The sequence below is a fragment of the Macaca mulatta genome, chromosome 12 (genome assembly GCF_049350105.2).
Source record: "Macaca mulatta isolate MMU2019108-1 chromosome 12, T2T-MMU8v2.0, whole genome shotgun sequence".
Taxonomy (NCBI): domain Eukaryota; kingdom Metazoa; phylum Chordata; class Mammalia; order Primates; family Cercopithecidae; genus Macaca; species Macaca mulatta.
The window spans coordinates 44905999-45050177 of NC_133417.1; the positions used below are offsets into that span (position 1 = coordinate 44905999).

A 144179-nucleotide genomic window follows, 5' to 3' on the forward strand; every position below is an offset into this window, starting at 1 on the left:
CCACGCCCAGCTGATTTTTGTAGTTTTAGTAGAGACGGGGTATCACCACGTTGGCCAGACTGGTCTCAAACTCCTGACCTCAGGTAATTCGCCAGCCTTGGCCTCCCAAAATGCTGGGATTGCAGGCATGAGCTACCATGCTTGGCCAACGAATATATATATATATATATATATATATATATATATATATATATATATATATTTTTAGATGGAGTCTCATGCTGTCACCCAGGCTGGAGTGCAGTGGTGGGATCTTGGTTCACTGCAAGCTCTGCCTCCCAGGTTCACGCCATTCTCCTGCCTCAGCCTCCCGAACAGCTGGGACTACAGGAGCCCGCCACCACGCCTGGCTAATTTTTTGTATTTTTAGTAGAGACAAGGTTTCACGGTGTTAGCCAGGATGGTCTCGATCTCCTGACCTCATGATTCGCCAACTAATATTCTTATCTACTATTTCAATTGCACTTTGATTCAAGAGGAAAATAATAGATAATCTTAAACTCATAAATGGTTATTTCTATCATGGATTCATTAGATAGAAATACATTTGTGGCCCATTGTAGAATTTCAATTATCATTTTGCTCAAAATATAATGTTTAAGTTCATGAGCTTTAGCAAATGATGGATCTGGTTTAAATTCCAAAGCCACTATTCCTCAGGTGAGGACAACTGTGGCTACTGCCCTGTAAGCCACATGAGAACAAGGGCCACATCTGTATTCTTTAGCATTGATTACCAAGGACTAGCATAATATTTATATAGTTGAAGCTCAACAAAAGAAAAAATATTGAATAAATGAATTTAACTCTCTAAACCAAAATGAGATAAATAATACCTACTTCATAAGATTGTTGAAAGAATAGTATTAGATAATAGGGGTAAAGGGCTTTATAAGGTGCCTGATGGTAAGAACTAAATAAATCGAAACTATGTGCATTATAGTTATCTAGATCATCATAATTATTTATTTGAATATTCAGAATTGTTAGACAAACCAGAGAAAAGAATTCTTTGAAAACTGTTAGGAGAATGGTCTACACTCATCCTATATTAAGTAAATGCATGGTGTCTAAATTATTGATATATTTTTCTTCTTTCATTTCTGAGCATCAGGATCATAAATATGTTCATATACACTGTTAGCATATATATCTCAGATCAGGGTCCCCAAGCCCTGGGTCATGGACTGGTAACAGTCTGTGGCCTGTTAGAAAATGGACTGCCCAGTAGGAGGTGAGCAGTAATGAACAAGCATTACTGCCTGAGTACTGCCTCCTATCCAATCAGCAGCAACATTAGATTCTCATAGGAGCACAAACCCTATTGTGAACTATGCACGTGAAGGATCTATGCTGTACACTCCTTATGCAAATTACGAGTCAAATGCCTGATGATCTGTCACCGTCTACCATCACCCCCAGATGGAATCGTCTAGTTGCAGGAAAAAAGTTCAGGGCTCCCACTGATTCTACATTATGGTGAAAATGTAGTAATAATAGAAATAAAGCGGACAATAAATGTAATGCCCTTGAAGCCCATGAATCATCTTGAAAACATCACCACCACCCCCCACTGACCCCCGTGGAAAAATTTTCTTCCATGAAACCAATCCCTGGTGCCAAAAATATTGGAACCCACTGCCTCAGATGGCTAAATATCACCACTCACTTCTAAGAAGCTGCTGTCATGTATGCAGTTCAACTACAATCTGACTTTATGTTTCCACATTTCATTTAGAGGGTAACTGTATGAGTGCACACACCTACTGTGCCTTTGTGTTCTTGTCAATTGACACTTTCTCAGATAGTAAATTGTTACAGTTCTCTTCTTTAAAGAAACAAAAACATCACAACTCAAAACAACAGAAAACAAAAAAGCTACCCACATACGCTCATCATTATTTTCTTTCTTCCTCATAAGCGGTATGTGAAAACTACATAGAAAATCTGTTTTCCTTCAACCTCAGATAATTTAGCACCAACCTTGGGTAATTACAAACCAATTTCTTTCTCCTCTAATTTCAAAAGAATCCAAATAAAGGTTTCATATAAACAGACACCCTACCAAAACAGCATGCCCTTTGAAATTTTATGAATATTATAGTAAGTACGAGCGCAATTGCAGCTTCATCTGTATGACATAGAAATCAAGTTGATTAGAAGGTGTTGCTGTCACTGCTCTTTGTTCACTAGCAATGAATAGAGCATACTAATATGTTCTGTCTTATGTACACTTACATTTGGAATTATAAAATATTAAAGAAGAAGGGGACCACAGCCCAGCATCTTATTTTATAAGTGCCTTAGGTTGGGTTCTCTAGAAAAAAAAATAATAACGTAGATGAGAATTTGCAGCAAGGGCTGTGTGAAGCAAGCGCTCTCAGGGAAAATTGGTAAGGAAATGGGGGAGACAGAACCAAGAAGAAGCCAAGAAAGGTTGTGCTCTCAGGCAAAATTCCAAGCCTCAACTTGATCATGAATTGGGGGTCTGGAGCGTAAATAACACCTTGGAGTCTATTTCACCTAGAATGAGGAGGCTGAATCTTTACTTTTCTGCATGGAGTAGTCTTTGGCTGAGGGCCACATCAGGGTTGCATAAATTACCATGCACTTTTTGGGTGTTCATATTTTTACAAATTGTATCGTATCTCATAAAGATAGGCATAGATGCAGGTTGTTAGAAATTAAAGAACACTGAGGGCAGAAAAGAGCACACAAAAGTGGGAAAGGATCAAAGACAATCTGGGTAGAACACTGACAGTGTCCAATCCAACAGGTGAGACTAGGTCTCTAGGTGCTTAAGTAAAAGGACCAAAGACACAAATATACACAGGATTGGGATCTAAGTTTCCTGTTCACAATCTAGAACCTGCTTATGTTGGTTTAAAGAAAGCACCAGGACATCCATGATAATTCCAGTTATTTTAAAGAAAAGCAGATTTGTTAATGACTTGCATTGTGATTCCACCAAATGACAAGATTGTTTTAACATGATTTCTGTAGAGTTTCTGTTTCCAAAGATATTTACAGTTCTAACTATATTTGACTTTTAATAAATCAGTTGAGCAAACATTACAACCTCTGTTTTGGGGGAATTTTTATTTTTTCAATAAAACTCTGTTAGTGGTAACAATAAAAATTACATGAGTTTTCTAACAAACAAGTTTCCTATGTCCATAAAAAGGACTTAAAATTATAGCTCTTTGTAAGTTTTCTTTAATATGATAACCCACTATTTTCCTAATAAAAAATGCTTCTAGCTCATTTTCATTCAATAGCCCCAAAATTTAAAACAAAACAAAACAAAACAAAACAAAAAACAAGTTACACATATTTTTCCCAGTCAAGATGGTGGTGAAAGAGACTAGATAGTTATTTAGTCTTGTACATAATCTTCATCTTTGGACTTCTGTTAGATATCATTTAATGAGTATCATTTCCATATGCTTGGTTTACAGGGAATGATAGTGAAATTTGTAGTGATGCAATCATTATATCAGCTTTTCTTAAAAACTTGAAGTAATAAAAATGACAAATTGGGCCAGGCGCAGTGGCTCATGTCTGTAATCCCGGCACTTTGGAAGACTAAGACGGGTGGATCACAAGGTCAAGAGATTGCGATCATACTCTCTAACACGGTGAAACCTCGTCTCTACTAATAATACAAAAAAACAAAACAAAACAAAACAAAACTGGGCATGGTGGTGAGTGCCTCTAATCCCACCTTCTCCGGAGGCTAAGGCAGGAGAATTGCTTGAACCCAGGAGGTAGAGTTTGCAGTGAACTGAGATCATACCACTGCACTCAAGCCTGGCCACAGAGAGAGACTCCGTCTCAAAAAAAAAAAAAAAAAAAAGAAAAAAAAAATGTTTCCAGATTAAACAACTGGGAGAAAATAGTGGAGAGAATTTCAAAGCATACTGATTCCAAAGTCTACTGAAGAATGCTTGGTAGGCTGTTGTTATTTCCTCCTCATAAGCACAAAGTAGATAGAAACCTTGGTTTCTAACTCTTTACTCTTTTATATGAGAGAGAGAGAACAACTCTGTTACAAGGCTACAAGGACAGATATTATGCAACATTGTGGTTCTCTTCAATGGAAAGTGGAAGTTTGTTCGGCAATTGCTAGTTTAATTTATTTTAATAGCATAAAAGAGCACAAGAAGTCTTTCCAAGTTCACCCTGCTATGTTGTGCCTGAGAGTTAGCAAAGCCTTTGAAATGAAATGTGAAAAATATAACGATTATGGTTAAGACCTGGCACAGTGCTTTTGCACAGTAGGCACTTAATTATATTGAATATGCAATTTTAAAAATACAAATACAACATCAATCCTTGATAATACATAATAGATATTGCTTTCAAATTCTTTAATATGATGTCTGATATGGTTTGGCTCTGTGTCCCCACCCAAATCTCATCTTGAATTGTACTCCCGTAACTCTCATGTGCTGTGGGAGAGATCTGGTGGGAGATAATTTAAATCGTGGGGGTGGTTTCCCCTATACTGTTCTCATGGTAGTAAATAAGTCTCACGAGATCTGATGGGTATATCAGGGGTTTCCGCTTTTGCACCTTCATTGTTTTCCCTTGCCTTCACCATGTGAGAAGTGCCTTTCACTTCCCACCATGATTCTGAGGTCTTCCCAGCCATATAGAACTGTAAAGCCAATTGAACCTCTTTTTCTTCCCAGTCTCAGGTATGTCTTTACCAGCATCCTGAAAATGGATTAATACAGTAAATTGGTACCAATAGAGTGGGGTGCTTCTGAAAAGATACCCAAAAATGTGGAAGTGACTTTGGAGTTGGGTAACAGGCAGAGGTTGAAACAGTTTGGAGGGCTCAGAAGACATGAAAATGTGGGAGAGTTTAGAAATTCCTGGGGACTTGTTAAATGGCTTTGACAAAAATACTGATAATGATGTGGACAATGAAATTCAAACTGAGGTTGTCTCAGATGGAGATGAGGAACTTGTTGGGAACTAGAACAAAGGTGATTCTTGTTATGTTTTAACAAAGACACTGGTAGCATTTTGCCCCTGACCTAAAGATCTGTGGAACTTTGAACTTAAAAGAGGTGATTTAGGGTATCTGGTAAGATAAATTTTTAATCAGCAAAGAATTCAAGAGGTGACTTGGGTGCTGTTAAAGGCTTTTAGTTTTTTGTTTTTGTTTTTGTTTTTGTTTTTTTGAGACAAAGTCCCACTCTGTCACCCCGGCTGGAGTGCAATAGCGCAATCTCGGCTCACTGCAACGTCTGCCTCCTGGGTTCAAGCGATTCTCCTGTCTCAGCCTCCCAAGTAGCTGGAATTACAGGCACACACCGCCATGCCCAGCTAATTGTTTTATTTTTATTTTTAGTTGAGAAGGGGTTTCCATGTGCCCAGGTTGGTCTCGAACTCCTGAGCTCAGGCAGTTCACCTGCCTCGGCCTCCCAAAGTGCTGGGATTACAAGCGTGAGCCACTGCACCCGGCCAGGCTTTCAGTTTTAAAAGGGAGGCAGAGCATAAAAGTTCAAAAAATTTGCAGTCTGAAAATGTGATAGAAAATCCCGTTTTCTGAGGAGATATTCAAGCCATCTGCGGATATTTGCATAAGTAATGAGGAGAATGTTAATCCCCAAGAAAATGGGGCAAATGTCTCCATGGCATGTCAGAGACCTTCCATCAAATAAATCTTTTTCTTCCCAGTCTTGGGTTTGTCTTTATCAGAAGCATGAAAATGACTAATACATTGTCCATTAATTTCTCAGAGTCTTATGTAACTTCATATTTTTCCCCCCATCTTATGCTTTTTGTCTGTCAGTGGACCTTAGAAACCCAAATAATTAATTAGCAATCTCTTAATTCTTTCTAGCTTATAAATGCACGAGGATGATGTTGTAATTTTAGAGAGAAGGCGTTCAGCATTTCTTTCTTTCTTCCTTCCTCTCTCCATTCCTTTCTCTAGTCCTTTATTTCTTTTTCTTAGGTCATATTTTGTTTTATTTTTACTGTTTTATGGAAAGCCAGCCTACCTATGTCCTTTATGGAAATTAAAAACAACTAGTCCTCATTATACTTTGTCTTGTTACCTCTGTCTATTTATCACAATACTTTAATTTAAAATAAGATGATCCTCCAGTATTTTAGACACACAGGTATTTGGCATGCAAATTCAAAGCCTTTTTCTAAGGCTATATACAAATAATATTTTTATTTATAAGTTTTTGAGATATTTCATACTATCCCTTTCCTGATTAGCACTGATAATAATGGAGATTTGATTATATTTACATGTATTATGTAGAGAGTTTCTTTCAGCAAAATAAAATACACTATCAAGAAGATATTATATATGTAGAAAATTAATTTTTGGTATACTTTAATTAATATTTTGGAAATAGATGACAAATAGTCTTTTATTTGGGCATATACTACTGATTAACAAGTGAGTTTGATAGTCTCCAAGAAAGCATATTCAAGATATTAGCCTCTTTTATGAGTTGCTACTTTGAGATAATTACATTTTATTGTGTCAAAACTTTGAATGTTTCCCAAGGTGGAAATAAGCAAAACAAAAAAACAAAAATGAGTTATTTGGAAGATGCAACACCAATTCTAAAGCCAATAGGTAACAACTAAGTTTGAAATCCATTCATGTCAGTGCAAGGAAGTGCATCTATCTTAAATCAGGTGTCTTTTTTTATATACACCAGCATTATTCGAGCTCCATCCTCTGGATATTGTCCCATTTTATTCCATTAAATAGCAATACCAAAGAAAATCCCTCTTCTTCTTCCACTAGAAGAAAGGGAGTCAGTTAAAGATTGTTAAGAAATTCTACTCTTTTGAAAAGCACTTTCAAGGATAAGAAGTGACAAAATAAGACCATTATAATAAAAGAAAAACAGATAACAGAGAGCTTAGAAAAGTGGTAAGAGCTGAAAAGGAGTTACTCTACTGAGCTGTGCAACAGAAATATTTTGCTTCACTCTATAATATTTGCAGAACCTCCCCTAAACCCACAGCAATTTCAATCCTCCATGTGAGAAAGCTACAAGACCACAGCATTTGCATTCTTCTATTAAAATGATCATCATGACTGTATAGTCTCAGATGATTCTAGACAAACCTGTCTCCATTTCCATAGAGGAGCTATTTTTGTTTCTGCTTTAATTTCATATTGCTTTAATTTTATACTTTATGGCTTAAAGCTCTTCAGCTAATAGATTATTTCAACTGCATATGTTCATTTTGCACTTAAATATATCCTGGGATTCATAAAGCTTATGCCTTTTAGAGACAATTTTTATATTACCTAAAAATCATTCCATGTTGTGATAATGATCGTAATTATCACTCACCACCTAATAATATAGAGTTCTTCTGCAGTTACTCTCATCTTGAAATTCTAAGTCCCTTCTAACAGCCACTGAAGTCTGTCACAGCACAGTCATTAACACTCAGTGAATTTTTTGCAAGTATTCCCCAGAACAACTCCAACCTAACACTGATTTGGTGATAGAGAGTCCATGTAGTTCATATGCCAATTAAAGAAAAGCCCAACAATCCCACAGAGAATGGAGAGAGGGAGACAGACCATCAGAGTATAGACACTTGTACCCTCACAATGAACTCAAGAAATGTAAACTTGGAAAATAAATACATAAATCCCAAGAAGAAGAATATTTAAAAGATTCAGCTCTAAGGCATGCTGTGGTAAAGACTGCTGTTCTGTGCTAGAACTACAGAAGCAATGCCTGAGAGGAGAAGCAAATAAGAGAAAAGAAATAAAAGAGAGAGAGATAAAGAACCAAAACCAGGATTTGTGTTTGTATCTGCCTCCATACTATGAATAACTTCCAATTCATTCTTCATGCAAAAATCAAGAAGGAAAGAAATAAGCTATGGTGTTTGAACACCTACTGAATGCCAGTAATGCATGTATACTTTATTTAGTGTTTTTTCCTCCTGTTCCTTTTACTGTAGTTAATTTTATTTTAATTATGACTGAAATATGAAAAAGTTGTACATATTTAATGGATACATCTTGATGAGTTTGAAGAGAAGTATGTACCCTTGAAATTATTACTGTATACAATGCCCTAAACTTAAGCATCATCTATAAAAGTTTTCTTCCTGTTTTTGCTTTTTGGATAACAACATTTAATATAAAATCTTTCTTAATATATCTTTAAGTATACAATACAGTATTGTTAATTATAAGTATATGCACTGTGATGCACATTAGATCTCTAGGACTTATTCATCTTGCATAACTGAAACTTCGTACTCTTTGATAAACACCTTCCTGATTTCATCTTCCCCCACCTCCTAGTAAACCTCATTCTCCTTTTCCCTTCTCTTGGTTTGACTCCTTTTCTTTTTTTTTTTTTTTTAATTTAACTTTCATTTTAAGTCCAGGGGTACATGTACAGGTATGTTACATAGGTAAATTTGTGTCATGGGGTTTGTTATACAGATTATTTCATCACCCATGTATTAAGCCTAGTACCCATTAGTTATTTGTGCTGATCCTCTCCTTCCTCCCACCCTCACCCTCTGAAAGGTCCCAGTGTGTGTTGTTCCCCTATATGTGTCCATGTGTTCTAATCATTTAGCTCCCACTTATAAGTGAGAACATGCAGTATTTGTCTCAGTTTGCTAAAGAAAATGACCTCCAGCTCCATCCATGTTCCTGCAAAGGACATGATCTCATTCTTTTTTATGGCTGCATATTATTCCATTGTGTATATGTACCACACTTTCTTCATGCAGTCTATCACTGATAGGAATATAGGTTGATTCCATGTCTTTGCTATTTTAAATAGTGTTACAAGAAAACAAACAAACAAACAAACAAACAAAAAACTCCATACCAAAGTGGGCAAAGGACATAAATTGACACTTTTCAAAAGCATACCTACATGCACCCAACAATCATATTAAAAAAGCTCAACATTACTGATGATTAGAAAAATGAAAATAAAAACCACAATGAGATACCATCTCACAGCAGTCTGAATGGATATGACTAAAAATCAAAAAATAACAGATGCTGGCAAAGTTGTGGAGTAAAAGTAATGCTTATACAGTGTTGTGGGAGTATAAATTAGTTCAACAATTGCAGAAGACAGTATGGAGATTCCTCAAAGTCCTAAAGCCAGAAATATCACTCAACTCAGCAATCCCATTACTAGGCATATACCCAAAGGAAAACTTTAGATTCTTAATATAAATGGAATTATGTAGTATTTAGTCTTCTCTATCTAGCTGATTTCATTTAGCATAATGTCTTCCATGTTCATCTATGTTATAGTCAATGACACAATTTCCTTCTTTTCTAAGTCTGAATAATATTACTTTATGTATATATACTACATTTTCTTTATCCATTTATCTGTTTATGGACATTTTGGTTGTTTCTATGCTTTGGCTACTGTGAATAATGCTACAGTGAACATGGGAGCGCAGACATCTCTTTGAGATTTTATTTCAGTTCTTCTAGGTACCTACTCAGTGTGGGATTGCTACATCATATGGTAGTTGGTTCTAATCTTTGAGGAGTCTCCATGTTGTCTTTCATATGACTGCATAAACATTCTTTAGTGTCTCACCTTTACACAAATCTTTGTGATAAGTAATATAAACATTGAGATGAAAAAATAAACTAGTAACAGCTAGCATATACTACAACTAGGACGTATTTTAAGTCAAGGTACGTTCCATCAGGTCACGTTGCCTCTCAGTGATAGAGCAAGGTATTTCTGTGACCTGCTGACACTCAAAAGTCTCAGTATGAAGACTTTCAGTTTCCAGGCTGATATTTAAAGAACTTGGAAGTTATCACACCTATCCTTACAACAATAAAAAAGTTGAATGCCTAACCCCCCCCCCTCAAAATCTTCTATTATTTAAAGAATTGTGGGCAAAGAGAACACTGCTACCCGAAAAACTGGAGAGACAGACAAGCAGATACAGAAAATTACAGCTTACTGGAGACAGATGCCCCACACAGAATCCTGCAGCTAGAGCTAGCACCAGAGGAAATATTTAAGGTATAATTCTACTGTCTAGAGGCTCAGTGTGGAGCAGCTAGAGAGTTAACAATTGGGCAATCAGTTTTAGGGAACCCCATATTTTTGTAAATTTTACCTCAAGGAGTCCCATGAGGTTCTCACTGTGAAGACTGAAGAGAAATCTTAGTTTGCTTTTCCCAGGGAGAGGGAAAAATAACTATTTAAAAATATTCCCAGAGTACGGTGATCTCCTTAATAAGGACAGGAAGACTGTTTTACCAAGACCTAACACACCTAGGTTTTACCAAAACCTAATCAACCTGGAGGAGGGAACTACAATTTCAGCTCCCTCCGATCATCCTATCTCACCTATGTGAGGAGGGGAATTGAGAAGCACCTGGGAGGATCAGCCTAAGGACAGTACTCACTAAAAGACTGAGGTCTAATAGGAATATAGAAGAGTTCTTCTCCTTCTGCACCTTATCACTACATCAGTAGGGCTTCTGTATAATTACATATTATAGCTGACAAAGAACTGGAATCCTCACACCCTATTTAATAAGGAGTCTCTAGGGAAACCCAAAAGTCAATAGGACAGACAAAAGCAAGGACACCAGAGGAAATTTTAGCCTCTGACACCACAGTTACAAGAAACAGTAAATGCCACTTAATTCTGAGCTAGATAAACAAAAAAAACCTCACACTAGAGGCCTATTTACCACAGTTCTTCTTACCCAGTACATCACATATAGCTTTCAAAAAAAAATCACAAGACATACTATGGTCTGGAGAGACAAAGCAAGCCACAGATACGGCAGAAAGTTTGAAATGATCTATATATTTATCCATCCATCTCTATAGATAGATATAGATATGTATAATTAATTGTTAAGTTCTCTAATGGAAAATGTGGACAACATAAAACATCAGATGGGTAATGAAAACAGAGATGAAAATTCTAAGAGGAATCAAAAGGAAATGCTGAGCATCAAAAATAATGTAACTAAATTGAAGAATGCTTTGATGGGCTTATCAGTAAAATGAAAAGGAAAGTCAAGGAAAGAATTACTGAGCTTAAGGAGAGTTAACAGAAACTTCTCAAACTGAAGCACAAAGAAGACAAAATATTTTTAAAAACTAGAACAGATTATCCAAGAAACATGGGACAATAACAAGAAGTTTATTATATGTATGATGCATACCAGAAGGGGAAGAAAGAGAAAAGAATACAAAATAAGTACTTGAAGTAAAAATGGCTGAGAATTTTTGAAAATCAATAACAGACGCAAAAGCACAGATCCAGGAAGCTCAGAGAACACCAAGCAGGTATAAATAAATTTACCTCTAGGAATATATATTAGTAGCATATATATTCTTATGCTACTAATAAAGACATACCCAAAACTGGGTAATGTATAAAGGAAAGAGGTTTAATAGACTCATAGTTCCACATGGCTGGGTAGGCCTCACAATCATGATGGAAGATGAAGGATGACCAAAGGGATGTCATACAAGGTAGCAGGCAAGAGAGCTTGTGCAGGGGAACTCCCATTTACAAAACCATCAGATCTCATGAGATCTATTCACTATCATGAGATCAGTATGGGAGAAACTGCCCCCATGATTCAATTATCTCCACCTGACCCCACCATTGACACATGGGGATTATTAAAACTCAAGGTGAGATCTGGGTGGGGACACAGCCAAACCATATCATTCCAGCCCTGGCTACTCCCAAATCTCATCTTCTCATATTTCAAAACAAATTATACCTTCCCAACAATCCCCCAAAGTCCTAAATCATTTTGGCATTAACTCAAAAGTCCAGTAGTCCAAAGTTTCATCTGAGACAAAGCAAGTCTGTTTCACCTACAAGTCTATAAAATCAAAATCAAGTTAGTTACTTCCTAGATACAATGGGGTATAGGCATTGGGTAAATACAGCCATTCCAAATGAGAGAAACTGGCCAAAATGAAGGGGCTACAGGCCCCATGCAAGTCTGAAATCCAGACAGGCAGTCAAATCTTAAAGCACCAAAATAATCTCCTTTGACTCCATGTCTGACATCCATGTCACGCTGATGCAACAGGTGGGTTCTCATGGTCTTGTGCACCTCTGCCCCTGTGGCTTTGCAGGGTATAGCTCCCATGGCTGCTTTCACAGGCTGGTGTTGAGTGCCTGTGGCTTTTCTAGGTGCACAGTACAAGCTGTTGGTTGATCTATCATTCTGGAGTCTTGAGGATGGTGGCCTTTTCCTCACAGCTCAACCAGGCACTGCCCCAGTGGAGACTCTGTGTGGGGGCTCCAACCCCACATTTCCTTTCCACACAGCCCTAGATCTGGACTCTGTCTTGATCTCACCTTGAATTTTAATAATCCCCATGTGTCCAGGGCTAGGCCAGGTGTAGATAATTGTTCTCCATGAGGGCTCTGTCTCTGTAGCACACCTCTGCCTGGACATGCAAGCATTTCCATACATCTTCTGAAATCTAGGCGGGAATTCCTAACCCTCAGTTCTTGACTTCTGTGCACCCACAGACTCAACACCACGTGAAAGCTGCCAAGGTCTGGGGATTACATCCTCTGAATGATGGCTTGAGTTGTACCTTGACTTCTTTTAGCCATGGGTGGAATGTAGGACAACAAGTCCCAAGACTGCACAAAGCAACAAAGGCCCTGGGTCCAGCCTAGAAACCCACTTTTTTCTCCTCCTAATCCTCCAGGCCTGTGATGGGAGGGGCTGTCATGAAGACCTCTGACATACTCTGGAGAGATTTTCTTCCTTGTCTTGGTAATTAACATTTGACTCTGTTGCTTATGCAAATTTCTGCAGCTGGCTTGAATTACTCCCTAGAAAATGGGGTTCTTTCTATCACTTTGTCAGCTGCAAATTTCCCAAACTTTTATGCTCTGCTTCCTCTTGAATGCTTTGCTGTTTAGAAATTTCATTGGCCAGATACCCTAAATCCTCTCTCTCAATTTCAAAGTTCCACAGATCTCTAGGGAAGGGAAAAAATTGCTGTCTGTCTCTTTGTTAAAACATAATAATAGTCACCTTTGCTCCAGTTCCCAATAAGTTTCTCATATCCATCTGAGATCACCTCAACCTGGACTTTATTGTTCATATCATTATTAGCATATTGTTACACATTCAACAAGTATCTAGGAAGTTCCAAACTTTTTCACGTCTTCCTGTCTTCTGAGTTGTCCAAGTCTCTAGGAAGTTCAAAATTTTCCCACATTTTCCTGTCTTCTTCCGTGGCCTCCAAACTGTTCCAACCTCTGCCTGATACCCAGTTCCAAAGTTGCTTCCACATTTTTGGGCATCCTTACAGCAGCACCCTACTCTACCAGTAACAATTTACAGTATTAGTCTCTTCTCGTATTGCTAATAAAGACATACCTGAGACTGGGTAATTTATAAGGGAAAGAGGTTTGATGAACTCACAGTTTCACATGACTGGGGAGGCCTCACAATCATGGCAGAAGGTGAAAGAAGGGCAAATGGACATTTTACATGGGCAGCCAAGAGAGCTTGTGCAGGGGAACTCCCCTTTATAAAACCATTAGATCTCATGAGACTCACTCACCACCAGGAGAACAGTATGGGGGAAACTGCCCCCATGATTCAATTATCTCCACCTGGCCCTGCCCTTGACATGTGAGGATTATTACAACTCAAGGTGAGATTTGGGTGGGGACACAATCAAACCATATAAGCATATTATATTTAAACTGAAGAAAAATCAAAGACAAAAAGAAAAACCTTAAAAAGAAGCCAGATTGAGGGTGGAAGGTACGTTACCTACAGGTAACAAGGATAAGAGGACTTTTCTTCAGATACCATGCAAGTAAGAGGAGAATGGAGTGAAATATTAAAGTGTTGGGAAAAAAAATGAACAGACAAATAAAAACAACCTAGAATTCTGAATCCAGTAAAATTATCCTTCTAAAGTGAACAGTCAGACATGGTGATATGTGACAGTAGTCCCAGGTGTTCGAGAGATTAAGGCAGGAAAATCAATTCTTTGGGCTCAGGAGGGCAAGCCTGGGCAGTATTATGAGGCCCCATCTCAAATAAATTACAGATAGATGACAAGTAGATTAGATAGATACATACATACATACAAACATACATACATACATACATATATGAAGAGATATATAGATACATAGATACATACATAGACAAAATAGCTAGCTAGCTAGCTAAATAGAAAGTTAGACAGTCAGATGTAAAAATAAGCGAAGGAGAAATCAAAACTTTGCCAAATAAAAATAGAGCCAATTTTTCACCAGTAGATCTGACTTGCAAGAGACATTAAAAGTTCTTCTTAATTGAGAAGAAAAATGTCATAGGTCAGGAACTGAGATCTGTGTACAAAATAGAAAAGTATTAGAAAAAGAGTAAGTGAAGATTAAATAAAAATTTTTATTTTTCTTACTCTTGATTGAATAGATGTTTGTTTAAAATAATAATGAATGTATTAGGTGATTATAGCTATGGATAAATGAAATGCAAGGCAGCAATATAATAAGGGATAGGAATGAGGAATTAGGAATACTGTTACGAGGTGCCTGCACTAGTAGGGATGCAGTACAGTATTATCTGCTAGTCCCACAGATTAGTTGTAAACTTGTATTGCAACTTTAGGCCACCACTAAAAAAACTGAAAGCCCCAGGTAAAGAGTGAGAACATCTTCCTCTTTCTTCCTCCAGCAACTTTGTCTGACTTACTTTTCTGTATCCAGACTCAGTCACCAGATCTCCCAGACTTGGTTTCGGCACATTGGCAGGAAAGACTTACATTGTAATTTTCAATAACTACAAAAGAATGAGAAGAAAGCTGAACCATGAAATTTCAAAGATGCAATATGCTCTTTATTTTGGTTTAATCAGAGTGGGAAAAAAACAGAAATATAAAAAATATATCCTACAGAGCAGAGCAGGACGTTTGGGTTTTGTACATCACATTGTTCAAAAAAGTCCTTGACTTAGAACAGACTATTCTGAAATGTGAATATGCAACCTAGAGGTTTTTGATCTCAGATGAATCTTGCTAATTAATCATAAGTCCATGCCTGCCTACCATTTCCAATAATAGCTACCTACAAGATACTCAGTGTGGTTAAAAGTATGGATGCTCTGGCAGATGAAGAAATCAGCAATTATTGCACACAATATTTTTTTTGTCATTGTATGCACATTCTTTCATCATTTAAGTCATGTCTCTATGAGCTTTTTTTTTTTTTTTTTTTTTTTTTTTGAGTCGGAGTCTCGCTCTGTCGCCCAGGCTGGAGTGCAGTGGCCGGATCTCAGCTCACTGCAATCTCCGCCTCCCGGATTCATGCCATTCTCCTGCCTCAGCCTCCCAAGTAGATGGGACTACAGGCGCCCACCACCTCGCCCCGCTAGTTTTTTGTATTTTTTAGTAGAGACGGGGTTTCACCGTGCACTATGTTAGCCAGGATGGTCTCGACTGACCTCGTGATCCGCCCGTCTCGGCCTACCAAAGTGCTGGGATTACAGGCTTAAGCCACCACGCCTGGCCTCTATGAGCTTTAAAGCAAAATTCTGAAAAACTAAAATGGAAGATTTAAACTGTAAATTGGTTTAAATCAACAACAATAAAATCTATCCATTTCAGATTAATGCGGCTACAAAGTGGAGAAAAATAAATAGTTATAGACTTAAAGAAATTGTGTGATCATAATTTATTTCTTTTTCTAGTCAAACCAAATATGAGTTGGACTTTCACACGTTTTATGCTATTGGTATTGAAATGAGTATTTCAATTATAATTTCCTGAAATCTCTAATCAGAAATCCAATCTGTTCTTTTAGAAAAAGCTCCTAGCTTAAAAAATTTTAATCTCTGCAAAACTGTTTTACAATCACATTGTTTTCTTTAATAGCCCCATTCTCCTAACTGCTAAAGTTTTATGTGTATTTATGTAAGGCATGGAGTGTATTATGTATTATGCATCCTGCTGTTAGCTTCAGGGGAACGGGGCAGTGCTCTGTGAATGCAAGGGCATCTATTAAAAGTTTATGGATGACTCTGCATCTTTTCTCCAAATTAGTAATGATTTTTCAAGCTGAAAAAAAATAGATCCTGATGTGAGAAAACATGAAAGGACAAAAATAAAAATATTTCTGTTCCAAAATATATCACCATTTATTTTATCTTGAATTTGAGATTTTATTTCAGTCAGGATCCAAGTATCATTTCCCAGGACCCACAAAGTAAACTTCATAAAGTGCATCACCCCTCTCTTCCCACCCCTCTGGTGTGAGGTATTATCATATCTCCTGCACAGACCTTCTACTTTATTTTCCTGCTTCTGCCCTTCCTTGTAGTCTACCCTAAACACTGTGGCCAGAGTAGTTATTTTTAACATGCAAGTGAGACCATGGGATCTCTGCTCAGCATCCTCCGTTCCTCCCTAAATTCTCAAAAATCTCCCTAAACCTTCTCAAACCTTCCCAAGAGTTTCCAAAGGTCTTCAAGGCCCTCTGCATCCTGCACACCTCTTTCTTCTCTCTCTGACTTTTGTGTTATTTGTTTCCTCTCTCACACTGCTCCTGCCACTATAGCTACTGCTTTCTCTAGAAGACACTAGGCACACTCCTGCCTCAAGGTATTTGTGCTGCTCATTCCTTCTGCTGAGAAAGCTCCTTATGCCAAACCCAGCATGGCGAACTTCTTCACCTCTTTTAGATATTTGCACAGGCATCACCATCCCTAGGATGCTACCTTGAATGCTTAAAGTAGTGATATAGTTTGGATGTTTTTTCTCCTGTAAATCTCATATTCAAATGTAATCCCCAATGTTGGAAGTGGACCTGGTGGGAGGTGTTTACATCATGGGGGCCAATCCTTCATAAACGGCCTGGTGCCATTATCACAGTAATGAGTTATTTCTCCCTCTATGAGTTCAGCTGGCATCTGGTTGTTTAAAAGAGCCTAGGACTTCCTCACCCCCTCTTGCTCCTGTTGTCACCATGTAGCCACCTGCACCCCCTTCACCTTCTGCCATGATTGTAAGCTCTCTGAGGCCTCACCAGAAACGGATGCCAGTACCAGACTTTCTGCACAGCTTGTATAACAGTGAGTCAAAATAAACACCTCTTTGTAAATTACCCAGCCTCTGGTATATCTCTATAGCAATGCAAGAACTAACAGAAGACACTCAACCCATATACTTACATTTTGGGTCCTCCTACTCCGTTTAAATTGTCTTTGTATATTCCTTTTTGCTGTCGTTGTTGCTTTTTCCCCAGCTACAATTTAAGAACCACAAGATTAGGAAGCTTGGATCTTTGTTACCTGATATTCCCAGCACCTAGAATACAACCCAACAAATTTTAGTCACGGAAAATATTTGTTGAATCAAATTGCTGAATTTCTTGACACCTTCTCCACTAGTCTGCTCCCCAGCACTCAATTATTTGCTGTACATTTGATCCTTTACCATGCACACAGCCTTACAGGTAATAAAAAAGAAATCCTTTTAATTCCTATTGCTATATTTTTAATAAATTATAACTTTCTGGTTGAAGGCCACAATAATAGATGATGCAAGCAGTGTATTTAAAACTTTTTCCAAATGAGCAACAAAACAGTAAACTAATATGAAAACTCATATTTTATATTTCTACCCACTCCATTTCTTCTGATAAGGACCAGAGATCAACAACATTTTTAAATAGCAAAATCTATCATCAGTTGAGGCTAAGAAACTGGGCCTTTGTAAAACATGAATCAAATAGAATGGTATTGGCACAATTTTCCCTACAAAATATTTAACATTTCTATTTATACTAAAATATTGACATTTCTTTGATTCTGAAAGAATTGTGACATTGAGTCATTTTGTCCTGCACAAGGTATCAGTCTTTCTTCACTGAAATCAATTGTCGGACACTGACAGTTTTGGAACACTGGAAGACAGACTGCTATCCTTTTGCTTCCTTTTGGTATGTCAGTTTTATTTTCATATATAGCTGCTTGCCTGATTTTCATTTATATGCACATTGAAGATGTTGTCATTGGTATGATGTGCAGAAAATTAAAATCTTACACATTACTCATTTGAAGATCTAAAAATATTGAAATAAATCTTCCTTGAATGTCCGGGTGATGTTGCATGGCCGATTCACCCTCTATGTCACATGTAGTTGAAATAACATTTCACATTAAGAAGTATAAATCTTACCTACTCTTCACCTATCAATCCTAGATTTCACCTCCTGATAAAAAGCACCCTACCTTTATTCTCTAGAAAGCAGAGAGTCATTTTTTGTCTAATTCTGACTGGCAGTAGACTTACAGCATGAAAAGTTGCTCTCCAAACCTCCTCAAACAAATAATAAGGCATTGTTGGACTGCAAAGTAGAGTTTGCCACGTCTTCCTTTAGTTGTCAATTTAAGCATTAATCATACCTTACATGCATTCTACGGCTTCAAAGGATTTCCCACTTTTTATCTTTATGTAACTGTATAATTGTCCTGTTGAAAACATGATGCATGTTATTCCCCAAATGTTACATAGAAAGAAACTAAAACCCAAAATGGTCAAATGATTTCTGTAAGGTCAAACTTTGAAGTAATTGTATGTTAGGGAATACACCTGGATACCTTGACTTTCAGCCCTGTATTTTTTATGTCAGTATGCTGCATGGTATACATACGGAGTCATCCCTATGATGAAACATAAATTAAATTAGAAATTCAAAGCACGTGTTAATTCTCATCTCTTAAACATCTCCACTATTACTTACGGTTGTCCCCAGAAAGTCTTCAGGATGTGCTTACAGACAAACCTGTAATTGCCTTTCCTAGGAGCTCCTCTGCCAGGCTGTACTGGCTTGTCCCAGGTTCACTGAGTCAAACACCACCTCACGTGTGTGTTCAGCTAATTCTTCTTTAAAAAATAATTGTTTAACTTAGCCTGCTCTCTCCCAAAGCCCAACCAACATCCTGCTACTTCCTGTTGATCCTAACGGAAAATGATCTCTGCAGAAATGGGGAGAATGGCCTCTTCTCCATGAGATTCTTTCCTGATTCATGGTATTGGACTGGGAACAGAAGCTTCACTATTTTCCTCCTTTTCCCAGTCTCTATTTTCTCCTAATCATAGCAGATGAAAAGATGTACAACAACACTAATTACTAGGACAATGCAAGTTAACACCACAATGAAATGTCTCCTCACATACATTAGGGTATGTATTCTACAACATTTGGACTTTCGTACTCTGACTAGAAAAGCAACTTTTCTGTGCTTTGAAGATTTACAATATCTATATAATATTATTAAATATATACAGTTGATCCTTGAGCTACATGGGAGTTAGCAGTGTCAATCTCCTACACAGTTGAAAATCCATATATATTTTGACTTCCCAATAATTTAATAACTTATAGTATATTGTTACTGGAGGAAGGCTTAACCTAAAAAAGTCAGTTAACACATATTTTGAATAATATATGTATTATATACCATATTCTTACAATAATCTGCAGAAAAGAAAACGTTATTAAGAAAATCATAAGGAAGAGAAAATGCATGTACTATTTGTTAAGCAGAAGTGTATCATGATAGAACTCATCATCCTCAGCATCTTCACATTGAGTATGCTGAGGAGGAGGTGAAAAAAGAAGGGTTAGTCTTGGTGTCTCAGGAGTGGGCGAAATAGAAGGAAATTCAAGTGTAAGTGGACCTAGGCAGCTCAGTGGGTTTGTTCAAGGGTGAACTGTATTTGAAATTTGTTTTTCATACTATATGCCTTATGGTTTTCATGTTTGTCCATGTTTGAGATATCTCATTTATTGCATATTAGAATATGAGATACAAGCATCTTCAATATTATTGTTTTGCCAAATTGTGTTTCGTAGTAGTTATAACTTAGTAATTACTACAAAGTTGCAAGTACAATTACTGCAAATTATAACTACTACCAGTAGTCATAAATACCACTACTATCATATAATGGTTACAACTCACAATCTCATGTTGCACATGAGTAATATGTAAATATGCTTATTTCCCTGCACCCTTACCAGCAACTGACATTATTGAATTAATTTTTTGTCCAGTCTGATAGGTGAGAAATTGTATATCATGGTTTTAATTTACATTTCATTGATGAAGAGTGAGATGGAGAATCTTTTAATATGCATATTTACCATTTGGTGTCTTCCCATGTAAATTGCTTTAATAAATTTTCAAAATCAAATCATCCTTGTAGTGTGAGATAAATACTTTTTAGATTTTTAATACATTTCTAAATTGAATTTTCTACTATTTTATTTAGTATTACTATTTTATTTAGTATTCATGTTTATACCTGAAACTGGGACATAATTTTGGTTACCTGGATTTTTGTTTCTGGTTTTGAATTAGAATTATATTCGCATTTTGAAGGTGTCTAGGAAGTGTTCTACTATAGAAAAAGATTATATGTTTCTTGAAGGTTTCATATAATTTCCTGCATCTGGTGGCTATTTTTGAGGATGAAGGAGTGGGGAAATTGTGAAGCACTTCCTCCATTTTTTGATAATTTTACATTCTTCTAGTTTTTGTTACATTTAAAAGTATTGTTTCCATTAAATTTTGAATCGATACACAATGTATTCATAACATGCATAATTAAGAAGCATAACGTCTTCATCTTTATCTTTCCTGTCCTTTCAGCAGTATATGATACAATTCATAAGTTCCTCTCCCAGACTACAGGCTCCTCTGTGCTGTTTGCCCTGAGACTTCTTCATTCTGTGTAGCTTCCACTCAGGTCCTCCTCATTCATCTCACTTTTATTTACCTGGAGTTACCCTGTAGTCAACCCTGGTGTCTCTTCAGTCCGCATTCATTTTTTTTTTTTTACACTCATTAACTGGTGGTATCATCCAGCCTCATGTTTTCATATCTGCAGCTCTGACCTCTTCCTTATATCCCAGACTCATATATCCAAGTGGCTACTTCATGTGTCTACCTAAATATTCAATAGGCATCACAGATTTAAAATGTCCAAACTTGTGTGCTAGTTTTACCCACTCAATTACTGTTATTCTAGTCCTCTCTCATAATTAACGGCAACTCTTCCTTGATTGCAGTCTTGGGAGAAACGTTGAGCCAAAGAACTCAGCTAAACCTTGCCTAAATTCCTGACCCACAGACACCACGGGATGATTAATGTTGATGTTTCATGCTTCTAAATTCTGGTATGTTTTCTACACCAATAAATACTACAGTCATGTACGACATAGCAGTATCTGCTTAGTGATGGACTGCGTATACAATGATGGTTCCATAAGATTATAATGGAGTTGAAAAATTCATATTGCCTACAAAGTTATAGTATTTTAGCGCAATGCACTACTTACGTGATTGTGGTGATGCTGGCGTAAACACATCCACTGCACTGCCAGTTGTAGAAAAGTTTTTAGACATAAAATTATACTTGATGATAATAATAATTGATGAAGTTACAGGTATAGGCATTTACTCTACTATACTTTTTGTTTTTATTTTAAAGTGTACTCCTTCTACTTTAGAATGTACCCCTCCTACTTATAAAAAAAAAAAAGTTGGTCTGGCATGGTGGCTCATGCTTGTAATCCCAGCACTTTGGGAGGCTGAGGTGGGCACATCACTAATGATAGTGATATTGAAAATAGTGATATTGATGATTCTGACTCTGTGTAGGCCTGGGCTAATGTGTGTTTGCATCTTAGTTTTTAATAAAGATGATTAAATGGTAAAAATGAAAAAGTGGGAAATTTTAAAAACAGAAAAAAGCTTATAGAAAAGGGACATAAGAAAATAGTTTTGTACAGCTGTAAAATGTGTTTGTGTTTTAAGATGTTATTAAAAATAGTCCACAGGTTTTAAAAAATTAATAGTTTATAAAGTAAAAGAGTTACAGTAGCTTAAGTAATTTACAATTAAGAAAATTTTTATAAATCTGTGTAGCCTATGTGTACAGTGTTTGTAAAGTCTATAGTCGTGTCCTGTAATGGTCTAGGCCATCACATTCACATACCATTCACTCACTGACTCACCCAGAAATACTTTCAGTCCTCTGAGCTACATTCATGGTAAGTGTACAGGTGTATCCTTTTTTTTTTTTTATCTTTTAACCCACACTTTTACTGTACCTGTTCTGTATTTAGATATGTTGCAATACAAATGCTTACCATTGTATTACAATTACCTGCAGCATTCAGTACTGCAACATACTATATAGATTTGTAGCCTAGGAGCATTAAGCTGTAACATATAGCTTAGGTGTATAATAGGCTGTACCATCAAGTTTGTGTAAGGACACCCTATGATGTTCATGCAATGATGAAATCACTTCATAAGGCATTTCTCAGAACATATGCCCAACCTTAAAGGACACATGACTGTGATACAAAGTATATTCCATGTTTTTTAAATTATTTGAAAAAAACTTGTGCAAGATTGATACTATTTCTTCTTTCAACAGAGTTCACATACATAAAACATTTGTCCTAGAGCTTTCTTTGTGGAAAGGTTTACAATTACAGTTTTAAAATTTCTTTCATGGTCATATTAACTATTTCTTCTACTGTATTTTATTTGCCAAATAACTTATGTGATTAGAAACTGTAGTTTTAAGATGAATGCAGAAAATGATTTAAATGATGATAATGGTGAATAATTATTACTTTCTTAGGGTCATCATGTCATAGATGGAAGAAGGTCAAGACTGATGAATATCGTGCTTCTTCAAACTTTCTTAACAGTAAGGATTTTATCTCCTTCTAACCACAGATCATTATAATATCCATTTCAGCTCCATGGGTCTTACAGTTAAAAAAAAATCCTCCAGGTTTCTGAAATGAATATTTTGCTTTAATTGTATTACAGTAGTTCCTCTTTATCTTTGGGGGATATGTTCAGTGATCCTCAGTGGATGCCTGAAACCAGAGATAGGACTGAACCCTATATACATTATTTTTTTCTATACATATTTACCTATGATAAAGTTTAATTTATAAATTAGACACAGTAAGAGATTAAAACAATCAATAATAAAATACAACAAGTTTAACAATACACTATTCAAATTTTCACTAATAGAAGATTTGTTCTTACCATAGTTCTTAGCAACTTCAGCATATGATTATTTATCTTTTCTGGTTAAATTAAGAACTTTCACCTTTTCTCTTAAGGGAAGCATTTTACAGCTTCTGTTTGGCATATCTGAACTGCCAGTGTCACTACTCTTCGGGTTTGGAGACATTGTTAAGTAATATATGGGTTACTGGAACACAAGCATCATGGTAATTCCAGGACAGTCTCTCTGATCACCAAGAAGGCTATTAAATGACCAACAGGTGGGGAGCATCTACATCATGGATCCAGTGGGATGGAGTAGGATGATGTGAGATTTCATCATGCTACTCAAAAACTTATGAATTTTATATTTCTAGAATTTTCCACTTAAAATTTCAGACCACAATTGATTTTAGGTAACTGGCACCACAGATATCAAAACTCCTGATAAGGGGGGAATTACTATATTGTTGTAATATTTCATCATCTCAAAGCTGCCCCAAATATATTAATATAAATACGGGCTATAAAATACTGCTTGATTCCAAATTCAACCAGAAGCCCAAGTAGGCTTTTAACAAATATTGTTAATATTTTAATTTACATTATATTTGTTTTTAAAAGTTAAATGTTGGATATAAACATTTATAATATAGATTTTGTTAATGGTATATCTACTACATTGAATCAGTCTTTATGTTGCATGTCATTTTTCCAAAAGGTCAAAAATAACAAAAAAATTGTTTAAAGTATACAATTATTTGAATAAGCAGCATTCTATTAAAGGACATTGAAGAGTATATTTTTGAGCATCTTCTAATTTGGAATTTTGAGCACTTCTCTAATTTGTACAACAGCAGTTTCATTTAGTTTAAATCAGAATCAGTTTATTTGTAAGTATTTTGACACACAAAAAAACTGTAAGCAGCTAGTGTGTACACCTAAAATATTAGTTCTAGGAAATGGCTTTCAAACAAGTGTTTTGCTGTAATTCAGAGAAACTTTGATACTCTAAATAGACATTTGGTAAACATTTAGCTACCCAAAAAGTTTGTGAAACAGACCAGCACCTTTTTCTCTTAGTCCCCTAAGTTCAGTATATTCACTCTTTTTCAGTAAATGAAAATTTCAGGATAAAATTACCTTGGTAAACAGGGTGACACAACAGCTATGGGAATTGACTGTTTCAGTTGTCTTCCTCAATATATTTTTTTCTCTGGTCAGAACAAATTCTCATTCCTACTCTCTGTTATACCTGCTGAGTTTGGTGCTCCATGGCATAGCAAAAATGTCCACCTCTCCTCTGCACACGCATATCCTACTCTAAACTTCAGCCTGTCTCATTTGCCATTCATGACACATATGATTTCCATTTGATTTAAAAAATTACTAATTTGTTTGCTGCTATTGAATTATTACTTTTTGTTAGCCTCTAAACATTTATTTCAGTGAGGTGTGAGGTATAAAGAGGGCAGAGAAATAAACGTGTTCTCTATTTGCTACGCTGATTTTTTTTAAATAGTTTTAATAGTCATTTTGTTAAATTTACTAGGCAGAAATTTATTTCTATTTTGTAATATTTTTTCTTGTAAAAGTCAAGCTGCATTAAAAATCAAGTTTCTAATAGGTGTCAGGCCCTGTGGATTGTAGATTCTGATGTATTACAGATCTGGTGCATAAGGCAAACAATTTAATTTTTAGAATAAAGTAAAGGAAACATCGTTGTGACATTGAAATGGTTAAATATTTCTTAATCCAAAACTAAAAGTGTCAATCATAAAAAAGATAATTTAACCTATATAGACTCTGTAAATGTTGTTAATCATAACACTGTTAAGAGAGTTGAAAGACAACCCACATCATGGAAATAAATACTTAGAGTGCATACAGATTAAAGAAATACAAATCATGACAAAAAGAAAAGTGGGCTAAAATATTTGAACAAATTCTTACAAAATATGCCATCCATATAGGAGGAGGAGGAGGAGGAGAAGGAGAAGGAGAAGGAGAAGAAGGAGAAGAAGGAGAAGAAGAAGAAGGAGAAGAAGAAGAGAGAAGGAAGGAAAGGAGGAAGAGGAGAAAAAGAAAAAGAAAATCAGATTAACTCATTAAACTCTAGAAGGTACAAATTAATACCATAATGAGATACATTGCTCACTAATTCGAATCCAAAATTGAAATACGCAAATTTTGATAAGGACATGGAGAAAAAGGAAATGCACACTCTGCTGGTGGGAGAATAAGCTGTAAACCACTTTGGAAAAGCGTTGGCTATGTCTCTACTAAAGTTAAACATATGCACATTGTAAAACCCAGCAATTCCATTCCCGGGTATATACCTAAAATCATTTTCTTAAAATCAAAAGGTATGTATTGAATGTTCATGGAAGCACCACTCTTAACAGCCCCAACCTGAGATAATTCACTCTACGATAGAATGGATTTTTTTAAGTATGGTATATTCACAGGATACATTAATATGCAGCAATGAAAAGAGATAACCTAAAATTACATGCAAAAATATGAAAGAATCTCACAAATATGACACTGAAAAAAGAACACAAACACAAAAATCTGTGTTTGATGTAATTCTGTGAATATATTGTTCATATAAACTGTAAAAATTATGTTAATAGGCAAAATTCATCTATGCTATTAGATGAAGAACATTCTTGGGTGGAGATAGGGGCTCTTTGGAGGATTTTCTAGTTGTTAATTTGGGTGCTGGTTTCACAAATGTTTTCAACGTATAAAAATTCATGGACATTTTATGTATAATTTTCATTATGTTTATGATACTTTAATAACAAGTTTAAAATATAACGATTTAGCAAGGGTAGAAAGAGGAGGACACAGTTAATGATGAAATAAATTTCATTTTGTATTCATAATTGTTGAAATGTATGTTGGGTAACTAAGAGTTCATTCTACTGTTCTTCCTACTTTTGTGGAACATGAAATCTTTTCATAATAAAAAAGGTAAAACATAAGTAAAAAGTAAAAATGAAAGAACTTCTTACCTGCAGATATATCTCTAGATCTGAGATTAATACCACCATGAAATAACCTCTGAAAAAGTTAAAGTATTTGATCATGATGTTCAACGATATATCTAAAGTGCCTAGAACAGTGCACAGCCTATAGTAGGCACACAATAAGCATTTGCTAAATGAAATAATGATTGAACCTGGGAGGCCGCTCTAGAGTTGAAGAGGGAAAGCTTCATTTTTTTCCCTCCGAAGGTTTCCTAAAAATGAACCGATGAAAGGCAGATTAACAGGAGAAAAAGGCAACCAAAATTTATGCAATGTGTACAGGGGAAAATCACAGGAGAGTGATTATTCTATAACCAATCAGATCTGGATGCTAATATACCTTTCTTCGTAAGGGAAGGGGAGAGGCGAAATGTGGTAACATTGAGAGGTGGAAATAATTCTTAGGAGGAACAAATGGGCCTGGCACTCTTGAGAGGTGACAACGTGCTAGCAGCCCTCGCTAGCTCTTGGCGCCTCCTCTTACTCGGCGTCTGCTCCAGCCGGGCTCCACGAGCCCTTCAGCCCGCCGCTGCGCTGTCGGGGCCCCTCTCCGTGGCTGGCTGAGGCCGCAGCCGGCTCCCTCTGCGGGCGGGGAGGTGTGGACCGGGAGACGCGGGCAGGAGCTGCGGGGGCGGCGCAGAGCTAGCTGTAGGGCGCCGGTTCCGGTTGGGCGCCTGCCCAGCAGGCACGCACTCTGTGCGGCGGGCGACATGCCGGCGCCTGCTGGGCTTGATCAGTGCACCAGCTCCCTCTGGGCTGCCTGAATGCCCGGGCTGGGTGCTGCAAAGTCCCGCGGCGAGTGCTAGTGAGAGGTGAAGCCGGCTGGGCTTCTGGGACCGGTGTAGAGTTGGAGAAATTTTCTATCTGGCTAAAGGCTTGTAAACGCACCAATCAGTGTCTAGCTACTCCGGTGGGGACTTGGAGAACTTTTGTGTCTAGCTAAAGGGTTGTAAACACATCAATCAGATCTTTGTAAAATGGACCAATCAGCTCTCTGTAAAATGGACCAATCAGCAGGACGTGGGTGGGGCCAGAGAAGGGAAAAAAGGGCCACCAGGGCAGGCAATGGCAACTGTCTTGGGTCTCCTTCCACACTGTGGAAGCCTTGTTCTTTTGCTCTTCCCAATAAATCTTGCTGCTGCTCACTCTTTGGGTGTGCATAGCCTTTATGAGCTGTAACATTCACCGCAAAGGTCTGCAGCTTCCCTCCTGAGACCAGCGAGACCACGAACCCACCAGAAGGGAGGAACAACTCCAGGGGAGCCACCTTTAAGAGCTGTAACACTCACTACTAAGGTCTGCAGCTTCACTCCTGAGGTCAGCGAGACCACCAACCCACCAGAAGGAAGAAACCATGGACACATTTGAACGTCTGAAGGAACAAACTCCAGACACACCATCTTTAAGAACTGGAGCACTCACCATGAGGGTCCACGGCTTCATTCTCGAAGTCAGCGAGACCAAGAAATCACCAATTCTGGACACACACATACAGTGGTTAGTAAATGAGTATCTTTGAGAACGGAATGGACCTGGAGGAAATAGACAATGGCTCATGACAAAATCCGTCCAGATGAGGTTACATTCCTCAATCTCCCTTCCTGTGATATGAGTTCTGTTTTGAAATCTCAGGAAAGGGACAAAAGGTAATTGTTTTCTTTATTGGCACTTCTGTCCCTTCTGCAGACAGAGGAAAAGATTCTTCCAGCATCTGTTGGTGTCCAAGGGCATTTTATTCAAAATACTGTGCATACTAGGGTACCATATTTTGCAGTGACAGTTCTTGGATTTCTTCACCATATAGTTGAGGTAATTACGTTGCGGAAGTAAGGCATAATAAAAGTCTCCAACTCTAAATTTGGAGATTGTCGTTGTGTTGTATAAGTGCAAAAAAGATAAAATCTGGCTTTAGTGTATCCTGCCTCTATACTCTTCTTCTCTTGGAAGCCCAAATCACTTCCTTAAGCAAAACAAGATCCTTGGTATGAAAGTAACAATGTTTGTCTTCTCTGTGAAGCAAATGTCTTTGCCTCCTAATCTCATCCATGCCACCCATTTCTTTGTACTTCCTTCTATTATAAACATGAGCCCTTTCCTTCTAGGTAGCTAAGAGTATGTTTTATTTAAACCTAGATGATGGGTTGATGAGTGCAGCAAACCACCATGGCACGTGTATCTCTGTGTAACAAATCTGCACATTCTGCACCTTGTATCTCAGAACTTAAAGCATAATAATAAAAAATAATAATAAAAACAAAAAACCCCAGAGTGGCTTTATGGCACTTCAAAGAGAAAGATGAAGGAAAATGACACAAGGAAGCTAAAATTAAAGGAATGATAAAAACTATAAGATTCCAAAAAAAGGAAAGTGAAGTGGGGAACAACAGGGAGAATGGCTCCTAGGCGTGTCTTCTTTCTCCAAGAAACAATGTATTTAGAAACAATATAGTGCTTGACTTTATCCTCAAAGTAATCTTGAGGAAAAGCATTTAGAAAACAATTCCAGGGAAGACCACACACACACACACACACACACACACACACACACACACAGATATTGCGAGTAGCCAGTTCCAAGGGATGAATGCGGATGAATTTCCATACTACAGTTGATTGTTGAACAATGCAGGAGTTAGACGAACCACCTACTTCCACTCCTGCAGTTGAAAATCCATGTATACCTTTTGGTCCCTCAAAAGCTTGACTACTAATAGCCTACCCTTAACGGGAAGTCTCACTGATAACATAAATAGATCACGAACACATAGTTTGAATGTTGTATGTATTATATACTGCATTCTTACAATAAGCTAGGTGAAAGAAAATGTGAAGAAAATAGGAAGAGAAAATATACCTACAATACCATACAGTATTTAGTGTTACATTAATACATGTAATGTAACATGTATTAATTTCATCTGTTTACAAGATGAACCCTTTGTTTGAAATGGTGGGCAATGACCACTTCAGATCTCAATCTACAGTCCATATCAAACAATTTAATTTGATTTTGTAATGTCATGACTTTACTCTGCTTCTTGGGAGTACTTCCAGCATCACTAGAAGTGCTTTATATGGGTCCCATGGTGTTATTCAAGGTTTATGGTATTGCACTAAACACGACAAAAAATACATAAGAACCGTGAGAGATACTTTTAACTGTGATACCCAATTTACTGGAGAGAGGAGCTGAGTAACACAAAGATGATTAATGTAACAGGACATTTTAAGCGAATACTTGAAGCTTTGGAGCTCACCAGGATAGCAACAATAGGTGGCTATGAAATTATTATAGTAATGTAGTATGCACAATTACAATCAAACTAATAAAAGCAATGTATCATTTCATTATCTAAAATGAAATCCTAAGTTGTAAAATACTTCTACAGTCTTTAAAATAAGAAAAAAAATCAGATTATTAAACATTAAAGACACATTAGTTATTAGTTGTGCTTTAAAATAAATATCTGAAGTTTTCAAATTCATTTCTTAAAAAAGCCTGAGTTCTATTCACACTTATGTAGGACAAAGGAGTTTACTTTAATAAAGATTCCATTGGGTATGTTTTTGAGCAACATTTTGTATTGATGCAGGACAGTTGGCCAACAGTAATTGGTAGCAGCATTTTACCACCCAATTTATTTTACAGTAGAAGCGCTAACTTTAGAGTCTAGATTTTGCCTCCTTTGTAAAATAGGCAATTTGACTTAATGACTTAAGGAAAGGATAAGTTGAAGCTTGGTTTTGATAGACACAAACCTTCTTACACAAACCAGTCTTATCTCCATACAATCCATTCTCCTGATTGAAACAGAGAGTGAGCATTCTAAAATGTAAATTTGCTTAAATTATAATCTGACATTAAAACCCTGCACTGACTCCTTATTTCCATTAGAATACAGTCCCCAGTCATTTCTGAAGGTTTATCCTCCATCCTATGCATATTGATTCAGTATTGTTTTTGAGGACTGCTTTTCTCACATTCTGCTTCAGCTCTCTATATGTGTTATGTTCTCTTTTATCTTCAACACATGCAGTCATCTTTGTCTGATATTTCCACACTCAATTCTACCACAGTGTGGCCTTCCAAATTCTAATTTACTTTTCTCGTAAGATTTCTCTGACTTTTTAAAATTAAGTTGATATCCCCTCCTAAGGTTCCCACAGAATACGTATTTTAGTAATTATCCAGGTTACATCTTTCTGTTGCAACTGCCTATTTGCTTATCTCTCTCCACCTTTTCTCTAAACCCTTCTTATTAAGAAGGTGGGTTATCTTTTTTTTGGTAATCATGTACAAAGTATTTAATACAATGTCTATCTCATAATACATTCTCAATAAATAACTGTTGAAACTGTAATCCCAGCACTTTGGGAGGCAGAGGTGGGTGGATCACAAAGTCAGGAGATTGAGACCATCCTGGCTAACACGGTGAAACCCTGTCTCTACTAAAAATACAAAAAAAAAAAAATTAGCCGGGCATGGTGGTGGGCGCCTGTAGTCCCAGCTACTTGGGAGGCTGAGGCAGAAGAATGGCATGAACCCAGGAGGTGGAGCTTGCAGTGAGCCCTGATCGCGTCACTGCACTCCAGCCTGGGCGACAGAGCAAGACTCAGTCTCAAAAATAAATAAATAAATAAATAAATAAATAAATAACTGTTGAAACAACGTATGAACAAGTTATGAAAAACAAAGTCATCTTTTGTTTAAATCCTGAAAACATATGTTGTAAACAGTACAAAGGTAATTCTATATTATTGTAAATGTTCTCTTTCCTGAAGGACTCAGAATTTCTTTATTTTCACTCCCAACAGAACGTACTTTTCCAAGTTAAACTTGTAATATTCACATCTCCAGTTCTCTTAAAATTTACATACTAACCTTTACTTGTAATTTTTCCTCTATATTGAACTTGCTATTAAATGACTTATATGGCTATTTCTCAAAATTCCATCTTAAAGAGATAGAAACAAGAAATATTTGACCAGCCACAGTTAAGTTTAAGAAAGAGGAATGATTTATCAAATTCTCTGGCTTCTGTTTTCCTATTCAATGTCACAGGAATGTTTTGCCACCTGAGTATTTGTCACTTTATTTTAACTTTTGCAGATGTCAAACCCAACTTGGACCTCTGACCAACAAATAATTTATGGTTGGGGACTCTTTTTAGATGGTAAAATTCCCTCCTGTGTATAGCTAGCAGTGCCAATTATTCTGAACAAAAGCAAACAACCACCTGAAAGTCCCTGAAAGAGATGGTCCAATAAACAGAAGATACCTTACACATCAGTGGAGGCCATTAGAGCATCATTAAATTGAATTTGTTGCAGGGAAAGAATTGTCTGTATAACTGTCATCCAAAAGTGCATCTTTCCTTGACAAAATCCAATTATGTCAGGAAAACTAGCTAAACATGCCCAATTTCAAAACCCAAAGAAAACTGTGAAAGGCTATAGAAATTATCTGGTTGGACTTCTATACAGAATGGAGCTTGTTTGAGAAAGTACTTCAGAACTTTGAGAAAGTACTTCAGAACATCCAAACAACCCTGTCTATGGTCTTCCTGTGACAATACTATTAATGGTTAAAACTGCATTCCCAGTCTTGAGATGAAGTAAAATTTTACTTAGGAAATAAAATTCTATTTTCTTTGAAGTAAGCATAGTAAGAAAAAAAGAAAGAAGGAAAGGAAGAAAGGAAGATGAAAGAAAGGAAAGAAGAGAGAAAAGAATGAAGGTGGAAGGAAGGAAGGAAGGAAGAAGGAAGGAAGGAAGGAAGGAAGGAAGGAAGGAAGGAAGGAAGGAAGGAAGGAAGGAAGGCAGGCAGGCAGGCAGGCGAGGGAGGGAGGGAGGGAAAGGAGGGGACAAAACCAGATTATTTCTCCCAAGGCATATTTGACAAAAGGTACTTTAAATACATGATGACTTCTACACATATTTCTTTACTCATCTAATAGCCTTTGCCTACAATGACATCTATTTTTCCTTTTCTCTTACGTAATAAAGAGTCTGACTCCAATTGTGATGTTTGACTGCTCACAGCTTTCAAGCAGCACCCTGTCTCTCGTCCTGGGCTCCACATCTGGGCAAGGCAATAAGAAAGCCTGGGTGTTCTTTCCCTTGGTGCCAGTGGGAAGTTCAAAATACACAAGCCCCTGCTGATATGGAAGAACCTTCATCTCAACTCCAACTCCTAGCTGCCATAGTAACCCTATGCCAGCCTCTTTTCCCAGTTCTCTCAAACCATTTCAGGCCTGCTTTGAAGGCCTGCCCTACCCTGCCCTAGAAAGCCTCATTATGTGAGTGAAAATCATTTTTATACCCTCTTGGTATACATGTGAATTCATGAATCTTAACAAACCAATGTTTGGGTGAACACAAAATCTCATGTATTATATATGCATAAATGGAAGCCATAGTATTAATGCACCAGAAGACTGTGAATCTGCAGAATGCATTTCAAATACAGGTGAAAAATAACCAGAATGAATTTTTAAAAGTTAAATAACAGACTCTGTTCACTGAAGAAAGAAAATGTGTCACACAGATTCAAGAACAAATATATCAATGTTGCTTTATCATGAAATAAAATAAATAGTAGTGAGAACTGTATAATATTCAGCACTGTCAATAAGTTCAGCTGTTTACAAGGCAAAAGTGGGAGGTATATAAAAAGATCTGAAGTAGACAGAAACTGTATAATGTCCCAGGTTTATTTTACATACTGAAAAGGTATCAAAAGATATATTTTCACAATGGGAAGAACACATTCCTGGAATGTGATTTATAAATTATTATAGCATTGTATTCTAACATATTTTCATTGATTTCTAATATAAAATAGAAGATAAACTCTGTGGGGAAAAAAGTTCACCTTCCAGGCACGGTGGCTCATGCCTGTAATCCCAGCACTTTGGGAGGCCAAGGTGGGCAGATCATCTGAGGTCGGGAGTTTGAGACCAGCCTGACCGACATGGAGAAACATCGACTTTACTAAAAATACAAAATTATCCAGGCATGGTGGTGCATGCCTGCAATCCCAGCTACTCAGGAAGGCTGAGGCAAGAGAATCCCTTGAACCCAGGAGGCAGAGGTTGCGGTGAGCCGAGACCACGCTACTGCACTCCATCCTGAGCAATAAGAGCGAAACTCGGTCTCAAAAAAGACAAAAAAAAGTTCACCCACACACTGATTTAAAAAGTATTCTATTCTATTCTATTCTATTCTATTCTATTCTATTCTATTCTATTCTATTCTATTCTTTTATTTTTTGAAACAGAGTCTCACTCTATTGCCAGGCTAGAGTGATGTGGCATGATCTTGGCTCACTGCAACCTCTGCCTTCCAGATTCAAGCAAGTCTCATGCCTCAGCCTCCCAAGTAGCTGGGATTGCAGGTGTGCACCACCACATCCAACTAAAATTTGTATTTTTAGTAGAGATGGGGTTTCACCATGTTAGCCAGTCTGGTCTTGAACTCCTGACTTCAGTTGATCCACCCTCCTCCGTCTCCCAAAGTGCTAGGATTACAGTCATGAGCCACCAGGGCTGGCCATAAAAAAGTATTTTGAAAGAACTAACTCAAGACGGAGAAAAAGTTAATATTTTTCTCAAGATTGACAACAAATTATACCTCAACAGCAGCTTTTAAAATTTACACATAATAAAGTATAATTTACATATAATAAAATGCACACATTTTAAGTCAACAATTTGATGAGTTTTAACAAATGTTTACACACAGGAAGTCCAGGACCAATCAAGATATAAAATATTTATGTCACCCAGAAGGTATTCTCATGCCACTTTGCAGTCAATCCATATCCTAACTTCTTTCCAGAAAATCAGAACTGACTTTTTTTATCCTAGAATTACTTTTATATTTTACTGACACTCACATACATAAAATTATACTGTATGTAAGCTTTTGTATATGACTCATTTTGTTCATGTTTTTGATACTCATCCAGTTTGTTTCATTACTTTTTATTGCTCTGTAGCATTCCATTGTAATAATGTGCAACAACTTTTTATTCATTCATCTCCAGTGGACATTTGGGTTATATTACTTTTTGGCTCTTATGAATAAATCTGCTATTCATGTGCAAGTTTTTAACTGCAAGGTCAGAAGATGTTTCTCATACCTTTTTCTTCTAAAAGTTTTTGCAATTTTTCCTTTTATATTTAGGTTTACTGTCCAATACAAATTAATTTTCTCTATGGTGTGAGGTAGAGATCAATATTCATTATTTTTCCTTTTAGAAATTCTTCTGTTTGTTATAACAGCATTTATAAAATATAGATCTATTGTCATTGGACTACTTTGGTGTCTTTTTACAAAGAAACAATGAACATATATGTGTTAGTGTATTTATGAGCTTTATTCTATTTCATTGAACTCCTGTTTATTCTCACACAATTATCACACAGTGTTGATCAGTGCAGCTTTCTGAATCCTTGAAATCACATAGTTCTGTGTATTTTTTCAAAACTTTTTGGCTATTCTTCTACGTTTGCATTTCCAGATAAATTTAAAAACTAATTACTTTAAAATTCCATAAAATTACTTTAGATGATTTTGATTGGCATTGTGTTGAATATATATGGATCAGTTTGAAGAGACTAGATATCTTATATATTAAATATTCCAATTTATGAACATGATATAACATCATTTGTTTATATAGTCTTTAATTTTTCTCAGCAATGTTTTGTCATTTAAAGTGTGAAAGTCTTGAATAATTTTCTTTACAGTTATTCCTAAATTATTATATTATATACTTTTGTAAATGAAATTGCTAAATTCACCTAATAGCTCTTGTTGCCTCTTTGTAGATTACTTAGGATTTCCTACATAAACAATCGTACCATTTACAAATAGCAACAATTTTAATTCTTTTCCTCCATTTTTTACGTAGTTCATTCTTATTATTACCTTATTGTACTACCTACTACCAACAGCACAACTTTGAGTAAAGTTAGGGAATGAACATCCTTGACTCTTCCCATTTTATGGGAAAAACATTTAATATTAACCGTTAAGTATAATATCAGCAGTAGGTTTTTTATATAAATCCTTTATCAAGTTGAGGAGATTCCATACTATTCCTAGTTTGCTGACAGTTTTCATCACTGATGAAATTGAGTTTTGTTAAATACTTTTCCTGTTTTCACTGAATTGATCAAATGATTTGTCTCATTTATTATATTTATGGGGTGAACTGCGTTGATTGATGTTTAAATATTGAAACCACTTTTGCCTTCCTGAACCTCCCTCCTCCTCTTGGTAATGACACATTATGTTTTTTTTTTTTTTTTTTTTTTTTTTTTTTTTTTTTTTAGATTGCTGTGCTAAAATCTTAGTGAGGAGTTTTGTTGATAAGGTATCTCAATTGTATCAATAATTTCAAATAGTAAATTGTTGGCTTGGATAATTTTTCTCTTTTAATGTTTGTTTTCTTGTTCATAATTTGTTCTTCTATCTTTAATGTATTAAAGTGTAAACTTACATCATTGACTTTTTTTTCCTCCAAGGACTCTTCTAGATTTATACTGTAAAGTTTCATATGTTGTGTTTGCACTGTCACTTAATTGAAAATACTGTGTTTGCTTGTAATTTCTTCTTTGATCCATGTGCTATTTAGACAAGCACAGTTTAAATGCAAATATTTGAGGATTTTCCAATTATTATTTTTGTTATTGAATTCCTTTAACCCCGATGGCCAGAATCAAACAATATATGATTTCTGTACATATAATATAAAATATATATTCTATTTTATTGAGGAGATCTGTGGCAAGCCCAAGATGTTACCCAATTTCTATGTTGGCAAGACTCCAATCTAAACTCTGTTTCTCCTGTGGATTTTATTGAGGTGTGGTTTTAAATTTTTACAGGGCAGGTCTAAAATAGATGTTCCTCTAGAATATGGTTGTTAACTCCTTAGGCATGTATATTCCATCATCTTAGTTGCATGCTCAGAGTGCTAAAATGTTCTCTTGACTCTGACTAAACCAGAATTCCACCATTCCACGAGTTGCTCCAATTCTAGTGTCTCTTGTGTTTCTGGCCCTATAGCAACCACTTCCTGGTAAACCTGACATCATCTCATTCTTTGCATGCACAACTGTACCTTTGGTAAAGAATTCATGACAGTCCTTCTCCTATGGTTTCACACACACTTCCCATGTAGTTCCCTGCTCTCCAGTGCTTTGCCCATTTGATTCCAACCACTTCAGCCATTACGAACTCTGAGGTCCCCAGTTCAGTGGACCCACCATATTTTATTCTATTCTAGCTCTCTGTCTGCAGCCATGAAATTGTCTCCATGCAAAAAAAAGGAAGGGAGAGCATGGGTTCCATCTCATGAATTCTCCTTCTCTAATTGGTCACAGTTTTGCTTTACCTATTGTCTAACACCAGATAATTGCTGTCTTAAATTCTTTCTCTCAGTTTCATGGCTTTTTTCTTTTGTAAGAAGACTAGTCCAGTGTCAGTTATGTTATTACTTCATTGGGACCAGAAGTGAAAGTCTGCTTAATTGAATTTGTTTTCAATTCTTGGCTCACCATCTTTCATCAATTTCAATTTTCTTTAAAATATATGAAAATTCATATTGTTGCTATGTATTCTTATCTCCTTAAATGACTTTTATATAAATAATTCAAAGTAGGAAATTTATGTTATTTTTCTAATTTAAAATGATTTGCAAGTCTATGTCTTCAATTCTAAAGTTCAGTACTCTATCCTAAACTTCTTTAATATAAAATATGTATATTTTGTCTCCTCTAACTCTCCATAAGTAAACTACAAATCAATAATCTTGAGGGTCCTCAAGGAGAAATGAGAAGGGATTCTATCCTGTGTTGCATATCATTTGTATTACATGAGTATAAATTTATTTCCCTGGTTCCATTAGGCTTATTCATATAAAAATGTTGTACAAAGCTATTTATGTACATTTTGTCACTGAGATTCTAAAATTTTTCATAATATAATAAGCACAAAATTAATTCCCAAATTTCCCTTCTAGCCACGGATTTTGTCTCAATTGAATTTGATATGCTACAGAAGTGTCAGCAGTGCCTAAGTAGAAATGTATCTAAACCTCTCCAGAATACTAGCAGAGTTATTTATTCATAAGTGTTTTTTGTTTTTGTTTTTTTCTTTCAACATCTTCCCTAACTAAGGAAACATGTGAAAGAATTGTGAAAGGAGTCTTATATTGTCAGGGAATCAAATGTTTTTAAAGTATAGCTTTAGTCAAAAGATAGTTTTGCTGTGAAAAAGAACAAAAGAGAAAAAGAGAGACGTTCTGCCTGAAATGTATTAGCAATAGAGACCTGACCTTCCAACAATCTATGAGCAGGAGAGGTTATTATGCAAATTGATGTGTCCAGCTGTTGTTCTTTTCCATGGTGGATAAAATAAAAGGAAATAGGCTCAAATTGCAGCATGGGGCATGTAGGTTTGGCAGCTCTGCAAATGGCCCTTTGCCTATTAGCCTGAGGAAAGTGACAACTGATTGCAGGAGGGAATTAAGGAATACTGATTTCACTATTGATATGTGGTTTCTCCACCCCCAGTTGGAACACAGACCCCTTAATACTCAACTGTCATAATACTGTATTCAACTTAACATGTAATGTAAACCTTTTATATACAGTAAAGAATATAAAGAATATTTTATAGATTTTTTAAACAATTTGGAATTATGTCCTAACAAATAGAAAGTCTTCCCAACCTCCTTGATTTGATGGGAAAAAAGGTACTTTGGTTAAATAATTTTGACTCCTAAATAGGGCAGCAATTGGAGTAGAAATAGTTGATGCATACACAGGAACTTAGGCTTTTCAATAATTTTTGACCTATATTATCTCACGTGTTCTTTTATTCCCATTTTACAGAACAGAGAACTGGGTCCATGAAAGATGGGGCACTTGGCCCAGTGGGTGTTAGTAGATCTTGGAATAATACTATATCGACATGGGCCTCCTCTTGCTCAATCTAATGATCTTCCCCCAGAAGCTTCCTCGTGCTCTCTCACTCATGCGATGACGTTCAGCTCTAAATTTCCTTGGGAGAGTACCAACGGACTTGACTGAAAAAGCCAATCACAGTGCTTGTCATACCCCCAGACCCCTCTAGAAACTCTTCTCAGGAACTTGAGGCTAGAAGTATGAGAAAATAAAACAGCTGCAGATTCTGTTGGAAAGCTTAGGAGACAGGACAACCTAAAGTCAAGAGGAAGGAGAAGCTATGCATATTCAGAATAAGATACGCAACAGATAAAGAATCACTGATTAGAGAGTGAGAAAGCAGATGGTAGTTGAATAGCAAGAAGTAACACTGAGAGTGGGAGAGGGAGAGAGAGAGAGGAAAAAAAAAGAACAGGCAAATTGAATAATGCAGCAGTGCAAGTTAAACATGGAACACTAAGAGGATCAGAGATCTTTTGCTCCTAAGATTCTGCTCATAGCTTCGATTCTGAAAGTCTTCAGGGGAACTCTCCTTGGGGAAGGTTTCTTATGATTCCCATTCTTCCTAAAAGCAGGCTACCCATACTCCCTTGCCTTGTGCTTTTTCCTGAATATGCATGGTTGACATGTTTCCGGCTACTTGGGTGTACGTATCTTGCCAATGCCCCTACCAGCTCTCAATATTTGAGGTTTCTTGAATATTATTGGTGTTTTATCATCAAAAGACTTCAAATAATAAGTGATATCAGAAAGCACTGACATCAGTAGCTGACAGAGTTAGTGCTGACAACTGAGAACAGAAATGTTTGGGGGAAATAATTTAAAATAATACTAAAATTAATGATGTTCAGTTCATCAAGTCATTCAGTTAGTATTTAGATGTATACATGGTTGTGAAATAAACATATGCTTCTAAGATGAGAGAGCAAGCAGATGGATTTTCCTACATATATCTTATTTTTTGATATCCTAGGACAGTTATTTATGATCAGCATTGCGAGATTTAATCTTTATTTTAATTGTTTAAGATACTTCATCTTTGTATTTCTGGCTAGCTAGGACAGAAGTACCTTGATGTAAAAATTCTTTAGTGTGCTTTCCTTAACTTATAGCAGTGTCTTTGGAAAATTCACTGACCAAATTCAACAGGTTTACATTTTACTGAGTACCATCACGTTACAGGCAAAGTACTGGGTGCTTTATACTACTTGGCATTTGGTTTAATGTTCATAAAAACCTTATTAATTTCATATTTTTACACATGAGAGCATGGTGTCTCAGAATGATGAGTGATATGCTGCACCACGATTTGGATGTATTAATAGCACAGCTAGAATTTGAAACCAGCATCTCTGATTTAGCAGCCACTGATATTTTCATCACTCAACACTAGCTCCTGTCAATTCATCCATTCATTCATACAACACAGATGTGCTAAATATGGCTCCATGCCAGGCACTGGCCTAGAAACTAGGGATGCAGTGCTGAACAGCAACAAAAATGAGACTCCCAGCCATTCTGGAACTCCTACTATGAGTCTTGACCTTTATGGTTCAGGGATTGTCCCCAAATCAGTTATCTCTATTCATTTCTTCACCCTCATCTTGAATATGTAAAATCCAATGTGCAAGGTTGCTATGCTGCATATACAATATTAAGTGTCCAGTCTCTTCAGCTTTCCTTATACAGCCATGAGCTTCTGACACATCAAAAAGTTTCCTTCCCAGGGTAAAGAAGTAGACTTTCCCTGAAGTCAGTAAAAGGAAATACACATCCAACAGACCCAGATATGGTAGATAATTTTTTTTCAGAAGATTCAATGGGTTTCAATAACAAATGTTATTATTTCCAGATTACATATTGAAATTAATTTTAATTAGAAAAACCCTCTTTTATGAGTTGAATTATGTCCTACCCAAAAGATATGTTGAAATCCTACCCCCCAGCACCTCAGAAGGTGATCTTAATTGGAAAGAGTTACTGATGCAGATGTAATTAGTTAAGATGAGGTTGTACTATAGTAGGGTGGGCCCCTAAACCTGTAGGATTGGTGTCCTTAAAAGAACAGGAAAAACTTGGACACAGAGATGCACACAAGGGAGATGATGGAAGAACCACAAGGAGAAGAATGTCATGTGGTGATGGAGGCAGAGATTGGAGTGATGCATCTACAAGCTAAGGATTACAAAGGACTTCAAATACAGGAATCTAGAATAGATGAGGAGGGATTCTCTCCTACAAGTTTTAGAGGGAACATAACCCTACTAACATTTGGATCTCTGGCTTCTAGCCTCCAGTATTGTGAGACAATAAATTTCTGTTGTTTTAAGCCACCCAGTTTTAAGTAATTTGTTACTTGGTCTTTGAAAATGAATACACCTTTATACTTCTTTTTCTTTTCCTCACTCTATTTTCTCTTTCTCCTTTTTTTCCTCCTTTCTACTCTTCCTATTCTTCTACTCCTTCCTGTCCTTTTCTGTCATCTCTCACTAACCAGTGGCAATAATTTTAAAAAGAAATCACTTAAGTCACCGTGTCTTCCAACTTAATTGATTTCCCAGGTCTGACATAGTCTTAGCTGTTACCTTGCAAAATCCACTGTCTGAATTATTTGATAAAGATCCCCTTTAATCCATGAATGCCAATGAATGCTTAAAAGGTTCAGAACCTCTCTCCTCAGTCTATGATATTACAAAATACATGAATTGCTGGCAAAGTCTTGGAGCAATGTTGCTGCTCCATTTGGAGATGCTGAAGCATCTGTTTCATTGGTCCTCTGGCATCTTTATGTCTTCAAAGACATGCAATCTTCTTCCTTACGAGAGTTGTTACAGTGCACTGCAAACAATTAGCAGGTCCCAGGACATGTGAACATGTGGATGCTTACCAGTTCCAGGTAGATGGGGCATTTTTCCTTGGTACTCAGTGTCACAACTAATCATATTTTGCCTCTCATAGAAGCACTGGGCCACTTCAGGAAGCAATTTTTCACTCCAGATAATCACACTGCCCTGCTGGCTATGCAAATAATCTAGTGTAGAACATCCTTCTTGAAAACCTTTGTTCAAGGAAATGTTATTTTAAGACCTGACTTTGTGCAACTAAAAAGGAGCACTTGTCATTGACTATTTCCTTCTTTTAACATCTCAGCTTGCAAAGTTTTCTTGGTTACTTTGCCCTTTTATGTCAGGAACAATAATGAACAAGAAAAAGGCACAAAAACATTAGAGAAACCTCACTTCATTTTTCAGGTCAATGCAGTTTTAAATGTATAACACACTTTTCAAAATAGGAATAATGTTTTCAAAAAAATGTATGTACTTTATGTAACAAATAATTATAAAGTGTTTTTATTATTCCTAGGGACCATAAAAGAGACAAACTGGAAATATTATAATCTATTTCCTTAATGCGTTTTCAGTCTAGCAGAAGAAGCACATATACAGATGACTACCGTCCATGCACAGGATATACAGGGCAGGCTGAATGACACATTGGAAACATATTCAGGCTCTGAAGTCACATTATATAGGTTCAAATCCTGGTTCAGCCATTTGCAAACCTCTAATATTGAGCAAATTACTTAAACTTCTAAACTTCAGTATTCTCACTGGTCACTAAGTCCCCAGTCATGAGGCCATTTTGAGGGTCCTACAAGTTAATTTCAACATAAAGCATTAGCATTGTTCCAGGCACATTGGGAGCTCTTAGAAATAGTAAGATTTTTTCTACAAGGGTAAAAAAATTGGACAAAGAGACTGAATAAAAGTTGCCTATTACAATAGGAATGCTGTTGTGGAATATTAACAATCTGGAAGCTATTCAACATTGGCTGTGCTGAGGTACTTCACAAATCTGTTCAACTCTCTCTACAGAGACCAACTAGTGACAGCAACCAAAGAAGAGGGAAAAAAAAAACAGAACTACAGGACATATGAAACAATGACTAAAAAGAGGCAGTGACATTCTCACCACCTGCCCTGGCTTCTCCTGAGGTATCAGCAGCTGCTCCAAGGACAATACTATCTATGTCATACATGGCAATTACTTGGATGATTTTCTATAAAGAGTTGCTACTTTTCTGTTGACAAGGCACGTTGAATTGATCATTTGGCATTATATCATATTCAATTTACTATCTCATAACACTTTATTTATTTTATATAAGGTGGTGGTGTGTGCCAGAGGGCTCTGATGATGTTGAAAATGTATCACTTCAGTCACTCACCTCTACTGCTAATGTTTTTGCTGCCAGCTTTTTAAACTTGAATTAATTTGGCAAGTTAGCTCTGAAGTAAGTGTAGAAAATCTACTTTTGAACATAAGTAAAGCCAGCTGGAAGTTGAGGTGTAAGGTAAAAGAACGTACTTTGTTGGAGTTTGTTATACCAGATTTTTACCATTTGTGATAACAGATTTTTACCATTTGTTAATGCCAGCTTTTTAAAGAATAAGCTTTTTATTTTAGAAAAGTTTTAGATTTATCAAAAAGTTGTGAAGATAGTTCAGAGAGTTCCTATACATCTAACAGTTTCCCCTATTTTAGCATCTTATATTGTGTACGATACATTTACAGCAACTAATGAACTAATATCGATGCATTGCTATTAACTAAAGTCCATACATTTTCAGATTTCCTTAGATTTTTCCTGATGTTCTTTTTCTGTTCTACCCTCTGACCCAGAATACACATTACGTTTAGTGATCATGTCTCTTCATACTCCTTTTGGCTGAGACGGTTTTTTACACTTTCCTTGTTTTTAATGACCTTGGCAGGCTGAAGTACTGGTCAGGCATTTAATAGAATTTTCCTATTTTTAAAGTATTTTTTCTCATGATGAGACTGAAAATTTGGGGATTTGTGAGGAGGACTATAGAGTTAACATTCTATGCTCACCATCATATCATATCAAGTGTGCATGCTGTCAACAAGACTTAGCATGTCAACCCTGATTACCTGGTTAAAAGAGCGTTTGTCAGGTTTCTACATTGTAAAGTTTCTCTTTTCTTCCTCTTTTCCATACTGCATTCTCTGGAAGGAAGTCAGCTAACTGGTATGGATTTCTGCTCCATCTCCTTGAGGGTGGAGTATCTACACAAATTATTTGGAATTCTTTTATGCTTGGTATTTGTCAGCCTCTCCCTATTTACTTATTTATTCAATTATTTACACCAATATGGATTTAAAGGTATTTATTTTATACTTTGTGTTATAATCCAATGATATGCTATTTATTTTACAGCTTAAATTATTTTAGCTTTGGCCACTGGGTTTCATTGAGTTGGCTCTTATACCCCTTTTACAATCTCTCATCATTGTGGGTTGTTTGATTTTCAGAAATTTTTGAAACACTTTCTTACTTTCTGCAAATACAAGATACTCTACAATCATCTTACCCCAGTCCCATAATTGGCCATTTCTCCAAGAGGCACTTGTTCTACTTATGAGAGAATAGTCTTAGATAGTGAGATCTGACTATTGAGAGAATAGCCTTAGATGGTGAGATCTGACTATTGGGTCTGCTCACAGCTCTTGGAGTGTCATTGCTACCGATACTAGTCTTTTTTTATTTTTCATTTTTTATTTAATTTTATTTGTTTTTTTGAGACGGAGTCTTGCTCTGTCTCTCAGGCTGGAGTGCAGTGGCGCGATCTCGGCTCACTGCAAGCTCCGCCTCCCGGGTTCACGCCATTTTCCTGCCTCAGCCTCCTGAGCAGCTGGGACTACAGGCGCCCGCCACCACGCCCGGGGAATTTTTTTTTTTTTTTTTTTTTTTTTTTGTATTTTTAGTAGAGACAGGGTTTCACCCTGTTATCCAGGATGGTCTCGATCTCCTGACCTCGTGATCCGCCCGCCTCGGCCTCCCAAAGCGCTGGGATTACAGACTTGAGCCACCGCGCCTGGCCCAATACCAGACTTTTTATCAACTGCACTTCCTCATAATTCTCTAGGATCCCACGGACCTCAAAATGCCCAGGTCCCCACACTCCAGAAGCTCTGCAAAAGCTAGCCATAGGATAGCAGGACAGAACCATATTTTCCCCTTCCCCACATGAAAAGTTCTCTACCTGTGTCCAGTTACTTCACTGCCCTTGCAATCAGCTTCCTAAGATAATTAGTGATTTAAAACTTGGACAGAATCTTACAGTTGATTTTAAATAAGTGTTTGATACATTGAATTAAATCTGATACTCTAATTCCCATGAAATTGTCAACAACCAATAATGAATGAAAGTGTCACTCTTCACATAGGACAATTGAATTTTTGGTAGAAAATATCTGAAAACACAGCCATGCCTAAAATAAATGACAACAAAAGGTAGCAGATGCTCAGGAAGATATATATGCAAGGAAGTAAACCTCAATGCAATGAGTTCTGATCTAGAATCTTGAAAAATTAAAAGAATATGGAAAATATTATAATACATCAAACAAAATTAGAATAAACATTGTTTTGGGGAATTTGGGCGGGTATATATATGTACCAAGTCATTATGTTCATCACATCACAGTTCACATGTTTACGAGGCTACTTTTTTTCATAATTGTATATAAGCATAAAGAAGATATTAGAAATCTGGAAGATTTCTAGGCCAAATCCTAATTTGGCAAATGAAATAATTTCAGTTCCATTTTTTTCATTTATTTGGAAACATTCAGCATCATTGATAAGGGCAGCGGCATGTTATACTGGCCAGTTTGTCTTTTCTGTGGTCTGCTGTTATGGATATGGAAAGGTACAATCAATTTGTGAGAGGAAACACATTCTTTGCTTCTACTTCCAGGCTTATTATCTTTATTAAGTGACATTCCCATCCATCAGGTAAGTCGTAAGAAAATTAAGCGTGTGGGTTTAGCTTTATACGTAATTCAACTTCTGCCGTTCATAACTGTGATGTTTTAGCCTGGTAACCTCAGTTGACGCATTTGTAAAATGGAACTAATAATACTATGTACTGGTACGGTTGTCGTAATTGCTAGGAACATTCAGTATGGTGTGCGTTCAATAAATACTGTAAGCAAGTCAGTATTTTATAAACTACAGATGACAACTGAGTGAATCATGAAGTCAATTGAATGAGGTGTCCAAAACCTTAAAATAATAACATTATTTTATTAACAGCATGACTAACAGCATACTTAACAGCTCAACAGAGTACACTCAAGTAGTTAAATTTAATATCCAAAACTTTCGTTTTGTTTGCGTGCATGCATGCTTGTGTGTTTCCGTGTGTCTGTGTATGTGTGTGTAACAGTGTTATGTCTGTGTATGAATACTAAGTCATTAGGTAAAATGCATTTCCTACTAATGGTCATGGTAAGAATTCTTTGCAATTCCAGACAGACATTTCTTTACTAGTAATTAAGTTGACCCTTCCCTACCCTTCAATTTAAAGCTCAGGTGTCCCTTTTTTGGTCAACCTCCCTTTACCTCACTCTCTTGATTAAAACATTTCTCACAATGTGAAACCCTAAATTGTACAATTATCAGAGTCACATTGTTTATGTGATTGTTTGATTAATAGCTGCATGTCTTTTTAGCCTGTAAAGTTGCTGAAAGTCATGATTCACCCTTTTGGCTCACACCTGTGTTCCCTGCATCTAACACAGTGCCTGGCCCACAACAGATGCCGATGAAATTTTAAATTAATGAATGTGTCCTCCATTTCATCCCACATCACTTCAAGCATATGCAGCCATTAAGTCCTATAAACTCTTTCTATTTAATATCCCTCAGGTTCACCCACTCCACTGCATTATGTAGGGAACTTAAATCTTCTTGTATGAATTTCAGCAATATTCTTCTAACTGGCTCCTTATCTATGCTCCGCTGATTTTCCTCCAACTGAATCAAATTTATTTTTTCCCTAAGTGATTTTTTACTAAAGCAAAAATCTGATCATGCCACCTCTCAGCTTAGTATCTTTCAATGGCATCTAATTGCCCTTAGGAAGATGTTTAAACTCCTTATTATGTAGGTGGTACACACATTCACGGTCACAAATGCCATTGTACAAGTTTTTAACTTTATTTTCTTACAACTCGATTTGATTTTCAGATTCCAAACTACATCTGTCTGACTCAGAATCAATTTAATCATTTTAATGTAAACTCAGTCCAACTTAGTGATTTATCAGTCAATTAAGATTTGTATTTCAGTCACATCAAGGACTATAACCCTCATATTCTCATTTTTTGCACTGCTTCTCCTATAGGAGTTGAGTCTAATCTTTGGGAGAATAAGGGAGGATGACAGAAGGACCTTATGCAATTGCAAACACAACACTTTAGGAAAAAGGGTTTCAATTTCTTGTGCTCCATCTGCTGCAGGTTCATATTGGCCTTCTAATTCCGGATATGCTCTCTGAATCTCCACTGGAGGTGAGCTAATCTATTTGAGGGGACTTGGACAGTCCAGGGATGCTGATGTAGCTGTATTAGCTTTTCAGTGATGGTGGTCTACAGAGAGGACAGTCATGCACGCCTACAGTTTCCAGAGGTAATTGTCTACATCAAAGCCTTCTGATGAGTGACCTCTGTGTTGCTACATTAATATTCCAAGCCATTACTCCAGCAACCGTGCCCTGTATCTTCTCGGTCTTCCTGTTTCTGTCTGCTCCTCTCTCTTCTATCTGCCTCCCACTTTCCCCCTTAAATACAAAGCCTCATTCGGAACCTATGGGAACGGCCATATGACATACCTTTTAGAAACTGGGGATTACCAATGGGCTGCCACTGTGTCCCTAAAAGCTTTCATCAGGCATTTGACTGTAAGAGCCACACGCAGTTTCATTGAAACACTGATTTTTCCTTTTTTCAAATTCCCCAAAGTTGAAGTCCTCAAGGGGGGAATTCTATTCTGTGAGTTCCCCATATTTCTCAGAACTTGCTAAACACTCTATGCTATAACATGACTGCAATTTTTCTTCAAAGCATATAGGAATTATAGGATCAAGAATGGAAGAAAAAAATGAGCTATGCTCACTTACATCCTGTATTTTATCTTTGGATGATGACTTTGCTAAATTTATAAATGACAAATTTGTCTTTATCCCTTTTATTCTCCCAAGTTGAAAACTTAACTCTGGGATTTACGGTTATGTAGAGACTTTCACAGAAACCTGGCCAGTTGGAGTTAAAGGTCGTGGCAGCATTTATTTTATTTTGCCAAGCATTGTTCTAAGCACTTTATTTCATTATTTCATTTGATTCTTACAACAATATCTGAGGAAGGTATAACTACTAATTTTTATCAATGGGGAAACACAAATATGAAAAAATAAGTAATCTGTTTACAATTGTACAATATATGGTAAGAAAAAATTCTAATCCAGAGACATTTCTATTGTTGTTCTTGCTGTGTATTCTTCTTTTTGACCCACATTTATTTTCTCTCCTAATTTTTATTTTTTAAACAATTTTATTGTTTATATTTGAAGTTTGCAAGATGATGTTATGAGATATACATAGTAAAATGGTTACTACAGTGAAGCAGATTAACCTGTCATCTCACATAGTTACAGTTTTTTGTGACATGAGCAGCTAAAATCCACTTATTTAACAAGAATCCCTAGTATCATATAATTTTATTAACTATGACCCCCATGTCGTACATTAGATATCTAAACTTGTTCATACCACGTATCTGCTATTTTGTTTCCTTTGACCTACATCACTCCTGTTTCTTTCTCCCACTCCCCCAAACTAGAACCACTGGTTTATTCTCTATCTCCATGTATTTGACCTTTCTTTAAAAAAAAATTATTGTGCACATAAGTGTGATCGTGAAATATTTTTCTTTTGAGTCTGGCTTATTTTACTTAGCATGATGTTCTTCAGGCCCATCTGTGTTGTGGTATATATGATGTATATCATATATACCACAATTTCTTTATCTATCCGTCCATCAATGGACACTTCGTTTGTTTCTATATTTTGGCTATTATGAATCGTGATACAGCGAACTTGGAAGTGTAAATATCTTTACAAGGTGGTGGCGATTTCATCTTCTTTGGCTATATACCCAGAAGAGGGATGACTGGGTCACATGGCAATTCTATTTTTAATTTCTTTACAAATTTCCATACTGTGTTCCATAATGGCTGTATCAATCTACATTCCCATCAATAGTGTATTAGAGTTCCCTTTTCTTCACATCCTTGCCAACATGTCTTATGACTTGTCTTTTTTATAATAGTCATCCTAACAATGTGACATCATATCTCATAGTAGTTTTAATTTGCATTTCCCTAATGATGAGTGATGTTGAGCACTGTTTTATATATCTGTTGGGCATTTTTATATCATCTTTGGAGAAACGTCTGCTCAGGTCCTTTGCCCATTATTTTAATCTTACCCAGATACTGTTATGCTCAGACCGTTTATTCCCCGAAGAAGACCACCAGAGTCCAGAGTCAAAGCTAAGCAGCAAGGATCTTTATTACAGGTTCGAACCTGGAACTCTCCCTTGCTCGTGAAACGAGACGGGCAGGAGAGCTCCCCCACTGAGCTCCGAGCAGTGTTATATAGTCTAAGAAAAGTGGGCATAGAGTTATTATACAAATCAGATATATGATTGGCTAGTGTTTGAACAAGGCGATTTGGCTAACTATGATTGGTTCCCGCCATTTCTGATATTTTGGTTCAAACTTTGAGGCCGGAGAGCAGGTTTATGGCAGCAAGAGTTTATCTTACTTAAACACGTCTTGTGACCTTGCCTCAGAACTTACAAAATCTCTGGTATGTGCAAAACAAAATCTCTGGTACATGCAGAAAACCAGGTACTCACAGAACTTACGAAATCTCTGGTATGTGCAAAGATTAGAGAGCAGAACAAGGGTGTAGCGGGTGGGGGGCGGGTACACATCTATCTTTGTGTCCTTTCATTTCCCCCTTCTCATAAGTAACTGGATGTCCAATCTTGGATTTCCAGAGTCTTATAATATAGCCTCACTTTCTGGGTGCAGGAGAGGCTGGTGATGGCTACGGAGGACCATTAGTTGGATGGTATCAAACCTTTCTCTGACAAATTGTAAAATTTTATTTACCACACAGGGGCCTATAGTGAATAGAAGTAGTAAACACATTAGGGAGCCTAAAAGGGGTGCCAGAAGGGAAAACATTGAAGAGCTCCACCAATTGTTAGTGGCTGTAGTGAATTGTTGCTTTTTCATTTCTAAGCTTAGTTCGTGTAGGCGTTGGACTCTTTCCTCAACTAACCCTGACTCATTTATATAGAAACAGCATTCTTCTTTGAGGAACATACAGGTACCTCCTTTCTCAGCCGTGAGTAAGTCTAAGGCTCTGCGGTTTTGAAGGGTGACCTGTGCTAGGGAGGTGAGCTGCCGCTGAAGGGAGGCTAGGGAATAAGCGGAGTCTTCCATAGCAACAGAGAACTGTTGTAACAGCTTGTCGTTTTCTATCATGGAGTTGTAGGGCCCCTCCTGCTAACCCCGCTGCGACAACAGAGGTGGTTAAGGATATTCTGGCAATTAGTGGTAGAAAAACTGCTCGTCTATGTCACACAGTTTCAGTTGGGGCAGTCCCTGCCCAGCCTATGAACTCTGCCGGGGTCAGCAGGGTCAGTCGGGGAACTAGTGTAACAGGGATGCACAACTGTCCGTCAGAGATGCTTTTGGACAGAGTTTTTAACAGAGTCATATTACACCAGAAGAACACACCAAGGGGAGCACGTATGGGGCTATTAGGGTATGTAGCCGTCTGGTTGCAGAGGCTGCTACTAAATGCTGAATAACAGTAGGGGTATTTCTCTTGGTATGGGTCACGGTACAGGGCTACATCAGGTATTGCAACTGTTGATGAATTAGAATCTGGCATATAGTTTGTGGGTGGGGAGGAAAGGGGAACAGCGGTTAATGGTGGTCTTCCTAAGGTTGCACACATAAAGCAAGAGGACAGGTCGCCTAAACCGGTGAGGTTGGGGAATGCTAGCCCTTCTTGTAATAGGGTTAGCCAGGAGAAGGGCTGCAAGTCTTGTGATAGCTTGGTTTCCTGTCTGTGGATTTGTGTATGGATTAAGGGTCGAATCTGGACTAGACTCCGCCACAAGTACAGGTGGCTACTAGGCCAGCTACTACTGGCATCGTAGTAGACTGCCCCATGTTGGGGCGATGTCCACCGGGAGTGCCCTGGATCTGTTATTATCCAAGTGAATATGTTGGGAATCCCTGTCGGGTAGCGAGTCCTGAGGAGGTTAGACTTTCTCGGGTATTCGTCCCATACCCTGGCTGAGTGCATTTTACAATAGTGGTATGGGCAACCTGCATTCTGGTGCCACCAATAATTCTTACAATTATATTCAGTCTGATCATATTCAAAACAAATCATGGGTATCCCCGGTTGGGCAATTTGGAAATTAGTGAAATTGAGGTAAATTGGAGTATTGCACCCGGAGTGGGGGCAGTCTGCACTAGCTAGCAGTTTACCCGCTTGGGGGGTTTCCCCGGGGTGAGTTTTGTTCTCATAGAGCCAGAACCTCCAGACATAGGGATTAGACGGCGCAGCAGTTAGGAGAGTCAGATGTATAAGGCATAAAAGCATAGGCAAGCTAGACATGGTTACGGCTATGTGGGTGACGGCGCAGGGTTAGCTTTAAGGGATTGTTCTTAGCTTTGTCTACAGTCCATGTAACCGGTGCTCCAGACGTCTCGAGAAGGTCGGATGTTGGGTCCACTGGTTTGACGTGTGTGTAGTGGATCCACGAAGCGATGCCTTCTACTTTGAGAGCGGTGGGAGTAGTCAGGAGTACTTGCAGTGGTCCTTTCCACCTGGGTTGAAGAGTTTCTTGCCGGTGGCGCTTGACTAGGACCCAGTCTCCCGGCTGGAACGGATGAGGCGTCGGCGGAGGTCCTGCCTCGTACAGTTCTCGTAGTCTGGGCCAAATTTCCTGGTGAATTTTCTGTAAGGCTTGTAAGGAGAACAGGAGCTCAGAGACATTTTCAGTTTCAGGTTTGAGTAAGTCATCTTTTAGACTGGGGACCAGGGGTGGGGGTCTGCCACACATGATTTCATATGGTGTGAGGCCCAGTCTGTAAGGGGTATTTCGGGCCCGGAACAGAGCGTAGGGGAGAAGTACTACCCAATTAGCGCCAGTCTCCATGGTCAATTTAGTTAAGGTCTCCTTCAGAGTCCGATTCATCCTTTCTACCTGTCCTGAGCTTTGGGGCCTATAAGCACAATGTAATTTCCAATTTGCCCCAAGAATGGAAGCCAAATCCTGACTTACCTTAGCAATGAAGGCTGGTCCATTGTCTGACCCTATTTGGACGGGAAAGCCATACCTGGGGAGGATTTCTTCCAAAATTTTCTTTGCTACAACCTGAGCAGTTTCTCTCTTAGTTGGGAACGCTTCTGTCCATCCTGAAAAAGTATCTACAAAGACAAGTAAGTACTGATACCCATATTTTCCAGGCTTTATCTCAGTAAAGTCTATTTCCCAATAGATACCAGGCCTAGTTCCTCTACACCTAATTCCTGCGGTGGTCTGGGTTTGGGGGCAAGCGTTGTTTAGTTGGCAGGCTTTGCAATTTGTTGTGACATCGCTGGCCAGTTCAGCTATGCGCCTGATTCTAAACTTGGCGTGCCTGATTAAGTCCATCATTCGCCGGGCACCCAGGTGGGTTGTCCGGTGGATGTGTTCCAACACCTGTCGTCCTAATTTTTCTGGTAGGATGGTTTGGTCATTTATATCAGTCCACCACCCATTTTTAACCTGTTTTAGGGGAAGCGTGTTCATCCATTCGCGATCCTGTTCGGTATAGTCAGGAAAACATGGCAAATTTCGCGGGCCAGGATCGGGGAGCTGGAGCGCGAGGAGCTGACTGGGAGCTTTTGCTATGCTCCTTGCGGTTTGGTCGGCTAAGAAGTTGCCTCGAGCAATTGGCGTAGTTGGTTTCTGATGCCCAGGGCAATGTACGATAGCCAATTTCTTTGGTTTCCACAAAGCAGTTAATAGAGCTAGGATCTCTTGCTTGTTTTTTATTTCTTTGCCTTTGGCTGTTAATACTCCCCTTTCTCTGTAGATGGCCCCATGTATGTGCGCAGTAGCGAAAGCATAGCGGCTATCCGTGTATACTGTTAGTTTTTTCTCTGCCCCTAGGGTGAGGGCCTGTGTGAGGGCTATCAGTTCAGCTCTTTGGGCCGATGTCCCTGGAGGCAAGGGTTCCGCCCAGATTACCTCAGTCTCTGACGTTACAGCTGCTCCTGCATACCGCTGGCCTTGGTGGACGTAGCTGCTGCCATCAGTGAACCAGGTGAGTTCTGTGTCAGGGAGCGGACGATCTTGCAGGTCCTCCCGCACCCCATGCACCTGAGCCAGTATCTCAGTGCACTTGTGGAACGGGGCGTCCAAGTCTGGATTTGGCAGCAGTGAAGCAGGGTTTAAAGAGGTTGGGGGCAGAAAAGTTATTCTGAGGGGGTTTAACAGCAGTCCTTGATAGTGGGTGAGCCGGGCGTTACTCATCCATCGGTCCGGCGGCTGCCGGAGGATGCCTTCAATGGCATGCGGGGTTATAACGCGCAACTCTTGCCCCATGATAAGTTTATCAGCGTCTCGGACCATTAGGGCGGTCGCCGCGATTATCCGCAGGCAGGGTGGCCAGCCAGCAGCCACTGAATCTAATTTTTTTGACAAATAGGCAACTGGCCTCCGCCAGGGGCCTAGGTACTGTGTTAACACGGCTTTTGCAACACCCTTACTTTCATCTACGTATAAGTGGAAGGGCTTGGAGACATCAGGGAGCCCCAGCGCAGGGGCTGATAACAAGGCAGTTTTGATTTGTTGAAAGGCCAGCTCAGCCTCTTCCGTCCAATTGAAGGGCTGCCGTTCCTTTGTTGCCTGATATAGGGGCTTGGCTAACTCAGCAAATCTGGGTATCCATAACATACAGAACCCTGCCGACCCCAGGAATTCTCTCACTTGCCGTGTCGACTGGGGTCTAGGGATGCGTAGGACTGTTTCCTTTCGGGCTTTGGTTAGCCAGCGTTGCCCCCCTTTTAATAGGTACCCCAGATAAGTTACCTCCGACTTGCAGATCTGAGCCTTTGTTGCTGAGGCTCGGTAGCCTAGCTCCCCCAGAGTCTTCAAGAGGTCCTCAGTCCCTTGAACACAAGTTTCCGGGGATCTGGCTGCTATTAAGAGATCATCAACATATTGCAAAAGAGTTATTTCAGGGTGTTGCCGCCGGTACTCACCCAGATCTTCATGAAGGGCTTCATCGAACAGGGTTGGCGAGTTCTTGAACCCTTGTGGCAGCCTGGTCCATGTTAGCTGACCGTTGATGCCCCTCTCAGGATCCGTCCATTGAAATGCAAAGAGTCCTTGACTTTTGGGAGCCAGAGGAAGGCTGAAGAAAGCATCTTTTAGATCAAGAACGGTATACCACTGTTTTTCGGGATGTAAAGCACTCAGAAGGGTGTATGGATTGGGCACAGTGGGATGTATGTCCATGACCCTTTTATTAACTTCTCTTAAATCCTGTACTGGCCTGTAGTCCGTACTGTTGGGTTTACGAACAGGTAACAGTGGAGTATTCCAGGATGAGTGGCAAGCCCGTAGGACTCCCTGGTCTAGGAGTCGGCGGATATGGGGCGTAATTCCTTCTCTTGCCTCCAGGGGCATAGGATATTGCCGAACGCGAACCCGGTCCGTCGCTGGCTTAACTTCCACAAATATGGCAGGTCGATATTTAGCTAGCCCTAAGCCCCCAGTTTCTGCCCACGCTTCAGGGAAACGCTGGAGCCAAGAGTCAATTTCCTGATCGGGGGGCTTTTGCTCTTGATGGAGTCTGTACTCATCTTCTAAGGTGACAGTCAGGATAGATATTGGCCTGTTTTGGGAATCAGTTATCTTCGGCCCTTCTGGCTCAAAGTGGATTTGGCCCCCCATTTTTGTCAGCAAGTCCCTCCCTAGTAGAGGGCAGGGGCTCTCTGGGATGACTAGGAAGGAATGGGAGACTTTTCCCGTTCCTAAGTCTACAGTCCTCTGGGTTGTCCAGGGGTATTTTTTGATGCCTGTGGCCCCGTGCACCCAGGATGTTTTCTTAGACATTTTTCCAATTGGTTTGGTTAGGACTGAGCGTTCCACCCCAGTATCGACCAAGAAGCGAACTGGGGACCCCTCCACTTGCAAAGTTACCCTGGGTTCGGGGAAGGGGTCCGAACCCCGTCTTCCCTAGTCAGAGTCCTGGGTAACGAGTACGGAGGTAGGGTTAGCTGGTCTCCGTTTCTTTGGGCAGTCTTTAATCCAGTGACCACGTTCCTTGCAATAAGCACACTGATCCTTTTCTAATCCTTGCCTAGAGCCTTGCTTTGTCTGCTTTCTGCTTTGGCCATTCCCTGCCTGGGGGAAAGCTGCTACTAAAACTTTGGTCATTTCTTTGGTTGCCTTGAACTGTTTTTCTTCTGGAGTATCCCTATTATTATAAACTCGCTGGGCCATCTGAAGGAGGTCCTGAATCTGCTTTCCCTCTAAACCTTCTAATTTCTGGAGTTTTCTTCTAATATCTGATGCTGCCTGGTTTACAAAGGACATTACTACCGCAGCCTGATTTTCCGGTGCTTCCGGGTCCATAGGGGTATACTGTCTGAAAGCTTCCATTAATCTCTCTAAATACACAGCGGGACTTTCTGTCTTACCTTGTAATACAGAATATACTTTAGCCAAATTGGTGGGCTTGCGAGCTGCAGCCCGGAGACCCGCCATTAGAGTCTGGCGATAAATGAGCAGTCGTCCCCTACCTTCTGCCATGTTGTAGTCCCATCTGGGCCGGGTCAAAGGAAAAGCCGCGTTAATGAGGTCAGGATTTGCAGTTGGCTGGCCGTCATCTCCTGGAACCAGCTTTCTGGCCTCAACTTGGATTCTTTCCCGCTCCTCCGTTGTGAACAGGATTCGGAGGAGCTGTTGACAGTCATCCCAGGTTGGCTGGTGAGTAAACATGACAGTGTCTAACAACGAGGTTAGATCTTTGGGATTATCGGAGAACCGAGCATTTTGGGACTTCCAATTGTATAAATCACTAGTGGAAAAAGGCCAATACATGAGACGGGAGAGCCCGGTATCATCGAGCGATCCTATTTCTCTGAGAGGCAGGGCTACGGTGGAGTCAGGGAGTCGGGAAGCTTGGTCCCGCAGTACGCGGCCTCGCATTCGGCCGGCCGGCCCCCCCGGGTTACTTTCGCTCTCGGCTGCTTCCGCTTCTCGGTTTCCCTCTATGGAAGCACCACCCTGGGGGACTGGGTCCTGCGGGATAAGGTGCGGATATGGTGGGGGAAGTGTGGGTTCTAACGTTAGGGGGTCCTGGCTGTCTGGCAGCACAGGGGCCGAGGGAGCAGAGGGAGTCCTTTGTCTTGTAGGTCGCATTACTAGGACCTTGCAAGGCTCAAGGATGAATGGAGTTATCCAGGGCGGTGGGTCTTCCACAAGATTTTGCCACACTAGAATATAAGGAATTTGATCAGGATGTCCTGAGTGCCCTGGCAGGAAAATCTTAGTTTTTACCTTAGTAATAATAGAGAGACAGAAAGTTCCTTCGGAGGGCCACCCTACGCTGAAAGAGGGCCACTCCGAATGGCAGAAAGTAACTAGCTTTCCCTTCTTTAGTTCTACGCTTAAGTTACGCCCACGAGCCTTCACATCCTTAAAATTGGTAACAAGGAGTGAGAGCGGCGTGCTCTGGTTGTTGCCCATCTTTGGACTGCTCCTACAAAGAGAAGGAGGGACGAAAATGAGTGTGAAGCAGAGGGGAGTATCCAACAGGTCCGGTCCTGGAAGGGGAAGAAAAGGTTTTATGTTTCGTTTTGGACTTACACTTAACACTTAACAATAACGGACAGACAGTGAGAAACGATGAGCCTTCGCGAGCGCGTGTCGGACTTCCGACCTGAGTCAGAGGGGGCAACCAAGGATGGAGGCCCCCAGATGGGTACTGGGGGACGTCTCCCACCAGTCCCGAGTGGCTGTCTTTTAGCGCGTCCGCCAAGACCATGCCACTTATAAAACAGACCAATACAGATTACAGATTACGGATTTCGCGAAATTTCAGGGAGACAGACAGAGACAAAGACAGAGACGGTGACAAAGCCGGCTTACCTACAGATTAAGATCCATTGACTTGGGGGTCTGGTGGGCTTGGGGGAAATCCCGGACGAGCCCCCATTTGTTATGCCCAGACCGTTTATTCCCCGAAGAAGACCATCAGAGTCCAGAGTCAAAGCTAAGCAGCAAGGATCTTTATTACAGGTTCGAACCTGGAACTCTCCCTCGCTTGTGAAACGAGACGGGCAAGAGAGCTCCCCCACTGAGCTCCGAGCAGTGTTATATAGTCTAAGAAAAGTGGGCATAGAGTTATTATACAAATCAGATATATGATTGGCTAGTGTTTGAACAAGGCGATTTGGCTAACTATGATTGGTTCCCGCCATTTCTGATATTTTGGTTCAAACTTTGAGGTGGGAGAGCAGGTTTATGGCAGCAAGAGTTTATTTTACTTAAACACGTCTTGTGACCTTGCCTCAGAACTTACAAAATCTCTGGTATGTGCAAAACAAAATCTCTGGTACGTGCAGAAAACCAGGTACTCACAGAACTTACGAAATCTCTGGTATGTGCAAAGATTAGAGAGCAGAACAAGGGTGTAGCGGGTGGGGGGCGGGTACACATCTATCTTTGTGTCCTTTCAATACCTTTAATTTGGAGTTCATGTTTTCAATTATTTGACTACGTTGCAAACATCTCCATGATTCATAGTGCCTCCATATCTTGGTGTCAGATGTTTTCACCTCTGGGTAGAATATTCTTTCTCTGCTTTTCTTTTCCTTGTCATTTAAAATTAAATGCACAAATCCACCTCCTCTAAAAGAAAGATATCTTCTTTATCACCTATCTCCCTTTTCCCCTGTTGCCCAATTTCACATGTTTCTTTTTTTGTGATCTTGCCATGCTCCCTGCTGCTTTCCATCCTTCCAATCACCAGCGTCCTGTGATGGCTGCTTTAACTGTGTGTCAATCAGACCATGAGTTTAGTAAAATTTTGGAAAAAAAAAAAAAAAACATATCTTCTTGATATCTGTACTCCAACACCTAATATAGTGCCTGGCATATTAATAAGTCTTTGAATAATTTGTTGAATGAATTAGTGAGGAATGAAGGCACCCTGCAATGTTGATGCTCAAATAAGAGAAACTTTAAAAATGAGAAATATGGTGGGTTTAAATATGTCTGTTTTATTATAATAGAAAATCTTGTTTTTAGGTCTCTGGGAGATAGGGGTAAAAATACCAGTTCTTCTGAGACTAATGACTCTCACTAAACTTAGATATCCATTTTGTTCCCTCAGCTTTGAAGAAAACATCTGAAATAGTATGTTTTCCCAAAGGTGTCTATTGTTCATGAGTTTTGAAGTTACTAAAATACCAGTAAAGGAATATTCTTTCTGCTGCTTGCAAGGATTACCGTCATTTTTCTGAAGTCAATCTTCAGAATCTCAACAGGGAAAAGACTACCACAGGTTCCTGTAAGAAGTCCTATAGGTCTGGCTTTGAGCAATAACTATGGAAAGAATTATGTGGGCAGCAGCCTGTGGGACCCCAAAATCAGAAGTTGTCACAGCACTGGAGCACAATTAGTTCAAACATATCCGGGAGAAACAGAAAGAGTTTCATGGACTAAGACAACTGGATTCTTGGTAAATTTCCCAACCACTTTACCCACCAGAAAGAGCAGTATTGGGTGGGTATGGGGAAAAGAAAAAGAGATCAGACTGTTACTGTGTCTATATGGAAAGAAGTAGACATAAGAGACTCCATTTTGTTCTGTATTTGAGATGCTGTTCATTTGTGACCCTACCCCCAACCTTGTCCTTGCAAGAGACATGTGCTGTGGTGACTCAGGGTTTAACGGATTTTGGGCTGTGCAGGGTGTGCTTTGTTAAACAAGTGCCTGAAGGCAGTATGCTTGTGAAAAGTCATCACCATTCTCTTAATCTCAAGTACCCAGGGACACGTACACTGCCAGAGGTCGCAGGGACCTCTGCCTAGGAAAGCTAGGTATTGTCCAAGGTTTCTCCCCATGTGATAGTCTGAAATACGGCCTCGTGGGAAGGGAAAGACCTGATCGTCCCCCAGCCTGACACGTGTGAAGGGTCTGTGCTGAGGAAGACTAGTATAAGAGGAAAGAAGGCCCCTTGGCAGTTGAGATAGAGAAAAGCATGTGTCTCCTGCCCGTCCCTGGGCAATGGAACATCTGGGTGTATGTTCTGTTTACTGAGAAAGGAGAAAACCGCCTTAGGGCTGTGCCTTGCTAGCGGCAATGCTGCTCTCTATGCACTAAAAAGGTTTATGGAGATGTTTGCATATGCATATCAAGGCACAGCACTTTTCCTTAAACTTATTCATGTCACAGAGATCTTTATTCATGTGTCTTACTGCTGACCTTCTCCCTACGAGGAGGATCCTATTATCCTGCCACTTTCCTTTTTCTAAGATGGTAAAGATAATGATCAATAAATACTGAGGGAACTCAGAGACCGATGCCGGTGTGAGTCCTCCGTATGCTGAGCGCTGGTCCCCTGGGCCCACTTTTTCTTTCTCTATACTTTGTCTCTGTGTCTCATTTCTTTTCTCAAGTCTCTCATTCCACCTAACGAGAAATGCCCACAGGTGTGGAGGGGCAGGCCACCCCTTCAGGTGGGTAAATGTGGAAATGTGAGTCATGCCTATTAGAGCTAGCAGTCATGTTGTTTGGCCAAATGGCTAACTTTCAAGGATATCCACAGAAAATATTCAAGACTAAAAACCTGGCAGAACTTATGACTAGCCCATTCGGAAAAGACACATTTGTCCTGTTCTCTATATTCTCTAGTACAAGCATCTACTAAAGGTCAGCTGTTGATTTATTAAGGAAAGATAAATTAGAAATTCAAACAAAATGTTTGCAGAATGTCAGAAACGCAAGAGCCTGAACTAATTACTTGAACATAACTGCTTGAGATTTGATCAAGAATCAATTAATTAGCATTCAGCACCATCACTTTTGCATAAAGAAGGAAAATAAAACATGCCAAAAGAATGGACAGTTTTTAGGAGTGAATAAGGGAATAGCCTTTTCAGAGTAAAACTGCATAATCTGCTGTATGTTTTAGGTGCAATTATCAAATGTTGATATGCTATTCAGCTTGCTAATTGCATTTCTGAATTCAGTGTGTGAAATATTGAAAGCATTTAAGAACCACAATAGTGGGGAATGGTTTCCAAGTGTTAATAGCTAATGTCAAGCAATTTAAGTATGACGGATGCTACTGAATTCTTCAGATAGACATATGTACTTCTAAAAATGTAAATAAAGATTCCTAGATTTGAAGACACCTTCCTCCTCTATTTTTATGGTAGCAATTTCTATATACAGACCTTTGATTAACTTTTAAATTAAATTGTGTTTTCTAGCATCATAACGAATTTCTGAACAATCAATTGTACTATCCATGCAGGTGAATTTACAAAACTTTCACTATTTTTGTAATCTAATATTGACATACTGTTTTTTGGCTTTTGGTTCTTCATTTGTTTGAAGGTAGAGAATGAACAAAAGCTTCTAGAGAAAATGTTAGCTACACAATTGAGTTTCCTCAACACCCTACTTAATTGTACACAGCTACACAACAGTAATCTCTTCTCAAATTTTAAACACAGAAAATTTGTGGTCCTCTTTTCCTTATATCTCCAAAAGCACAAAGCAAGTAAAGGGTATACGGGAAGCAGTCAATTCATACTCAGTTGACTAACTCTACTCATATTCTTTCCAAAACACTGCAACATTTTGCCTGTTGTCTCATATAATAATAGTTCTCTGTATTTTTTGTTTGTTTTGTTGATTTTTTATTCCCAAGCGTTCCTCAATTCTAAGTAATCAATCTTTAAACCAATTAAGAGTCATCACTGAATATGATTATTTTTTCCAATAATATTAGCTACTTTCCAAATATTTAATAAGCCTGTTTTCAAGATATACTGCATAGCAAAAAATAATGAGAATTGTTATGTGTTATAATCTGGGTATTAATGACCATCTGGGAAAGCTGATAGCCCAAGGAAATATCCTATGGTGACTTTATGATTTCTATTATAGCTCATTTGTTTCATTTTAATTAGGTAAGAAAAGGAAAGAAATCTCTTCCCCGACTGTGGCTGTCTGAAGGAATAATACTGCCCTGGGCAACAGGTATGCCTGTTTTTATTAAACTGGCAACAAAAATAGGATTCAGTTTCTTAGAACTGATTAACCCTTGGGGAAGGAAGATCTTGAAAGCACTATAGAAACTGTCTTTTTGCAGGCTTTTAATTGATACACACACAACTTCTGTTTATAAAACACCTAAAATCGCATTTTTGAATGTGTTTTAAGATTTTCTGGAGAATCATCGGCAGAATATAGTAAATGTTGCCAGAATAAAATAATGTGATTTGTGACATAATTTTATGCAAGCGACTGTTCTTTGATTATCATATCAAAAATGCTGTCTTCCTGACAATAACCAAAGATGTTTTATCACAATAATAAGTAGATTACATGCATCTGATAGTAAATAGTTATAAAAATGTGCAAGTTTTCAGTGCTGCTATTTGATTGGATAATTTAAAACAAATGAATACTGAACATTCATGTACCTCAAAAATTCTTACTTATTGTTATACATTATAATCAGAGATAGAATATTTAAAAGCATGAAATACAAAGCAAGGTACTTTGCTCCATGAAATATCAAATTCAAATTTAACATAAATAAATTGTTTACTAATGGGAATCGGGAAATGTTTTGCCTTGCTTGTTGGAGCAGAGAGAGGTCATGAGAAAGAAAACAAGACAAAGATAAGAAGGTTTGAGGAAAGGCACTGAACAGAGAGTTTAGTAGAAAAGATATGGGAAAAAAACCCAAAAAAACCTAGGGAGATAATGAAAATAAGACACTAAATGTGAAAGAAAGATAATAGTAAGATACCATTCCCAGCTGGGTGTGGTGGCTCATGCCTGTAATCCTAGCACTCTGGGAGGCCAAGGCGGGTGATTGGTTTGGGCTTAGGAGTTTGAGGCCCACCTGGGCAACATGGAGAAACCCAGTGTGTACAAAAATTACAAAAATTAGCTGGGTGTAGTGGTACACTCCTGCAGTTCTGGCTAATGAGGGACTGAGGCAGGAGGTTAGTTTGAAACTGGGAGGTTGAGGCTGCAAAGGAGCCAAGATCACATCACTGCACTCCAGCCTGGGTAACAAAGTGAGACCTTGTCTTGAAAGAAAAAAAAAAAAAAAGAAAAGAAAGAAATTTCATTCAGCAAATATGTAGTTAAGAAGAAACAAACACAAAATTCAACTTCATTGGAGAGCTCCCTAATTTTATTTTTAAGGGGTCATGAAAATGTATTTTTGAATTTGTTTTTTTCCCAGAGCCTTTTAAATGAATACTTTATGGGCACCATCTCATTAATCTTTTCTTACTGTGCAGAATATAATTACTTCTGTTTTACATTTGAAGAAACATATTTATGGTCTATTTTGATGTAGAGTTTTGCTGTAGTTCAGTGAACATGAATTAGGAATAAAGCTGAGACAATCTGGCTCCATTTACCAAAACATGGACAGGACTGTAAATTTCATTGGCAAAGTGTAAAAGGAGACACAACATGCTTTTGTGTACTTTTTTGGTAAGTGAACTGAAATGATAGATGTCAAATGTGAGCAGTATATTTCTTACTCTGCCCCAGTTTCTGAATACATATAACTTTGTGAAAATACATTGAGCTTTATATGTGTGGGGGGATTTGCATACTTTTTTTAAAAAATTACAAAAGATACTTTTACGAAACAGTTGGTATATAGCAAAGAAAATAAATAGCAATGACTTAAAATTTGTCTTAATGAGAAAACTAACACTTGCTAAGCAATGTTTTACCTTTGGGAAGCTCCACGCACATTTTATTTTTGCTTTCATTGATTAAAACATTTCTGAACTTTGTTGTTTAGGATACATTTTTAGGCAGTGGGGCATTTTGTTGTTGTTGTTGTTATTGTTTTGAGACAGACTTTTGCTCTTGTTGCCCAGGCTGAAGTGTAATGGTTCAATCTCAACTTACCACAACCTCCACCTCCTGGGTTCAAGCAATTCTCCTGCCTCAGCCTCCCAAGTAGCTGTGATTACAGGCATGTGCCACTATGCCCCGGCTGATTTTGTATTTTCAGTACGGATGGGGTTTCTCCATGCTGGTCAGGCTGGTCTCACACTTCCGACTTCAGGTGATCTGCCCCGCTAGGCCTCCCAAAGTTCTGGGATTACAGGTATGAACCACTGTGCCTGGCAGCAGTAGGGCATTCTTATAGCTGTCCCCAGGAGCAATAAAACGTATTCATGTTAGATGAATATTATCTTTGAGAATCATCAAAAGCCACCTGATGCCAAGTCTAGAAATTTGCCACAGCTTTAACAGAGAAAGCATGTACTCTAGAAAGATACAGAAGAATCAGTACATGACACATTGAAAATGGGAAACTATGAAGATATGTATCCAGCAGTTAAAAAAAATGAAAATTATTTATTCCCACATCGTTTGTCAGTGCAAACATCTTAGAATCAATCTTAATTCCCAAACATTGGAGAATAGTTTAGTAAACAATATACACAATGTAAATATAGTTGTAAGGTGAATGAGGAAGAACCCTGTGAACTGATATGGAGTAATTTCCAGGGCATAACCATTAAGTGAAAATAAATAAATAAATAAATAAATAAATAAATAAATAAATAAGAGAGAGAGAGACTCTGCAGTAAGTTATCTGTCATGTAATATCTATCTGTCTTTTTTCATATATATATATTCCATATATATATATATTCCATATATACATATATCCCTTTTGTGAAAAACAAAAAGAACAATAGAAAAAACTAACCGGAATGAATGAGCTTGTTTGCCTGTAGGTGATGAGTGAGAATGGGATGGAAAGAATGAGAAATGGGAGCACAGTAGAAGGGACAATGAGAGAGTGAAACTTCTATAAATTCGCCTTTTGGGGTGTCATTTTTAGAACCAAGCTAATATTTCATATTCTCAAAACATTAAAACAATTAATTTAAATCACCAGGTCATATGAAGGAATAAAAAATGAGGCCAAAAAAGAAATGTTCCTTATTTCAAATAAATATCATAAACACATTGAAGGAGTTGCAGGAGAAAATAACTAACCTAATTAATTTTAGACAACAGTATTTTGACTATGTACTCTAAGTGAATTAAAACTGTACACAACTGGATGAGCATGGTGGCTCATGCCTGTAATCCCAGAACTTTGGGAGGCCAAGGTGGGAAGATCACATGGTCAGGAGATCGAGACCACCCAGGCTAACACAGTGAAACCCTATCTCTACTGAAAAAAAAAAAATAAAAAAAATTAGCTGGGTGTGGTGGTGGGCACCTGTAATCTCAGCTACTCAGGAGGCTGAGGCAGGAGAATCGCTTGAACCCAGGAGGCAGAGGTTGTAGTAAGCCAAGATTGCACCACTGAACTCCAGCCTGGGAGACAGAGTGAGACTCCGTCTCAAAAAAAAAACCAAAAAACCAAAAAACAAACAAACAAACAAAAACAAACAAAAAAACCTGTACACAACTGTTACACTCTCACTAGTAAATTGTTTTTTACATAAATATAAACGACTAATGTTGAGACTATGTGTATTCCAGAATTGAGCAAATACATGAATATAACGTGGATAGTGAGAGCCAGATTTCTTACTATTAAATAAAAGAGTTTTAAATAATCTAAAATGAAACTTGTGGTATAGGATCAGAACTAAAGGTATTAGGATAAACTAATTGTTTTTTAAATAGATAAATATAAAATGTAAATATGCATGTGTTTCCTTACATATGTTTACTAGCTCTTTTTATTGAGAAGACCTAGAAACAATGGCATACCAGTGCAAGGAGAACGCCTGTTATCCAGATAATGATTTCTAAACACCATTATCCAACAGAAAGAAATAATGCTTTTTAGAGCAAGCTATGTTACTGGACTGGTACATTGAATGGATAAGGTAAGACTGGAACATTTTGTGGTCTCAGAAAGTAAGGAAGTCTTAAAAAGTGGTGGAATGTCAAAGAAAATAAAAGTCAACATGAGGAGGCTCCCATGTCCAATTTTAGGACAATCAGAGCAAGAAAATAGAAGATCATAGTAATGCATGATAACCTATACTCTGATTGATTAATTAATTATAACCTAAAATCAAGCATATATCCACGAGTCCATACTAGTAAGTAAACAATTAAACAAAGAAATAAACAGAGGAAGAGAGAAAGCTGTCTCTGAAGATAAAAGTAAAGGGAAAAATAACTTTCTAGGAAAGACCTAAACATCACCCTAAATAGATGATCACATAGTTCGTATTGCCAGAGGTAAAAAATAACTATATATGTAACTTCTGATGTAATACACTGAGTAAGGAAAAAACCCCATTATTTATGTGTTATTTCTGCCAGAAATTTCTAAACTGAATTTAATCATGAGAAAACACGTCAAACACAATTTGAAGGATAGCTTACAAAGCAATTGGCAAGGACTCAAGAAAGATAAAGAAAGATTTGAGGAAGTGTTCCAGATGAAAAGAGATTATACACTTTATAAAGGCTTTACTGAGATAATTAATATAACTTAAACAAGTTAATTCATTTAGGTAGTAGTATTTGTCAATGATAATTTCTGGGTTTGATCATTGGTTGTGGTTATCTAAAATGTCAACATCTGGGAAAGCTGGGTAAAGTTTCCAAGAAAATCCTAAGTATTATCTATGCAACTTTCCAAGCTTAAAATTATTTCAAAATAAAAAATTTAGAAGTATTAATGTTAAACACACACACACAAATACACACACACAGACACATGCAATGGAGCAATTATCTGTAAGACATGAAGACAAACCAGTGGTTCTAATCTCTAGATCACAAAGCATAATGGAGTGATACTAAGACAGCACAGCAGAAGACTGGCCAACCTCGCAGTCCATCATCACAGAGAGAAAAATTCTCAGCATAACATGTTTGAATATAACAAATAGTATCAAACAGCAGACACAGTAATTTTATATTTTAAAAGACCAGCAGACACTGTAATTTTATATTTTAAAAGACTATATTTCCATGTCAGGATTGGATACAGATATAAACCATATTTGTTTCTCTTACACAGATACTTATAAAACTTGACATCACTTAAATGCAAAGGATAATGATAAGTTAGTACCAAAAAGATCCACACTACATAATGTAATAGCTTACACTGAGATAGAGGACCTGATATTTTCACTTGTTACATAACAAGTTGTAAATATGTAGTTACACACACTGTGTCCATTTGTTGGCAACCACTGGACAAGGCAGACTCGGAGAAGTTGGCTACCAGAGCTGAACTAAGTCTGAGAATTTAAACCAAATATTCCAGATCTACATAACTGTAAAAATGTATGAAGTGCATATCAATTCTGAATATCTACATACCAGAGTTCAGAAATCAGGAAGAGATAATGAAGCGAGTTAACAGAGAGAAAGCAAGAAGACAATGAGTGTCCTCAACTTGAGATCAGTAAGACAGAAAGAAGCAACTATGCATCATGAGCCATACAAGCAACTCCAAAGGGAAGGAACGTGCTTCCCAGGACAGAATGTTTTGTGATTTATGGATTAGGCTGTTCCTGCATTGCTACAAGGAAATATTTGACACTGTGTAACTCACAAAGAAAATAAGTTTAATTGGCTCATGGTTCTGCAGGCTATACAAGAAGCATAGCAGCATCTGTTTCTGAAGAGGCCTGAGGAAGCTTACAATCACTTTTGGAGGCAAAGCAGGAGAATAGGTTTCTCATATGGTGAGAACAGGAATGAGAGTTGGGGGTAGGGGAGGTGCCACACAGTTTTAAATGACCAGATCTCACAAGAGAACTCATTATCAGGAAGGCAGCATGAAGCCATGAGGGATCTGCTCCCATGACCCAAACATTTCCCACCAGACCCCACCTCCAGCATTACCGATTAAATTCAACATGTGATTTGGATAGGAACCAATATCCAAACTATATCAGTATAAGAAAAAAATATTGTAGCTTCCTTTTCATTTGCTAGCTTCTCACATTTTTAATTTATATTTTTAAGAATGTTTTATGATGAATATTACACCCAAGTTTCTATATATAATTTATAAAGAAATATGCAAATACGAAAGTTACTAAAACTTTTTCTAGTGATAAGAATGTGATTAAAAAAGAAATGTTGCTGATATTTCTTGTTCTATTTCTATTTGGTAAGCTGTATATATTAATGTTTGCACTTTGACATATGTAGATTACATTTTGATTACAATAAGGGAAAATGTTTTTAGTAATTTGGGTTAGAAGTTTTCCAAATAAGATATAGGTAAAATCAGATGTAAGAACTATTCTGCATGAAATTTTCAAGTAATTGACAAGGTGAGTTTGTCTGCCCCAGCTGGCTTGTCATGTCTACTCTTCTCTCTCTGCCTAGCCACAGAGAACTATATACACTGTTTAAGAATTAGAACAATAAATGCAATATTTGTAAACTGGCCTATGATCTCTGACCTCTGGCCTAGAATTATGTTTATAGCAGGTTGAAAGCAGGATTGAGATCACAGGTGACAATCCTGGCAAAAAAGTAGGTCACAGACTGAGACGTAAACCTTATTGCTTGACAAGGTAGAGTCAGAAACTAAGTTGGCCATAGAAATACTAATCAGAAAATATTTATATCTGTGACTGCAGAAGTTACAGGAAATATGTCCACACATGTACTCTGCTTAGATAAAAATGCATTCTAAATTGGCAACCTGGATAGCTGTGTGTGAAGAATAGCTTCTTCCTGAGATCGTTTGGGTCCAGCAACCTCCATGTCTGGAACATTAATCTTTCGCCATGAGACTATCTCTGCTCAGCAGGAATCCATACAATATAAAAATATATCTTTAAAACTCAACAAGATTTAGCATTCAAAGTCTGTGTCTCTCACCTTAGCTTTTGGCCCACGTATCCATTGCAAATAACTTACAGAAGATAATATTTGTACATTTTTGTGAAATTACCTTTTGAAAGGCTAACTCAATATGCAACTGTGTGAGAGGCCATCTGAAGAGTAAGAGGGAGTCTAGAAGCAGGGCTGGAGAAATGCCCTCCCCTATCAGCAGGAACAGTTCAAACAGCTCTGGGAGGTGGCCTCATGTGTTAGTCAAGAAGCCACAGAGCTCTACAAAAGAAAGAAAGGAAACTCAGGAAGCTGCACCATGGGCTGGCAGAAGATGCCAGTGGCTTATTTTGGACCAGGGGTAGTCCATCTCCGTCAATCAGTCTGGAGAATGCCTTCCCTTCTAAAAATCACATTTCAAAAAAAAAATTGGTCACATCTTTGGCTGAATGTATTTACTGTGGGTAAATCATCTGGTACTAAGAAATGGTAGCCAAAGGTTACTGTTTAGAGTCATTTTTTATAGAAAAAAAATTTGCTCCAAGGTTAACTAAAAGAAAATGAAAGGAAAGAAAGGAAGAAAAGAAGGAAATAAAAAGAATGATATTTCAGAATGAAATAAATTATTTTCAGCTTACCCTGGAAAATCTAATTTCTTCCAGTAATATTCCTCTCCAGTAAAATGAGAGTTAATGATAAATAATTTGGGTGTTTTCATGAAGTATAGCATATCTAATAAGCTTTTGAGTAGTGTCCTGAATTCCTGGAAGCACTGTCAAATACTATGTATCACACATGTTAACAAGAGCTTACTTATTCATGTACATATAAATCAGGATGGTTAGGCAGTCCCTTACAGGATTTTAAGTTTTAAAAATGAAATAAAAAACAACTCAGAACAGCACCGAAAAGGCCTGCTCTGGTTGACCACTGAGTATCACAAACAAACAAACATTTTTCATGTTGTAACCTCACACAACACCTCTGTCCACTCCTCCCACCTCTTGCTTCTAAACAGTTGTTCTAGACAGGAATCCTGGCTATAACTCAGTCTTCCTCAGGCAGGGTCCCGTCTAAGACAGGTAAGGACCACAGCATTACCTGTCTGCACAACCATGCACTTCTCAAAGATAGTTAAAGATACTCTTATCTATTTCATAGTCTAATCATAAATCCCATTTGCCATCATCAAGTGGTGATTGTAGACTCACCAGTAGAGCTCAGGGTTTCTCTAATAACTACCTGGCTAGGGAAAAGTTTTGTGCTCTGATCTCAGCATAGTCAGAAAGAGCAAATATTAAACTCAGTAGCTCAAGTTGAAGAAAAGACATTGCTCTCCTTAATCAATGCTTTTTATTAGTATCAGACTATCATTCTTTCTCACAGACACCCTTCTAATCCTTCCTTTTGCATAGGGTCTCTTTTCATCATATTATGTTTATCCATGAAGTGAACATGTCTCTCTCCCCTACTTATTAACAGACTCTTTCAGTCAAGCAAGTGATTTTATTCTTTCTTATTACCAGTCTACTGCAAAACACACACGTAAACATAAACATAGAACAGTGCAGACAAATGTTGCTTGCTTAAAAGAAAAAAAATACATATATATATATATTTAAAATACTTTTGTGAACCCTGCATTTTGATGTTTAATTTGATTCCATTCCTGCTATTCAGACTTACGAACATTCCTTTTTTCAGGTTCTGCCATTTTCTTGTTGTTAGGAAGTACCTTGGACAAGTTTGAGCAGAGGAAAGAATCAGCCTTTCTGTCTCTATGGTCCTTGTCTCCTTCACATTCTCCGACTGCACATGTGACCCTGACATTTCTCACTGCTCAAAGAGTCCAGATCTCCTACAGAAATGAGTTTTGCTCCTACTAATTCTGTTTCTAGAAAGTATGTCAATACTTTGTTCCAAGCCAGACACTCTCCATAATATACTAATAGCATTCATTTAGACCTTAAACACAAATCTAACCAAGAATTTTGCACAGCATCATCTTGAAATAACAGTTTCTCACCTACCTAGATGTGTTATAATTAGACAGCCCAGATATACATAGCATTAGAGGATAAGGAGAGTAGAGAGAAGACTTCAGATTTAGGTGTGTTGTTTCATTCAGAATTCTTGATATGTTTCTAATAATTTCAATGTGCTTCACATGCATGGAATGACATTAAGGCTATCACTTTACCATCGTCAAATATAAATGATCAAATGGTGATGATTTATCTGCTACTGCTAATCTTTCATTCCATATATCATTTATTTTAAAGGTTTTTAAAATATAAAGTAACAAATATTCTTGCATAAAGCTCACAGTGACATCATAGAAAAAAGTTGGCAAGGAGATATTTATTACATCTCAGTGTAGTATTTGTATTGATGAGTATCCACTTTCAGTCCCGAATATCTGCTGTTATATCCTAACATCACTGGTCAGATTAAATTTCAGACATACAGCTCTGTCAGCCTTCGTAGTCACAATAGAAGTATTCATATTTAAATTCAAGAACTTTCTGGCAACCAGTATGAACAGATTGCTAATTTTTTTTTACCCCCGAGGAATTTGCATCATTCATATGTTATGCTAAAAGTATGATTTTCAGTCATCTATTTTCTGTTCTCATTTGCTAGTGTTAATAGATACAATGTTATTTGTTTATTTTGTGAGTTGATTTTCAACAAGGAACAGCTTTCTCACATTTCTCCATTAAATGGGAATAGCAGAACATACAGTCATATTTCATACTGTGATAGGGGACTTTAATGGTCATCTGCTTTATCTGATCAACATGGTCAGGCACATGTATCTGCCCTGAATAATGCACTATAACTAACAGAGAAAGATCTAATCCTCAAATTCACTTCACTGGGTGATAAACGGAGTTTCTGCTTCTCCAATATTATGCTTTAATCTGAGACCTGGGAACTTCATCAATTTTTTCCAGAGTCATACCATTTTTTTTTCTTACTTTCCAGAAGAGAGTAAATAGGGTTGTGAAATTAGTATTGCTCCAGGTCCCCGTATTTTGTTACTCACCAACAATGTGTCTTCAGGTAATTCGCTTACTTGGTCTCTCTGGGCCCAAATCATCAACACCCAGACTGTGTACGATGATATCTGCTGTATGAATTGATGGTGAAGTCTAAAAAGAAAATATATGAAAGTAATTTATAAAATGCTAAGTGACATATATATATATATATACACACACACACACACATATATATATGCAATTCAAGTAGGTAAAAAAAATACTGTATGAGTATGTCACTTATCTAGAGAGATCTTTAAGATTTTATCTTGGAACACAACAGGAACTGGGAGAATATCCCTTACCTACAGCCAGCAAATTAAAGTAGAGAACATCAAATCTCATGCATTCTGGTCATAAGAACCTGTGCACAAACCTGGGGTGGCTGGGGAGCGTGAAAAATGGATTACAAAGTCAATCTGTGTGAATCAAAATAGAAAGCAAAGTGGACATATGAACCAGTGGTAATTCATGTAGGAAATCAGAAAATGGGTTGAGAAAATAAAGCCAAAGTTTTTAAAATTGGGAAATGAGAACTGGGAGAAATTAATTTCCAGGAGAACAGACAGTTGTAAAATTGCTAGTTCTGTGTCTGCAATACAGAACAACAGATGTTTTAAATTCCCGGACTTCTGTTGTGAAAGCTGGTGGTACCTGCTACCTAACCCAAGATCCACTATGGTCTTGAGATGGCATTCGTAAGCAGCCTTTTCTAAAGCATCTCAGATGCTGACCCTACGAGGTTGAGCAATCAGTCACGCTCTGTACCAAACGGTGGCCTTTGAATATTTTCTTCTGGCATGTGTTCTCCTTTCCTCCCTGCTCCATTCCTCCCTCACTCCTGCTCCCCGGGACTGCATGCACTAAAAAAGTAGCAGCAGATTTTTAAAATGTAACCATATGACTTCACTGGGAAAACTTACCTAAGAGAGTGAATATGAGGGAAAGGATATGGTTCTTCCAGAACAAGGGCTGGTGTACGTCCAGCCTGCCAGGTATTGAGAGGCTGAGGAGTAAGTTAGGGTAGGCGAGGTGAGGCTCTTGGTTCACCTGACTTACTACAGAATTAGGCTGCCAGGGGAGCGCTGAATACTATACAATATCTCTTTCTTGCCCCTACATATTTTCCCCTCTCATTGATTGGAATATGGAGTTTGATGAGAATCTATTGCAAATTTATCCTTCCAACTATACCCACGCAGTACTAGCATCAGCGATTCTTCTGAAAAAGTGCTTCAGATTTTTATTTCAATCTGCATTTGGCAGGATGAGTTTGGGGGCACATCTAGAAAAGGTAGTTTGAAAAATGTCAAATCTATTATCTCTTCCAGTTCTGTAATCTAAAAGTAGTATTTTAAATACCTAAGTGACTTGAAAACCTATTAGCATGAAGGAGAGAAATTAGCTTATTGGCTCTAAAATTGGAGCAAAGCTCAGTATGGAAAATCCCTGCTATCCTAGGTTTTTTTGTCTCCTGAGTGCTGAAGTTGTCATTACTAGAGAATTGTACACCCGTTTTTGAAGGAGCAAATTTCCACAATGATTTAAGTAATAAGGAATAACCATTATGAAGTGTTTACTTCATAACAGTCCCCAAATAATGTACATGGAATGGGGTAGTCTAATATATTTAATGGCCACACCTTTCCTTTTTAAATTTTTTTTTCTCTCATTATCAAGGAAATTGTATAGACAGGCTTGAACCTAAACGTGTTTTAGCTTTAAACCTGTTGAACTTATCTATGCCCAATCAACAAATTCTAAGCTACCCACACATAAAGAGGAGAAACAGGGCATAAATTGTCACATACCCCATTTTCCAAGGTGCTTATGAATGTTGAACATTTCTGTCATTCTGCTCTAAAAGTGAGACCAGATGTCCCTGAAAAGTTCTGCCCAACAATTTTCAGTGGGATAAAAAGCTTTACACACATCCTTATTACTTTTTTGCTTGTCAAGTGAAGAGTATTGAAAATCCAGGGTGGGTGAAAAAGTAAGTGGACATATCTTTTGTGCAGTTACCAGTTCTCTCTCCCTCATTTTCCTCAAGACAGTGGCTTGTCAGCAACCCACTTACCCTCAACTAGTTTCCTAAGTCTGTTAAAAACAGCTGTTGGGATGACATGTAGCGTTTCCTTTGTGCTCATTTCAAATTTTATTCTGTCTCCATTTGTTAATTTGATCACATTACTGAAACTTCGGCACAGACTCTTTCACGATTCTCATTGTCTTTCCATGGTCCTAATAACATATGGTAATATTTTTCTAATTATACTCCCTGCAAAATATCAAAAGCTGTAATCCTCATATGGTCAGTATATGCAATGCAACCTATCCACACGTTGTTCTAACATACAAAGTTTGTTCTAACATACAAAAGTTTTTGTTCTAACATACAAAAACACTTAATATAGGTATAGACTTAACATGCAGTGTGTCTCCACAGACACATTAGTAACTCTACCTGATACTGTACTGTGATTCTCTCTGTATTTCTCTTCTTCACCTGTTTGAAATTATTTATTTTGGCCAGTCGCGGTGGCTCACGCCTGTAATCCCAGCACTTTGGGATGCTGAGGTGGGTGGATCACAAGGTCAGGAGGTTGAGACCATCATGGCAAACACGGTGAAACCCTGTCTCTACTAAAAATACAAAAAATTAGCCAGGCATGGTGGTGGGTGCCTCTGGTCCCAGCTACTTAGGTGGGAATGGTGTGAACCCAGGAGGCAGAGCTTGCAGTGAGTCAAGATTGTGCCACTGCACTCCAGCCTGGGTGACAGAGAGAGACTCCGTCTCAAAAAAAAAAAAAAAAAAATTGTTTATTTTACCTATGCCTTGGTTTTCAACTATGTTGGGATCTTGTTCTGTTCAATAAAGTAAGATTCAATTATATCCAGATATAGTACAATTTCTACTATTTTATGGTACATCTTGAACTGACAGAGTCAAGGAACTTTATTATCTGTGCCAAAACAGTAAATTCTGTAACTATACCTCATTCCCCCCATTTACTCTAGTGTCTTTTAAATACTCACTTAGAGATTTTACTTTATCAGACTGTGGTTATCTCTTTTTTCTTATTCACATTGAACTCTAGTTTTTTGCATTTACTCAAGCACGTCAAGCATTTCTTTGCATTAAAATAAATGATATAAAGTAGGAAGTCAGGGAGCCCCCAACAAGTATCATAATCACCTATGAACAATAGCCTCAATATAGCTGACAGGATCCTTCCACATCTCTCATAGGTGCCAGAGGGTATTTCTATAGATCAACATAAACTACAGCTGACCGTTGAACAACAACATGGGTTTGAACAGCACAGGTCCACTTATGCATGATAAAAGTTATGTTGAGTATGCCTGCCTCTTCTGCTTCTCCTTTTACCTTCTTCACCTCTGCCACCCCTGCGATAGCAAAACCAACCCCTCTTCTTCTTCCTCCTCACCCTACTTAATGTGAAGATGATGAGGATGAAGACCTATATGAAGATCCCATCTCTACTTAAAGAATAGTAGATATATTTTCTCTTCCTTATGGTTTTCTTAAGAACAATTTGTTTTTTCTAGCTTACTTAATTGTAAGAATACAATATATGATGCATATAACACAAAAACACATGTTTTACAACTGTTTATGTTGTCAGTAAGGTTTCTGGTCAATAGCAGGTTATTAGTAGTAAAGCTTTTAGGGAGTCAAAAGTTATACACAGATTTTTACCTATGCACAGTGTTGGCACCTCTAACCCCTGCATTGTTCAAGGGTCAACTGTAGTTGGACATCAGAAAGTGAATATGAGGGGATTATCCTTTTATGTTTTTCAAACCTTGTTGGTAACTGGGCATATGGATCAAATAATTTGTGTGTGTATATATCTATATCTATATCTATATCTATATACACACACACACATATATATGTTTTACATTTAGCTTTGTTAATCACTATCTTGGCTTTATTTCAGCAGAGCTCAAACATAGCCCAATATAGCATAAAAGATCATTCTTTCTAACTTTGTAATAAAATCTGTATCCTAAAGTTATTCATAAAGCAAGAAATTAAAATTTTTCAAAATAAGTAGAAATAAAGGAGATTAAGTGTAACAGATATCAGTTGTGCAGAGACAAAGAAAGTGTATAAATGGATCATTGATAAGTGTCAAGGTGAGAAAGAACATCCAGAAAGTACTTAGAGGGCACAGAACACACACACACACACACACACACACACACACACACACACACACACATATTTTAAGCCACTGCAGGATACCATTGGTTAGAGAGGCTATTGGACCTCATTAATATAATGCACCAATGGGGTTAGTGAACAAAAAACATGTACTAAGGGTATTTTTTTCTGTAAAGATTGATACATTTATTTTCATAGTGTAATAAAATATTACAGTTTTTGTTTTTAGTTATGCTAAAGAATAAATTCATTTCAGTTAGGTGCCATTGTCTGGTTTCAGTTCCTTAATTCATAAGCTGTATCTTACCCTAGAAAAGCTATACAGGCTTTATGACTTTTAGTTTTTTCCTCTATAAAATGAGGAGTTTAGGGCTAAATCTATTATAGCTAAGATTCTTCCCAGCTTTTTTAAAATAAAGTTTTGACTTATGGAAAAATTGTCAAGATAGTACAGAGAAATCTTATATACTTCACACCCATTTCCCCTATTATTAACAACTTACACTGAGATGGCATATTTGTCACAATTAATGAGCCAACACTGATACATTATGATTAGCTGAAGTCTGTACTTTATTCACATTGTCTAACTGTATGCCTAATATCTTTGTGTGCTACCAGATCCCATCCAAGATACCACATTGCCTTGGTTGTCATGTCTCTTTAGACTCCTTTTGCTTGTGAGTTTCTCAAACTTTCATTGTTTTTGATGACCTTGTTAGTTTTGAGGAGTATTGCTCATTTTGTGCAACAATTCTCAACTCATACACCTATGTTTTAAAAATAATTCTTTATAGGCTATCTTTGTAAAATAATGCTTGGCACATAGAAAGTAATTAGTAGTACATGAATGAATGAAAAACTAGATATTTCATTTATTTGTAGGAAATAATATATTCATAATAGGCATAAAGCATTTCTTTGGTCTGGATGCCAATACCGTATTGACACTACGTTATTCCAGTGTTACAAAAACAAAACTGAAATATTTGGTTATTTTTTTTTCTTTCTGAGTCAAATTGAGCAACATCTTAGAAAGAAACTAATTTAGGATTTTAAAGAGAAAAACTATCATTGGGAGGTATCTCATGGTAGTAGAAATGGAAGTGTGGGAAAATAAAGGACATTCTAAAAAATACCGTGATTCCCAAATCATTGCATTTCTATCATCCTATTTGTCCACACAATCAGTGGAAGGAATGCAAATATGGATAAGGGAAAAGATATATATATACACACACACAAAAAAAAACTGAGGATACAGTACTCCATTGGAATCAGAAAAGAAAAGAAATTAGATTATTCTGCCTACAGAGCAACAAAGTGTTGGAAATGGAGTTATGCTAAACATAACCTTTTCCTAACCTTTATTCAAGGTAGTAGTTGAAAATTCTCTTTTCACACATAATTTAATTATGCAATTACCTCAGAGGAAAAAAGATAACGAATACAACCTTGACAATGAAATTTTTTGAAGCAGCCTTTTCTCTTTCTAAAAATCTAGGTCCACTAGATATAATTTTACACTAAAGACAGTGCTAAATTCTCTGACAAGAAAATGGACAATTGCTATGCAGATTAACCATATGTTGATTCATATACTTTTTCCTAATTCAAAAATGTGATAGCTCTTTACAGAGCATTTGGTTGCAATCACTATCATTTCAATTATGAGCTTAGCTGGGTAATAAAACAATAGGCTTTTCTTCAATAGACTACTATTCAGTTTGCGTAATTTACTTTAAATATTAAGTTTAGGCCGGGTGCGGTGGCTCACGCCTGTAATCCCAGCACTTTGGGAGGCCGAGGCGGGCGGATCACGAGGTCAGGAGATCGAGACCATCCTGGCTAACACGGTGAAACCCCGTCTCTACTAAAAATGCAAAAAATTAGCCGGGCGAGGCGGCGGGCGCCTGTAGTCCCAGCTACTCGGGAGGCTGAGGCAGGAGAATGGCGTGAACCCGGGAGGCGGAGCTTGCAGTGAGCCGAGATCGCGCCACTGCACTCCAGCCCGGGCGACAGAGCGAGACTCCGTCTCAAAAAAAAAAAAATAAAAATAAAAAAAAAAATAATAATAATAATAATATATATATATATATATATATATATATATTAAGTTTAAAGGAAAAAGGAATTTGCTCTCTTTTCAGTTCTTTCAGGCTGCAATATTTTACCATAATACAACAAACTAATAATTATCAATCCTTAAATGCCTTTTGTTGCAAATTAGTTTTAGAAAAGCAATTTAAAACTTCCTTCATTTTTCTCAGTAGACCACAAGATAACATTCTTTTAATTGCAGGGATTCAAATGCCTGATACTTTCCATTTTTAGTACAACATATTGACTTTTGCTGTAATTATTCCATTTTGTACTTTGCTAGAGATATTTACTTCATTGCTACTCTATTTCAGATAAACTAAGGAGCACAGATTCTTATTCATCCAACAAAAATTATTGAGTGTTCTCTTTGTGCCATGATTAAAAGTGATTATAAGAGATACACAGAGGTAAAAAGGTCTGTTTTCTAACCCCTCAACTGGACTCTCAGAGGCTAATGCAGCAGAAGAGATAATTTGCATCATTATAGCAGAGTACCTCTTGCTTTATCTGCATATGTGGCTTTTCTCTTAGTGCATGCAGTTAATGCTACTTAATACCCAAGGGAAAGAAAAACAGAATGAAAATCTATATTAATTCTTAACAAGAATAAACTCAGCTGGCTTAATTATAATTCACTACTTATTTTGAACAACTATAAAATAACAGAAAATGCAATAAAAGTAAAGCATAAAGGAATAATTTGGATCTGAAAGTGTTGATTTTCTGGGGAAACTAAATTTTTACCTATTAAACAATATGAAAAAGAGACTAAAAATTCAATTAGGATCCAAGAAAATGCGTAAATTCTTATGATCCCAGGTTTGTGAGGAGTTTTCCTAGAGGCAATGATATGAACTAAGTGATTTCATAATTGGAAATAATTATCATAAAAGTGCAGAAATGTCTTCTCCTCTTCATAAGTGAGTTTCTGGGAAATCAGGTTTTGTAATTCAGTAATGCAATAGGAAGGTACCCCAGGTCAGAGCTAGGCCGAAATAAAGTTTATGATTAAAGAAAATCTGAGAATTGAAAGAAGTGCTTTGGATCAAGAAAGAGTAAGTTGAAATAGCAAGCATCCGAATATAAACAAGGGGAAGTTTTAAAGTCAATAGTCTGAGGTTGATATGAGCATAAAGGTAGGATTCTAATTGAGATCATAATAGGGGTAACAGTGAGTGATGTAAATGAGGCTGTATAGAAGATAAGAAAGTACAATAGTCATTAACAATGATAGGGCCAAAAAGAGCATTTTGTTATTAAGAATTCACAGGGATGGTTGCATGCTCACTCACACACAAATAATCTAAATCTAATCACTTAAGCTGATAAATACAACAATTAGCATAAGATTAATTTTGACACTGTTTTAACCACTGGTCTTTAACCACCGAAAAATCTAACATGTAAGTGACAAAATGAGATTAGCACCTTTAGTCTTGCTAAATATCCATGATCCATGGTGATTCAGAATGGCAGCAACTTATGTCATGCAACTCTGATCTCTAGAAAACTTTGGGATGCTAATTGTAAAGCCAAAACTCTGATTTTCTTTCTCATTGGAAGGAAGTTTTTACATAGTGAAAAGTAGATACAACATAATAAATAGAATACCAAACCAAAATCAAGGGATTAAGCATGAGAGGAAAGCAAATCTGATATCATAAGGAACACAATCTGAGATTTTATTTTACAGGAAAAGCTCAGCAGCTCAGAACCCTCCAGGAAGCAAAGTAACATTATAGTTGGACAACCATAGATTCAAAAAGCCCCAATTTGTCGCTTACAGTCATATGTCCTTAAGGAAGTTATTTACCTCTGTGAGTCTAAGTTTCTTTTATATTAAAAGAGATTAAGACAACAGATCATTTCATTTGGGAATAAAATGGGAAAAATAGACAAGCAAGTGCTTTACACTGATGTCCAAGCATATGATAATTTAATAAATGAATGTGCTCTTCACTGTGTATTCATATTTTCCACATGTTTGTGGTATTACACTGTATTTGCCAATGCAATTTTTTGCATATTTGGGGACAAAATATGTCTTAAGTTTGTGAGTTTTCCTTCCTTCTTATACAGCTTCTTGTGCCTATCTTTTAAGCTTTCCAGTAACTGCACCTTAAATATCAATGTACTTTTACTATAAAACACTTGCGTGTGCGTATTCCTTCACTAAATGGCCCCAATTCCTGTGCTTTTGGTTTCTTTACATTAGTTTGAATTCATTTTTATTAATGAATTAACATGATAATTTGTTTCAAGTGAGATATACCTTGCATAGTATTTACACTTCTAATTGTTCTTATTTCCCAATTAAAATATATTTCCCAATATATCACTCAAGAAAAGAATGCCTAGTGTATTTTGAACAAAACTCTCCATCCTCCAGACTATGGGTCCTCAGAAAAATGTTAATATAAAACCTACTGACTTTTTAAAGAAGCTGATTACATCCATACTATTGCGATCTGATTTTGTCTATAAAGCTTAAGTAAGAGCATTAATATTCACTCTCAAATGTAACCATTTAAAATTAATATCATGATAAAATTCATAGTCAAACCATATTCATAGTAATTTCTACTTAACTCCAAGGACTTATGTTGTAAGGCAGAGAGAGAATGTTGGTAGCTTGGCTGATATGAATAGTCACTCTGAACACAAAATACTCCTTTTACAACTACATATGTTAGGTGTTAAGTCAGGAACACAATTAAAGAGTCATGATATAATTGCTTGGAATCATTGCTGGAAAGAACATATTCAACATTCTCACTAAAAATAATGAATGTAATGCTTAAACTTCCTGGTAAGGCTGATTTAACTTTTTATAATCAGGAAGAAAGACAGGCTCTTTTTAGTTTACCTAGAGTTCAAAATAAAAACTCTTCATTACTTCTTAGGCAGTTGCCTAAAATGACATTTATCTGACATTTTCACCCATATATGAAAGCATCTTATAAAACAATTTTTTTTCAAATAGTGAAGTTAAAATGATAATTATGTCAGCAAAATTCTTCAAGATTACTGTTTTCTTTGAAAAATGTCACTCAGGGGTTATCATATATTAGATGTGAGCTGTATTCTGATATTTGGTAATGTATATACCCAAATGCCATAGCTTTCATTTTGCATCATTGAAAATACAATACAAAACAGAAATATTTTTTTCAAACATCTTAGTTTTGGTTTAAAAATTCTGTAAAAAAATAGTAAATATTCAGATATTATTAGTCCATTAGTTAAGATATTCCACCTGGGTGACCTGATTGTTCATAGTATAAATTATATGAAGAAAACTAAAATATAAAACGAAATGAAATATTTCCAGTTACTTTTATGAAACTAGTATAACCATAAATTGAAGCATGATTTAGATATTGCAGAAGAAAAATACAGTTCTTTCTCACATAACAAAGAAATAAAAAAAGAAAATGCAAATCAAATTGAGCTATATATCAAGTTAATAAGAAAATAAGCATGAGCAAAGATATAATAATAGTGAATATATATTTAAAATTGGGGTGCAAATTAATGTAACATTTCAAATGAAAGGATCAAAGGAGGAGAATAATAGATTATCTTTAGAGAAATGGAGAATGCAAGGTCAAAACCTAATATTGCTGGAGCCTGATTTTGTCAATGCTTTTTAAAAATGTTAACACAATTAATAAAAGCATGAATACTTGTGAATATTTAGAGACTCAAATTAGCTGAGTAAATTGCTTACAATTTGAGGTTTCTAACTCATCTAATTAGTCTTGGTTAGAGGCTTGTTAGTTACAATGTTTTAAAAACCAAAGGAAACCCGTGGTGTAAAAGGTGGCGCCTGCAAGACACAGAAGTGACCTCTAAATCCTGAATCAACTTCCCCTGTGATTGATTTTCCTTCTGCAGTGTTTAAAAAGGAAGATAGTCAAATAGATGAAGCTCTTACCCATTTTTGAAAACAACATACAGAACAAAACTAGAAAAAAACTTAACTCTCAAATGAAATGCTACAGGTCAACCATTTGCAACTGAAAACAAAAAGAAGGCAAAACACACTAAAGGTCCACCTATCATTTAGTTGAATCTATGTGTGTGTTGATTTGTTTATTTTTACTTTTAAAAAGCAGATTAAAAGTCGACAGTTGTCCAAATCTGTTGGCATTTTTTATTTACTAATACGCCATCAGATCTGGCTAAAAGGAATTTAGGCAGTTTTTTTGAAGTCCAGAGTTAAGGGAGTTCATTTGGTATGAATTCACACTGACCTCATTAAAAAAGAATGCATTTTTAAATAATAAATAAATAAATAAAGCCAGTTAAACTTAATGAGAGTCTCAGGTTATCTTTGCCAGCAATCAATTATTGCTTGAGAAAATAGCATTACTATATCCTAGATTTATTTCTTTGAAAGTAGTACTTGAGCACTGCTTTCCTGCCAAAGCAGCATCTTTCAGCGGATTTTTATAGAAAAATCATACCCTCAAGAAAGCTGAACTAGAATGCCTTATTTCTAATTTTTTATTTTTCTGTAACATATCAAAAGATGACAATGCTAAGAATTAGCTTTGGCTAATTTAAGTTACAATGAAAATGACACTTTAGTCCAATAATTCTTAAATCTTTTAAAATAAGGTTTATTCACCTTCTCTTACAAACAAGTGGAAAAAATAAGATGTAATAACAAAGAATTGGGAAGGACCAGACATAAAACATGTACTGATCATTTCATAGGAAATTACATGACTTACGCTAAAAAGCACAATAGATATTTTAATTTTACCAATTTTGATAGAACATCCAAAGCAATTTAAATACTTTTAAAAATGTAGGCCTCATAAGAAAGGATTCCTATAAGTAAATTTTGGGAAATCAAGTTTATAACTGTTTTAGCAAGAGTTGTATAAATCATCTGTGTTTAAAGGGTGGCTTATGTGATGCATATATGTTAAAATTCAGCTACTCAGCAATTATTGGCCAAAACTTTAAACATATACATCTCTAAACATTGAAAAGTTAACCCAAATGCAGGTAAAAGATTCTCCCAGGAAAAAAAGAAGGTAGGAGCCTCAGTCTAATTTCTTTGTAATATGCTAGTGAAAAACCTTCTGGAATTTAAAAAAGAAAGAAAGAAAGAAAGAAAAAAAAAAGCCAACAGTAACAAGTGGAATATTAATCTATTAATCTATGGAATGTTTTTAGCACAACATATCTGGGTTGTTTAGGATTGCTTGTGTTAAAACAATCTAAATCTATGAATTTATCGGGTATGGCTCTCTGGAAAATGCCCCATACTCCAAGACGCAATTAGAGGATAAAATTAAGGTGTTCATGATGTAAGTAGCACATTTCACCTATGCGATAAGGCTACACTTCTCATTTACAAACTTTATCTCTTAAATGCGGGGCCAGAACAAGTCGTGAGAGCAGCAGAAGAGCTGATGAGGTAGGCTGGAATTCCAAAATGGCTCCATGTGCTCTTATTTATTCCTCAAAATTATCCCAAACTTTGAAATTGTTAGTGAAAGTTTAAAATGACTAAGATCTCTCACGTGACTGACTGGACAAACTGATTCTTTGTGTTGTGTTAAATGTTTATAAAGTTGCTAAATATTGTACAGCAATCAGCCTTTTCTATAGGCTACAGAGTTTTAAAAAGCAATTTATAAACACCACAGTATAGAAACAAAAAATTCCACTTGGTAGATTACTAGAAATTAACACAGGCATATAAAAGATTGTGTGGCATTAACACCTAAGAGTTGAAGAAAAGATTTGCCTTTTTAAATTATTTGCTGAGGATAACCTTTATAGCTTGTGCCAGCTGATAGGCCTTAGCAGATCATGCTTTGAAAATAAATTTGAGAGTCCATTTGGAGACTCACATATTTAAGTAATTTTAGTAAATTATTATTATAATTTTGGAACAAAATTAATATGAATAAAATTCTGAACTAAGATTTAAATATCTTACCACAAATATATGAGACAAGGGAGAATTAGATTTTTGACTGAGTATGAGACAGTAAGTAGAACTGCCCCAAAATGACTGATATCACCAGAATAAATCAGAGAAAACCTTAATTACAGGATTTGGAAGTCATGGAAATGAATCAGAACATTATTTTATTTGCTTCACAAGATTTTAGAATTAATTTTTAATCTGTTTAGTGTATTTAATTTAGTTTAAAATTCTAACACCTATATGTTACTTCATTTTTGTTATTGTCCCAAAATTAGTTTATTTGATTTGAAGGATATGGTTTTTTTTTCTCTATTTTTATTGGAATTTTTAAAATGTGCTATTTTTCCTCTGTGTTCACAAAAAAAAACTCTGTATACTTCTGTCATCAGTTGTCACCCTAAGTTTTAAGTTACTTGCCAGTGTACAAGAGATATGAGCCAACGTCTAACACCTAGCACTAAAGCCAGGGAAATAGCTCACAATAAGAACTTGCTATGGTTTGAATATTTGTACCCTCCAAAACTCATGTTGATTCCCAGTATAATCCCCAATGTGATGTTATTGAGAGGTGATATTAATCACGTTTAAGAGGTGATCTGGTCACTAGAGCAGAGCCTGAATTAATCCATTCATGGATTAAGGGATTCATGGGCTAATGGATAAGTGGATTATCATGGGAGTGGGGTAGGTAGCTTTACAAGAAAAGAAAGAGACATCCAAGCTAGCATGCTCAGCCCCTTGCTGTGTGATGTGCTGTGCCATTTCAAAACTCTTCAGAGAGTCTCCACCAGCAAGAAGGCACTCACCAGATATGGCTTCTCAACCTTCTCAGTTTCTAGAACTTAAGAAATAAATCCATTTTCTTATAAATTACCCAGGATCAGAAATTCTGTTACAAGCAACATAAAATAGACTAACACAGCACTCAAAGAACAAAGATAGTGATCCTAATAATGCAACCACACAAACACGCACACAATGTTAATACCACACTTGTCAGAAGAAATCATAAAAGTATGATACTCTCCTCAAATGTATCTTTCAAATTACAAATAAATGTCCCTGGTTGACTGAATTTAAAAAACAAGTGGAACTCTAGCTGTACGGAAATCTGAGATGTTATTATCTTGCAAAATATTGTGTATAACAAATGTAAGTGATGTTATTATTTTTACCTTTTCTGTACAGGAAGACACACTTGAAGGAGTCCCTGATGACACTGAGCAGCAATCCCCCATGTTTGTTACATTGGAGGTAGTTCTATCTACCTTATGCACCTGTCTAATTCCTGGAATCTCACAAGCCTGAAAGACAATTATTATCATTTATACAGGAAGAAACTAGGGCTCATATAGGGGAAATGACTTGCTAAGATCATAAAGCTAGCAAAGCTTACTTAGTCAATTCCTAATGCTCTTCAGAGCATATTATATCTGAACTCTATATTAAATTTGTGGTTCTTGTTTCTAAATAAATCCTGAATTAAACTGTTTTGTATATTGTGGCAGACTAGTAGGACTAGTAGGGTCATTCATAAAAATGTAGTTTTATAATGAGCACCGTCATCAATTAGTATGTGAAATAAATATTCTCATATTTTTACAGGGAGAGGGAGGTAGGGGGAAGGCAGTAACAAACACATGAGAGGTATATATTGTGTATCTAATTCACAAAATTGGTAACAAATAGAAACTTCCCACGCTACCTGACTTCAAACTATACTACAAGGCTACAGTAACCAAAACAGCATGGTACTGGTACCAAAACAGAGATATAGACCAATGGAACAGAACAGAGTCCTCAGAAATAATACCACACATCTACAGCCATCTGATCTTTGACAAACCTGACAAAAACAAGAAATGGGGAAAGGATTCCCTATTTAATAAATGGTGCTGGGAAAATTGGCTAGCCATAAGTAGAAAGCTGAAACTGGATCCTTTCCTTACTCCTTATACGAAAATTAATTCAAGATGGATTAGAGACTTAAATGTTAGACCTAATACCATAAAAATCCTAGAGGAAAACCTAGGTAGTACCATTCAGGACATAGGCATGGGCAAAGACTTCATGTCTAAAACACCAAAAGCAACGGCAGCAAAAGCCAAAATTGACAAATGGGATCTCATTAAACTAAAGAGCTTCTGCACAGCAAAAGAAACTACCATCAGAGTGAACAGGCAACCTACAGAATGGGAGAAAATTTTTGCAATCTACACATCTGACAAAGGGCTAATATCCAGAACCTACAAAGAACTCAAACAAATTTACAAGAAAAAAACAAACAACTCCATCAAAAAGTGGGCAAAGGATATGAACAGACATTTCTCAAAAGAAGACATTCATACAGCCAACAGACACATGAAAAAATGCTCATCATCACTGGCCATCAGAGAAATGCAAATCAAAACCACAATGAGATACCATCTCACACCAGTTAGAATGGCAATCATTAAAAAGTCAGGAAACAACAGGTACTGGAGAGGATGTGGAGAAATAGGAACGCTTTTACACTGTTGGTGGGATTGTAAACTAGTTCAACCATTATGGAAAACAGTATGGCGATTCCTCAAGGATCTAGAACTAGATGTACCATATGACCCAGCCATCCCATTACTGGGTATATACCCAAAGGATTATAAATTATGCTGCTATAAAGACACATGCACACGTATGTTTATTGCAGCACTATTCACAATAGCAAAGACTTGGAATCAACCCAAATGTCCATCAGTGACAGATTGGATTAAGAAAATGTGGCACATATACACCATGGAATACTATGCAGCCATCAAAAAGGATGAGTTTGTGTCCTTTGTAGGGACATGGATGCAGCTGGAAACCATCATTCTTAGCAAACTATCACAAGAACAGAAAACCAAACACTGCATGTTCTCACTCATAGGTGGGAACTGAACAATGAGATCACTTGGACTCAGGAAGGGGAACATCACACACCGGGGCCTATCATGGGGAGGGGGGAGGGGGGAGGGATTGCATTGGGAGTTATACCTGATGTAAATGACGAGTTGATGGGTGCAGCACAGCAACATGGCACAAGTATACATATGTAACAAACCTGCACGTTATGCACATGTACCCTACAACTTAAAGTATAATAATAAATAAATTAAAAAAATAAATAAATAAATAAATAAATAAACTTCACCGGGTGCAGTGGCTCAAACCTGTAATTCCAGCACTTTGGGAGGCCCAGGTGGGTGGATGATCTGAGGTTAGGAGTTCAAGACCAGCCTGATCAACACAGTGAAACCTCATCTCTACTAAAAATACAAAAATTAGCTGGGCCTGGTACGGGCCCCTGTAGTCCCAGCTACTCAGGAGGCTGAGACAGGAGAATCACTTGAACCCAGGAGGCGGAGATTGTAGTAAGCCAAGATCACACCACTGTACTCCAGCCTGGGTGACAGAGCGATGAAGTGAGATTCAGTCTCAAAAAAATAAAAAAAAAAAAATAGAAAACTCAAACTGACAATTAAAAGATTGATGGCCTACTTAGGTTTACTTATTTGTTTTTGTTATTTTTAAATTTTGTTGAGACAGGGTCTCACTCTGTCGCCCAGGCTGGAGTGCAGTAGTACAATCACTGCTCACTACAGTCTTGAATTCCTGGGCTTGAGGGATCCTCCTGCATCAGTGTCCTAAGGTGTTGGGATTACAGGCCCAGAAGTTTATTTATTATTTTGTCCAGTTGCTTTGTATACCATATAAACAGATAAACAGTGGGAGATGTTTAGTTACTTTCCTGAGATCACAGAGCTAGGAATTTGGAGACTTTAGGTATCATCACAAAGCCTATACCCTCATCACAAATTCTATTCCACTCTTACAGAGGGATTCAGAAAATAGGACCTTACAATGCAATTTTATAATTTTTTTCATTATGTGTATATATCCTTCCCATAGAAGATTTTCATTACACAATAATCATGACTAAAGTGTGGAAGAAATGGTTATCATCAGTATTGGATTCGTGTTTCCCAAAATTCCTGTCCCATGTCAGGAACCTGGACCCTCAAAACACGATGTTATTTGTAAATCAGACCTTATTTAGAAAGACATAATCAGGTTAACATGAGTTCTGCTTTAGAATGGAATCTAATCCAATGACTGGTGTCTTTATGAGAGGAGGAAAGCTTGAATACAGAGACAGGCACAGAGGGAAGACAGATATACATGGGAGATGCCACGTCACAGCAGAAGCAGAAATTGGGGTGATGTATCTGCAAGACAAAGAACACCAACGATTGTTGGCATGCACCAGAAGATAGAAAGAGGTCAGGGAGGATGCCCGCTAGAGATTTCAGAGACAGCATAGTCCTGCCAGCACCTGTATTTCAGACTTCTAGGCTGCAGAGCTTTCAGAGAATACATTTCTGTTGTTTTAAGTCATTTAATTGGTGGTACTTTGTTACAGCAACTCCAGAAAACAAATAGACCATCTAATGATAACTTATACATGTAGAGAGATTAATATATGTGTATATATGTATTATTTCTATAATTATATATAAATATATACACATTTGCATAATAATCTAAAAATAAAAATACTGCCTTTTTATGATAGAAAAGTCTGCATTGTTACTGTATTTATTATTTTTCTATAAAATATTTTAAAAATCAGCTTATATAATTAAAAGGTGCAGTAATATAGTCATCATAAATTTCAGTTCATAAGATTTTAACAGTTATTTTAAAATTTCCTGAAAATAGTAAAGTGATTTGTACTTAAAAATATGCATTTAGATTTAATAAGCAGGTCTTAATTTTTGGTACCATTAATTCTCTTTATTTGTGTATAGCTTTTAAAATTGATATATAGTAGTTGTACATATTTTGGGCTACATGTGATATTTTGATACCTGTATACAACGTGTAATATCAAATCAGAATAAGTGGGATAGTCATCACCTCACACATTCATTTTTTTCTTAGTGTTCAGAATACTAGAATTCTTCTCCTGTAGCCATTTTAAAATATACAAGAAATCATTGTTAACTATAGTTCCTCCACAGTACTATCAAATATTAGAAATGATTTCTTCTAACTAGAATTTTGTACCTGTTAACCAAAGCAAGTCTTAACTTTTATGCCATTAATTTTTCCACATATATTTCTCATTGTAAATCGTACTAGTTTTCAATAATTAATTTCTTGAAAATATGGTTTCTGAAATGCAGATTTTAAAATAAAATCTAGAAAGAAGTAGAAAATCTAAACTAGAAACCTGGACTAAAGGAATTTTAACTTGGTTTTTAGCTTGATTCCTGACAACATAAATGTGTCTTTCTGACTTAAAAGTCAAGAACTTTAAAATCTAAGAAACTCAAAAGCCTCTTAACTATGTAAGTGTTGGCATAAAACACTGCCTTCTGTCAGATGAAAAATTTAGTATAGAATTAATCATTCCAATTGTTTTAGGATGGATATTCATTTGTAATGCATAATTTAAATGAAAACTACCAAATTACAGACATAACACAGGAAATATTTGGCTTCTGAGCATTTTGGGAAAACTGAAGGACAGCAATGAACATAAAACTTCCAGAAGAGATCACTTCAAAGGCTTTTCCCTCTCATGTTAGAGAATTTCTTTTTACTCCAATTCTCTTTATTTTTAGCTGGAAAAAAAAATGAGTCTGGGAAAGAAGATGAGAACAAGATTTCAGAAAGCTGTGAGAATATAACCATGATATCATCATGCCTTTTCTGGATTAAGGTGAGAACAGAAAAAATAATTTGCAGTGAATATTGAATACTGCAGAAATGTATAGAAATAATGTGAGACTATCAAAAATCATCAATTTTTAATTTCTTCTATTGCATAATATGTTTTTGTTGGTATTCTTTTAACAAGTATGGTTAAATTTCAAAATACATAATAAATAGTTTCTCTCTCTCTCTCTCTCGTTGGAAATACAGAGCAAATAACACTTTTTGGCACTACCTGATCCATTATTCCCCGATATTTTACTGTGTATTTTCTACAGGCAAGGCTATTCTCCTACATAAACAAGACAACCGTCAAAATCAGAATATTATCTTTGATATATTACCATTATCTAATTAGCAGGGTCTATTCAGGTGTTTCCTGTTGCCCCAATAATGTCTAATCCAATTCAGAATTTCCTGTTACATTTAGCTGTAATGTCTCTCTAATCTCTTTTAATCTGGAACAGTTCCTTAAGTTCCATGAGTTTGACACGTTTTCAGACTACAGGACAGCTTTTTCTTTAGAATATTTGTCTGATGTTGCCTTATGATTAGTTTCAGAGCTGCATTTTTTGCAGAAACATCACAAAAATGATGCTATATTCCTCTTATTACGTCCTATCCAATGGCTTACTCTTTCCAGTTCTCTCATTATTAATGATATTTATCACTTGTTTAAAATGTTGTATTCTAGTCTTCTCTATTATAAGGTAACTCTTTTCCCCATTTAATTATGGGTATTTTGTGAGAAGGTATTTTGAAATGCTGTAAATATCTTATTCTCCATCAGAATTTCAAATTAATTTAATTTTTAATCTCCATTATGCTATGGTTTCCTATTTCACTCATTGGATTATAATGTGTTATTATAATTATTTATTTAATTCTCAAGGTATGTCAGATTTGGCCAGTGGGAGCTCATTTAAACTGGCTTTTGTATTCTTTGTATATTTCCTTTGAGCACTTTCTTATGCTTTTGTGTTCTTTTGTATACATCCTTTGAGCACTTTCTTGCCTAATGTCACAAGAATTCTAGTTTCATTTTATGCTTTACCTTCACAAGCCTTGAAACCAGCCATTTCTGCAATTCCTTTTGATCATTTCTTAATGAAAAAAGAGTATTTAGAAACAATATTCAAATACTGGGTGGGTTCATTGCTATTGGGTAAGCAATTGTTTCCAAAGACCATGAGTGAAGATAACATAGGAATAAATGTATTTATTTACATATATATTAGTTTATTATCTATCTATCTATCTATCTATCTATCTATCTATCATCTATCTATCATCCTTCTATCTTTCTATGTGTCCATTCTATCCAACCATCTGTCTATCTATCCAACCATCCCTCTCTCTACATTAAAAACCATACGTCAACACCAATACTTCAAATCTCAATCCAACACTAAAGGTTTATTCTAATTTTCTTCCTTTTCATATTTATAACTAACAACTTTGGCAGTGAGAAACGTATCTTTAATATTTACCTTATTTACTTTAAGTAACTCCTTTATATGGAAAAGTAATATTTACTTTATTAACTTTAACTTCTTTGTATGTAATGAATGTGCATCTGCCCTGCTATCCTTTTTCTGGGGTAGACACCATATCTCTTTGATCAAGCCCTCATGCCTTGTTTTAAGCCCCTAAACTGTTTGAAAGTCCTTCTCACCCTGCTTGTTTTCTGGAATCTCATGACAATTTGCACCTTTATGTGGTGTGAAGTTTTGGTAAGTGTATAAAATGTTTATGGCCATAATCTGGCATATCTATAAGCATACAGACTGTATCTTCCCTTGGAAATCTTTCTTGTGTTAGGAATTTAGCCTAAATAAATATTCTCACTTGTACACAAGATGTATGTAAAATAATTTTTTTACAGATAAAAAGTACAAACTGCAAAAAGCCCTCAGTATGGAAAGTGGAAAGCTACACATAAAAACACCCCTACACATACATATATATGTAATGCACATATGTAGATAAAAGCATATCTCATTTTCTTGCACCTTCTTCATTGTGCTTTGCAGATATTGCATTTTTTACACTTGATCTTAGTCAAAAGGCTGAGAAGCAACATATTTTTTACGAAGTGAAGGTTTCTGGCCACACTGCATGAAGCAAATCTGTCGATGTAATTTTTCCAACAGTATGTGCTCACTTCAGGTCTCTGTCACATTTTGGTAATTCTCACAATATTGTATCTGTTATGGTGACCTGTGATCAGTGATCTTTGGTGTTACTATTGTAATTGTTTTTGGGTTCCATGAACTGTGCCAATGCATTAACTGGCTGTTTTCCCACTTACCTCCCTCTCCTATAGCCTCTCTGTGTTCTCTGACACAACAATATTGAAATTAGGCCAATTAATAACCTTAAAATGGCCTCTGAATATTCAAGTGAAAGAAAGATTCACATGTCTCTTGTTTTAAATCGAAAGCTAGGAATGATTGAGCTTCATGAGGAAGTTGTGTCTAAAATCATGATAGGCCTCTTGCATCAAACAGATAGCCAAACTGAATGCAAAGGCAAAGTTCTTGAAGGAAATTAAACGTGCTACTCCAGTGCACACAGAATGATAAGAAAACAAAACAGTCTTCTTGCTGATATGGGGAAAGTTTGAGTGGCCTGAATGGAAGATAAAACCAGCTGTAACACTTTCTTGAATCAAAACATAATCCAGACCAAGACACTAACTCTTTTAATGCTGTGAACTCTGAGAAAGGTAAGAAAGCTGCAGAAGGAAAAAATGATAGCTTGCAGAGTTTGGTTCATGAGTTTTAAGGAAAGAAGTCATTTCCATAACATAAAGGTGTAAAGTGAAGCAGCAAGTGCTGATGCAGAAACTGTAGCAAGTTATCCAGAAGATCTAGCTAAGATCATTGAGGAAAGTGGCTACACTCAACAGCAGACTTGCAATATAGACAAACAGCCTTATGTTGGAAGAAGATACCATGTAGAACTTTCATAGCAAGAGAGAAAAAGTCAATACCTGTCTTCAAGGATACAAAAAACAAACAAACAAACAACAACAAAAAAAAACAGACTGACTCTCCTGCTAGAGGCTAATGCATCTGGTGACTTGAAATTGAAGCCAATGCTCCTGTACCATTCCAAAGACTCTAGAGCCCTTAAGAATTAATGTTAAATTTATGCTGCGTGTGTTATATAAATGGAATAACAAATCCTGGATCACAGTACATCACTTTGCAGTAAACCTATTGAGTATTTAAGCCCACTCTTGAGACCTACTTCTCAGAACAATGATGTCTTTCAAAATATTACTGGTCACTGATAATGCATCTAGTCACCCAAGAGATCTGATGAATATGTACAAGGAGATTAATGTTTTCTGCCTGCTAACCCAACATTCATTCTGCAGCTCATGGATCAAGGAATTATTGTAACTTTGAAGTCTCATTATTTAAGAAATACATTTTGTAAGGCTAGAGTTGCCATAGATAGTGAAACTTCTGATAGACCTTGGTTAAGTAAGTTGAAAACCTGGAAAGGACACCATTCTAGATGCCATTAGGAACATTCATGACTCGTGGGAGGAAGTCGAAATACCAACATTAATAGGAATTTGGAAGAGATTGATTCCAACTCTCATAAAGGGTAAAAAACCTCAGTGGAGGAAATAACTGAAGATGTGGTAGAAATAGCAAGAGAACTAGAATTACAAGTGGGACGTGAATATGGGACCGAATTTTTGCAATCTCACGATAACATTTGAAGAGATAAGGAGTTGCTTCTTATGTATGAGCATGGAAAGTGGTTTCACGGCCAGGTGCAGTGGCTCAGGCCTGTAATCCCAGCACTTTGGGAGGCCAAGGTGAGCAGATCACTTGAGGCCAGCAGTTCAAGAGCAGCTTGGTCAACATGGCAAAATCTTGTGTCTACTAAAAATACAAAACTTAGCTGGGCATGGTGGCACACACCTGTAATCCCAGCCACTCGAGAGGCTGAGGCAGGAGCATTGCTTGAACACGAGAGGCGGAGGTTGCAGTGAGCCGAGATTATGCCACTGCACTCTAGCCTGGACGATACAGTGAGACTCTATCTCAAAAAAAAAAAAAAAAGGTGGGGCGGGGAGTGCTTCTGAGATGGAATCCACTCCAAGTGAAGATGCTGTAAACATAGTTGAAATGACAACAAAACATTTAGAATATTCTATTAATGTAGTTACTCAAGCAGCTGCATGGTGTGAGAGGATTGCCTCCAATTTAGAAAGAAGTTCTACCATGGATTAAATACTGGCATGAAAACAAACATCATTGCATCCTACAGAAAAATTTTCTGTGAAAGGAAGAATCAATCGATGTAACAAAACTCCACTGTTGTTGTGTTTTAAGAAATTGTTACAGGTACCATTAACTTCAGCAATTACCACCCTGATCAGTCAGCAGCCATCAGCATGGAAGCAAGACCCTCCACCAAGAAGAACATTGCAACTCTCTGAAGGCTCAGATTGTTAGCATCTTTTAGCAATAAATTGTTTTTAATTAAGATATGTACAGTGTTTTTAGACACAATGCTATCGTATACTGAAAGGAGCTGGGCACATTCCTCAGCCCCGGGCTCAAAACTCCCTGAGCCCAGTACAAACACCACCTGGAAAGTCTCCGATAAGGAGACAGCCATTCAAGGTTACTGAAAGCGCGGGAGCCAAAAGAATTTCTTTGTTCCCCTGCAACTTTCGGGTTATAAAAAGCAAACGCTCGCATTGTTCGGGGCCCTCTTGTATACTGTGGAATGGAGGGACCAAGTTCGAACTTGTAGTAAAGATCCTTGCCGCTTGGCTTTGACACTGGATTCTGGTGGTCTTCTTTGGGGAACAAACGGTCTGGGCATTACATCTGGGGGCCCGTACGGGATTCCCCAAGCCCACCAGACCCCTGGTCAACGGATCTGCTAGGATCGATCTACTGATAGGTGAGCTGGCTCGTCTCCGTTTGTCTGTCTGTGTCTGTATGTCTGTTCTGAATCTGAATCTGTGACTCGCGAGTCTGAAACTGGAGCTGGCACAGTCCTGGCGGACGCGCTATAGGATGGCCAGTGGAGGCCAGTGGGAGACATCCCCTGGCTCTCGTCTGATCTAGCTGTCTCTGACCCCGGTTCCCGGGCGCGCGCATGCAGTCTGAATTGCCCCGGTTCCCGGGCGCGCGCGTGCGGTCTGAATTGCCCGGGTCCCCGGGCTTCTGGCTTCCGGGCGCGCACGGGCGATCTGAACCGCCTTGGTTCCTGGGCTTCCGGCTTCCGGCGCGCATGCGGCCCCGGTTCCCGGACTTCCAAAGCGCACCTGCGACTAGATATCATTAATAAGTCAGATCAGATTTCCTTTACAGGGATTCTAACCCACATTCCTTTACAGGAAGAGACACAGAAAGTGAGAATGAGTGAGAGAGAGAGACCATAAGAGACAGGAGAGGGAGAAAGGGAGAAAGTGAGAAGGGAAATCGGAAAGAGAAAGGGGAGGAAACGGCAGACGTGGAGAGTCAGAGAGGGAAATCAGAAAGAGAAAGAGACTGAGTGTAAAGGAGAGAGGACACGGGATGACAGATAGAGGGAGAGAGCAGGCGGACGGGAGGCGGCCGCCGCACCCAGACCCGCCCCCGGGCTGAGTCGCAGGAGGGAGCAGGCGGAGGGGAGGCGGCCGGCACTCATGAGCCCGCTGAAAGGGAAAGTAACTTTGAAGGGCCAGCGGGGCGGACGCGAGGGTGCACTTCGTGGACTAGCACCCCCCCCAGCCGCCTGACTCCATGGTGGCTTTACCCCTTCGGGAAATAGGACCCCCAGATGACACAGGAATCCCCAAGCTCCAGTACTGGCCATTCTCCACCAGTGATCTGTATAACTGGACGACTCAGAGTGCTCGGTTTTCAGACAACCCCCAAAATTTACTGGCTTTACTAGATAGTGTCATGTTCACCCACCAGCCCACTTGGGATGATTGTCAGCAGCTCCTCCGAATCTTGTTTACCACGGAAGAGCAAAAAAAAAAAAAAAAAAAAAATACAGGTAGAAGCTAGAAAGCTGGTCCCGGGGGACAACGGTCAACTGACTGCCAACCCTGACCTCATAAACGCGACCTTTCCTCTGACCAGGCTGGCGTGGGACTACAACATGGCAGAAGGTAGGGGACGACTACACCTTTATTGCCAGACTCTAATGGCAGGTCTCCGGGCAGCTGCTCGCAAGCCCACTAATTTGGCCAAAGTATATTCTATTCTACAGGGAAAGACAGAGAGCCCAGCTACCTACTTAGAGAGATTAATGGAAGCTTTTAGACAGTACACCCCCATAGATCCAGAGGCTCCAGGAAGTCAGGCAGCTGTTGTAATGTCTTTCGTAAATCAGGCAGCCCCAGATATTAAAAAAAAAAAAAAAAAACTCCAGAAATTAGAAGACTTGGAAGGAAAGCGGATTCAGGACCTCCTTCAGATAGCCCAGCGGGTTTACAATAACAGAGATACTCCAGAGGAAAGGCAATTTAAGGCCACTGAAAAAATGACCAAGGTCCTGGCAGCAGTGGTACAGAAAGAGCATCTACAGCCAGAGTACACCCAACCCAGGCGGCCCCCTAGGCATGATAATCTGAGAAAAGACCAATGTGCCTACTGCAAGGAGGCTGGCCACTGGGTAAGAGACTGCCCCAAAAAGAAACAATGAGGACAGGGACCCCCTAGGTCTATACCCGTACTAGTCACTCAAGATAAAGACTAGGAAAGATGGGGTTCGGATCCCCTCCCCGAACCTAGGATAACTTTGCAAATAGAGGGGTCCCTGGTCCAGTTCTTGGTCGATACGGGGGGCTTAGGACTAGCAAAACCATCCTGCTTTATTTGTTGAACTTAAACCTGGGGCAGACCCCATGCGGGTACGCCAATACCCGATGCCTCTAGAGGCCAAAAAAGGAATTGCCCCGCATATCTGCCGGGTCCTTGACCAAGGGGTCCTTCACTCATGTCACTCACCCTGGAATACTCCATTGTTGCCGGTACGAAAACCTAATAGTGGAGAATACAGACCTGTACAAGACTTAAAAAAAAATCAATAAGAGGATTGTAGACATACATCCAACTGTGCCTAACCCATATACCCTCCTGAGTACCCTAAACCCTAAACATCAATGATACACTGTTTTAGATTTAAAAGATGCTTTCTTCAGTTTGCCTTTAGCCCCTCAGAGCCAAAAGCTCTTCGCCTTCGAGTGGAATGACCCTGATAGGGGCATAAGTGGCCAACTAACATGGACCAGACTGCCGCAAAGATTCAAAAACTCTCCTACCCTGTTCAATGGAGCCCTCCATGAAGACCTGGGATAACTTTCCTGCCCCTAACGACCTTAAACCCTGCCTCGCTGCTGCCCAACCCAGACCTGGACGCCCCACTCCACAACTGCACCGAGATACTAGCTCAGGTGCACGGAGTTCGAGAAGACCTGCAAGACCGCCCACTTCCTGACGCCGACCTCGTCTGGTTCACTGATGGGAGCAGCTTCATGCATCAGGGCCAGAGGTACGCTGGAGCGGCAGTGACTTCAGAGACTGAGGTAATCTGGGCGGAACCCCTGCCCCCGGGGACATCGGCCCAGAAGGCCAAACTGATAGCGCTCACCCAAGCTCTTACCTTAGGGGCAGGGAAAAAGCTGACGGTATATACAGACAGCCGATATGCTTTTGCAACGGCGCATATACATGGGGCCATTTACAGGGAGTGGGGGTTACTGACGGCTAAAGAAAAAGAAATAAAAAACAAGCAAAAAATCCTAGCCCTGCTAACAGCTCTATGCAGGCCAGAAAAGTTAGCCATTGTGCATTGCCCAGGGCATCAGAAACTAACTACTCCAACTACTCAAGGCAACTTTCTGGCGGACCAAACTACAAGAAAAGTGGCGAAGGCTCCCAGCCAACTCCTTGCACTCCAGCTCCCTGACCCGGGCCCCCGGGACTTGCCATATTTCCCTGATTATTCAGAACAAGATCTCCAATGGATTGACAAGCTTCCCCTGAAATAGATCCAGAATGGGTGGTGGACTGATACTAATGACCAAACCATCCTACCAGAAAAATTAGGACAACAAGTGTTAGAACACATCCACCGAACCACCCACCTGGGTGCTCAGAGGATGATAGACCTGATCAGACGCTCTAAGCTCAAATTCAGACATACAGCCGAGATGGCCAGCAACATCGTGACAAGTTGCAAAGTCTGCCAGCTTAACAATGCCTACCCCCAATCCCAGGCTGCAACAGGAACAAGGCTCAGGGGAACCAGGCCCGGTATCTACTGGGAAATAGATTTTACTGAGATAAAGCCAGGAAAATACGGGTATCGGTACTTACTTGTCTTTGTAGATACTTTTTCAGGGTAGACTGAAGCATTCCCCACCAAGAAAGAAACTGCTCAGGTTGTAGCAAAGAAAATCCTGGAAGATATCCTCCCCAGGTATGGCTTCCCCGTCCAGATAGGGTCAGATAATGGGCCGGCCTTCGTCGCTAAGGTAAGTCAGGATTTGGCTTCCATCCTTGGGGCAAAGTGGAAACTACATTGCGCTTACAGGCCCCAGAGTTCAGGACAGGTAGAGAGAATGAATCGGACCTTAAAGGAGACCTTAACTAAATTAACTATGGAGACTGGCGCTAATTGGGTGGTCCTTCTCCCCTATGCTCTGTTCCGGGCCCGTAATACCCCTTACAGACTGGGCCTTACCCCTTATGAAATTATGTATGGCAGACCCCCACCCTTAGTTCCCAGCCTAAAAGATGATCTGCTCAAGTCTGAAACAGAAAATGTCTCTGAACTCTTATTTTCCCTACAAGCCTTGCAGAAAATTCATCAAGAAATCTGGCCCAAGCTGCAGGAACTATATGAGACCGGTCCCCCGCCGACACCCCATCCATACCAGCCGGGAGACTGGGTCCTGGTCAAGCGACACCGACAAGAGACCCTAGAACCCAGGTGGAAAGGACCACTCCAGGTACTCCTAACCACACCCACCGCCCTAAAGGTAGAAGGCATCGTGTCGTGGATCCACTACACCCACGTCAAGCCGGTGGACCCAACCTCCGACCTCCTGGGACCAATCACGGCGGCGGCTGAAGCACCAGACACGTGGACTGTGGACAGAACTAAAAACAACCCCTTAAAACTCACCCTGCGCCGGCAGCATAGCTCACTGCAAACATGCAGTTAGGTAGTCTAACCCTAACGTTAGTCGCCCTAGTGGCCGCTGGAGAAATCACAAAACCAGCTCTTAATCCCTTTGTCTGGAGATTCTGGCTTTATGAAAACCGAACCCACCCTGGACAACCTCATAAGCCCGGGAAATTATTGGCCAGTGCTGATTGCCCCTCCTCAGGGTGCAACAGCCCAATTCTACTAAATTTTACTGGTTTCCAAATAGCCAAACCTATGACACCAATAATATGCTTTGAGTTTGATCAGACTAAATACAATTGTAAACACTATTGGTGGCACCAAAATGCCGGCTGTCCTTATAACTATTATAACATCCATAGACCCCGTTATTGGGGAGAGAGAAAACAGTTAGACCCTAAGTGGCCCTTCCATCATAGACGGGATAGAGACTTTTCATACACATGAATAGTTAGAGACCCCTAGAACTCCCGCTGGACCACGCCTCAACATGGGGCTGTATACTACTCCCCCTCCTCCACATGGCCTAGCAGTCACCTCTATATGTGGCGAGGCCTAGTGCAAGTACTGCCCCAGTCCACGGGAATATCCAACGACAAGAAAACAGACTAACAAGACTTACGTCCTTTCTCCTGGTTAAAGTTATTACAGGAAGGACTAGAACTTGCTAACCTTACAGGACTTCACAGCCTGTCTGGCTGCTTTCTGTGTGCCACTCTAGGGCATCCACCGCTAACCGCTGTCCCTCTGTCATGGGGATCCTCTACCTTTGCCCAAGCTAACAACCTCCGAAACCTCTCATATGCTCCTATCCTAAACGTGCCCCTATACCTAAACCCCAGTCAGGAGAAGCTTCCCTACTGTTTCTCAGAAACCAATTCCAGCCTCTGTAGCATCACTGCAACGCCCCCTAATATCACCTTAAGGGCTCCATCAGGCATATTCTTCTGGTGTAATGGAACCTTATCTAAAAACCTACCTAGTCCCTCTGTTAACAACCTACTGTGTCTCCCTGTCACATTAGTTCCCCGGTTGACTCTACTAACTGCTGGCGAGTTCCTAGGGTATACCGGTAACTGGACTAGTGCTGTTATTCACCCAGACCCTAGACCGAGACCTGCACGAGCCATATTCCTCCCCGTCATTGCAGGAATCTCCCTCACCGCATCCTTCATTGCGGCCGGACTGGCGGGGGGAGCCCTAGGTCACACCCTCATAGAAAGTAACAAGTTATACCAACAATTTGCCGTTACTATGGAGGAGTCGGCTGAGTCCCTTGCCTCCCTTCAGCGACAGCTCACGTCCCTAGCTCAGGTAACCTTGCAGAACCGGAGGGCCCTAGACCTACTCACTGCAGAAAAAGGTGGTACATGTATATTTCTAAAAGAAGACTGTTGTTTCTACATAAATGAATCAGGACTTGCAGAGGACCGGGTCCAACAGTTACGCAAGTTAAGCACTGAAGTAAAAACACGGCAGTTTGCTTCAGCTGCAGACCAATGGTGAAATTCCTCTATGTTTTCTCTGTTAGCCCCCTTCCTTGGACCCCTGCTAAGTTTACTATTTCTGCTTACCGTAGGACCTTGTGTTGTTAACAGAATTTTACAATTTGTTAGGGAGAGATTTGACACCGTACAACTCATGGTCCTCAGAGCCCAATACCAACCTGTAAATGCTGAAACAGAATCAGACTTATAAGACCCAAGATTGGCTCTAAGGATACCCGAAAAGAAGGGGGGAATGAAAGGAGCTGGGCACATTCCTCAGCCCCGGGCTCAAAACTCCCTGAGCCCAGTACAAACACCACCTGGAAAGTCTCCGATAAGGAGACAGCCGTTCAAGGTTACTGAAAGCGCGGGAGCCAAAAGAATTTCTTTGTTCCCCTGCAACTTTCGGGCTATAAAAAGCAAACACTCGCATTGTTCGGGGCCCTCTTGTATACTGTGGAATGGAGGGACCAAGTTCGAACTTGTAGTAAAGATCCTTGCCGCTTGGCTTTGACACTGGACTCTGGTGGTCTTCTTTGGGGAACAAACGGTCTGGGCATTACAATACTAAATAGTATAAATACAACTTTTATATATACTATAAAACAAAAATTTGTGTGACTATTTTACTGAGATATTTACTTTATTGCATGCTCTAGAAACAAACCTGCAATATTTCTGAGGTATGAGGTTCTGTATGTATACACATACACGCACACACACATTCACCTACATACATACATACATTAATTGACTATAAACACCCATTAAGATAGTGATAGAGAAAGGCAGTAAAGATGTACATAGAAATAGAAATGGAATAACTATAAACAATAATATAAACATAGATATACATAGAAATAGAAATAGAATAACTACAAACAATGACAGCTGCAAACAAAACTGTAGGTAGATACGTAGATAGATATGAAAGCATCAAACTGAAAACGTATTATGATAGGAAAATATTCACAAGTTCATACAGATATAATTTTGATAGACACATAAAGCATTCATTTCTAATTTAGCTAGATTGAACCTCTTCTTGCTTGTCTTTACTTCTTCACCTTTGCTGTCTCATGCCCTCCTTCTGTCTGGACCACACTGTGTATTCATCTGTCCTCTCCCCATCCCCACCCACCAAGGAATCCCAGGAGAATTTACCAATTTGGCAGAATCTTTCACCATGTTATTTAACCTGGACTCGTTCCACCTGAAAATATCAAGTGCTCTAAAAAATTGCTTTTTTTCTAATGTAAACAAGCAATGTGAGGCATTTCTAGAGAATTACCTAGTAATTATTTAGAATCAGTTCAACTTGAACTAATTATAGCACAAGAAGATTCCCTTTCTGAGACCATATTTTCATTGTAAAGATCCTTTTCATCCTTAACCCATCATCCAGAGGCAAGTGCAGAGGCAGCATTAGGGGAAGCTAAACTTGCATCAGACTCTTTTGTGCTGATAGGATTCTATATTGGTTGACTGCATTGTGTTTAGTAAGTTCTTACTCAAAGTAAGCAAATAAGTAAAGCAAAATAACTAATATGCATCCAGCAAAATGTAGTGCATATAATGCCCTGCATTTATTTATTCTCTGATGCTTATTTAAGTACCGCTTTAGCTCCAGGAGTTGGCAGAATGGCTACTTGAGGAAGATTTCCTAGAGGACCGGAATTACCTGGATGTCACATGCCACCAAAACTTTTCCTTTTTTGAATTTTAAAATGTGGAGTGGCAAGCTCCACAGAAAATCTTCGCTAGATTCAAAACATAACATATTTATTCTAATATGCAATCCTCTCCTTTCAAATTTCTTTAGCATATAAGGACATCTGTTTTCCACCCAAGAAAATTTAATATTATAATTAACTATAGTTTTAGCAGTTTGGTGAAATATAACTTTCTCTGATGTCTCTATAATTGGAAAAAAAAATCTATTTAAGTCTCTCATTCCACCCATTAGGAAAAATTCACTCGAAACTATTCAGGGAAATTTCATTCATTTAAAGGCTCTTCTTCCTCCTGCTTGAGGATGTGACTACATTTCCTGGGATGTATTGGTTTAAGTATTGGTCTGGTGGGTTTTGGAGGGAGGAAGTTCCTGATTTTATTCATGATCATCCTCAAAGATGTGCACATTGGAACAGACTCAATTTCATCCATCCTATCATTGTGGTTCCTTGTAGGTAATTACAGTGTATTTACCTGTATATACAGTGACTATATATATATATAGAGAGAGAGAGAGAGAGAGCGAGAGAGAGAGAGGAGAGAGAGAGAGAGAGAGAGAGAGGTCAGAACAAATAAAATATATATATATTATTTCAACAAATAAAAAATATATATCACCAGATTTCAGTATCTTTTAGCTCCTCATTGCTGCTCTTATGCCACAGGAAGCATATAACTACACTGGAATTCTGAGGTTATGCCAAGCCCACCTGCCATCATTGCCACCTTTCCCATTCAGTGATTTCCAAGGGCTTCACACATATGATGAGTAGCTATCTTTCTAATGCTTAGAAAATCCAGACACATTGAGGAAATCTGTTTTCCACCACTTCCCAGCAGAATGCTAGTGGGGAGGAGAACACAGGTTTATTTTCAGAGTCATCAACTAACATGTAATACTCTGGGTTCTATTAATACTTTTTAGCTTCCCCCAGGCTATGTTAATTTCAACTAGTTAAGGTAGTGGGAGAGGAAGCTCCATGTCTGAGAGATTACAGCCTGTTCGCCATCAACTTGTAACTTGTAAAGGTCAAGAAAAGCAAAAGTCAAGGATGTTATTATGTTTTTCTAAGTCTTCCTGTTTGGCAAAGAATAATGTCTTTCAGAGTTGCCACTGGCAGGAAGGAGGGTCCATTGCAGAATAAAGAGAAAAATTCCAACAGGTAATATTTTAATATCTTGCTTCACACTTAAAGAATCTCTATAATGAGCAATAGAACACTTTTTCCCTTGCTGCCCTTTAAGACTGTGTTTGTGTATATCCTCAAAGCTACTAAAAGATGAAAACAAAACAAAAACAAAAAACTAGAGACTGTTATTTGCAGCTTTCAACCTAAAAATGCTAGAAAAAGGGCCAATACTGGGTTGTGCTCTGGAAAGTAAAAAAATGTCTTGAAAGCCACATTCCTCCTCTTCACTACCTGACTCCTACGACAGGGGCTGTGGTAGTGATGACAGATGAATAACGAAACCAATACTTTCCTAAAGAGTTTTTAAAAATATGCTGATTCCAGGACAACAGCTCAGAATTACATTATTATAATATTCAGAAAAGAGGCAGGCTAGTCTTTTTATTTAATAAGAAATTCAGATGATTATTTTCTTCCATTTGGAATATTCTACTCTAGACATGAGATTTTAAAAACTGACTTTTAAATATGAAAAATAAGATAACATCCAGTAGACAAGGCTTATTTCAGGCCCAATTTGGATTACGTAAAAAATCACTCAGAGGGATCATTATAATGGATTTCAGAAAATATTAGTAATTCCATTTCTATGTTTACACACTAAAGAAAATAGCATAATAGCATCGATCAATGTCCCTAAAAGTTTACATTTTAAGCTCCACAGGATCACCCATATTTCAAGAGATTACTTCTGTCTTTTCATTTCGGATATCTAACAATAAGTACTCTAGAGCAATCACGAAAATATACTTTAAAGATTTATTTTAACATATTTTGTAATCTTTGGGAGGGAATGTTTCCTAATTTAAGAGATTAGCATATTTAAACATATAAACTGTATAACTTTCTTTTGACAGAAATCTTAAAAATATAAAGGACAAATTAAAAATTGCAAAGCAATATTCAATAATATGTGTGCCACAGCTTTAAAAGTCTAAATATAAAATAAGCTTTATAAGTCAATAATTTTTAAAGGTCTACAACCTAATAGGATAAAAGAGAGAATTTTGGCTGTGTGCGGTGGCTCACACCTGTAATCCCAGCACTTTGAGAGCCTGAGGCATGTGGATCACTAGGTCAGGAGTTTGAGACCATCCCGGCCAACATGGTGAAACCCCATCTCTACTAAAAATACAAAAAAAATCAGTCGGGTGTGGTGGCAGGCCCCTGTAGTCCCAGCTGCTTGGGAGACTGAGGCAGGAGAATGGCGTGAACCCAGGAGGCGGAGCTTGCATTGAGCAGAGATATGCCACTGCACTCCAGTCTGGGTGACAGAGACAGACTCCGTCAAAAAAAAAAAAAAAGATAGAAATTTGAACCATTAATCTCTGATGGCAACCGCTAGAAACTGTGAGTAGTCATGTAATCTAAGGGAATGCCAGGCACCTAGGTTTGAAATGGAGATACCTGGGAGCTACACAGATGTGGAAATAAGAGAAAGAGGTAGAGAAGCAGAGTGAGGGCAGGACATGACTAGAATGAATGAATTGCAATGATTTTATTGGTCTCTTTTTTAGTGTGCTCCAGGTTCACATTTTAGTCAAGGAGTTTATGATTGACTCACTTGTCTAAGCCTTGAATAGGAATGGGCTCAGCAGCTGATTAAACTATTACCTGATAAGAGAAAGGACTAATCTACAGAGGTTAATCAGGAAGATTACAGAAAACAGAAATTAATGCCAGGCAACCAAAAGTTACACATTTTCTGCAAAGGACACAAACCAGCATTTCATAAAGGAATAAATGCAAGTAGCCAATAAAGTAACAAAAAAATGTTCCAGTACTGGGCTCAAAGAAATACAGAATTTCAACACAATATTTTTGATACTTGAAATTGTAACATATAGAAATTATTAAAAATACTGCCCAGGGTGACAAATGGGTTGTCTCATAAATTTACATGGAATATAAAATATTAAAAACTTTTTAAAGCCCAATCTAGTAAACTTAAATGTTCATACCATCTTATTCAACAATTTTATTTCTAGTACAGAATTAAAATGGAATTATTTAAAAACTGGAAGGAAAGAAAGAAAAAGAGAGAGAAAGGAAGGAAGGAAGGAAGAAAAAGAAAGAAAAGAGAGAGAAAGAAAAAAGAAAGAAAGAAAGAAAAAAGAAAGAAAGAAAAGAAAGAAAGAAAGAAAGAAAGAAAGAAAGAAAGAAAGAAAGAAAGAAAGAAAGAAAGAAAAAATGGAAGAAGGAAGGAGGGTGGGGAAGAAGATAAGAGGGGATATGAGTAATAAAAATGAAACTGAAATATTGAACAATGATTAATTTGTTAAATAATATTGTTTAAGGAATTCTTAGTGGTTATTAAAATCAATGTATTCAACAAATATCTATTGAAATTTTCCTAAACCAGACAAGATACTAATAAATTAATGCTATCCTACATCTATTGGCATGGAAAGATACTCATATACCTCTATCTATCTATCTATCTATCTATCTATCTATCTAATATGTACATTTTTCTTATTCATTCATTTTTTCTCATAATATATTTTAAGTATAAATATTAGTGACAAATAGCAGGCATAGTATGATTTAATTTATGACAAAAATGTACAGCTTTGATTTACACAGACATCCAAAGTTTTGCATGAATTATTTGTACATGCTGGGATGCTGCTATTTTTATTTTCTTCTTTATGTGATGCCAATTTTCTTTTCAATCAGGCTCACCATTCTGCCTTGTACCTCTTGGGAGACATGTTATGTGCCAGTTTCTTGTGTTTACCTCCTTGTCTACTCTGTTTGGCTTTGAGGATTGATATATTCTTGAGAAATGGTATTCAGAGTTTTGAGGGGCATGAGAATCAGGCAAGGTTTGTCTACAGTTAGAATTTGTAAATGAGCCCCAAAAGCCTGACAAAAGCTGAGCTCATATAGGTTTTGAATAAAATTTTTTACTCTTTTTTTTTTTTTTTTTTGCTCTACTCTTCTCCCCTGACTTTGTGGTTGCCTTCCCTTTGAAACCTCTCTTCTTTCTTCTAACTTTTTTTTCTTACATATTTCTTCACTTCACACTTCATTCTCCTTTTTTTTTAAAACTCATATTCCTTAACCTGCAGTAATCCTATTCAAATATTGCATCAAATTACAAAAATTAAGATCATTTTATATCACATAGACTTTGCAAGTGTGTTTTTCTCTAATGTAACAATTGTTTAAAAATACACTAACAAGGGTCAGTCAGGGTGGCTTATGCCTGTAATCCCAGAACTTTGGGAGGCCAAGGTAGATGAATCACCTGAGATCAGGAGTTCGAGACCAGCCTGACCAACATGGTAAAACCCCATCACTATTAAATCCAAAAAAATAGCTGGGCATGGTGGCACATGTTTATAATCCCAGCTACTTGGGAGGCTGAGGCAGGAGAATTGCTTGAACCTGGGAGGCAGAAGTTGCAATGAACCAAGATTGTGCCATTGCACTCCAGCCTGGGTAACAAGAGCAAAACTCTCAAACAAACAAACAAAAAAGAAATATACTCACACATGTTCCATGACATTCAGAAAGGCCAAACATCAGGTGCTTCAGCAGACTGTTCAGGTTCCTCTTGTCAAAAAAAAAAAAAAAAAAAAAAAAAAAAAAAAAAAAAAAAAAGAAAGAGAAAAAACTGAGGCTTTTGACCACTCTTATATTTTGACAGCAACTTGACCTTGAGGAATCAAAGTAAAATGATTTATAATATAAGTCCATGTGGATAGGGTAGAGGAAATGCTGCTCTCTTAGCATGTTAAGGTAAGAGATTGGTACATAAAAACCCAAGACAGAACTAAGTTTTTTAAAGAGAAACATGAGTTTCTCATTGAGGTCAAAAACCGAGGGGGGCAGATTTTCCATAAATACAATTAGTCTTTAAAGAGTAAAAAACCTGATTCAGATTTTTTAATTGTCTAGATTTAAGGTGTACAAAATGCTGTTTCAGTAGACATATAGATAGTACAAATAATTACTACAGTCAAACAAATTAACAGAACCATCACTTTCCATATTTACCATTTTTTGTTTTAGAGGCAGAGTTTCTCTGTTGCCTAGGCTGGAGTGCGGTGGTGTGATCATAGCTTGCTACCATCTCAAACTCCTAAGCTCAAGAGATCCTCCAGCCTCAGCCTCCCAAGTAACTAAGACTACAGGCACATGCCACCATGCCTGGCTAATTTTTCAATTTATTCTTTGTAGAGATGGATCTCACTTTATTGTCCAGGCTGGCCTTGAACTCCTGGCCTTATGCTATCCTCCCACTTTAGCCTCCCAAAGTGCTGGAATTACAGGCGTGAGTCATTGTGCTCAGCCCATAGTCACCATTTTCATGTGTGGTAATATCTATTCTCTAATAAATTTCAGCATAAAATACAATACAATATTACAGATTTAAATACTCAGAGAGGGAGAGCACCAAGAGCAGAAGGGCTCATCTTTTTTCCCTGGATCATTCACAGATAGTCACAGAGATTGCTGGAGTCAGGAGCAGCAGAAAAGGAGCTGGAGCCCTTCTCTGCCACATGGAAATCAAGAGGCATAGCTGGGCAAGGAAAAACTGCCTTACTTCTCAGTCCCACCAGCCTGGGAACACTTCTTCTCTTGGAACTTTTTCTAATACTTTGTTGCTTTTATAAAAACTGAGGCTTGGTTAATGGATCTTTTTCCCCAAGCTCAAAAGATGACGTAAGCCATGTCCACTATCTGGTCATTCACCTCTACACACCAATATGTTCCGGATGTCAACACACACCCCTTTGATTAGTCCTTTATGTTAAATTTGCAATTCACTGGAAAAAGTTGATGGAGACTAATTAAATTACTTCATTAGGGAAAAGTAACTGACTGTGAGGAAGGGCACGCGTTGGGCACTCTGGAGAGTCAAGTTTAGTTGAAGGGCATTGGGATGTGAGAGATGAGGAGAGAGTGAAAAAATAAGACAAAGCAGGCAAGTTTTTTGGAGACATTGAAAAAATCTATGGAGTGTTCACTGAGCGTCTCTAAAAAAAAAATGAAGCTGAGACAATGGTCTCCTGGTGTTATGAGAGGGATCAAGACAGCTAAAATAAAGTTGTCACTTCATTATTGTTTACCCCACCCCCAAATACAAACTATTGTATTAAATCTTTTTCATTTGAGACATCAACTGTGGTTCATTTTTTGTTTGTTTGTTTGTTTGTTTGTTTTGAGACAGAGTCTCACTCTGTTACCCAGGCTGGTGTGCAGTGTCACGATCTCAGCTCATTGAAACTACTGCCTCCCAGGTTCAACCAATTCTCCTTCCTCAGCCTCCTGAGTAGCTGGGATTACAGGTGTCTGCCACCATGCCATGCTATTTTTTGTTTTGTTTTGTATTTTTAGTAGAGGGAGGGTTATACCATGTTGGCCAGTCTGGTCTCGAACTCTTGACCACAAGTGAACTGCCCGCCTTGGCCTCCCAAAGCACTGGAATTAAAGACATGAGCCACTGCACCTGAAAGGTTCATGTTTTTTTAACTGTTACATAGTCTCCTTGTGGAGACCGATGTCAAACAAATAGACACCAAAATAAATGTAATCATGCATTTTAAAAAATAAAACAGAAAAGAAAATAACTAAAAAAAAACTAAGAAGGGGATCTACTTTAGGTTATGGGAGGGGCAGAACACATTTTGATGCAAAATCAAAGGCTTCAACGGCTAGTCCTCAGTCAATTGCTCCTCAATATTTATTACTTGCTCTGACAACTTCCTCATGAACTAAACTTTTTCTCTCTCTTATTTCCTGGGTATGTTCACCTGCTTTTATTTAAAATTTAACATGTTCAAAAGTCTTACCACCTTCCCATATATTTTAGTCCTTATGTTACTGCTATAATAGGATACAGACTGGTAGTTTATAATAAAAAGAAACTTATTAACTCACAGTTCTGGAGACTGGAAGTCAAATATCAAGGTGCTGGTGTCTTGCAAGGATCTTCTTGTTATGTCAAAACATGACAGAACAAAAGAGGGAAAAAAGAAAGGGAGCCCATAACTAAAAACTCTCTTATTAAGGCATTGAATGCACCCATGAGGCTGGAGTCCTCATGACCTAATAACCCCTTAAATGTCACACCTTTTAATAGTGCTACAATGATGATTAAATTTCCACATGAGTTTTTGAGGAAACAAACATTCAAACCACGGCATCCTACAAATCTTCTCTTCTTTGTTTTTCTGTCTCCCATATTTGTACAATTTCAATTTCTGCATTGTCTTAGAAAGCCACAAACTTCAATTCATTTTTTACTATTAGACAAATTTGGGCTACTACTATTTCTATAAACCACAAATAAATCTGGTTTCTAACTCTTCCCAACTCAATTCATCCTTACTACTCAGCTAAGTAAATGCTTACCCACATTCTGGCTTGATACTCCCTGTTTAAAAAGCTTCAGTGGTTAACACATATCAACCAAAACTAATATCCAACATCACTTATGAATTATCTATAACTATTTTTCAAATGTAATTCCACAAGTCCTCTATGATCTAACCATATTGGACTGCTTGTAGTTTGTCACTTGCGCTCTAAAGCTTTCTGCCTACCTGATTTTTGCTCAGTCTTATCTCTCCAAGGAACATATCCTACTTTTCACCTTTTCTGCTTCCTTATCCCCATTTCCTGTCATTATCTTAAATTTCATATCATCTATAAAGAAATTCTTGGTGCCTCTTGATAATAAAATTTTTCTGTTAAAACTTTTTGTGTTTTTTTTTCTTTGTACAATTTACATGGAATTTTTCATATGCTGTTTATGTGATTTTGGCAGTCTCTCATTCCTCCTTGACTTTTGGAAATCTCTTACTTATTTGTATGTTTCTTAGTGCCTACAGTGGGTGCTCAGAAGTGCATCAAAATCCTTCAAGGACATTTAATAACATGGGCAGCAAAATTACAAAAGCCAGCATCCAGAAATTAATACAGAGTGGAAATTCACCTTGAGTTGAAAAGCCTTGCATTCAAAGAGAATTCAACATCATACTTGTGTAGTGAAACTTGTAAAGTGTTTTCCTTCCAGAGTAAGCTTAATGATTAAGCACTTTGCACTTCAGAACTGCATCATTGCACATGCTGGAACTAAGCCAGGGAATCAGTTAAGCAGATCTTCAGTTTAACCTTGCTATACTCTCCGAAATCATTTGACAAGCTGAGAACTTCCCCAGGTTGATCTATTTCACCTAAAGTAATGACTGGAGAACTACAGTAACCTCAGAATAGAACATATAGAAGAATTCTATCCCAGAGACCTTTTATTGTCCCTCTTTGTCATTGAGTTCTACTTGCACAGTAAAATCTGTTATTTCACTCCTCATTAAGTAATGTTTTACACACTTATATAAATATGGTCCAAACCTCTTAACAGAACATCCAGTACTTAAAAATGAAATTTTCATCACATCAATTTCTTATTTCAAAATAGAAAAATAGTAATCTACATGTACTAGTGAAAAAAAAAGATTGAAAAAGTACTGAATGATGATGTTCATCTTTGATAGTTTGCTGGATTTATCAGAAGACTTACAAATGGCAAAGCATTTACTCAGATTGGGTAGAGGGTAAAACTTGAATTTTTTAATTCTTCTACGAATTGAGTAAAGTGAGGTGGTAGAAATTAATCATCTTGGTTTTTTATGTCATTAGATTTCAACAGATTGAATTTCCTCTGACAAGGAAGGTACTATGCAATGTGCAATAATCTTGTAAACGTAATCATAACTTGGCTTTGGTAAAATACTCTCTAAAAAAAAAAGTCATACTTCAGTCTTTGGTTTCGATAGCAGCATATAAAAATTATCTTGGCAAGAATGACAGAAAAAAAGATTTTCTATTCAATTTAGTCAAAGGCCTTTCAATTCATTTATCTTACTTATTAACAGTTCCTCTTCATTTGGTTTTTAATACATTTCGTGGAAGAAAAGTGAATCAAAAAGTAAATAAATGATTTGTAATAATAACAGTTACACGGAAATGTATGTAGTGAGTGGATGATGATTTTCCAAGCTACTAGTATAAATATAATTCAAGAAAAGAAATTGAATAGTAGGAAAATAATTTAGAAATAAAACAGGACAGGCAACTATCTTTCATCACTTAATTTAATTCATAAAGATGATATCTCCTCTTATAAGTATATTCATTGACTCTGTGAAGCTCAGGGAACATCCCAGCTCTGAAAATGGTATTTTATTAATGTGAGGTAAATTTAATCACACATTTATAAAACAGACAAAACTCTCTTGAATTTCCAAGTGGGCCTGGAAATAGTTTTTAAATGAATTTTCTAAGAGTCACATATGGACAAGAAATGCAGACCTCAATAGAGGAACAGAGCAGAAAAATGAACACAGCCCTGAATGAGATTAGAATCAACTTTACTAGGTGTTAGCAACCTTTCTGTCAACTTAAGGAGAAATTGTGATTTATCCTAAACTTAAATATTTTCAGCCATGAATTGACATCCTTTCACATTCATTAGCAAATAATTTGACAGTTTATTTTACATTCTCAGTCACTCATGTCTTCATATTGCAATTGACATTGCAATTAAAATACAAGTTGATTAAGGGCAAATATCATATCTCATTTTGATCTTTACCGAATATAGTATTACGTTTGAAAAATAGTGGGTGATCCAGCAGTTTGGAAGGCAATAGACATTGCAGTGTTACCGTAGGTGGTCTACTCAACTCCTGTTGGGAACTGTGCTGATCTTTTGCTTTCTTTTCAATCTATATGTCTATTGTTACGATAACACATTTCACCTAGTTTATGTTGAGTAAAAAAGAAATTAACAAACTACAACAGGTCAATTACTTCTTTACCGTTTTAGGATAGAATGTCTCCAAAATTTCTTCTTCCTCAAATATGCAAAATGCTAAAAAAAAAAAAGATGATTGAGAATTTTACAGTTTTGAGAGTGATAGTAAAGATTGTGTCTTAAATCTTCTATATCCAGCCAAAAAATACTTTTGGTATAAAAGCAATAGAAATTTAGTACTAGATATTAAAAAAAACAAGGTTATTTCATAGGGATTTTTCATTTTACATTAAAATATGAAAAATGTATAAGGAGAATGTAATGAAATAAAAATAATAAAGCAAAAATGCTTTTGCAAATATAATCAGGACAAAAATATACAGGTACACATAATTTCAGGAATTAAAATAAATTACATAGAAATAGAGAATATTAACATTTTGATACTATATATATTATATTAAAAACTGAAAAACAACAATTAAATAAAAAATGTCTTAGAAAAATGCTAACTACCAAATTGGAGAAAGAAGAAATTGAACTAAGTTAGGAACTATTACCAAAAACCACATTGTTCATATGGTTTAATTGGTGACTTCTACTGTTATTAAGAACTTATGTATTTTCATTTTATTTAAATTAGTTTAGAGTGTACAAAAAGATAACAAAACTTTGTTTTTTGAGAATGACCATCAAGACACCCTGAATAGTCCTTTTGCTAAAAACAAAACAAAACAAACAAAATGAAAACATTAAAAGTGTTAAAACTCACACAAACACACATGCACACAGACATACACATTATGTATACATAGTAGAGCTACAAGGAAATACAGAACTTTTAGAGGCCAAAATAAACTTAAAGTAGGAATCCTGGGGTAGAAGTGAAGGTATCTATAGGCCAGTGATGGCTTGGAGCTTATATTTGGTTGGCTTCCCAGAGTACCAATGGGCCATTGGGGTTAAAGTTTAGGGTCCCCATTAGGAAAACGGTGTTGTAAAAGATTTATGTATAAAGATGGAATCCCAAAAGGTCATACCATCTGTGTAAGGCAGAAAGAAATAAATAGATCATGTAGAGGGGACACCAAAGAAACTCACTTCCTTCAACTTTGGTACTGAATTAAGAGCAAAAATATCTATCCTGGGAATTTATAATTATAAGCCAGTCTTCAAGTAGGTTTACAGGCTTTCAACTTAAACAACAGAGAGGAAGACTCTCTAAAAGAAAATAACACTTATTAGGGAAGAGGTATTGCAAGGGAAATATGTGTGCCGTAATAAACTACGTGCATATTCAAGAAGGTAAAGGAAGACAAAGGTTTTTAGAGGAAATATAGAGAGGATTACATAATTGTTTTGAGATAACTATCCTTGGCTACAAGGATCAATAACAAGGGTGATGCCAGTGTGAAGCTGGACAGACAGCTGCTGAGCAGATGTCCTTGCAGAAGTATTATTTTGTGTAAGGTTGTGATGGTCTTTGTACAAGGCTGTGGTTTTTGCAGTCTTTTGTGATAGTTTTTGTTATCAAGAATTTGTGCATGAGACCCTTCTCTTCATGGCATTCATAGGCTTGATTTGTCAGGGTTTTTAACTCAAGTGACTCCATTTTAATTCTGACAACTTTCACAAGACTAAATTAAAATCACCTGTATTGGCCACAAATCCTTGTATTAAAGAGGAAGACTTCAGTTTCAGTGTTTGAGTAAAGATAGCTTTCAAACTAATACCTCTCCCCCTTTTTCATCACATTTGGGAATCTGATTTAAAATAAAATAAACAGGCATGACCTTACCTTAAGGTCAGTGGGAAGTTTTAACCATGCAGACCCCATCCGTCAAGTGGAAATGTGCACCCTGGCCCACCTTTCAACCACATTCTTATTTCCAGTCTTGCTTTATTTACTCTTGCCACCTGGACCAGCCTGTACCAACTCTGCTCACTCTAGAAAACCCTGTGGCATGAGTTACAAATATTTCCCTATGCTGTTAGTGGATGTGGTGTCATCAGTCTTCGTGACATTCGAACTATTCCATTGGGAGTGTGTCCTTTCCATCCTCCATAGAGTGACTATAAAACATTTACATTGAAAGTTACAGGAATACCTTGAAGATACTGCTGGTTCAATCCCAGACTATTGCAATAAAATGAATATTGCAATAGAAAGTGACACACATATTTTTGTTTCCTAGTACATTTAAAAGTTATGCAAATAATTTGTATAGGAGGCAGGGAAATACTAGGCAGAAAAGAGAGGGTCCCTGGTGAAGCCTCACGCTCAAGCCTAGACCCCCAGCCCAAAGAGCATTTCTGTTTTCCCACCGAATGTTGCCTTTTCCAAAACCACCCTGGCCTGCCAAGTCCCCCAACCTGTATCCATAAAAACCCCAGGCTCCACAGGCGGCAAAGCGGCAGAGCAGTGGAGCAGCAGAGAAGGAGAGAAGAGAAGAAGCACTCTAACACATGCCCTCTGGGGCTCTGGGAGTAACTGGCAACCTGTAGATGCTGCTTCAGGCCTGTCGAGTTCTGTTCCTGCCAGTTGCCCAGAAGCACCCATCCTGCCCTCTGCACCCGCTCATCTGCATGCTCTCCCTCCAGCAAGGGGTTGAGAGCTATGGGCTGAGTAAGGGAGTCACCCCTTCATGAGTCCTGCAAAGGGGTCAAGGCAACTATCCCCGTTTCACTTACACAAAAGGCTGTAGTGTATTAAGTATGCAATAGCATTTTGTCTAAAAATATACTTACATTAGTTAAAATATTGTATTGCTAAAAAATGCTATCATCTGAGCCTTTAACAAATCATACTATTTTTACCGGTAGAGGGTCTTACCTTCATCTTGATGTGACTGATCAGAGTGGTGACGACTGAAGTTGGGTGGCTGTGGCAATTTCTTATAATAAAACAAGGGTCAAGTTTGCTGCATCAGTTGATTCTTTCACAAAAGATTTTCCTGTAGCATGCTATGCTATTTGATAGTATTTAACTCACAGAAGTCTTTTTAAAATTGGAGTCAATACCGTCAAGCCCTGCCACCGCTTGATCAGTTAAGTTTATGGAATATTCTAAATCTTTTGTTGTCATTTCAACAATCTAGCTATGAAAGTTCTACCTGTTACACTCTTCCAAGATAAGGCTGTTTTGACTACATTGAAAAGTTGTTGTTTAGTGTAGCCACTTTCCGCAGTTGTCTCAGCTAGACCGCCTGGATAACTCGCTACAGCGTCTCCATCAGCATTTACTGTTTTGCCATGCATTTTTATATTATGGCGATGACTTCTTTTCTTAAACCGTACGAACAACCTCTGCTAGCTATCAACGTTTCTACTGCAGTTTTCTTACCCTTTTCAGACTTCATAGATTTGAAGAGAATTAGTTCCTTAGTCTGCATTAGGCTTTGGCTTAAAAGAATATCGTAGCTGGTTTGATTTTCCATCTATGCCAGTTGAACTTTCTCTATATTGGCAAGAAGCCTGTTTCACTTTCTTATCATTCATATGTTCACTGGAGTGGCACTTTTAATTTTCTTCAAGAACTTTTCCTTTGCCTTCACAGCTTGGCAAACTCTTTAGTTCAAGAGCTCTACCTTTTGACTTATCTCAGCTTTGACTATGCCTTCCTCATTAAGCCTTATCATTTCTAGCTTTTGACTTAAAATGGCAAAGTGTGACCCTATTTTTGTCTAGAACACTTAATTGGCCTAATTTTAATATTGCTATGCCTCAACAAATAGAGTGGTCCCAACAAAAAGAGACAGACAGGGAGTAGCCAGTTCATACATGAGCGTGGTTCATGGTGCCCCTGAACAATTACAATAACAACATCAAAGACCACACCATAACACATATTGTAATAATGAAAAAGTTTGAAATGTTGTGAGAATTGCCAAATGTCACACAGAGATGAAGTAAGCATGTGTTTTTGCAGAAATGGCCCTAATAGACTTGTTAGACTCAGGGTTACCACAAATCTTCAATTTGTGAAAAAGAAAAAAAAAAGTAAAGTGAATAAAAGGTTTGCCTTTACAATCAAATGACACACTTCAATAAATTACTGCAGTGAATTCTGTTGTGATGCACCAGATTCCATGTATAAGGCTGGTGCATCCAGATGCTATAATTGTGACTGCTAAGAGTTCACAGTTCTCTTTTCCACAGAGTAAACCCAAGTGAAATGGCAGCCTGCTGCCTGGGGAATTTTGTCCCCTTAGTAAGCACCTCACCATAAATGATTCTGGAGTATAAGAGCTACCACCCTTCTTTCAAGGTGCTGCTAATTACGATGCATTTCTCTCTCGAGAGCTCCCTACACCAAGACAACACGTATATTCTAGGCGAAACCATATTTTTGCCTTCCTTTCCCTTGTTCTGTATGTCACACTCACTTTCTCCTAAAATACTTCCTTAAATTACAAGCACATAAATTTCTATCTTAGGAGCTGCTTCTATGGAACGTGGTCTAAGACAGTTATGTATAAGTGAGGATGAAAACAAATTGAAAACGAGAAAGATAGAAGATGGATTTTCCGCAGATACCTGTTTAATTCATAATTTTGAAACCATGAAATTATTTTGCATAATTACAAAACAAAATTAACTCAGTTGAAACCCCTAGAAAATTTGATTCAAAATGAGACAAATAAGCAAATGAATAAATGTCTATCCAGTTATTAAGTATAACTGCACAGGAGGAACTACTTTAAGTTACCTCAAAATACTGCAATTTGTCTGTATATATTTAGTGGGATATAGTCTAAGGGTAAAAAGAACTGAAAAAACAAAGCTGAAACTGCTTTTTTTTTTTTTTTTTTTTTTTTTTCCTTTTTTTGTTGTTTGTTTGTTTGGCTTGTTGGTAGGTTTTTTTTGAGACAGAGCCTTGTTCTGTCACCCAGACTAGAGTGCAGTGGCCCAATCTTGGTTCATCGCAAGCTCCCTCCTGGGTTCAAGCTATTCTCCTGCCTCAGCCACCAGAGTTGCTGGGATTACAGGCATGTGCCACCAAGCTTGGCTAATCTTTGTATTTTTGGTAGAGATGGGGTTTCTTTATGTTGGCCAGGCTGTTCTTGAACTCCTGGCCTCAAGAGATCCACCCACCTCAGCCTCCCAAAGTACTGGGATTACAGGGGTGAGCCACCCCACCCGGTCATGTTTTTAATAACCACACTTTTGAAGGAGTCTTGGTATTGCTGTCCATGACTACTTTATATGTGTATTTCAGGATGGAACAAATCCAAAATTGTATTGGTAATGTTAAAGGCCAGTATTTTTAATATAGAAAAAAGGAGAAATATGCTCCTTTTTGATGAGGTTGCATACAATCCTTTGGCCCTAAAAACAAAATTAGAAGGAGCCTCTCATAGCCACTGAAAAGTCCAGAATCAAGCAAATGGGACACCATGCTGTGCTCTCTCTAATACCTTACTATTTTCTTTAAAAGGCTGTAAAAAGAAACCAAAGCTTCTAGTGAAATGGCTGATTCCAAATTTAGGGTAGGAAATGCACATGGTGAGTCGGCATCAACTTGTACTATGTAAAGCAGAAAAGCTACCACAGACAACAAAGATCATATAAAATACATACATGAGCCAAATTGGATAGTTTCCTGGAAGACAAAACTTTGTTATAGCCATGAGTTAACACTACTTAAAAATGAAATATATTTAGGTGTGCTTATGTGTGTGCATCTACATCTTTGGAATCTATCTATAATTTTTGGAGGATGGTAGGGAACTTATTATTTTGAAAACTGAGATATAGAGAAAAAATTCAACTTCTTTATACATGCATTTCAGATAATAAATGAAGAAAGTGATAAAATAAGATGTAGACAATATTCACCAATGGTTACTAGTATCACACAAATAGAGATAATCAAATAGTACAGAAATCCTAATAATAATAATACAGAATGCCATGTTTAAAAATGCTTTACCAAACAGTCAAATCTAACTCTAATAAAACTCCTAGATTTAACTACCGATTTACATTAAATTCTGATGTTGGGGGAACATGCTATATGACAATTAGGGATGCAATCAGTAGAATCTAGAAAATGATAAAATTCTACAGACAAAAACTAACTTGCCAGACAAGACAGAAAAAAAGAGGGACAAGGAGAGAGTAGAAGTGGGGGGCGATGCAGGGGTGGGTGCGTGAAAGAGAGAAGCATTATCAATAGCAGTGGTTTTCTATTAAAAAGATTGACACCCAGATCACAGCCCATACTAAATGAATTTAAATTTATGAGGATGAAAACCAGGCATTTGTATGTTTTGAAGATTCTCAGGTGATTTCAAAGGGCAGCAAAGTAGGAGGGTAGGGTAACAATGATGTATAGATTAAAAGAGACTTAAGAGAACTACCAAACAGTGTTGCAGTGTGTGGACTTTGATCAGATCCTGTTTCAAATATCAAATATAAGAAATAACAAATATTAAACTATTTGTGAAATGTAGACTCTGACTGAATATTTGATAATAAAAATAAATTGTTTTAGATGAAATCATGATATTTAATCTTTAGAGAGTGCTTAGTCGTTAAAGACCCATACTGAAATGCTTATGTGTGAAATGATATATGTTATGACCTTGGGATAGGAGGTAGATGGAGATAGATGTATATAGGAAACACTGTGTCATCAGGTGATCACTATTGAAGCCTTGTTACAGGGGTAGCGGAGGCAAAGAACACAAAGTTCCTCAGATTTTATCCTACTTCCAAACTAACAACTTAGCTTGCCATAGTTTCATGAACACTGACAAAAGATGACAAAATTTCATGATTAGAGATGAGACTATATAATTCACAGTCATTGCAACAGAGTATCAGTGCTAATTCCCTGATCCACAATTTTCATAGGGCAACATGAAAAGGGCCAGGTTACACCAGTGAAATAGATTGTGTTACAGAAGAAGAATCTTGAGCTTAGGGAAATGAATCTTTTATGATCAACTGTTTGCTTACCTTACCTTTGCCTGAGAAGGAGATAACTTTATTATAGTAAACAGTAAATACATTTTCTCTTTGCTCCAGAGGGAGACACTATCTCTAGCTTCCAAAGCTGTTTACTATAGAAATGACTTTTAAAAGATGTTCCAGAACAAAGACCTCTTTGTTTAGTGCCTTTGCTTGGACGATTGGCAGAAACACAAAAGACTCATGAAGAATTGGATCCCAGTAGGTAAGTTCATTTTACTAACCTATCATTGTACAGTTTGGAGTTATTACAACAAAAAACACCAAATATATCAGTAATCACAACTAATGTATAAAGAGTAATCTCTCAATTCAAAAAGCAATAATAACCGGAATCAATTAAAAACAATTCTAGCTATGTCCAATTTGCAAAGTCATAAAATACAAAATAAGGGGACACAAAAGTTTTTGCAATAAAATCCTAGAACAACGTATACTAGGTAAATATTTACCAACAGAAAGCTCATATTGCTATATTAGATATAATAGACTAAATATAAAGCACCTTACCAGAAATAAGGTTAAAGTTTACTTCAGCAATAAAGTAATGTTTCTCAATTTATGTTCCAAGAAACACACTTAAAATACATAAAGCAAATATTGACAAAGTTAAAGTAGAAACTAATAAATTCATTATCACGGTTAGAGATTATTAACACATCTATTTAGTAATTGAGACATCTGACAGGCAAAAAGTCTGGAAGCATCTGTAAGATTTGATTAAGACACTAGCAAGTTTAATTTAATGGCCATTTATCTAATAGTTCACCCAACGAAAGAATAGTATGAACCATTTACTCTCCTGCTAGATATAAAGCTATAAAGCCAGCTCCAAGAAATTTCAAATAATTTTCCTCATGAAAGACAAATTCCCTAACTACGTTCTGACTGTTAGAAATCAAGAGCAAAAAGAACACTAAAAAAACGTGAAAGTTTTATAGGTTTTAAGACACAACTCAACTCAGGACAGAAAAAGGAAAACTCATAATAGACATACAATTTTATTTAGGAATTAGTGATGATAAAAATCTTGCATATCAAATCTCAGGTAATATAACTAAAGCAATACTTGAAACGATATATTAGCTTAAATCAATAACTTTAGAAAAAAAGAATAGACTAAATACTAATGTACTTTGTTTCCAAGTCCAACATATTTCCTACTTTGGGAATAAAATCTATTAGCTTAAATCAATAACTTATAGGAGTTATAGGACTTCCATTTATTTGATGGAATAATTAAGATCATCTTTTTTATTTTTTTATTCTTTATTTTTTATTATACTTTAAGTTCAGGGTACATGTGCACAACATGCAGGTTTGTTACATATGTATACATGTGCCATGGTGGTGTGCTGCGCCCATTAACTCGTCATTTACATTAGGTATATCTCCTAATGCTATCCCCCCCTCCCCCCACCCAACAGGTCCCGGTGTGTGATGTTCCCCACACTGTGTCCAAGTGTTCCCATTGTTCAATTCCCACCTATGAGTGAGAACATGCGGTTTTTGGTTTTTTGTCCTTGAGGTAGTTTGCTGAGAATGATGGTTTCCAGCTGCATCCATGTCCCTACAAAGGACATGAAGTCATCCTTTTTTACAGCTGCATAGTATTCCATGGTGTATATGTGCCACATTTTCTTAATCCAGTCTATCATTGATGGACATTTGGTTTGGTTCCAAGTCTTTGCTATTGTGAATAGTGCTGCAATAAACATACGTGTGCATGTGTCTTTATAGCAGCATGATTTATAATCCTTTGGGTATATACCTAGTAATGGGATGGCTGGGTCAAATGGTATTTCTAGTTCTAGATCCTTAAGGAACCACCACACTGTCATCCACAATGGTTGAACTAGTTTACAATTCCACCAATGGTGTAAAAGTGTTCCTATTTCTCCACATCCTCTAGAGCATCTGTTGTTTCCTGACTTTTTAATGATCGCCATTCTAACTGGTGTGAGATGGTATCTCATGGTGGTTGTGATTTGCATTTCTCTGATGGCCAGTGATGATGAGCATTTTTTCATGTGTCTGTTGGCTGTATAAATGTCTTCTTTTGAGAAATGTCTGTTCATATCCTTTGCCCACTTTTTGATGAGGTTGTTTGTTTTTTTCTTATAAGTTTAAGTTCTTTATAGATTCTGGATATTAGCCCTTTGTCAGATAAGTAGACTGCAAAATTTTTTCCCCATTCTGTAGGTTGCCCATTCACTCTGATGGTAGTTTCTTTTGCTGTGCAGAAGCTCTTTAGTTTAATTAGATCCCATTTGTCAATTTTGGCTTTTGTTGCCATTGCTTTTGGTGTTTTAGACATGAAGTCCCTGCCCATGCCTATGTCCTGAATGGTATTGCCTAGGTTTTCTTCTAGGGTTTTTATGGTTTTAGGCCTAACATTTAACTCTTTAATCCATCCTGAATTAATTTTTGTATAAGGTATAAGGAAGGGATCCAGTTTCAGTTTTCTACATATGGCTAACCAGTTTTCGCAGGACCATTTATTAAATAGGGAATCCTTTCTACATTTCTTGTTTTTATCAGATTTGTCAAAGATCAGATGGTTGTAGATATGTGGTATTTTTTCTGAGGGCTCTGTTCTGTTCCATTGGTCTATGTCTCTGTTTTGGTAGCAGTACCATGCTGTTTTCGTTACTGTAGCTTTGTAATATAGTTTGAAGCCAGGTAGTGTGATGCCTCCAGCTTTGTTCTTTTGGCTTAGGATTGACTTGGCAATACGGGCACTTTTTTGGTTCCATATGAACTTTAAAGTAGCCTTTTCCAGTTCTGTGAGGAAAGTCATTGGTGGTTTGATGGGGATGGCATTGAATCTATAAATTTCCTTGGGCCATATGGCCATTTTCATGATATTGATTCTTCCTATCCATGAGCATGGAATGTTCTTCCATTTGTTTGTGTCCTCTGTTATTTCACTGAGCAGTGGTTTGTAGTTCTCCTTGAAGAGGTCCTTCACATCCTTTGTAAGTTGGATTCCTAGGTATTTTATTCTCTTTGAAGCAATTGTGAATGGGAGTTCACTCATGATTTAGCTCTCTGTCTGTTATTGGTGTAGAAGAATGTTTGTGATTTTTGCACATTGATTTTTTTATCCATTGACTTTGCTGAGGTTGCTTATCAGCTTAAGGAGATTTTAGGCTGAGACGATGGGGTTTTCTAAATATACAATCATGTCATCTGCAAACAGGGACAATTTGACTTCCTCTTTTCCTAACTGAATAACCTTTATTTCTATCCATGCCTGATTACCCTGGCCAGAACTTCCAACACTACGTTGAATAGGAGTGGTGAGAGAGAGCATTCCTGTCTTGTGCCAGTTTTCAAAGGGAATGCTTCCAGTTTTTGACCATTCAGTATGATATTGGCTGTGGGTTTGTCATAAATAGCTCCTATTATTTTGAAATACATCCCATCAATATCTAATTTATTGAGAGTTTATAGCATGAAGCACTGTCGAATTTTGTCAAAGGCCTTTTCAGCATCTATTGAGATAATCATGTGGTTTTTGTCTTTGGTTCTGTTTATATACTGGATTATGTTTACTGATTTGTGTATGTTGAACCAGCCTTGCATCCCAGGGATGAAGCCCACTTGATCATGGTGGATAAGCTTTTTGAGGTGCTGCTGGATTCCGTTTGCAATGATTTTATCGAGGATTTTTGCATTGATGTTCAGGGGTATTGGTCTGAAATTATCTTCTTTTGTTGTGTCTCTGCCAGGCCTTGGTATCAGGATGATGGCGGTCTCAAAAATGAGCTAGGGAGGATTCCCTCTTTTTCTATTGATTGGAATAGTTTCAGAAGGAATGGTATCAGCTCCTCCTTGTACCTCTGGTAGAATTCAGCTGTGAATACAACTGGCCCTGGACTCTTTTTGGTTGGTAAGTTATTAATTATTACCTCAATTTCAGAGCCTGTTATTGGTCTATTTGGTGATTCAACTTCTTCCTGGTTTAGTCTTGGGAGAGTGTATGTGTCCAGGAATTTATCCATTTATTCTAGATTTTCTAGTTTATTTGCATAGAGGTGTTTATAGTATTGTCTGATGGCAGTTTGTATTTCTGTGGGATTGGTGGTGATATCCCCTTTATCATTTTTATTGCATCTCTTTGATTCTTCTGTCTTTTCTTCTTTATTAGTCTTGCTAGCAGTCTATCAATTTTGTTGATCTTTTCAAAAAACCAGTTCCTGGATTCAGTGATTTTTTTTGGAGAGTTTTTGTGTCTCTATCTCCTTCAGTTCTGTTCTGATCTTAGTTATTTTTTACCTTCTGCTAGCTTTTGAATGTGTTTGCTCTTGCTTCTCTAGTTCTTTTAATTGTGATGTTAGGGTGTCAATTTTAGATATTTCCTGCTTTGTCTTGTGGGCATTTAGTGCTATAAGTTTCCCTCTACACACTGCTTTAAATGTGTCCCAGAGATTCTGATATGTTGTGTCTTTGTTCTCATTGGTTTCAAAGAACATCTTTATTTCTGTCTTTATTTTGTTATGTACCCAGTAGTCATTCAGGAGCAGGTTGTTCAGTTTCCTTGTATTAGAGCGGTTTTGAGTGAGTTTTTTAATCCTGAGTTCTAATTTGATTGCACTGTGGTCTGAGATACAGTTTGTTATAATGTCTGTTCTTTTACATTTACTGAGGAGTGCTTTACTTCGAACTATGTGGTCAATTTTGGAATCAGTGCAATGTGGTGCTGAGAAGAATGTATATTCTGTTGATTTGGAGTGGAGAGTTCTGTAGGTGTCTATTAGGTCTTCTTGATGCAGAGCTGGGTTCAATTCCTGGATATCCTTTTTAACTTTCTGTCTCGTTGATCTGTCTAATGTTGACAGTGGGGTGTTAAAGTCTCCCATTATTATTGTGTGGGAGTCTAAGTCTCTTGGTAGGTCTCTGAGGACTTGCTTTATGAATCTGAGTGCTCCTGTTTTGGGTGCATATATATTTAGGATAGTAAACTCTTCTTGTTGAATTGATCCCTTTACCATTATGTCATGGTCTTCTTTGTCTCTTTTGATCTTTGTTGGTTTAAAGTCTGTTTTATCAGAGACTAGATTGGAATCCCCGCCTTTTTTTTTGTTTTCCATTTGCTTGGTTTTCCATTTGTTCAGAGATCTTCCTCCATCCCTTTATTTTGAGCCTATGTGTGTCTCTGCATGTGAGATGGGTCTCCTGAATACAGCAAACTGATGGGTCTTGACTCTTTATCCAATTTGCCAGTCTGTGTCTTTTAATTGGAGCATTTAGCCCATTTACATTTAAAGTTAATATTGTTATGTGTGAATTTGATCTTATCATTATGATATTAGCTGGTTATTTTGCTCATTAGTTGATGAAGTTTCCTCCTAGCATGGATGGTCTTTACAATTTGGTATGTTTTTGTAGTGGTTTGTACTGGTTGTTCCTTTCCATGTTTAGTGCTTCCTTCGGGATCTCTTGTAGGGCAGGCATGGTGGTGAAAAAATCTCTCCACATTTGCTTGTCTGTAAAGGATTCTATTTCTCCTTCACTTATGAAGTTTAGTTTGGCTGGATATGAAATTCTGGATTGAAAATTATTTTCTTTAAGAATGTTGAATATTGGCTGCCAGTCTCTTCTGGCTTGTAGAGTTTCTGCCAAGAGATCCACTGTTAGTCTGTTGGGCTTCCCTTTGTGGGTAACCTGACCTTTCTCTCTGGATGCCCTTAACATCTTTTCCTTTATTTCAACTTTGGTGAATCTGACAATTATGTTTCTTGAAGTTGCTCTTCTCAAGGAGTATCTTTGTGGCATTCTCTGTATTTCCTGAATTTGCATGTTGGTCTGTCTTGCTAGGTTGGGGAAGTTCTCCAGGATAATATCTTGCAGAGTGTTTTCCAACTTGGTTCTATTCTCCCCATCACTTTCAGGTAGACCAAACAGATGTAGATTTGGTCTTTTCACATAGTTCCATATTTCTCGGAGGCTTTGTTAATTTCCTTTTACTCTTTTTTCTCTAAACTTCTCTTCCCACTTCATTTCATTCATCTGATCTTCAATCACTGACACCCTTTCTTCCAGTTGATTGAATCAGCTACTGAAGCTTGTGCATTTGTCGCATAGTTCTCATGCCGTGGTTTTCAGTTCCAACAGGTCATTTAAAGACTTCTCTACACTGGTTATTCTAGTTAGCCATTTGTCTAATCTTTTTTCAAGGTTTTTAGCTTCTTTGTGATGGGTTCAAACTTTCGCCTTTAGCTCGGAGAAGTATGATCCTCTAAAGCCTTCTCTCAACTCGTCAAAGTCATTCTCCGTCCAGCTTTGTTCTGTTGCTGTTGAGGAGCTGCATTCCTTTGGAGGGGAAGAGGCGCTCTGATTTTTAGAATTTTCAGCTTTTTTGCTTTGTTTTTTCCCCATCTTTGTGGTTTTATCTACCTTTGGTCTTTGATGATGGTAACATATAGATGGGGTTTTGGCGTGGATGTTCCTTTCTGTTTGTTAGTTTTCCTTCTAACAGTCAGGACCCTCAGCTGCAGTTCTGTTGGAGTTTGCTGGAGGTCCACTCCAGACCCTGTTTGCCTGGGTATCAGCAATGGAGGCTGCAGAACAGCGAATATTGCTGAATAGCAAATGTTGCTGCCGATTGTTCCTCTGGAAGTTGTGTCCCAGAGGGGTACCTGGCTGTGTGAGGTGTCAGTCTGCCCCTACTGGAAGGTGCCTCCCAGTTAGACTACTCAGGGGTCAGGGACCCACTTGAGGAGGCAGTTTGTCAGTTCTCAGATCTCAAACTCCATACTGGGAGAACCACTACTCGCTTCAAAGCTGTCAGACAGGGACATTTAAGTCTGCAGAGGTTTCTGCTGCCTTTTGTTAGGCTATGCCCTGCCCCCAGATGTGAAGTCTACAGAGGCAGGCAGGCCTCCTTGAGCTGCGGTGGGCTCCACCCAGTTCGAGCTTCCTGGCAGCTTTGTTTACCTCCTCAAGCCTCAGCAATGGCGGGTGCCCCTCCCCCAGCCTTGCTGCCACCTTGCAGTTTGATCTCAGACTGCTGTGATAGCAATAAGCGAGGCTCCATGAGCGTTTGACCCTCCGAGCCAGGTGCAGGATATAATCTCCTGGTGTGCCGTTTGCTAAAGGCATTGGAAAATCACAGTATTAGGGTGGGAGTGACCTGATTTTCCAGGTGCCATCTGTCACAGCTTTACTTGGCTAGGAAAGGGAATCCCTGACCCCTTGCACTTCCTGGGTGATGTGATGCCTCGTTCTGCTTTGACTCATGCTCGGTGCACTGCACTCACTGTCCTGCACCCATTATCCAACAAGCCCCAGTGAAATGAACCCAGTACCTCAGTTGGAAATGCAGAAATCACCCATCTTCTGCCTTACTCACACTGGGAGCTATAGACTGGAGCTGTCACTATTTGGCCATCTTGGACTGCCCACCCCACCTTTTTTTTTTTTTTTTTTTTTTTTTTTTTTGAGATAGAGTCTAGCTCTTGTTGCCCTGTCTGGAGTGCAATGGCATGATCTTGGCTTACTGCAGCCTCTACCTCCCGGGTTCTAGCAATTCTCTTGCCTCAGCCTCCTGAGTAGCTGAGATTACAGGCACCCGCCATCACACCTGGCTAATTTTTGCATTTTTAGTAGAGACAGGGTTTCACCATGTTGGTCAGGCTGGTCTCCAACTCCTGAGTTCAAGTGATTTATCCACCTTGGCCTCCCAAAGTGGTGGGATTACAGGCGTGAATCACTGCGCCCGGCTGAGATCATCTTCTCAGTTGCTGTTAAAGTACCGAGGTTCGTTTTTGCTGACAGGCTAGATGGTTCTCTCAGCAACCAAAGACTGCCCTCTGATACTAGCCATGTGCCTCTCCTACAACAGGAAAGCATTCTTCTTTAAAGGCATTAGGAGTCTATCTCTCCAGCTGGCTAAGATGGAGGCGTATAAAACCAAATGTAACTGAGGAAGCAAGTATCCAATCACATTCACACTCAAAACTTTGCCCACACTCAAAGCTTTGCAATTATAGATGCCTGTGCACCAGAGGGTGGGAGTTTTTGGGATCATCTTAGAATTTCATTTTATACCCTATCTATTTTATGTATTTATTTATAAATTTTCTTTCTGACTTTTATTTTAGGTTGAGGAATAACTGTGCAGTTGTTATATAGTTAAATTACATGTCACAGGGGTTTAATATACAGATTCTTTTGTCACCCAGGTAATAAGCATAGTACTCAATGGATAGTTTTTCCATCCTCACCTTGCTCCCACCTCCCATCCTCAAATAGGCCCCATTGTCTATTTTATCTTCTTTGTCCTTGTGTACTTAATGTTTAGCTCCTACTTATAAGTGATGAGAACATGTGGTATTTATTTTTCTGTTTCTGCATTAATTCACTTTGGAAAATGGCCTCCAGCTCAATTTGTGTTGCTGCAAGGCCATTATTTCATTTCTTTATAGTTGTGTAGTGTTCCATAGGGCATATGTACCATATTTTCTTTATCCAATCCAGCATTGATGGACATCTAGTTTAGTTCCATGTCTTTGTTATTGTGAATAGTGCTGAGAGTTACATATGCGTGCTTGTGTCTTTATGGTAGAACGGTTTACATTCTTTTGGGTATATGCCTAATAATGGTATTGATCAGTTGAATGGTAGTTCTGTTTTAAGTTATTTGAGAAACCAACAGACTGCTTTTCACTATGGCTGTACTAATTTGTGTTTCTATCAGCAGTGTATAGACATTCCTCTTTCTCTGCAACCTTGTCAGCACCTGTTAATTTTTGACTTTTTAATAATAGCCATTCTGACTGAGGAGAGATGATATTTCATTGTGGTTTTGATTTGCATTTCCCTAATGATTAGTGATATTGAGCATTGTTTTATACATTTATTGGTCACACATAAGTCTTCTTTTGAGAAGTGTCTGTTCATGTTGTTTGCTCATCTTTTAATGGGGTTGTTTGTTTTTTGCTTGTTGATTTGTTTGATTGAATTCCTTAAAGATTAGATACATAGTTTGCAAATATATTCTCCTATTCTGCAGGTTGTCTATTCTATTTACTCTGTTGATAGTTTCTTTGGCTTTGCAGAAGTAAAATCACTGTTAAATTCTTAACTTAAAATAGCTTTCACGCCATATCTTTCAAAATTTGATTGATTAATCTATTTATTTTCTCTTATTCCTGTTTAGAATCTAGTTATCATTAGATTAGACACCTACTCTGACATTCCCACTGCTCTTTTTCAATACTTGGATTGGACCTTGAAACAGGGAAAATATTCAATAGTGCTGCATACATAAATACATGATTTCATGATTTCTTTAAAAAAGTCACACATTCAGGGGCGGAGCAAGATGGCCAAATAGGAACAGCTCCAGTCTCCAACTCCCAGCGCGAGCGACACAGAAGACCTGTGATTTCTGCATTTTCAATTGAGGTACTGGGTTAATCTCACTAGGGAGTGCCGGACAATCGGAGCTGGTCAGCTGCTGCAGCCCGAACAGTGAGAGCTGAAGCAGGGCAAGGCATCACCTCACCTGGGAAGCGCAAGGGGGAAGGGAATCACTTTTCCTAGCCAGGGGAACTGAGACACAAAACACCTGGAAAATCGGGTAACTCCCACCCCAATACTGCACTTAAAGCAAATGGGCACACCAGGAGATTATATCCCACACCTGGCCGGGAGGGTCCCACGCCCACGGAGCCTCCCTCATTGCTAGCACAGCAGTCTGCGATCTCCTGGCAAGGCAGCAGCGAGGCTGGGGGAGGGGCGCCCGCCATTGCTGAGGCTTAAGTAGGTAAACAAAGCCACTGGGAAGCTCGAACTGGGTGGAGCTCACAGCAGCTCAAGGAAACCTGCCTGTCTCTGTAGACTCCACCTCTGGGGACAGGGCACAGCTAAACAACAACAAAAGCAGCAGAAACCTCTGCAGACACAAACGACTCTGTCTGACAGCTTAGAAGAGAGCAGTGGATCTCCCAACACGAAGGTTGAGATCTGAGAAGGGACAGACTGCCTGCTTAAGTGGGTCCCTGACCCCTGAGTAGCCTAACTGGGAGACATCCCCCACTAGGGGCAGTCTGACACCCCACACCTCACAGGGTGGATACACCCCTGAGAGGAAGCCTCCAAAGCAAGAATCAGACAGGTACACTCACTGTTCAGAAATATTCTATCTTCTGCAGCCTCTGCTGCTGATACCCAGGCAAACAGGGTCTGGAGTGGACCTCAAGCAATCTCCAACAGACCTACAGATGAGGGCTCCGACTGTTAGAAGGAAAACTATCAAACAGGAAGGACACCTACACCAAAACACCATCAGTACGTCACCATTATCAAAGACCAGAGGCAGATAAAACCACAAAGATGGGGAAAAAGCAGGGCAGAAAAGCTGGACATTCAAAAAATAAGAGCACATCTCCCCCAGCAAAGGAGCGCAGCTCATCGCCAGCAACGGATCAAAGCTGGACGGAGAATGACTTTGATGAGATGAGAGAAGAAGGCTAGAGTCAATCAAACTTCTCAGAGCTAAAGGAGGAATTACTTACCCAGCGCAAAGAAACTAAAAATCTTGAAAAAATAGTGGAAGAATTGATAGCTAGAGTAATTAATGCAGAGAAGGTCATAAACGAAATGAAAGAGATGAAAACCATGACACGAGAAATACGTGACAAATGCACAAGCTTCAGTAACCGACTCGATCAACTGGAAGAAAGGGTATCAGCGATTGAGGATCAAATGAATGAAATGAAGTGAGAAGAGAAACCTAAAGAGAAAAGAAGAAAAAGAAATGAGCCGGGCGCGGTGGCTCAAGCCTGTAATCCCAGCACTTTGGGAGGCTGAGACGGGCGGATCACAAGGTCAGGAGATCGAGAGCATCCTGGCTAACATGGTGAAACCCCGTCTCTACTAAAAAATACAAAAAGCTAGCCGGGCGAGGTGGCGGGCGCCTGTAGACCCAGCTACTCGGGAGGCTGAGGCAGGAGAATGGCGTGAACCCGGGAGGCGGAGCTTGCAGTGAGCTGAGATCCGGCCACTGCACTCCAGCCCAGGTGACAGAGCGAGACTCCATCTCAAAAAAAAAAAAAAAAAGAAAAGAAATGAACAAAGCCTGCAAGAAGTATGGGATTATGTAAAAAGACCAAATCTACGTCTGATTGGGGTGCCTGAAAGTAAGGGGGAAAATGGAACCAAGTTGGAAAACACTCTTCAGGATATCATCCAGGAGAACTTCCCCAACCTGGGAGGGCAGGTCAACATTCAAATCCAGGAAATACAGAGAATGCCACAAAGGTACTCCTCGAGAAGAGCAACTCCAAGACACATAATTGTCAGATTCACCAAAGTTGAAATGAAGAAAAAAATCTTAAGGGCAGCCAGAGAGAAAGGTCGGGTTACCCACAAAGGGAAGCCCATCAGACTAACAGTTAATCTCTCGGCAGAAACTCTATAAGCCACAAGAGAGTGGGGGCCAATATTCAACATTCTTAAAGAAAAGAATTTTCAACCCAGAATTTCATATCCAGCCAAACTAAGTTTCATAAGTGAAGGATAAATAAAATCCTTTACAGATAAGCGTATGCTTAGAGATTTTGTCACCACTAGGCCTGCCTTACAAGAGACCCTGAAGGAAGCACTAAACATGGAAAGGAACAACCGGTACCAGCCATTGCAAAAACATGCCAAAATGTAAAGACCATCGAGGCTAGGAAGAAACTGCATCAACTAACGAGCAAAATAACCAGTTAATATCATAATGGCAGCATCAAGTTCACACATAACAATATTAATGTAAATGGATAAATGCTCCAATTAAAAGACACAGACTGGCAAACTGGATAAAGAGTCAAGAACCAGCAGTCTGCTGTATTCAGGAAACCCATCTCACATGCAGAGACATACATAGGCTCAAAATAAAGGGATGGAGGAAGATTTACCAAGCAAATGGAGAACAAAAAAAAGCAGGGGTTGCAATACTAGTCTCTGATAAAACAGACTTTAAACCATCAAAGATCAAAAGAGACAAAGAAGGCCATTACATAATGGTAAAGGGATCAATTCAACAGGAAGAGCTAACTATCCTAAATATATATGCATCCAATACAGGAGCACCCAGAATCATAAAGCAAGTCCTTAGAGACTTACAAAGAGACTTAGACTCCCATACAATAATAATGGGAGACTTCAACACCCCACTGTCAACATTAGACAGATCAACGAGACAGAAAGTTAACAAGGATATCCAGGAATTGAACTTATCTCTGCAGCAAGCAGACCTAATAGACATCTATAGAACTCTCCACCCCAAATCAACAGAATATACATTCTTCCCAGCACCACATTGCACTTATTCCAAAATTGACCACATAATTGGAAGTAAAGCACTCCTCAGCAAATGTACAAGAACAGAAATTATAACAAACTGTCTCTCAGACCACAGTGCAATCAAACTAGAACTCAGGACTAAGAAACTCAATCAAAACCGCTCTAATACACGGAAACTGAACAACCTGCTCTGAATGACTACTGGGTACATAACGAAATGAAGGCAGACATAAAGATGTTCTTTGAAACCAATGAGAACAAAGATACAACATACCAGAATCTCTGGGACACATTTAAAACAGTGTGTAGAGGGAAACTTATAGCACTAAATGCCCACAAGAGAAAGCAGGAAAGATCTAAAATTGACACTCTAACATCGCAATTAAAAGAACTAGAGAAGCAAGAGCAAACACATTCAAAAGCTAGCAGAAGGCAAGAAATAACTAAGATCAGGGCAGAACTGAAGGAGATAGAGACACAAAAACCCTCCAAAAAATCAATGAATCCAGGAGTTGGTTTTTTGAAAAGATCAACAAAATTGACAGACCGCTAGCAAGACTAATAAAGAAGAAAAGACAGAATAACCAAAGAGACACAATAAAAAATGATGAAGGGGATATCACCACCGACCCCACAGAAATACAAACTACCATCAGAGAATACTATAAACACCTCTACGCAAATAAACTAGAAAATCTAGAAGAAATGGATAATTTCCTGGACATGTACACTCTTCCAAGACTAAACCAGGAAGAAGTTGAATCCCTGAATAGACCAATAGCAGGCTCTGAAATTGAGGCAATAATTAATAGCCTACCAACCAAAAAAAGTCCAGGACCAGATGGATTCACAGCTGAATTCTACCAGAGGTACAAGGAGGAGTTGGTACCATTCCTTCTGAAACTATTCCAATCAATAGAAAGAGAGGGAATCCTCCCTAACTCATTTTATGAGGCCAACATCATCCTGATACCAAAGCCTGGCAGAGACACAACAAAAAAAGAGAATTTTAGACCAATATCCCTGATGAACATCGATGCAAAAATCCTCAATAAAATACTGGCAAACCGGATCCAGCAGCACATCAAAAAGCTTATCCACTATGATCAAGTGGGCTTCATCCCTGGGATGCAAGGCTGGTTCAACATTCGCAAATCAATAAAAGTAATCCAGCATATAAACAGAACCAAAGACAAGAACCGCATGATTATCTCAATAGATGCAGAAAAGACCTTTGACAAAATTCAACAGCCCTTCATGCTAAAAATGCTCAATAAATTCGGTATTGATGGAACGTACCTCAAAATAATAAGAGCTATTTATGACAAACCCACAGCCAATATCATACTGAATGGGCAAAAACTGGAAGCATTCCCTTTGAAAACTGGCACAAGACAGGGATGCCCTCTTTCACCCCTCCTATTCAACATAGTGTTGGAAGTTCTGGCTAGAGCAATCAGGCAAGAGAAAGAAATCAAGGGTATTCAGTTAGGAAAAGAAGAAGTCAAATTGTCCCTGTTTGCAGATGACATGATTGTATATTTAGAAAACCCCATTGTCTCAGCCCAAAATCTCCTTAAGCTGATAAGCAACTTCAACAAAATCTAAGGATACAAAATTAATGTGCAAAAATCACAAGCATTCTTATACACCACTAACAGACAAACAGAGAGCCAAATCGTGAATGAACTTCCATTCACAATTGCTTCAAAGAGAATAAAATACCTAGGAATCCAACTTACAAGGGATGTAAAGGACCTCTTCAAGGAGAACTACAAACCACTGCTCAGTAAAATAAAAGAGGACACAAACAAATGGAAGAACATACCATACTCATGGATAGGAAGAATCAATATCATGAAAATGGCCATACTGCCCAAGGTTATTTATAGATTCAATGCCATCCCCATCAAGCTACCAATGAGTTTCTTCACAGAATTGGAAAAAACTGCTTTAAAGTTCATATGGAACCAAAAAAGAGCCCGCATCTCCAAGACAATCCTAAGTCAAAAGAACAAAGCTGGAGGCATCACGCTACCTGACTTCAAACTATACTACAAGGCTACAGTAACCAAAACAGCATGGTACTGGTACCAAAACAGAGATATAGACCAATGGAACAGAACAGAGTCCTCAGAAATAATACCACACATCTACAGCCATCTGATCTTTGACAAACCGGAGAGAAACAAGAAATGGGGAAAGGATTCCCTATTTAATAAATGGTGCTGGGAAAATTGGCTAGCCATAAGTAGAAAGCTGAAACTGGATCCTTTCCTTACTCCTTATACGAAAATTAATTCAAGATGGATTAGAGACTTAAATGTTAGACCTAATACCATAAAAACCCTAGAGGAAAACCTAGGTAATACCATTCAGGACATAGGCATGGGCAAAGACTTCATGTCTAAAACACCAAAAGCAAAGGCAGCAAAAGCCAAAATTGACAAATGGGATCTCATTAAACTAAAGAGCTTCTGCATAGCAAAGGAAACTACCATCAGAGTGAACAGGCAACCTACAGAATGGGAGAAAATTTTTGCAATCTACTCATCTGACAAAGGGCTAATATCCAGAACCTACAAAGAACTCAAACAAATTTACAAGAAAAAAACAAACAACCCCATCAAAAAGTGGGCAAAAGATATGAACAGACATTTCTCAAAAGAAGACATTCATACAGCCAACAGACACATGAAAAAATGCTCATCATCACTGGCCATCAGAGAAATGCAAATCAAAACCACAATGAGATACCATCTCACACCAGTTAGAATGGCGATCATTAAAATGTCAGGAAACAACAGGTGCTGGAGAGGATGTGGAGAAATAGGAACACTTTTACACTGTTGGTGGGATTGTAAACTAGTTCAACCATTATGGAAAACAGTATGGCGATTCCTCAGGGATCTAGAACTAGATGTACCTTATGATCCAGCCATCCCATTACTGGGTATATACCCAAAGGGTTATAAATCATGCTGCTCTAAAGACCCATGCACACGTATGTTTATTGTGGCACTATTCACAATAGCAAAGACTTGGAATCAACCCAAATGTCCATCAGTGACCGACTGGATGAAGAAAATGTGGGACATATACACCATGGAATACAATGCAGCCATAAAAAAGGATGAGTGTGTGTCCTTTGTAGGGACATGGATGCAGCTGGAAACCATCATTCTTAGCAAACTATCACAAGAACAGAAAACCAAACACCGCATATTTTCACTCATAGGTGGGAACTGAACAATGAGATCACTTGGACTCGGGAAGGGGGACATCACACACCGGGGCCTATCATGGGGAGGGGGGAGGGGGGAGGGATTGCATTGGGAGTTATACCTGATGTAAATGACGAGTTGATGGGTGCTGACGAGTTGATGGGTGCAGCACAGCAACATGGCACAAGTATACATATGTAACAAACCTGCATGTTATGCACATGTACCCTAGAACTTAAAGTATAATAATAATAAATAAATAAATAAATAAAGTCACGCATTCAGGGAAAAAATATATTTTTATGTCTACCTTATAATGGAACACCATAATAAAATGCAGCTGAGATATCAGGTGAAATGTAAATATATAAATAAAGCAAAGATATATAAAGTGCATATGCACATATATGTGTATGCACAAATATATTAAACTTTGTGGATTGAGGAAGCATATCTAAGAATGATGCCAAATTCAAGAGTCATAAAGAATAAGAGTGAAAGATTTGACTGCATAATAAAATTTCTAGAAACTAGAAAACCTCATTAAAATGTTTTTTTTTAAAAGACAGTCTCTAAACTTTAAAAATAGATATGATTTAAAAATAATTATATATAAATCGAATATACAGATTTTTGTTTTGTTTTTCTTTTTGACAGAGTCTCACTCTGTTGCCAGGCTGGAGTGCAGTGGCACGATCTTGGCTTACTGCAACCTCTGCCTCCTGGATTCGAGCTAATTCTCCTGCCTCAGCCTCCCAAATAGCTGGGACTACAGATGCATGCCACCACGCCCAGCTGATTTTTGTATTTTTAGTAGAGACAAGGTTTCACCATGTTGGCCAGGATAGTCTCGATCTCTTGACCTTGTGATCCACCCACCTCAGCCTCCCAAAGTGCTGGCATGAGTCACCATGCCAGGCCATGAATATACAGATTTTTAAGATAAAGACAGACATCCTAATTTTGTAAATGGGCAGAAAATATTAAAAGAAATATTTTAGAAGAGATGCAATGAGTCATGCTAATAAAATAGTTTACTATATTTTTCTATTAGAGTAGTAAACATTAAGCCAGTGAAGTGCAATTTTTTTTTTATCTTTCTGTTGATGCAGTAAAAACAATGATGCTACTCAATATTGCTAAAAAAAGCTTCTTATACACAGTCAGTAGGAAGGTAAACTGATGTAACATTTCTGAATAGAAATGAGGTAATCAATATCAAAAATTATTTTAATCTGTAAGTTCAACAGTTCAGAACTGACTGGACATCATCTAATTATTGTTCTATAGAAAATTGGAAACAAATTTTTGTTTAATTAAGTATGTTAAATTCATAAAATGCTATATAATTTATTCACTTCAAATGAATTATTTTATTTTAAAATCATTTAATTTAATAATTTAAAATTAAAATGGTGATATAGATTTATCTTTTCTTTCTTTCTTTTTTTTTTTTTTTTTTGAGATGGAGTTTCACTCTGTTGCCCAGGCTGGGGTGCAGTGGTGCAATCTCGGCTCACTGCAACCTCTGCCTCCTAGGTTCGAACAGTTGTCCTGACTCAGCCTCCCAAGTAGCTGGGATTACAGACATGTGCTACCACATCTGGCTAATATTTTTTGTATTTAGTAGAGATGGGATTTCATCATGTTGGTCAAGCTGGTCTTGAACTCCTGACCTCAAATGATCCACTCATTTCGGCCTCACAAAGTGCTTGGATTATAGGCGTGAGCCACTGTACATGGCTCAGATTTATCTTTTATGTGCAGTGCTAGACATGTAAAATATACTTAATATGCAAAATTACATAGATGTATATAGTTAGATAAATATCTATCTGTCTGAAAGGCTAAAGAGGTTTTGGGATCATTTTACTCTAACTAAAACACTTTTATTTTCAAAAAAAAAAAAAAAAAAAAAAGAGAGAGAAGAAAATAAATAAACTTCCCTGACACCCTGACAAAAGTTTAAGTAATCTATTCAAAGTTAGTGATACAGCTAATGGCAGATTTTTTCTTTATTGTATTATGCACTTTTTATTTTTTTGCTTTCTATTATAAATGTGTTGCTTCTGTGCTGAAAAAGGTGTTTCAATGTTAGTTTTAATCAAATCATTTTCAACTAGGCATTAAGCTTTAAAAAGATCATTTATAAAATAAAGTGTAAAAATACTCAAAATCACTCAAACATAAAAACGTCAAGTATCTAGGATTATTTTTATCTCTGACACAATGGCCTCAAGGTCTAAGTAAAAATAACCGGTTTACCTGAACAGAGCTCACTAGACTGAAAAATCAATCCACTTGTATCAAAGTCCTCCACAGAATGTCCTAGTCAGATAATCTGCAAGTCTTTTGACTTCTCAGATCTCTTCTCTTACTTTTTCTGCCTTCTGTGGTAGAAGCTGCTGACTTGTCAGCTAATGCAGGCTGAAGGGACTATGGTGTAGAAAAAAGCACAGGGAGGACAAAAAAAATCTTAAATCATCTAATGTTAATCTAAAAAACTGGATTACATGCATCACAAGAAATGAGGTGCAGCTCATTTGTTGCAACTTGCACGATTTTATTCCAGTAGTCCTCAAACTTTATTATGCCCCAGAATCACCTGGAAGGCACTGTAACACACAAATGGCTGAGACCCAGCTCCAGAGTTCTAATTTTGATTTTGTATGAGTTCCTAGGCATAGTTAGTTCAGGACAACATTTTACAAATCACTGCTATAGTGCCATCCTTAGTTGACTACGTTCTTAAAAGTTATAGCCATGGAAAGGATGATCAAGATAGAGATATATTAGCTAGATAAAATAGATATACAGATAGAGATAGTTCAACCATCTTCCCCACCAAAATGTAATCTCCACAAGTCAGTAAGTAAAATGGAAAACGAAATATGTCCATGAAATAATTAAGATATAATAAGGCATTCAAGAAGATAAAATAAAATGGCATTGTACAAAGTGCCCACGTGTTGGTGTATCAAGGATGGCGGGTAAGGGCTAACTTTTTAAGGGGATCACATTTAAATTGAGAACAGAAAAGAAACTAAGAAAATTCTCATTAATAATATGGAGGGGAAGTGTTCCAAGCAAGAGAACCAGAAAGTTCAAGGCCCTAGAATGTTACTGAGATTGGAGAAGTAATAGGTTAGAAAGAAACTTGAATCTTATGCTTTGCAATGGGAATAGAAGAACAAGACTCTTGTGTTGTCTGTCTCAGAATCCCAATGGCTCAACTAATGCCTGATACATAGCTAGTGCTCAATATGTATTTGTTTAAGAAATAAATATGTGAATTATTAAAGGAATAAATGAGCAAATTGTTGGGGAGAAATGTGGGTATGGATTTCAGTGGATGGGAACATCCTTCCTGCAAACAGAGATACCACTACTTGTATAACTTTGGTGTAGTATTACAAATAACAAAATAAATTGTCAACCTTTACTCTCAGATTGCCCTTACAAGTACCAAGCAAAGGACAACTTCCTATTATAACTAAAATTGCAATATAAGAAATAAAATATTAACATAGTTTTGTATTTGAACATTCTAGAGTAACTGTGAACCACAAAAATATAGCAGAGATAAAGATATTTGGAAAATATTGACAGGCATGCATTGCCTTCCAATGCTTGAGATTGTGCTATAGAGATAAGACCAAAACTTGGGTACTTGTTACAGCCTTCGCTTTGAGCAAGCTGGGAATTGTGGATAAGCAATGTTTCATATAAACTGAGACTATGTTCGTCTTATCTGTGAGTGATGCTAAACATTGGTGCATTGTCTTCTTACGTTTTCATTATTATTAAGAAACTTAATACAGTGTTCAATGCATTTTATTCACTAGATTTTGAGAAGAATAAAAAAAAAAAATTTGAGATGGAGTCTTGCTCTGTCACCCAGGCTAGAGTGCAGTGGCATGATCTCAGTTCACTGCAACCTCCACCTCCCAGGTTCAAGTGATTCTCCTGCCTCAGCCTCACGAGTATCTGGGATTACAGGCGCATGCCACCATGCCTGGCTAATTTTTTGTATTTTTAGTGGAGATGGGCTTTCTCCATGTTGGCCAGGTTGGTCTTGAACTCCTGACCTCAGGTGATCTGCCTTCCTGGGTCTCCCAAAGTGCTGGGATTACAGGTATGAGCTACCTCATCAGTGAGCTAAGATTGCATCACCACACTCCAGTCCGGGCAACAGAGTGAGACTTCGTCTCAAAAAAATAAAATAAAATAAAATAAAATAAAATAAAATAAAACCTCTTCCTTGAGTAGGTATTATCCATGGTATGATTCATTATTATTTATTATATTTTTTCAATATAAAAATACCACATGTAAAAAGATTCAAGAAGTCCAATATAAAAATTAATACCATGAAAAGTGAAAATGAAAACTTCAAAACTTTTCTTTCTCCTGTCTCATGACAACTTGGCATATAAAATTATTGACCTTTCTCTAGGATGCTATAAATTATATATATTAAATATGTGCATATTATTAAGTATATGTCTTCTATTACCCACATTTTAAAAATCTGAAAAAAGTCTATTAAAGAATAATTTTTAAACAAAGTTGACTCTCATAATGGTAACACATGCTAAAGAGCTTATTTAACTCATTATTAATGAGAAAACTGTTAAGATTTGTTAACCCATCCAGAGGAGAGTTCCAAACATACAAATATTCATAGATCAGGAATATGGAAGTGAATGTGCAAAAGGAGGCAAAGTGGCTTCTTCTACATTGGGAGAGAGAATTAAGCTGAACTTTTACAGCACAGAATTTGCATATTTATACATAGGATTTTGTATTGTTACCAATCTCTATAATTTAGAGTTCTATAACCAGCTCAAAAGCAATATAAAGCTAGAATTGGATGACCAATTCCATGCGTGTTCTAGACAATGCTTAATTTTCCACTAATGCAGAAATTCCTGCCCACAAAACAAATGGAAATTTTATATTTTTATTACATATATCAGCTAAATCTCGTTGAGCCAACTCATAAGAGGTTATGCATGGTAAAAAGGAGAAATGTTCCTTTATGGTTTGTAACTTTTTTTATATACATTTTACATATACACCTACATGTGCATACACACATTTTTCCAGGATGCAACATGTAGAGCGTTCCTTTTGCTATCCCACATTCACTAAAGTAGATATAATCTATTCAAACATTCCTAGTGATGTACATTAATTTATTGCTTCTGTTGTTACAAAAACTACCACCGCAATTCATATAATATTCAGTATTATTCTACTTGATGCTTTCATTTCTCTAGGTCAGATTTCTCTAAAATTTTTGAATGAACAATCATGAAATTTTTCTTAGCAACTATTATTGAACACGTTTTCAAAAACCTTGAGATGAGTTAAACTCTATCAGACACATATGAAGCAATCTATCCATACCATGACCCGTGCTGTTTATCAACATTTTATTTTTTTTCAGTCTAAGTAGAATTCTTAGAAGTCCTAGAATATGAGTAACTTTGTGGATTTCTATCCAGGAGCATCATAGGACTTCTTTCCATTTATTGTTGCAGGTTCTTAAATAAAATGTTGTATTTAACCTACTTAAAAAATATTTTATTAGAAATATTTTATTTTCTTTAAATAGATTCTATACTTTAAAAACTCCTCCTCTCTCTTTCTCTCTCCACATATATATTTCAGCATATGGCATGTGAAAGCACAGCTTTTAAAAAAAATTATCTCATATCCACTCTGCTTATGAGATTATCTCAATTTTAATAGTTTCTTCTTTGATCTCTTTTTTGATGACATTATGACATTTAATGATATTATAAACATGTCCTGGAATTGTTAGAAGAAAGGGGTCCAAATCCAGACACCAAGAGAGGGTTCTCGGATCTGGCATAAGAAATAATTCAGGGTGAGTCTGGAGTAAAGCGAAAGCAAGTTTTTTAAGGAAAGAAAAGGAATAAAATAATGGCTACTCCAGAGACAGAGTAGTCCCGAGGGCTGCTGGTTGTCCTTTATTTTATGGTTATTTCTTGATTATATGCTAAACAAGGGGTGGATTATTCATGCCTCCCCTTTCTAGACCATATTGGGTAACTTCCTGATGTTGCCATGGCATTCTTAAACTGTCATGACACTGGTGGGAGTTTATCAGTGAGGACGACCAGAGGTCATTCTCGTCACCGTCTTGGTTTTGGTGGGATTTGAGAGGCTTCTTTACTGCAACCTGTTTTATCAGCAAGATCTTTATGATCTGTATCTTGTGCTGAGCTCCTATCTCATCCGATAAATTAGAATGCCTTAACCATCTGGAAATGTGGTCCAGAGGTCTCAGCCTTATTTTACCTAGCCCCCATTAAAGATGGAGTTGCTCTGGTTCATATGCTTCTGACGGAATTAAATACTGAGCTGATATCCTACAACAGAGAACCTAGGATTCTAAGATCCTGGATCTAGAAGTCACCTTCCCAATAAGCAATACCATTTTCTTCCACTCCTGAGTATTCTAAACCTAGGATTGGTGTGGAACTAGGCACAGACCTGTGATAACAGAGACCTCCTGGATTGCTGATGACTGAAATCTTACTTGCAAGTTAGTCTTCCTGTTAAAAATTTTAACTCAGCCCAGGCTGAGATGCCTCTGGCCCTTTGGATTCCTACAAATAAACTGAAGCCTGGGTGTAAAGACATAAATTTAACCAATCAGAAACTGCTAATTCACCTTTAAGTGGGAACTTTCAATTGGATCATACTCAAATAAGGCAAAGGCCTAGCTCTAGCTAATCAAGTAATTACGTCACTTCTACATCCAGCCTATGCAAGCCTTGTGTTCACACTGCTAAAATGGGGTACTCTGAACCTCTTTATGTTTCAAATGCTGCCTGCATCATGAATTGTTTAATGCTCAAACTGTTAAATTTATCTTGTCTGAAGTTTTTCTTTTAACACTTTTTACTGTCCTTTGTAGGGTTTATGCCTGTGTAAAAACTAAATTGTATTAAAGAAAAAAAGTGGGAAATGAACTGAATATGATCACACAAAAACATCTCACCTGTCTCAAATGACATTATTTCTCCTAAATAGAAAAATTAACCTTTATCCAAAGCCTCTTTCTGCTTACTTGCTAGTTCTACTGCCTAAATATAGCCCCAGCCTCGCTATTTCCCAGAATCTGCAGGAGTTGCCTTCTGCCACATCTAACTTTGAAATGATAATCCTTTGACAGCCCTTCTGTTACTTGTTTAGACTTTACATACTGATGCACACAAATTCACAGCCATCCAGGTGGAATCGAAATCTGAAAGGGATTCATCACTTTGAAGAAACTAGGCACATTATTTCACATGTTTTTTCTATCTTAATTTCTCCCCTGGGGATGTAGCACTATATAAACTTGACAAACAATAAATAAGCAAAAGAAATCAGCATCTCAGATAGGAGGAGTTTAAGCTCAAAGAAAAAAAGAAGTTCAAAAAAGAAATAAACTAATTAGTTTCATTAGCATTTCAATAGAATTTGGACCCCTCTGAAGGGGGTGGGATGAGATTCCACCAAGTGTCATTGGAAATGAGCACTTTGGTACTCTTGACAAGCTAGAGAAGAAAGTAATCATTTAACTTAACTTGTTTTTTAGGTTCACTCATTTGAAAGAACTAACAGTTCTATTGCTCTTGGCAGAATACCACTGTGATTGCAGCTTTTCTTTTCAGTGCACTGGAAATATCAGTGAATTTCTCCAACTGAGAGTGAGGCATTGGCAGTATTTTCAGATAATATGTGCCTGTACTTATTATTTTTCTCCTCCACCTGTTGACAGTTCGATTTTGATAAAATTTTCAAGAATACCTAAATAACATAATAATCTAAATCACTGTCACAAAATAAAACAGAAACAGATAAATCCATTAATTCAGCAGCCCCAAAGTCTGATGAGTTGCATTAATCACATCAATGAGTACTTAATGTGGTTAATTTCAAAAGCAGCAGGATTTAAGCATATATATACTTCCAAAGCTACATAATTCTGAGCAAGGAGGTGTTGGAGCATGAAAATACCATATTATATACTCCTCGTGTCACACGTAGTTTATTTTCTTTAAGATCTATCTATTCAGGGTAGCTTATAATTGAAAAATTATTAATTAAGTTTTTACATAGAGAAGTTTAAGAAATAAATTTTATTTATCCTATGTCATAAAACCCTGAATTCTATAAATTCTATCTATATAGGACATGTTTTCATTATCCAGAGTTGATCAACTCTTTGTAGAAATTGTGAAATTTTAATTTTTTTTTAAGAAATGCAAAGTAAATGCATTTATTTTTACCAGAACTACTGAATATTTTTTTCTCTTAAGGGTCGGGAGAATAATAATAATAATAATAAAATTAAAATGGAGTAATAGAATAATAGAGAGGAAGCATAGATGTGATATATGCTCAGTATTGTCTCTAAAGTCTGAGTCACTTAAATGAGGAAGGACAATGAAAGACAAAAGAACCAGTGATAGTGTAGTATTATCATAGTACTAATGTAACACAGTATAACTTTTTACTGAAAAATTTATCTCATTTTTAAATCTTCTATTTATCAGTGGTGAAGACTATGTAAAAATGTGTATGTCTTTGTATAAAAACTGAAAAATAAAGATAGAAAAATAAAGAAAAAGAGTTGATGCAGGAGCGAATAAGGGTTAGGAGTGAATTAAAGACTTGAATGTGTTGTTTACCAATGAAAATAATATTTCAGATCTGATAAAGTCCATGATATTGTGAACGAAAATATGAGACAGATCACAGTTAATTTAGAAACTGAGATTTCTTTTTTTTTGTTTGTTTCTGCCATGGTTTTATTTATTTATTTATTTATTTATATTTTTATTTTTTGCCATGGTTGAGGACACACACACATGACACAGCCTCAGGAGGTCCTGATGACAGGCCTCCAAGGTGGGCAGAACACAGTTTGACTTCATACATTTCAGGGAGATATGAGACATTAATCAACATAAGTAAGATAAACATGGGTTTGGTCTGGAAAGGTGGAACAACTCAAAGCTGGGAGGGCGCTTCCAGGTCATAGGTAAATAAGAGACAAATGGTTGCATTCTTTTGAGTTTCTGATCTCCTCTTCAAAGGAGACAAGAAGATAGGCATTTATCTCAGTGAGCACAGTGGTGGTTTTGAGTAGAATGAGAGGCAAGTTTGCCTCATAGCAGTTGCCAGTTTCACTTTTCCCTCTAGCTTAGTGATTTGGGGGCCCCAAGATTTATTTTCCTTTCACAGCATCCTAAGGAATGGATATTGGCAATGATATTATGCAAACCCAGTAATTATTTTGTAAATTTCTACTGTGCATATAGTATTGTACTTCATATTGTAGAGACATAAAATATAGTAGAAAATACATGCCATTTATACTTAAAGAATATCAAGTTCACTTTAAACTGTAATTAGGATTGCTACAAAATTGTCATTTATTTTCCTTTTCTTTGCAATCAATTTTCAGTCATGGTACGTGACTGATGGACACACAGCTATGGGTGCTTTTATGTCACCAAAGTAAGAAGAAGCAAAATATAACTGCTATTTAGAGAACATTTGCTATGTGGCATATGCTGTGTTAAGCATATCATATTCTTTATTTAATTAAACATCCACAATAAATGTGTCAAGTTTTTTTCTTAGCTCTTTAACAAATGAGGAAAATGAATCTTGGAGAGGTTAAGCACATTTCCCAAATTCTCATGAGTATTAAATATTGGAAGCAGGATGCTAATACAATACTATTAGAATTCACTCCTGTGCTCTTTGCTACTGCATAATATCATTTCTACAGAACATGCATTTCCTGTCAAGTTTAAAACTTTCTATTATAGCTTTATTGTTTCCTTGCAGGGTAAACCAAGACATCTGCAATCCAATTTCTTGAGATCAAAATTCAGGCTCAATCTTTAACCTTGCAGTCTTGGGCAAGGTTTTCATTCTGTGCATCAGAGTTCCTATATGTAAAATGAGGATAATTTGAGAGTTAAATGTTTAACAGTGTGCAAGGCCCATGGTGAGTATTCAATAAATGTTAAGTGTTACTATTATTTTATTGAGTTAGCTAAAAATATATAAAAGTTTAATTTTAAAAAATTATTAACTATACAATCATTTATTTAAAGTAAAGAAAAAAATGCTCTATCACATTGACATTTACTTACTCAAAGAAAAAAATAACTTTGATCTCCAAAGAGAGAGGTGATAAGACATAAGTTCAAGAAAGTATTACAGGTGCATTGGGTACAAAGGAGTCACAAAAACAAGAACAATCAATTTTGTCCAGAAAGAATGCTGAAAAACTCTTTGTAGAAAATGATACCTGATTTTAAATATCCCAAGTTCCAAAATAATCAATAATGTTCAAATATTATGGCATAAATAATCACAGCCTACCAATAAATATGTTTAAAAATTTTAATTAGAATAAGGTTTCTAGTAGATAAAAACTGAAATTAGAGTATGTTTGCAAGCACAGTATCATGATTGAGATTAGTTTTCTTATAAAAGAGGTAAAGGGAACTCATTTGTCCCTTCTACAATGGGAGGACACAGCGAGAAAGTGCCGTGTAGGAACCAGAATGTAAGCCCTTTGCTAAACACTGAATTTGCTAGCACTTTAGTCTTGACTTCACAGCCTCCAGAACTCTGAGAAATAAATTTCCATTGCTTATAAGACACCCATTTTGTGGTACTTTGTTACAGCAACCTGTACATACCAAGACAGAAAGATAGTGCCTAGAAGTGGGGATGCTGTTGTAATAAATAACTAAAAATGTAGAAAGGGTTTGGAACTGGGTAATAGATAAAAGCTAGAGTTTTGAGGTCCATGCTAGAAAATGTCTACACTGTCATGAACAGACCATTAAGGGCTATTCTGGTAGGGGACCAGAAAGAAAAGAGGAGAGCTAAAGAGAAAGTTTCAATCTTCTTAGAGCATAGGTAAGTGGTCATAAACAGAATGGTAGAAATATAGACACTAAAAGCCATTCTTTTGAGAGCTCACATGGAAATGAGGAAAATACTATTGGACAATGGAGTAAAAGCCATGCTTATTATAAAATAACAAAGAAACTTGCTGACTTATGTGTATGTTCTAGTGTTTTGTGAAAGGTAGAACTTATGAGAAATGAAATTGGATAT

General features: G+C 37.6%; 1 protein-coding gene and 1 long non-coding RNA gene across 3 annotated transcripts; both read right to left on the reverse strand.

The window, feature by feature from the left end:
* Positions 1–49275: 49275 nt before the first annotated feature.
* LOC144333305 (uncharacterized) lies at positions 49276–55583 on the reverse strand. Its single transcript, XM_077956544.1, has 2 exons — positions 54861–55583; positions 49276–51029 (listed from the first exon to the last, which is right to left on the reverse strand). The coding sequence occupies exons 1-2, from the start codon at positions 55480–55482 to the stop codon at positions 50671–50673; spliced, it is 981 nt and encodes a 326-aa protein (XP_077812670.1). The 5' UTR covers positions 55483–55583; the 3' UTR covers positions 49276–50670.
* Positions 55584–62057: 6474 nt separating this feature from the next.
* Positions 62058–108939, reverse strand: LOC114671509 (uncharacterized). Of its 2 annotated transcripts, none has more exons than XR_013401861.1 (6): positions 108730–108939; positions 107628–107681; positions 105234–105296; positions 70181–70286; positions 67253–67413; positions 62058–62609 (listed from the first exon to the last, which is right to left on the reverse strand). It is a non-coding gene; the product is annotated as an uncharacterized LOC114671509 (long non-coding RNA). The 2 variants fall into 2 exon arrangements; XR_013401860.1 differs by having other exon boundaries at positions 108685–108939.
* Positions 108940–144179: the final 35240 nt, after the last annotated feature.

Coding starts and splice junctions, on each gene's coding strand:
- LOC144333305 (XM_077956544.1), bottom strand. CDS start 55,482: ATGCGACCTACAAGACAAAGGACTCCCTCTGCTCCCTCGGCCCCTGTG. Junction 51,030..54,860: donor GGACTACAACATGGCAGAAG/GTAGGGGACGAC, acceptor TCTCCTTACAAG/CCTTACAGAAAATTCACCAG.